The sequence below is a fragment of the Ischnura elegans genome, chromosome 12, assembly GCF_921293095.1.
Source record: "Ischnura elegans chromosome 12, ioIscEleg1.1, whole genome shotgun sequence".
In the NCBI taxonomy this organism is placed as follows: Eukaryota; Metazoa; Arthropoda; class Insecta; order Odonata; family Coenagrionidae; genus Ischnura; species Ischnura elegans.
The window spans coordinates 57121119-57241911 of record NC_060257.1 but is presented as its reverse complement, the minus strand read 5'-3'; the positions used below and the strand labels follow the sequence as shown (position 1 = coordinate 57241911).

The 120793-nt window shown below is 38.5% G+C and overlaps 2 protein-coding genes and 2 non-coding genes across 4 annotated transcripts; 1 reads left to right on the top strand and 3 right to left on the bottom strand.

Annotated features, from left to right (window-relative positions):
- Nucleotides 1–45986: 45986 nt before the first annotated feature.
- On the top strand, nucleotides 45987–106651 carry LOC124168693 (O-acyltransferase like protein-like). The gene is made up of 14 exons (XM_046546960.1): nucleotides 45987–46279; nucleotides 50323–50582; nucleotides 62659–62855; nucleotides 64364–64602; nucleotides 65842–66063; nucleotides 72421–72514; nucleotides 82516–82668; nucleotides 91151–91316; nucleotides 92810–92889; nucleotides 94638–94733; nucleotides 98337–98466; nucleotides 99522–99696; nucleotides 102628–102770; nucleotides 106118–106651. Exons 1-14 carry the CDS (start codon nucleotides 46012–46014, stop codon nucleotides 106244–106246), a joined length of 2352 nt encoding a protein of 783 aa, XP_046402916.1. The 5' UTR covers nucleotides 45987–46011; the 3' UTR covers nucleotides 106247–106651.
- On the bottom strand, nucleotides 68273–68345 carry Trnar-ucg. The gene has a single exon. It is a non-coding gene; the product is annotated as a tRNA-Arg (tRNA).
- Trnar-ucg lies at nucleotides 72216–72288 on the bottom strand. Its single transcript has one exon. It is a non-coding gene; the product is annotated as a tRNA-Arg (tRNA).
- A 4009-nt stretch (nucleotides 106652–110660) lies between the features above and the next one.
- Nucleotides 110661–112023, bottom strand: LOC124169094 (enoyl-[acyl-carrier-protein] reductase, mitochondrial). Its single transcript, XM_046547576.1, has one exon. It carries the CDS (start codon nucleotides 111950–111952, stop codon nucleotides 110840–110842), a length of 1113 nt encoding a protein of 370 aa, XP_046403532.1. The 5' UTR covers nucleotides 111953–112023; the 3' UTR covers nucleotides 110661–110839.
- Between the last annotated feature and the right edge of the window lie 8770 nt (nucleotides 112024–120793).

Below are 120793 nucleotides of genomic sequence, written 5' to 3'. Positions count from 1 at the left end.
CTGCTCGGAACGTCGGGAGACATGGAAAACATCAACAGGTGGAAAAACCGAAAAAATTTCTGCAGCTGATACGCCGGGAAAACCTAAGACCATACTCCATATGAATTGACTAATTGCCTGGGAATCAATTAGAACGTTCGTTACACCAATTCATGCGGTGTCCCTGTAAACTGCTTTGTTCTACAACAACATTGAATACTATTTTAACAGGATTTTTCTTAACTGGGTTTGTCTGTTTCATCGATGGAATCTTGTAATGGAATTTTCACCCACATCTCGTGGTCGGATCGGCTTGAAATTTTCTGTACAGGTCAGAACCAGATGACAATCCATTCTTACACTATTCCAAAGTCTTCGGAGGCATTATGAGCCTCAATTTTTGAAAATGGGTTAATTTCCTTCATCAAAGAAAACGAAAGGCATTGATTGCGATTGTCACCATTAGTGTATTCATAATATACAATTTATTTGGTTTTAGAAATCCCAGTTTAGACGAATGTTAATGGTCAATTTTAACTTCATTTGAAAAAGGCCACATTGGCGCCCATGCGATTCCGTTCAACTTGACGTCACCGGGACCTAGATGATATACGAGTTGATGGAATTTTTACATCGTCTGAGATTACCACTGCATACATGAGGCACAGAGCTCAGGCAAACATCTCTTAACAATCACCTATTAAAATTGCCAAAAGTCGGAAAGTTTCCTTAGTTTGATAGGGTATTAATAATCCTTATTTAAACCAAGCGTTACCTGCTAGCAGGGTACTCCACGCTACCGCCATGCTCGGCAGCAAGCAGCGTACATCGTTTCCCAGCATTCATGCTTAGCCGTTGCGTTTTCGCGCTCTTGAAAATTTTCACTTTTCATTAAATCGCGAAAAATAGATATCGTCATTTAAAAATCTAAAAGCGTGAAATATGTACTCCAGGAGTAATAATCTTTCGATTTAGGCAATTAAAAATTAGGAAAACACCCTATTAACATTTGAAGAGCTTGCTCGGATTTAGGGCAAGCATTATTTATTTCATTCTTCACAATTACTTTTTTCATCTGGCGAAACAGTTAAGACGTCTGCCAAGCGGCAAGAAGATTACAGGTTAGAATCCTGGAATAGGCGATTGTTTTCCTTAAATTTTTAAAATATTGTTTACTTTGGCGGTGGGGTAAAGTCCTTCCCCACCAAACTAGAGGTTTCGGGTTTGAGTTTCGCCTACGTGGGATGCCCCTACCCATAGCATGCACGTTCGCGAACGTGTAATTGTTACATATTTTGGACGTGTAAAATGGCCAATATGTGCTGAATCCTGTGGTAAGGGTAATAAATAAGTTGAATTAACAAGTCTGGCATCGTTTTAGGCTTTGCTATTTCGCACTTTATAATACGAATTTTTTGACAGCCTAATAGGCCTCAAGTTTATAAAATTTTGAAAATATTCTTAAAATGAATCAAAAAAATTAATTCAAAACTCACGATATATCTTTACAAAAAAGAGGAAAATAAAAATAAAAACACGCTTTTTTCGAAAATAGAATAAAATGAACTAAATAGTAAAAAATAAGCTTTACAATACTCGGAGATAAAAACGTGGGTTCAGTCATTCATGCACTTATTTCTAATAAACCTAATCAGTAGTTTTTAGAGAAAGCGTGATTTTTTTATATCTCTTTTTATCATTTATTTATTAAATTTCTCCACAGATTTATTAAAGTTCCCTTCTCTCGAAACTACTTCATTGGCCACTCTATTGTCCAAATCATTTTGCACATCCTATCAAAACACAATAGCTCAAAAGCCTCTACTTTTCCCCTCTGTGCTTGACCATGTTTCACTTCTATAAAACAACACACTATACACACATTAGTCTTCACTGAATTTCTCCTCAATGGTATTTTGAGAGGCAGGAACTGACTACGAAAATCTGCAGTCCACTAGATGTGTATCAAGACAGAGCGCCGACATCAGTGGAAACGAGACCCTAGGGCGGGCTCGCGGGGATACACTCCTGGGGCAGGGACTGTAAGCGCTAGCTTTTCTCCTCTGCACCCAGAAGGGGAAGGACGGGAAGGAACAAGGAAGGAGGCGCCGCCGCGACGGAAGCCCGACGACGCCTCCGGGGAGGGGATAGGGAAGGAAGGGAAGGGACGAGGAATCCCGCACCGTCACAAGGCGGGCGGGTCCTACTACTAACGAAACCAAGCCTACGCTATTAATATTCTACCGATCCTAGTGGATTTTCCTACGAGGAAGAAAAATCCATCGATCGAATCGGTAGATAGCGCCGACACCAGGAATTAAAACGCTTCTGATTTTGGCTCCTTGAAATCTCTGTTCTGCATCGCAAATCGGGACGACAGTTGGTTAAAAAAAAAAAATGAGCCACGTAGGAGAGCTCACTTAATTGACATACTTCGTGACAACGAGCGAAGACTATCTGGGGTCTTTGGGTACGACGTTTTGGCAAGCAAAACCCTACGGCTGTCATAATTTATTCGCACCTGTCACGAAAATGTCCTAATGGATGGTTTCTCCGCGGTGTCTGGGCGTTGGAAGTTGACATCTGGTAGACAGGCGGCTATGAGACTACGGCGGGCTTATTGGACCAAGATCAAGCCAGCCAGCTTGTCAACGCTGGAAATTTTTAGGTAACTACAGATAACGAACTTATTTTACCTAAAACAAATAGCTATCAACATCTACATCTACATAATACCCTGCGAGCCACCTCTAGGGTGTTTGGCAGGGGGTGATCAATCACCAGCATGCAGCATGCATTTGGACTCCCACATGCACACCACACCGTCCAAAAACGTCCCGTATACTAACAAACTATACTACTATATGCTGTTAGAAATAATAATTGAATTAAGAAACATGCATTAATTTTTACATAGGTTAGTAGGCTACACTACAAGTCATGCAATCTATTTACGAGTTCTATTGCTGCCGTTATAATCTCTTATTGATCGTGGAAAAAATGACATTCGGAATCTGTCTATTCTACAATCTATCTCTCTTATTTTATTTATATGATCTGATCTTCCGTAGTACTTCCGTAGTAATTGATGGGTCAACCCCAAAGTTTGTTAGGAGCATGGTATGGTAAGATATTTGGAGGAGGCGACCGACAGCTGAGTTTATTTGCACCACAGGGTTCCAAGTCGAACTAAATTCACGGTTCTTTCCAGGTTTTCACGGTCTAAATTGGGTCAAATTCACGGTTTGTTTGATAAGCCATTTCAGGAAGAAATATTGACCACAAAAATCACTGACCGCACGTTAACTAAAAATATAGCAAAAGCGATAAACGCCAGGAATGCAAAACGCAGCAATGAAAGTGCTCTTATGACGTCGCCTATCGTTAGTAAAATTTAGGGCCGGCTAAAGGTTGTGAGTGAGAAAACGGAGGGTGACAGGGAAGTGAAGAGGTGTCTGATTTCTCCCCAGGGTTAATGATCACTTTGGTTAAAGGTCGTCCAATCACAGCCTTAAGGTCTGTGTGCCGTAATGACACACGGGCCAATATTTGCGCTTCGAATATGCGTGTGTAGATAAATGCGAGGATATAATCTGCGAGTGACGGACCTATTTTTCTTTTGATCCGTCTATAGTTGATCTAAAATCAAGTTTGAGAGGTTTTTAAGGTTTCATGACGAATTTCACTGCTATTTCCCGGTTTTTTCACGGTAGACGAAATTCATGGCTTATTCACGGTAGACGAAATTCATGGCTTATTCACGGTTTTAAGGAAGTAAAGAAGGATGAAGAGAAACCCGGTGTCTGCATTAGCCAGCTCTTAGCGAAAGATGCCGAGTGGACTGCGGATTAACGTCCTATACGACGGACGGAGTTCTGCACTAGAAGTGGCCTCGTGATTCAAGAATCTCCACAAAATTGTACTCCTAGGAATTGAAGGTGGAGCCAAAAATTATCAACGCCAGAGAAATTCAAAAAGCCGATAAAGGCACGTTTCATTAATGGATGTATTGATGGAAACAGATTTTCACAGGTTACTAAATAAAATACATAGCCTCCACGTAGAACATATTTCGCAAAATTACACGCATTACATTTTTTTCGAAATTCGTCACGTTAAAACTAATGGTAGATATTTTTTAGTAATTCAATAGCGACAAAAAATTTACAATATTTTTGAACTGCTTGTTATCGTTCATTTTCATCAACTTTCACGACTTATTTGTAGTATTTGCGGCCGACAGGATACAAAATGGAGGACCCTTTCTTTCGTCGAATTTTTGTGAATATGTAGGATAATAAAGTTACCTCGAGATATTTACACCACATGTACAAAAAGCCAGTTGAAGAGGATGCAGAGAGATACTCTTCGATCGCCTCAGTACCATAATGTATTGACCTACGATCATAATGTTTTTACAACTACTCTGCAAAGTTTCAATTTCCGTGCTAATAGAAAAACATTTTTAACCTTCCGTAGAGCGCGCATCTGATAGGCAGAGCGCGAGTTTTTTTTCGCTTCTCTGCCCCACTAGATGACATAGAAACTTGACCCTTATAGTAGTTATCTGTTTCGACACGCTCTATGCAGCCTTTTACTTTCCGCATTTACGTCGACAGATCAGTGGCGGATTACTGAGCATAATTACGCAAAATAATGGCACAATAAAGCAAAGTAGAAGCCCTATAAGATAAATAAGATAGCAAAATTAAAAAAAACACTGATCTTATAGAATTCACATGCTAAAATAATAATAATAATAATAATATCGTTTATTTTCGTAGGCACTGGGGCCCGTGAGAAAATATAAGTACATCTTTCTACATTTCACATTGAGATAGATAAATAAAAGAAAAAGTAAATAAATATATATACATATACAGTCAAATGTGAACAGTGCATATCGCCTAGTACATGAAAGAAACAATACAATATTTTCGACAAAAAAAATAATAATAAATAATCGCACTTCGATATAACACACTAATTACAAAATTTAAGGTGACAAACAAAAGAAATATGAACAAGAGATATGAGCATAAGAAAGTGAATATAAACAAGAAATATGAACATAAGAAAGTGAATATAAACAAGAAATATGAGCACAAGAAAGTGAATATAAACAAGAAATATGAACATAAGAAAGTGAATATAAACAAGAAATATGAACATAAGAAAGTGAATAAAAACAAAAGAAATTTAACTTGGGGATAAGGAGGCATTCTTCAGAAACCCATATGTGCTGTGTTTGAACCTATTGATATTTGTACTGCTTCTTATTTGGGCTGGGAGAGAGTTCCATATTTGTGAGGCGGTTACTATGAATGATTTGTTCATATGAGGCGTGTGATGTTTTGGTATATGGAGGTCAATGTTATGATTTCGGGTAGGTATATCATGAACCTCAGATTTTCTAATGAATTTCTCATACAAGTATGGCGGGTAACCGGTCGTTAAGATACTAAAGTACATACATACATACAACTAAAATACATCACATATATAAATTAGAGATACGTGAAATCGCACTTTCACTTTTATTTTATCGCACTTCCTGCAACAGTTTATCGCATTTTGTAGCGTCTATTTTTTTATTTTCATAATGGTGTAGATGAAGATGAAATGTAGTGAAACACAGTTATATGACAAAATACAGAATATTTTAAAGAATTATGCTGTAAAACAATGATAAATTAAGGAATAAGACATATAGTGGCAGAGGTGTAGTTTGCCCGCGCCCACTTGTAGTTCGCGGCCACGTAGAGTCCCAGCCAACTAGCAGCTGGCCAGTCGCTCACGTGCTTTAAGCGGCGAGTGTCGGCGGAGCATTTAAACTGCGCTTGGCACAAAACGTACGAATTTTGCCGTCGAAAAGGCAAATTTGTGTAAAAATATCATAAAAGTCCAGTCATCGCATCTATATCGCATTTGCGATTTTCACGCATCTCTAATAATAATACTTAATAGCTGAAATAGCACGTTAAATCGCACTTTGTTGGATCGGCCCGTGGCCATATGACGGTGTGTTAAGGGGTTTATGCATAGGATATAAGACATCATGTAAGTTTGGAACGTAGGCTTTCGCAGAGAGATGCATTGTTGTCAACAACATAATGTAAGTGTTCGACTACACTAATATGTAATGATTATTTAAACTTTAAAGGTGTACCACTGAGCTATATTAAGAGTTGATAATGTTTTTTCACATCCGTGACTGTCAGGCACATCGCACCTGAACTCATCAATTCCAATATTGCGCCTGACGAAAGGTTAAGGGTTTTTCCAACTTTTTTCCGATTTCAGCTCAACGTGTGCCGTAAGCTTTTGCGGTGATTGTTAACGTAAGCTGTTTGAATACACCATTCCTTTCCAAAATACGCAGATCATGTCACGCCCAATCTAACAACGTCCATGAGTTCGAAGAATGAAAATGACCAATCCGGAACTGCCCCCAGCCATGGTCCAGAAGTGAGATAATTATGATTTCCACGGTTCCTCGGAGAGACTAATTGAAACGCTTCGTATAATGTATTCCCGCACCGCAGCGTGTGGGCATAATTGGCTGTTTTCATCAAAGATGAGGCGCTACAAGCACAATGCCTCCCGTGCCTCGATTCTCATGCTCCGAGAAAATTGTCCACGACCCGACTGGTTTTCATTATCTAAAATTGAGATTTAGTATTTAATTAGGTACTTGATTACGCCTCGCAAAAATACTTCATCGATCAAGGGAAACCTGATTTTACCCAAATCACCCGTGTGAATAGAACACGAATTCGTAACGTATCTAATGATCTGCTTTCTCCGTGCTCTTTTCCTCATTCGGTCTGCTCCTCGGCCACCGAACACTAATTTAAACTTGCAATTATCGGAAAAAAATATTGAAATAATAATATTTAAGCATGGAAAAAAGTAACATTTAGTTCAAACGATAAAGTATAGAAGAACTAAAAAGAACAAATAAAAAAGCTATCATTTAAAAAAATGTTAAAAGCGTATACAAAAAAAACAGCTAGTACATAAGAAAAATCCTTAAATATTAAAAATATCTGAGAGGAAATACGCGAGCAAGGAAAAAAGATAAAAAATAGAACAAACGAGAAAATATAGAAGAATTAAAAATAGAAAAAAATACAAAATCTATCATTTCAAAAATCCTTTAAAAATGTAAAAAAACTAAAGTGAATAAGTACAATCCGTCAGAATTTTAATCCAATGTTAAAATGTGAGCCACCGAACTAAAACTTAACGTTGCAAACATAGAGAGATAGATATTGACAAAAAAATATTTAGGCATTGAAGGAAAAATAGGAAATATTACAAAAGAGAAAATATAGAAGATTCAAAAAAAAGAAAAAATTAAAAACGGTAAAATCCATATTATTTAATAATAAAAAGAAGAAAAAATGCAAGAGAAAAAAACTATATGAAGAAGAATAAATAGAAGGGTCAAAAAAATATATAAATACTAATAATTTATATAAAAAATTGACATTCGAGTACAAAAAACTTCCGAGCAAATCCGACAAACTTTTATTAATCCGAGGCTAAAATGTGAGCATGTACATGACCACATTCCGACTTCATGAAGCCGCTTGGTGTGCATTTATTCTAGACAAGCAGGCCACCCGGCGTTACTCGGGAAAGACAGTACCCAGAGAAGTGGAAAACTTGGAACTTGGAATTCAAGGCCACATGACAGAATTTATAGGCTCGCTGAACAGTAAACAATGGAAAAACTATTTCTGCATAACGCGCATGGGATCAGCTTACACCCCGCTCCACACCGTACGAGGGGGTGAGAAGCCGAGGGGCACAAGTGATTTTTTGTTCTAAACATAGTAAGAAACGGAGATTAGGTAAAGAAAACGTACGGGATCAAATGAATATTTAGTACTGCATCTGATCTTCCACTCGATGTCGGCACATAACATGAAATAATTCCTATCCCTTGTACAACTGGTTTCTGTGTATTTCTTCCATGCATTTCTGTACCAAACTCTCTTTAGAAAGAAAAACCCTTTGGCTTCTCATATGTTTTTGATCGACAATGATCGCTATGTGTGATCGTATGTGCGTAGACGAAAAACGTCGTGTGAACGCATACCCAAGCAAAAAAAAAAGGTTTGCACCTTAGGATTGATAGCTAACAAGTGTAAGTGTAGAATCCTTTGAATCATATTCTCCCTTTGATAGTGTCAATACGTGTGCCTACCCGGCAGGATGCCCAAGCACAGACGTTGTATCTACGTCTACATACTACGTCTCCTCTCTGATACTACCCCGCCACCTAAAAGCCGGCGAACAGCTTAAAAAAGGCCTATATTGAGAAACCTTGAGGTACAATTTGTAAGTGAGTCATTAATTTTGGAATCACGTATTCATGACCATTCATTGCAAACGCTCGCAGCAATTAGCTATAAGTAGACTTGTGTGGTCAAGGCTTTTTTTTGCCCCTCGGAACACAGTTGCAACATGAATTGCACGTCGCCACGTGTCGCCTAAAGCAAGAATGTGGACTTTGAAATCTCAATCAGCCAGATTCAAGGAATCTACATCTACATAATGCCCCGCAATCCACCCTAAAGGCGTGTGGCAGGGGGTTAGGACAGCAGTCGTTCACAAATAAAAAGGAAACGCTCTAGCGAATTTACGACTGGTATTAATTAAAGTCCTTTATGGCTCGGGGGAAAAAGGAATACGTTTATCTATCCGTTCGGCAAAACATCTCTCTTAATTTATCGCTTCTGTCGGACCTGGACATATAGTGGGGCTCTGATATTATGTGTCGCTCTTAAAGATATCCATTCTCAATTTTTCAAGCAATCTAAGCCTAGCGCGCAGCCTCCGAGTCTCCAGCGGCTCCCAGCCTAATTCGCTTTACAATGTGACGTGACGTAACAAACAATAATGAGAAAACGACGCAAAAGATGCGTCGGCTGGAAACGGAAGTAGTTCTATGGGCTAAGGCATCACGAGATGCACCTACAACCTAAATTTGGTGACAACCCGTGTAGTCGTAAGGAAATGCACAGCATACAGACAAAAATAATTATCACCAACATACACTTTGTCCTGAGGATGACGCGGAGCGTCGAAACAATGGTGGTGTAGTAATAAAAATATTCTGTGGTAAAAATAAAGCTTAATTTTTCATTCAAAATGAGTAAATTTCATTAAGTATCCCCAGAAACCGTCGACCAAAATACACCACAAAAACGATCTTCTTCCATCAAATAAGGAACTTCATATTTTGATGGATACATTAACGTAAAGCTTTTAGGAACCAAACGGGTTCTTTAGCTCTGAGCGTGGAAAAAAATGCATTTTTATGGCACACATCTCTTTTTGTGAATAAAGGTAGGAAGAGGGTTTAACCACTCATCTGGATGTTTAACTTTTCCATGTCCAACCTGCGGTGGGCATTTAATTTTACACGGAATACAGACTTGTATTTTTGCTGTCAGAAGATTAAACACAAAAATTTCATTATTTTTTTCGCAATAAAACCAATATTTTCAGTATTCGTTTGAAATATTTTGAACATTTGTGGTTTAAAAATTAAGTTTAAAAGTTACAAAGGAGAACAACTAACTAATTCGTACAAGTGATGAATACATTGGCGTAAAATGAATGCTAACTATTTTTTGTCTACTTAGTGTTAGCAGAATGTTTAGAAAGATGTCAGCAAGTAAATTACATTGTTAGAATTTTTTTCATATCAAGGGCAAAGTAGGCAACCACACAGTATACACACATTTGAACATGGAAGGCTTATAACCCTTTATAACCCAGAGCTCCTTGTGGGAGAAATCAAATTTCAAGATATTTCATTCTGAAAACTTGAATATTTTGCATTCAATCATAATTGTCGCGGTAGATAAATACTTCGTCATTAAAACTTACACCACAAAATAATGCGTAGTTTAAATATTCCCTAAATAGAGCTGAAAACTTATCTATTTTTGGTGTTGCTTTGAAGCAACATTTGGTTATAATGGGTTAAAAAGAGTCAATTTTGAGTAGCGAATGGAAAATTTGATTGCGTTACACGACCAAAATAAAGGGAACGGAGTATTGAGTTGCGAGATACACTAAGAACTATATCAAAAAGGACGGAAATCAGAATCAAGTCGTGTTTCGGACGTAATATCCTGTCGCCTAAATTATTGGTTCCCCAATCGGATGGAGAACTGGTTTCTTACGTAACACACGCGGATGTTCAAAGGGTGCTATTAGTGGAGGAAGCCATCATGACGTATTCACTGTCAATTTTCCAATTATATCCCGAGAAAAAAACAGAGAACGAAATAAGCCTGGGCTAAAAATATGCGCAGTTAACCTTATTTCGATGCCTTAACTTCGGTCCCGATTATATTAAACCTATGCTAATTCCACTCAAAGTGTTTTTCAATCGACCTATTACAAATATAATTTTTTTGAAGAGTTATTAAGAGCTACATCTTCAAAATTACGTCCCGACATTTAAAATTACTAAAATTGTGCCGTCGTATGATGGCTACACAGCAGGTCTTCCATTTTATTAAAAGACTCACCGACTGTTGAAAACCACTCTATCAAACTGAATTACACCACAAAAACGATCTTCATCCATTGAATTAGGAAATTCATAATTTGATGGATATATTGACGTTAAATGCTTAGGAGCCTCACGGCGTCTTGAATTCTGAGCGTGGAAAATAATGCATTTATATTGAAATACTTGTTGGAGTATACGTTATTAACAAAATAAGTTCTTTTTTGTATATTTTTATTTTTTATTTTATTTTAATAAAGAGATACACATACAGCAATACTGCCAATTTAAAGTGCACTTATAACAACAAATATTAAATAATTAAATAATAATGATTTGATTACAAATTTAAATAGAATAAAAAAGAAAAACAAACATTTATCCGGCTATCTAGTCATTTATGCGATAAATATGTTAATGCCCGATGAGTAAAATTTTTAAGTGTCAGACCAAACGGATCAATATCACTGGGCAGAGTATTTATTAAAAGGGAAAGCCTATGGAAAAGAGAGCGCTTAATTACAGATAGCCTGGGTGTAGGACTGTGGAGTAAAGAAGTAGATCGGGTGTGGCGGGAAGGTACTCTAATGTTGAGGAAGGAAACAATGTCAGGACTGTCGAAGTGGGAGTTAAGGGTATTATAAATGAATTTGATGTCTGATTGAAGTCGGAGAAGGGTTAGACTAGGGACGGATAAAGAGGATAAAACTTAACTAGTAGGTGACTCGCGGAGATTTGGGTTTCTAAATTTTACAATTTTTGCAAAAAAAGTTGTAACACTGTTAAGGGTGGCAAGATTAGTGGGGGCAGACATTGACCAAATTGGGGAGCAATAGTTGATCACCGGAAGAACTATGGTTGAGAAGTAGGATTGGAGGGCCTTAGTACTGGAGATATCCGTGAACCGGTAGAGTAGTCCTAAGAGTGACATGGCTTTAGATTTGATCGCATGAATGTGTTCAGAGAACAGAAGTTTTTGGTCCACAATAATTCCAAGATCTTTCATGGATGACACACGATTAAGAGGCAAGGAGTTAATTGCATAATCAAAAAGGATAGGAGTTTTCTTCGCAGATATTGTCATTGTGGTGCACTTTTTAAAGTTCAATTGCAGCCTCCAGAGAATGCACCACTCTGTGGTCTTTTTTACGGCATCCTGTAGCATATTACAGTCTGCGAGATTATTTATCTTTTTAAATAGTTTGCAGTCATCAGCATAGAGTAATGTATTGACTTGGGAAGAACGGACAATGGGGGCAAGGTCATCAATAAATAGGTTGAAGAGGTAAGGTCCAAGAACGCTACCTTGAGGCACTCCGGAGGTAACGTTAGACCAGGAAGATGAGATACCAGCGAGTATTACTCTTTGGGATCTGTCACGGAGGAAACTGGACAAGAGACTGAGGAAGTTGCCATGGATATTAAAGCGGGAGGCGAGTTTATGCAGGAGAAGTTTATGGTTAAGGGTGTCGAAGGCTTTGGAAAAGTCAAGAAAGATGGCGTCAAGTTGGGACTTTTCGGCCATCGATTGTACGGCATGTTGCTGAAATATGGATAGGTTTGTAAGACAAGAGCGACCCGGAAGAAAGCCGTGATGATCAGGGGAGAGAAAGCGAGAAGTAAAGTAGTAAAGTCGGTTAAGGATGATCCTTTCACAGACAGAGGAAAGAACGGGAAGTATTGAGATGGGCCGATAATTAGAGACGTCATTTTTAGGGCCAGTTTTATGGATAGGAATAACATTTGCTATTTTCCATTGTGAGGGAAATATGCCATAGTGGAAGCAGCGATTTAAAAGGAGGGCAATGTATATGTATAATGTGGTTGCAGCGCCTGGGAGGAGTTCGGAAAGGCGTTGCCAAGGTTGCGTTTATGTTTGATGTAACTGTTTTTTGTTCTTGGTGTAAGGGTACGTTATGACGTCTTGTGAATGAAAGGTTTTTTTCCTGCGTGTGCTAACAATACTACTCACTTAGATTATTACACCCCACGCACAGCCGATTGACATCCGACGTCAAATTTTTTCACTGCATCTTTGAATATGCCCTTCAGATGCATTGATCTCCTTCCATTGTTTTCACTCCACATTCCAGCCCTCAAAACCCGCAATACTGACACTCTACACCAGCCCAAAGTCCCACAGTAAATTTCCCAAATATAAACCTACCGTTTACCTTCTTTTTCCAATCCTCTATATTATTTCTACTGCATAGACACCTTTTTCTCAACTTATACGCAACCAAACTGTACAAATGAGGTGCCAAAATACACAGAATTTATCAGAGAACATGCGACGGCATATCTTACTTCCTAAATATTGCTATTGTTTCCTAAAATTGGTTTTAAATTATAAAAAACGGTAAATATTCCCGACGTTAACGGCGCACAAACTGATACATTTGTTCATTTGCAACAATATCTCGCATTCTTTAAATAACTTTTATCAAAATGCGGGTGTTTCCACATTCAAGTCTCCTGTTGATACGTAAGTATGAGTCATCATGTGCGTTAAACAGAGGATAGTGTAATTACTTCCAATGATGTGTTTAATGTTTTTCCAATATTCTATATTATTTCTACTGTATAGATACCTTTTTCTCAACTTATACGCAACCAAACTCTACAAATGAGGTACCAAAATACACAGAATTTATCAGAGAACATGCGACGGCATATCTTACTTCCTAAATATTGCCATTGTTCCCTAAAATTGGTTTTTAAATAATAATTTAAAAAACCGGTAAATATTCCTGACGTTAACTGCGCAAAAACTGATAATTTCTTCCTTTGCAACAATATCACGCATTCTTTAAATAACTTTTATCAAAATGCGGCTGATTCCACATTCAAGTCTCCTGTTGATACGTAAGTATGAGTCATCATGTGCGTTTAACGGAGGATAGTGTAATTACTTCCAATGATGTGTTTAAAGAGGTCCTCTGACCTCAATTTGTGAATGAACAGTCCAATTAAAGTTGTACATGAGACCCTGCCTTTTTTCTACATTTTAAGATTAGAAACGCGCCTATCCCTCTGTGGACCTGCATTGAAAAGAGCGGGGGAAGCCCGCTGGGAGCGGCGGGCGCAGCACGCTCGTTCCCTCTTAAATACTTCTTCTTCTCTTGACCTCTTTGCCTCCCGCGCCAGTTACAATTGCCAATTGCAAAGACTTTCATTTTGATTTCCACCTATTGTATGGGCATGATTGTTATTTATGACATTATTTTTATACTTGTTTTTTGCTATATTTACATAATTTATATTGTTTATATAACCCAATGTAAAGGCCTTAGTGCCGTTTTTGGTGTTACGAGCTAAATAAGAGAGTTTTTGATTTCGATACCTTAACTTCGGACCCGATTATATTAAACCTATGCTAATTCCACCAATTTAACGTTAATGTATCCATCAAAATATGAAATTCCTAATTTAATGGAAGAAGATCGTTCTTGTGGTGTAATTTAGTTTGATAGAGTGGTTTTCAACATTCAGTGAGTCTTTTAATAAAATGCAATACTTACTGTATAGCTATCATATAACGGCACTATTTTAAATTTCGGGATATAATTTAAAAATGTAGCTCTGAATAACTCTCAAAGAAATAATTAAATTCAATACGTACGGTGCGTACGTATTGAATTTAATTATTTCTTTAGCCGATAGCCTTAGGTTTCAACCAATGGCTATCGATTAATCTCAACACAACAGCTGTCGAAGTACTTACAGAGATTGGAACAGAAGCAATTCTTGGAAATCAAATGATGCCTCGATATTATTATAAATGCTTCGATTTTTATTATTTATGATTCTCCTATTTTATTTATCATTAGGTCAAGACAACAATTTGGAATCAACAGCTATGCATGGAAACCGATCCGTGCCAACCACTGCCCCAATGTCATATTTCTAGAATTTGAAACCCGGATTTTTGTGGAATATATGTAATACTTGCAAGTTTTTATCTAACTCAGTGATAGAAAGCCATCAATGAAATCAAAGAGAAGGCTTTGGGAGCCAAAATTCACGGAGAAAGAATCATGGCTGCGATTTTCTGACGACAAAGCAACCATAGCAGAGACAGAGAATGATTTGAAGAAGACTCTAACAAATATGGAAAGATCAATAGTCAGATAAATCGATTGAGGTTAATCAACAAAAAGAAGACCAAGATATTATTATAGAATCTTCTCACGGCTGAAAATGCAAGAATAGATACAAGGAAATGATTCCGAATGCACGGCAAGCATTCAACCAAATCCATTAAAAACCCAATCGTTTCCAACACTTGTAATTGCACGTAATCGGAGTCATAAGAATTAATTCAGACTACATGCTAAGTCATGAAAGCGTGCATCTACTTAGAACACATGCGTGTATTACTAGCAGTAAAAAATTACAAACGCAGGCATATTAAAGTTTTAACGCTGGGGAAAATTTGGCTTCAAAAAATTTTCTTGAAAGATCAGCTGATTGAGATGCTTTCTTGACAGTTGAAAGCTTGCTTTTCAATTCTACCGGCCTTTGATAGAAGTCTTTCACTCGGGACGGATGACGTTATCATAGACCGACAGTGAAGCTGCTGAGGTCAAACGAAATAGTCACGATCTTAGTCGAAAAATCTAGTTTTGATCGAAACACGAAGATTAAATATCCGTCTCGATTTCCTCGAAATTTGGCATTTAAAACTCGATTTTCGATTTTGATCGAAATCGATTTTTTCATCGCTAATGCCTCGTTCCGATTACGATTGTTCCAGCGATCGTTGGAACTATCGTGCATTCACTCAACGATGGTTAAAACCTGTGCTGCCCTCCAGTGCTGAAATCTAAAGTAAACGAGAAATAGACGGTTAGCAAAGCTGTTGAGGGTTAAGATATTGCTCTGTTCAACGTGTATTTAACTTATAAATTTTCTTCAGCCCATATTCGTCCTTACTTGGACAAATCCACGAAATTAGCTCTTATAAAAAAATTTCTTTTAAAAACCAGCCTTTATATTTAGATTACAGGGGATGAGCAACGTTTATATATGACACAAAGCAAAAAAACTCAGTGACCCCGAAAAACCAAAAGTGACGTATTAAAAAAGTCACTATATTTATTAAATTTTCAGTGAATGGTAAGCCCCCTATATTTCAAAATGCCACCCCTATGCTTTTAAATGCCTACTATGTGGATATGCCTAAAGTGGATAACTTTTACTGTGGTCGCAAAACACGAAAATCGACCATTTGGAACTTCTTAGATCAAAAACATGTTTTGGGGGGCTATAGGTTGACTGGGGGGTGGTTAAAGGGGGGTTGGAGAGAAAAAGTTATATTTTCATGTATTGTCATCGGAAATGAAGAAGTGTGCAAAATTTCAGCGTTTTTGCTTCACAGGAAGTGAGTCAAATTTGAGGTACAAGATTTGTACCAGACAAACAGACAAACAAACAGACAGGTTGGTGAGTTGATATAAAGGCTGGAAAAAATACGATGGTAGCTTTACAAAATTTTCGTCCTTCTCTTGTTACGTCCTCTTCCGGTTTTACAGCGCCTAACTATCGTAAAGTGGCAACGTTCGGAACTACGTGAACTATTGTTCGCGAATGCATTTAGACAGCTAGTTCTGCCAACTATTGTTAGAACGATCGCTGGGACAATAGTAATCTGAACGGGACATAATAGTCACGATAGTAGTCGAAAAATCTAGTTTTGATCGAAACTCGAAGATTAAGTATCCATCTCGATTTCCTCGAAATTTGGCATTTAAACCTCTATTTTCGATTTTAATCGACATCGATTTCTCCATCGCTAATCGAGACATGCTGAGGTCAAGTGAAACAAGACATGAATGAAAAGAACACCTAATTTAAGGACATAATATGAGAAGGTGGAATAAATAGATGCAGTTAGCCAATATCGGGACTTGACAAAAAATCCTGTGAAGGCACACGCATGGAATGAATCAATTAGCTCAGCGGCCTCGAAGTGTGGAGGGTCCACGGGGAAAAAATGTAATCTAAATCGTAGTTTTCCTTCCATGGTAATAGCGTATAAAATACTGGCGATCTGTCATCTGTTATGACCTCAATGATTTTGTTTTATGACAACCTCGATCTCTTTTCACTCCAATCCCATTTCCCAATAAAAAAAGCCCAATAAAGATCGGTAGAGCATAAAGGGCTAACGGATAATGATGCAACGTCTTAATAGAGAGAGGATTGGTAAATTTAAAAAAAAAAAAAAATTTCATAGACTAATCATTTTATTAAAAAGAAAAATTAAGAGCTTACTACCCCTTAAATTATTGAAAATTTCAAATATTTTAGATGAGAAAGTTTCCATAATGTTTAGAAAGCATTAAAGGTATCTAATACAAAAAACGTGCTGCGCATGTAAGATTATTTTTTCTTTCGCTAAGAGACAAGAAAAATATCTATTGACCAGCGAGCAATCCACATTATATGCATCTTAAATACATCTATCACGGACCTATACGCCTCATCTCCTCGTATTTTATCAACTCACTCATTCCTTGAGTGAGTCTTCTTTTAACCTGTTTAAGTATTTAGCATTTTGCAGTTGGTTTCGGTAAAACTCAGGAAAATGTTCTCAATCTGCTTTTGACCTCTTTGAGTATTTAGAATTCCACAGTTTGTATCAGTAAAACTTTCTCAGTCTACTGACAACCTGTTTCAGTACTCAGAGTTTCAGTTTTTTTTTCAGTATAACTCAGGGAAACTTTCTCAATCTACTTTTAAGCTGTTTCAAAATTTAGAATTTCACAGTTTGCTTCAGTATAACTTATGCTGATTTTTAGTTAACTGTTGGGGAGTCCAAAGATACCAGAAATCTCAATGAGTTCAACGAAGGGGAGATACGGACTACGGCGAAAGAAATCCTCATTCCGTCAATCTCTTAAACATTCATTCTCTAAATTCATGCAATGCTGGTAACAGCTCTCAATTTTATTTTATTTTAAACTTTAACGGTTTTTTTTACGGTAAATCGGCTTTCCTGGCTCAATCTATATTCTGAAAAACTGCGGCCACTTAGCTCACCTTTAACCCATTAAGTAGTGCATAGCGTCTGATATATCGGACACTCGTATTTAATTTTTGTTCTGGGCTCCAGTTGAATTGCGCTACATTTCGATACTATATTAAGTTCAAATGCAAGTCTGTCTTTATCGCCCAGCTAATATTTTATTAGACTCCTTGAATTTATTGACTTGAGAAGCATTTATGTGAGACATGGAATTGAAAGAATTTTCAGTCACCCGCACGGGGTAAGTAAATTATTTTTATTGCCCTATTTTGCTCAATATGTTGATAACTTTCATCTCATTCTAAAGGTTGATCTTCTTATTTTCTATATTATCAAGTTTGTCTATACTATTTGAATATGTAATCAACACTGGAAAATGACCTTCCGATACATCGGACGGGCTGCATTATTTAAACTATTGATTGTAAAATTTAAAAAATTGCAGAAATAAGTGAAAGTGAACCTTATTGGGCAGAATAATTACTTTCTAAATTAATATTCGACAAAAATAACTTTATGCACTAATGGGTTAACATACAACTAGCGGTCTCAATAATCACCTGCTAGCGCTACAGAACATCGTAGCACAATAATTATATCATACCGGCACTACCATTTCCGTTTCATTCCTGCGCGGGGGAAAACATATCATTAAAATTCTCGATGAAGGTATTATGGGGAAAAGAAGACCAATTATAGCTCAGATATGACGTCGTGACCGCACGTGCCTGATTCCAGGTTAAGGTTCGATACACAGCGCTCCACATTCAGGTAAAGATACTATCCATTTCAATCGCTTGCGGTCAGAGCGTCCGTCTCAAAATGGATCTCGCTCCGCCGAAGGTGGCCTGGCACGTGACAAGGACAAACAAACGATGAGAAGGCAACGTACCGAGACGAGTCTGCCCAAGGTAAGGAAGATCACTCAGATAGACCGTTTCCTGCTGCAGGGGCGCAGTTAGGAATTAAGGCTGGGGGTAGGAGGGGTTTACGATCAACTAATACCGGGGTGTGTGGGGTATGGAATACCCACCAGGGTGAGCGGTAGGTGCGATATCAATAAATTGCAGAATTTTAAGATTGTTCAAAATGGTGAGTTTTACGGCTTTCTGAGGGATATTTAATTAATCCTTAAGGCCGTTTTACACGGGGCACGGAATTGCGCAGGTTAGAGCTGCATTTATTTCTAAAATGGCGTGGAATTGCGCGAATGCATGAACGAAATTAGAACAGGGGCTATTTTGCCGTCTCGCATCCACGCATTCTCGCATGTGTTCTAGCAATTCACCGCTTTGCACGACGCAATTTCGATTGCGCCTTCGCACGTACGTCAGATTGCGCAATTCCGTGTAAAAATGTATGCATGTAACTTTTATTCACCTAACTATATAGGGTTATCATAAAATAATGATGGGATTTTGAGCATGATTTAAATGAAAACAGTTTCCCACCTACCGTTTTTGTTTTTCATTTTTCGTATTTGTAGACTCAAAGATCTTCTTTACATAATAAATAAAATTTAATACACGCGTCCTTAGCAACCAAGCAGAGGCATAAGCGTACTCCTTAAGTGCCGACTTCCCACTAATAGGGAACCTTTTTTTTTATTTTACCGGCAGAAAATAATTTTCTGGATTCAACAAAGAAAACCGTATGTTAATCTCGAGTTTTCCTTCGCGAGGTATTGAATGATAAACATAGCGAAATTTAATGCGCGCCAAAAACTCCCGCCACAGTCGAAGAAAGCACGACAAAGCCCCTATGGCGTCATAGGTGCCGAAACATCGCCCGCAGAAGTCCGCCGCTGGTATTCTATAATTGCGCACCAATATGGGGTGATTCCAGCGTTTCTACAAAACCCAAAAGTGATTTTTAATCGAGTAAATAATCATTTAATGGTATACAGTTAAAATTCCACGACAGTACTGAGTGATATGCCGGAAACATTGTTTAAAATCCCGATTTTTCATCTTTCTTTTTCAGTACCTTCTCCAGGTATCGGCCAAACTCCCTAGCAAATGGTCGGCTCAGAAATATTTTGCTCGATTTTTTAAGCCAATTTTTTAAAATGATAAATGGAGAAACATTAGGTATTTTTACTAGCTAATATATCCTTTTTAACTGTTCAAAATAGTTTTCATCGGATTTCAAAATAACATACAGGTCACCCCTATTACATGTGTTATAATAAAATAAAGTGAAATATACAATATATAATGCAATACAATAAAGCATAAAATAAATTAATATGTATACATAAGTCAATCAGTGAAAAAATGTTAACAACCTCATAAATTCCATTAAAATATAAATAAGTTTTCTTTTTTAGGGAAACACATAAGAATCATAAATTAAATCTACATATTTATCATTCTAAAAATCGATCAGCCGTCCGCATCATTCTTGTGAGCTGTTCATTTTTACAAACTTCTACCCGACCGAAATGGCATCTGAAAAGTGGTGTATGCTTAGTCCTCCTTGGAGGTGCATTGAAGTTGATTAGGGCAAGTAGATGGCTGGAATCCACATCACCTGTCATTATTTTACGCAAGAACATTGTATCAGAAACCCTCCCTCAAACTCCCAAGGGGCGAGAGCATAAAATGTTAGCATAAAATGATGCATTGGAACGATGCATAGACTATAATAATAATAGTATTTATTGTTCTTGGACAAATTGTCTATTATGAACATAAAATGGATATTACATACAAATGAGATTACAAAATAAATTTGTACAAAATATATCAAATATTTCCGAATGGAATTCAGCACAACTAGCACATCAGTGCATAGAAATGAAATCTTGAAGTTAACTTAATCAATCATAGCAAAAAAAAAAACTAAGAATGCACATATACCCATCACAACATTTAGGGTAGAATATGAAAAAATAAATAAATAACTAAATAAATATAACATGAATAATAATAAATCATTTACTCCAATAAATATAGCATTCGATTTCAAACAGACCTAAGGTAAATATTATAAAACATTAATTATGAATAGTTGAAATCTCAATGACGAATAAATAAATGCATACTTAACAAGTTTGAAAACCAGTAAATACTTTCCAATAGTATGAATATAAATTTTTAAACATGCTAATAGTATTGCAACTGCGATATATTATGTATTTCTATACTAGACTAGACTAGACCATCATCCAGAGAACACAGCCATTCCACAGATCGCTTCTGAATCCCTTCCAGTGCTCTATCTAACGTGAGATGGTGCGGATTCCAGATAACACTGCCGTACTCCAAGACAGTTCCAACAATCGCAATATATGCACGCATAACAGTTTTATTAGAAAAATTGGAAATACAATGACGTTTCATAAATCCCATAAGTCGATAGGCTTTCTAACATACAGATTGAACATGAAATAGCACCATTTTTTAATGACAACCCAGTACTTTAAATCTCTCTCACACTACCTATGATATAGGGTTGTTGCATTCCTGTTAGTAAATACCTACTAACAAACCGATGAGAAAGTAAATCACAGTATACTCGGAAAATGACTTCAATCACGAGGAATTTTCAGCAAACAACAACATCGTCAATCTTTCCTGTCGACGACCGAGGTTTTTTTTATTTTCTTTCCGATCATTTCACCTCTGCATAAAAAAACATCAGGAAACGCAATAGATGAAATTTCAAGGTGTTGCAACTATGCTTTCTCCCGGATAATTTTCCCGCGGCGGAGAAGGTGAGCGAGGGAAAACAAATCGAAATATGAAACACGTCGAATTTAAAAATGTCGCAATGATCTAAGAAAGGGAAAAGGACCCACGCTTATTCTACGTTTCCGTTTTCTGTGATTCTTTACATGCTTTTCTTTAACTTGTTTCGTCTGTTTCATCGATGGAATCTACTAACTGATTTTTAACCCAACTCCCATTGTTGCATCGGGCTGAAATTCCCCGTGCAGACCATAACCAGATGAAAATCCATTCTTACAAGTCTCCCTAAGTCTCAGCGGCGTCACTAGGAATATTCTTTGGTGGGGGGGGGGGGGGGGGGGAAGATGAGGCCTGGGGTCGGGAACCCCCTGGCAACGGGAGTTCGAGGAAATATTTTGAAAAATGAAATTCCTGGAAATACATTTTACATTATTTAGACTCTAACGGCCGTATTCATAGATTTCCGCTAAAACACACTAGTAGGGCGACTCACTTAGTCGGCTACTAAGATCTTTCAGTCGCCTACTAAGATATGTTATTCATGCGAATAAAGTGGTTTCCTTTTATTTTTTTATTGCCTAAATCGAAAGATTATTACTCCTAGAGTACGTATTTCACGCTTTTAGATTTTTAAATGACGATATCTATTTTTCGCCAAAAATGACAAGTGAAAATTCTCAAGCGCGTGAAAACGCGACGGGTAAGTATGAATGCCGGGAAAACTCCCGTGTGACGTCGTTCTGGTTCCCGCTGCCGCAAGTGAGGTGACCTTGGGGTGAGGTTCTGAGCGCTGATACGACGCAGGATGCTAGCAGGTAACAGAGTACCATGCTAGCTGTTAACGCTTGGCTTAAATAAGGATTATTAATATCTTATCAAACGAAGAAAACTTTCCGACCTTAGCCAGTTTTAATAAGTGATTATTAAGACATGTTTCCCTGAGCTCTGTGCCTCATGCATGCATTGGTAACCTCAGACGATGTAAAACTCCTATCTACTCGTATAGAAACTTGGTCCCTGTGACGTCACGTGGAGTGGAATCGCATGGGCGCCAATCTGGCCTTTTTCAAATGAGGATAAAATTGACCCTTGCCATTCGTCTAAACCGGTATTTCTAAAACCAATTAATTTGTATATTATGAATACACTAATGATGGGTAACGAATCGCAATCAATGCCTTTCGTTTTCTTTGATGAAGGAAACTACCCTATTCTTTTAAGTGAGCTACTAAGAGCTACTGACTTAGTATGCTACTAGCCAGCTTGGCCGTTTGGCACAATTTTTCATTGGCGCTATAACTTCTCATTGGCGTCCTTACCTTTACTGATTCAGAGGAGGGTGGACCCAAAAATATATAACTCGGGCAGTGGCATAGCCATAACCCCTCCCCCCACTGGGTCTAAATACATAAGTTGGTGGTAGAGAAATTGCGCAGGCATGGTTTCGCTAGATTGGGTCTCCTTTGCTTCCATAGCACTGGAGTGTTTTATCCCTCTTTCCCTCCCTTCCAACCCTTTCCTTTCCCTGGAGGCGCCGGCGGGCTCCGATCGCGACGGCGTCTCCATCCTTTTTCCTTCCTCTCTCCTCCCCCTCCCCGGGATTCCTGGCGTATAAGCCCCTGGCTTGGTTCCGGGCCCCGGTGCGTTGTACCCTCATCAGGGTTCGCCTTGAACCCTGAAAGTTCTTGGGTCTAAATACATACTGGATACAATCGTTTTTTTTTAAGTTGTTACTTTGTACTAGTGTATTTAGTTATATTTTCCGACATATTTACCAAATTTAACGAATTGAAACACAAATTATCTCTAAACCTACGGTCTATATAACGCGCTTTTGGTATTTTCTGACAGATCCAGAGAGAGGAATCTAATTTACAAAAAACTAGTTCAAAAAAACTAACCTAATCCTTTTTGGAATCTAATTTACCCTAGATAGAATGGTAATTTAGTCATTTCTCATTCACGGAGCTGACTTCATTCAACATACTTAGAAGCTGATCACCTTTGGCACCTACTGACTGCTTCGAGAACCACATAGCATAACGACGTGGTGTACCGTATATGATGCACCATGAGTTTGAGATGAAGAATTGAGCCCTTCATAAAAAACGTGCAATGAGCATAGTGTATCATATATATGATACAAAATGCAGGGAAGGGTCAAACGATGTTTATAAGTTGACTTTACGCAACTCGCATCGCTTCAGGCTTTGCTATTCCACACTTCATATGAGGAATTCTTTGGTAGCCTTGTAAGCTTAAAAATTTATGAAATTATGTGACCACTATTAAAATTGAATAAAAATTAATTTAAAATTCACATTAATATTCTTACAAAAAAAATAAAATGAAATGAAACAGATTAAAGAAATACTCTTTAACCAAAAACAGTATAGAATGCACTAAATAGTAAAAAAATATGCTTTTCATGACCCATAAGAATTGATCACTTCACTCTTCATAACTGTAAAAGGTGTCATCTATCGCAACAGTTAACGCGTCTGCCTAGGGACCAGAAATATTACTGGTATATAACCTGGAATAGTCAATTTTTTCCAACATTTTAAAATGTTTTTGCAAAAAAAAAATTACGCTTCTACCATCGCTCTAGGCCAGGGGTGTCAAACACGCGGCCCGCTCCCTTACAATCTGCGGCCCGCGGCACCATGACTTCTTCAATCGCAATCGACACTTCCTTTGCTCCCTTAAGATTTACAGCTCTTGTAGTTGGAAGATCAAAACTTACTGGCACTTCATCCATATTACCCACTTGCATTTCTTCTACTCCGAAAATGCTCTCTTCCGCAAATTGTCTACATTTCATCATCTTGGCCTCCTAATCTAGCGGTAGTTTCTGGCCAATACTTGTCGAGGCACGACTACTTAAATTATTCCTCTTCGTGAATAGGAATCCCCAAGAGGTAAAGGAGTTGAAGTCATTTATTTGTTTCACTCGTGCAAATAGTTCTGTGTTGAAGGATAAGTTTTCAAGTTTATATCTTAGTACATTTTATCAGTATGTTGGGCCTAAATATCCCCAAATTTAGCATTTGGCCTCAAAGATCATGTCAATGTTTGGCACCACCTATGTCTGTGAACAACTTTTTTCTGCCATGAACTAGAACAAGTCTAGACTCAGGTCTCGACTTACTGATGAACATCTCAGCACAACAATGAAGATAGCCACCGCTCAGTCCTTTGTGCCAAACATTGATGCACTTGTACAGGCAAAGAGGTGTCAAGTATCTGGGAGCATTAGTATCAGGAATTAAAGTAAATAAACACTTTCTTCTCTTTCAGTTGCCTTTTTAAATAATAGTAATTATAATGTAGTTGCGCTAATATTTTATACAATTCTCCTATTATTGGTCCTGAAATACAAATGCGGCCCTCGAGCTGTATGAATTGGCTAATGTGGCCCGCCAAGGTGAATGAGTTTGACAACCCTGCGAGAGTCTAGGCTTTGCTATTTCGCACTTCCTTTGAGGTTTTACGTAGCTTTATAGCGTACAGAATAAATTGTGGGTACCAATCCTTAACTCATCTATCACGCTCTTATACACTCGTTTCTGAAGACCTGTTTACACGGTACATTAATCCATAAGAGTTCATGTCTGTTTGCGTGAATGATTTTTGAGGACCGGAACGGAACGTATGAATGCATGCAAGGGCGCATCCAGGGTTTTTTCTGGGGGGGGTGGGCACTGGGCACTAGGGTCTGATTGACAAACTGTCTTCTCATGTTTAGGATTAAAAACTACATGCCAAAATTACTCTACGAAATATACTCTTAATTTTAATATAAACGTTATTAATACGCAAATATTATTATTTATAACTTTTCTATAAAAATATAAAATTTATTAATATTTGTATTAAAAATCTCGTCTATTTTTAAATCGTCTGGTAAGGTCACATACCTACTTAAAACTACATGGCGAAATGCACTCTTAATTTTAATATAAAAGTTATTAATGAGTAAATATTTTTAACTTTTATATAAAAATATAAAATTGATTGATATTTGTATTAAAAATCTCGTATATTTTTCAAGCGTCTGGGAGGAGCACTTACCTACGCCGCCCCCCCTAAATCCACCTAGTAATGCATCATGCACCAAATTAGAACAGGTTGTATTTTCTGCCCATGCATTCATACAAGTTGGGTGGTTACCCGGTGCATTTTCGTGTTCATTAACGCGTTCATGCATTTAGACATTATCTCGTACGGGTTAATTTACCGTTTAAACAGCCCTTAATAAACCTAACCAGCACCCACGCTTTATTCTCCGAGGAATGAAAAGATAATTTTTTTACTTTTTCTTTTTAATGATTTAATACATTTTATGTTGAAGAAAGAGTGTTTCTTTAAAAAAAAATATTTTTCCCCCATGATTGACACATACAATTCTTATTCTCGGTGACCGCTTGTTCTAAAGCTAACCCCATTTCGGGATAAAATGCTGTGGGCATCAACAAAGAAAGTTCACCACGATAAAATCATTTGACTTGGCGTGTGGACCGGAAAGGAACATGTACGAATGCATGAACCAAATTAGAACAGGTTCCATTATCTATTCATGCATTCGCTGAAGTTGGGTGGTTACACGGTGCATTTTCTTCTTCATTCACGCCTGCATACATTAACTCGTACGAGTTGATGCATAAATGTATGAACTCGTGCGAGTTAATGTTACCGTGTAAACAGGTCTTATTAAACCTAATGATGGGAGAAATTATTTTTCTACATATTATTCCTTTCTTTCGATGATGCACGGAAAAAAATATTTTTGTAATTCGTACTAATATCTATTTTTGGTTCATACTTTTTTACTCAAACAATTACTCAATATAGAAATAACTAACGGTTACACTATCAAGCTACATTCCACCCACGTGATTAACTACTTATTTGTTTTCACTTCATAATTTTTAGAAGTGTTTCGAAGCATTGGTATAAAAAAGAAATGTAATCAGGGAATTTTTATATGGATAGATGATTTATATACCTATAATCACCACTATAACTTATAAGTAATCAACATAATTTTATTTCCTGAATATTCTGTAAAAACATACACGATTCGCGATGACATAAAACATGTTATTTATCGCGAAAATTTACACAGAATACGAACGGTCTTGTGTGAGTGTTGGCTCCAATTTTAAGGGGAGGAAGCGACTACCTGGTCAGTCCCAAGCCGAGAAAAAACTCCGTACGGGGCAAAAAAGAAAATCTCAAACCCTTCGTAGAGCCAAAAGCAACTTCCCGCGAAGGAGATTGGCGCAAAAATGTTAAAGCGATGCCGCTGCGGGAAAACCCACCCGTTTTGCACCTTGGATTTTTCTTTGTGGGTATGACGGGAGCTTAAATTGGTGGTTACCTGCTCCAACTGACTTGTTGCCGTAGCGGCGCAGCTGTGCACCTTCGCTGAAGGTGGGGAAGGCATTAACCTTGTTCCCAGTCAGGTTTAAGAGCATAAACGAGTCGGTTGTGACCCACTATTCCATCTTCGATCTCGACCTCTCCACGTTGGGTCTGGTTCGCGAAAGAACATGCTCCTCGAGCAAGTTAGATTTTAAAAGCCGTGGTCGTTGCAACAATGATGGGAGATTGGTAGCTTGTTAGTGGGTGGATCGCTTGGATGCTGATTCCGGCTTCAAATCCCGGTTTTAGCCTTCTGACATCCCAATTTTTCAGAAACCGGTACAAGAAAATAAAACTGTAAACTGGAAAAGTAACCGCTGATTTCCATTCCAAACTTTGGGAAAGCGTTATTTCCTTGTTCTTACACTTGAAGTGCTCTCTTTTGGTTAAGGGAAAAATTATCTGCCAAAATATTATTATTATCTTTCAATTGAACCTTGAAATGAAGAAGATACTGGTGAAATCCAATAAGTAAGTGGTGTGTTACGTTGTATGGATGCGGAACATGGACCTTGCGAAGAAGACAAAGAGATAGGATCAACGCTTTGGAAATTTGGAGAGGAGGATGAAGATAGCGAAGAGGGTGGATAAGGTGAGGAATGGGGAGGTAGAATAGAATAGAACATTTTTATTTTGCTCTTGGTAAAACCTATGAGAGCAAAAATAGAAAATACAGGAAATTTTCTACTCTTAATGAAAGGCATTTTGACAAAAATAAGGCGTTATGGAGATTATTGCTAGGCTAACAAGTAGTAGATATTTATACAAAAAATGTAAAATATTCAATACTAATAACACAAAAATATAAGTTTTAACTAAGACAGTAATGAACATACACATATATATATATACACATTTACGTAGAGAGTTTTGATAACATCACAACTTTAAGATCATGACGATAATGAGTTGAGGAGACTGAATTAAGCCCCAGACTTCAAATATGAGTACAGCCTTCTTTTAAACGACTGAAGTGATTGTGACGTCTTTATATTTGGCGGAAGAGAGTTCCAGAATTTAGACGCAGTTGGATGAAAAGATTTGAAATATATATTGGTACGGACTTGGTACTGGAAAGATTTGGGGAGGAAAGAAGATTGTCGGGGACTGCACTGAAGAGAAAGGGGAATTAGATAGGGCATATTTTAATATGAAAGGGGATTAAGAATACCGCAGTCGAAAGAACAGTGGAATGAGAAAAGAGAAAGAAGAATGCTGAAGATGACAGACGCATTGAGGTTCGGAAGAGGTATAAGGAAGCCCAAGAGGAGGGCTTGGACAAGAGGGGATGGAGACGACTTTGGTGTTTGGGACCTTCCAGTGAAGGGCAGAAAAACAGCTGATGATTAAATTATGAAATAATGGAGAAGGTTAGTTAATTAAACAATTGTTATCATACTTCAAGAAATTTAAAAATACTATGTCTACAAAAATGAAACAATCACCAAAATTTGACTAGCTAATCTATCAATAATAATTTTGCTTGTCTAATGTCTTCATATGTTTATGCTGTGGATGATATTAACATAAAGGCAACAGAAGAAGTGAAGTGCCTGGGAGTTACGATAACCTCGAACCAAGGCTTAGATAGCTTGAACAATTGAGAATGGATATCTTTAAGAGCGACACGGAGAGGATAATATTTGAGCCGCACTTTATTTCCAGGTCCGACTGAAGCGATAAATTAAGAGAGATGTTTTGCCGACGGATAGATATGGGAATTCGTTTTTGCCACGAACCATAAAGGACTTTAATACATGCTAGTCGTAATTTACTTAGAGCACTTCCTTTTTATGTGTAAACGGCTGGCGTCCTAACGCAGCCACACGCCTTTTAGGTGGCTTGCGGGGCATTATGTAGATGTAGATTCCTTGAATCTGGCCGATTGAGATTTCAAAGTCGACATTCTTGTGACGTGTGGCGACGTGCAATTCATGGTGCAAGAGTGTTCCGTGGGGCAAAAAAAGCCTTTACCACTAAAGTCTACTGTCTACTATAGCTAATTGCTGCGAGCGTTTGCAATGAATGGTCATGAATACGTGATTACAAAATTAATGACTCACTTACAAAAAGCGTTTTAATTGAATCAAACCTCAAGGTTTCTCAATATAGGCCTTTTTTTAGCTGTTCTTTCTACTGTTGTTGGCTTATAAGAAATCGAACGGTTTCAGGGGTGTATGTGTGAAATATTTCCTTAATGGAATCAAATAAAACTTATGAATTTTAATTAAAGCACGACTGGGGCGACAATACTTAGTAAAATCTTCGGCAAAAAAATTCTTTTATTTTTTTTAGTTCTATGGATTCGTATTTTTTCCAATTTCATGTTGATAAATTATGAAACTTAGATATGGTTATTTAATCAATTAGTTAAAATCTCTGTAACAAGGTAATCAGCTTTAGGTCCTGCGGAAGTTCAATGATTTGTAAGCTAAATTTCGGGTTTGATATTACCTGATATGACAGTGCGATATGAAAACAAATACATAGAACTTCCCTCTATATCATTCCAGAAAACTGTAGCAATAGGAACTTCGCTGACGAGACAGAAAAAATGACTAAAAATTCTCTCAATGCTTTAATGTGGGTAGAAAAGATTTCTTTGGTAAAATAAGCAAATTACTGGCGATCTTTGACGTCACGACTGTAGAAGTCCATTGTAGAGTTATTGAACAAATACTGCACGTTTCATATTCGCCTAAGTAAAATATGGCAACGCAAAAATTTTTTTGGATGGACTTTGCTGTTACCATGAAAACAGCTTTTCTTGGGTATCCAGCTTTTTCGAATTTAAATTTAATACTCTGGATTTTTAGGAGCATTAAATTATTAAGGTTGGACAAAAAGGTGCTATTATAAATGTCTGAAACAATCTCAAAAAGGGTGATATTGCGCAATCGTATTGTTTATATCAGGGATGGCGATAGAAATTAAACGAAGTCAAAACCGGTATAATTTCAATACTTACGATCCCGGGAGCGAAATGTAGAAACGAAACAAAATAGATTTAAACCCGGGGAGCTAAACTCGGGGTCGAAACAAAATCGGAGTCAAAACTACCTCCGGTCCAAACTAAACTAAAACTCTAGGACGAAACAAAACGTAGATAATGTCTCGCACCGGAGGGACCACGTGCTTCATCTTCGAACAGTTTAGTTTCGTCCCACACACCGAGGACGAAGTATGGTTGAATGAAGTAGAGGTTCGGCTTACCGCCATTAGATGCATTTGGCACTCATACATTTTTGCCACTAACAGGAGAACGGTGGACACAAACTGTACAAAAATGTGATTTTTAAGCTCGATGTTATAACCTCTCTACACGTATGTCAAACGTATAGGGTCGAAACTATTCCCTCTGATTCCCCTCCACTCAAATTCTGGGATCGAAAGTTAACTATGAGCAGCGGAGGTTCGTTTATTTTGTTTCGTTTCCGGGAGTAAAGTTTCGTGCCAGATCGAAACTAAACTCCTTGATGATTTCAACTTCGTGCGGGAACGAAAATAAACATGTGTCCAAACGAAATATTTTCGTTTCGTTTCATTTGCCATCCCTGGTTTATACTCGTTGAAAGCTCTCGTTTAATTAATCGCACAATTTCGTCCACCTCATGTCCTTAAACCTCAGTAACTAATGACTTGCGGCCCAACGTTTATGGACAAAAATATGCTTACAATACTGTCTCCAACCACCTCCTGAAGTATAATGCGTCCTATATATTTATATTGCAGCCAAAAGTAGTAGGCATTCCTATAATTCGGCCTCGGTGGCGTTGGAGCGAAGTCCTCGCCCGCCAAACCCCAGGTCGCGGGTTTGAATCCCGGCTGGGTAGGTTGTCCCTATACAGGGCATGGATGTTTGTGGTGTGCTTTGTTAATCCACTGTAGTAAAGGCCTCTATGTGCTGTTTACGGGGAAGTTGTAAAATAAATAAATATATTTATATTGCAGCCAAAATTAGTAGGCATGAGGATCTTTCAAGCACGGTATTTTTATGTCCTTAAAAATCCAGTATATGAAATAAAATGTCGAAATGGCTTGATATAGTAGAGAAACGGTTTTCATGGTAACTGCGACGTGCATCAAAAAAAGTGTCTGCGTTGCCATAGCTGAGAAACAAAGGAGTTACAATCCCATGTTTACGGACAATAAATGCTAAAAATTGTCTCCCCTACCACCAGTGACGTAGACAGGAATTTCGTTGGGGGGGGGGGGTAATCCAACACCAGGGGGTAAAAAACAGGGTACTAAGTAGAGGGTTTTAAACTAATTTTAACACTTTTCATAATCGAAAAAACTTCATTTTTTAAATAAATAGTTTGCAAATTCATTATTTTTCAACATTTTGTTTTCTTTTATAAAGAAAAATAATTGCGTCTTTATATTTCGAGGGGAGGGGGGTCCGGACCCCCCATAGTCCCCCCTCTGGCTACGCCATCGCCTAACACCTCATGAGGTATTGCAGATTCCTCCTGAAGCACCCCGTTTATTATTTATTGTGTTACGGCCGCAAGTAATAGGCCTGAGTATTTTTCCAGAACGCTATTTAGAAGTCGAAGGGATCGATAAGGATTCAAACCGTTGTGGCCTTGACCTTTGTCTCACTCACGTAGCGCATACACTTCTCCAACCCGCCAACGACCAGTCCAATGGGTCAAGGTCTGCCCCGAGAGCACCTGAACACTCTGCGCTCTCAGAGCGGGTAATGCCGACCGAGTCGTCGAGAAAAAAAGTGTACACACCCCTTTCACGACTTGGGTCGAGTGCACTACTCGAAGGAGGAGATGTTGCAATGCCGAGGGGGCTGGAACGAGCGAGAAAATGAAACGCTTTAGACATGCGAAGGTCGTTCCGCATTTCGACCCGCACAGTACTAGCGGCGAACTTCGTACCGTCTAACAATCAATGAAAATTTTAGTTACACCATTCATAAATCAAGAGCGGCTATACTGATTTTAATTATTTTTGACTTATTAGAATGAAATGAGAAAAAAACTTCAAAAAACTATTAAAAAATAAGTATTTTAATTTCTTGTTATAAAGACATTGATTTTGCTCAATCAATATAGTGTAGACCGGGGTATGTATATGAATATTTTTTCAATGAAGATTCTAATTTTCATGTTTTAACATAATAAATTTGTTACACTTCGTGGTATTATAAATCAGTTGATAAATTCAAAATGTTGTGCATCTAGTTGTTGGCCTATATGTGTTTTTAAAAGTAAAAAAAATATTTTCAGATCCATGTCTCTTGCGTAAACTTACCCCGTTCTTGGTGCAAGTTTAGACCACGCTAGACTGACGCTTGACTGACGCTTAAAATCTCGTGAAAATAACCCCTAGGGAGCAGCATTAATATGTCATGAGGCGCCCTAGTTATAACTCGGTTCGGGAAAGTACACTGCGTTAACGTGCCCCGTTCTACCCAGAACATTCGGCATTATTCTCTTGAGTCAAGTACCTCCTGATGTACAACAGTTTTTGCTTTGTTTATTAAGAGTGTTTATCCATTTTAATAAATATTTGGATGATTAACAAAACATTATAAATGAGTGAATTTATTTTCCCTTTCATAACGTTTTTTAATGAAACTGTAAAATGCCTAAGCTAAGAACTACGCTGGCGAGACAGGAAAAGACTAAAATTTCACTCCATGCTTTAAGATAGGCCGAAAAGATTTGTTTGGAAATAAATTTTAAAAATGACTTGTAATATGTGATGTCACGACTTCACCCTACCATTGTAGAATAATTCTACAATAAATTGCAAGTTTCAGAAAAAAAATTGCATGACACATACAAAACTCTGCTACTTGGTAAAATAATTGCACACAAGGGATGCGTCTATGATAAAATTGGTAATATTTAAGCAAAATAATAATCGCAAAAGATTACGTAGGTAGGACAATAAAAAGCAATAAATGATAATACAAAGTCACACACAAAGTTAGCAACATCTATTAAGTAAAGCAATAATCAAGTTTATAATAGCATTTAGCAAAATAGCATACCTATAGGAAATATTAATAAAGTAAACCAGAAAAATAAGAAATAATAGAAAGTATGACCAAATACAAGCATTAGAAATACACTGAAAATATTTAAACGATAGGAATTGAATTCATACATGGAAATAGCAACGATTTTCCCAGCACTTTTCCTATCGGAGCTAATCGTGACGAAATTCAATGGATGGTTTCATTAAATTAAGTAAGTGCGGTGCCTGAGAAGGGATGCATTTTACGTGAAGTTTCTGTGGAAAATTTTCAAAAATTACTTGCAACGAATATTCGTGCGAATCAAATTATTTCAAGACGAAGTAATCCGCGTGGCTTGTATACCATTTTGCATCGTAAACCTGATATTATGCATGTCTCCCTTGGGGCCGGTATAATTTTGTCTCTATTCCAACCGCAAAGCTCGTTTAAAACTTAACCTAAGTAATGATAATAATGGTTTATTTACTCCGAAATTTTGATTTTACACCTGATAATAACAAGGAGAAGGGGCTTTAGGCGTCTCTAAGGTCATAAGACCAGAATTGAGCCACCATAAAATAACAAAAATGTAAGTAAATATATAATGCCGTAAATATTACATGATTGTTTTAAAGCAACAACATCAAAATAAATGTTCAATAATTTCTTGAGAGAAAATCCAGTTTTTGCCAAATCTTAAAATTTTGTTTCAGAATTTAAATTGTTTAATTTCAGCGGGCAGTAAATTATATACCTTTGGCCCCATGTAGAGAAAGCAACGTTTATATAAAGTTAAACTTGGTATGTTTGTTACAATGAATGACTCTCTCCTTAAAGTATATTTACATTTATCAAATACACTCAGCATATTGCCATTTCTGGCATAAAACAATTTTAAAACTTTTTGAATGAATACAAATGCCTTTGTGGCCACAGTTTTAGGGCCACGGACAACGGAAATGATTGAAATGAATTTCCACTTCAAGTGGGTCACCATCTTTAGACTTTCAGGGCGGCGTACATACGATGGACATTTGACACACATGTCCATGACTCTTTCATTTAAAAATTTTGCTACTAAAAAGGTACTGACTTAAAAATTTTAAATTTGAGATACCAGCAAATAATGACAACGGCCTACTCTATACACTCTTACTATATTTAACCCACAAGAGTGCCGGAGAGCGCTATCGTGCTCCTCCTATCTCTCGCAATAAGTGGAATGTCATTCTTAGATGCTGATATTCCACTAATCATTCAATAGTCGATATTCATTTTATTTTAAAATTAAATATGTTCTTTAAATTATAAAAATTAACTCATATTAACGAAAAATTCGTCAAATGATACAAAAGGTGAAACCACATATAATAAATCAGCCCTTAGGATGTTGGGAAAGTCTCCCAACGAAACGTCGGCCTACACCATGCAGACCCTGAACCGGTTGGAAACCCGAGAAATTTTCATCCACGCTATTCACTGGGAAAAGCTCAGATTCTTCACATATAATAAAGATTTCCTAAAGGTTTTTTTTCCTAACCTAAGACAAAATCAGCAATAATGTAAGATTTCACTTTTTCCCGGCGTATGATGGCGGTGAATTCTTCTCGGGTTTCCATCCGGGTGAGCTCCATCTCCATCGATGCCGACGTTTCGATAGAATGACGATAGAAAAGGATTCTATCGAAACGTCGGCAGCGATGGAGATGGAGCTCACCCGGATGGAAACCCGAGAAGAATTCACCGCCATCAGCAATAATGCCTCGGCACTTTTAGCAGAGTTACTATAAAATTACGATTGGCACTCAAAGCGTTAAGGATTATTGAGTAAGTTTGAAATGAACATTACGTTGCAAAAAAAAGTCTAAGCGGGAGTAGTACCAGCACCTGTAGATGTGTTGAAATTTACCACAAATTTCAAGGCATCTACAGGTACTGGTTTCGCTGACTGGTTTCTGGCTTTCATCGCACCCCGGCGCAGTTCAAGACGACAAGCATTCTGTTATTCCACGCTTAACCCTTAGAGGACCAAGGGAGGGCTAAAAAATGTCCACCTTTTTCTTTTTTCGATATTTTAATTACTCATTTACCCAATACAGATTCATAACTTCGTTATATTGTCAAATATAGGTTTAAAAAGATAAATACATCTTGATGTTTATGGAAAATTTTGTACATACAACGTTATGAGAGCGTAAATACGTGGTGGACACAAAGTAACCCTCCCTTGGTCCAACCTGTGACATATTTTTCGACCGAATGGAATCGTGTAATGTGACAAATATTTTTGTTTGGCATTACAATTTATAACTTAATTAGTTTAAATCAAGTATTAACGTTTATTTTAATTCAACAATAGGCTCCATATTGCATTTATGTATTTAAACTATGGGATGTAATTACTTTGATTTTATTTCACAAATTTCTACTTTACTTACTTTCGATTATTATTCTATTCTAAGAAATCAGAATTCGTAAAAAAAAGTTTCAATCTATTTATCTTACATATTGATTAATTTTCTCTAAAAATTTTGAACTGCATGTATAAATAATTAATCTCTGTTTCTATTCACTTTGCTTACTCTTATAGGCTCTGCTTGGCAGAATTATAAACTGATACATTATATCGAAATAAAGCTAGAGTACCCTTCTGAAATTTTGAATATTGAAGTCATTCCTTGTATAATACTTTCACAAAAACCTTTTCACTGTATTTATTTTATTCATTCATGAACAGGAAAGGGCGCAAAGAGCTCTATCCAGCCATTCATGAAGCATCTTTTACAAAATGAATTTTTGCATACCCCGGAAACACTTTGGTTACCTATCTAATCAGACTCGCAAGAATTCGAAGTATTTTACCTTCATATCAAACTGGAATGTCATTGATGCGAAAATATGAGTGCAACAAGGACTAGCTCACATTCTTACCGTGATATTAGTGTTTTTAAGATTTTTTCAAGATGCAATCTGTATACAATATAATGCAATTTATACAATCAGGATACAATCCCAAAATTACCTATCATACGGTGAGCATTTACGATGCATGGCATGCTACCTGCAAAGCTCCTGTGAAATTTTGGTCCTCATGTTGACATCTAGAGCTACTATGCGGTGGCTTTTGAATGAAAGGGTTTATATCTTTGAAAAGTTTTCCTATCTGCTTATCTACTTGACTGAGAGTGACGTGTAATGAGAATTGGAAATTACAAGTGACACAGAATAAATCAGTAATGAAGAATTGAGTGATACTGTAGTCCACGTTAGTGAAATCAGTTCAAATAATGACAGTAAGGCAGGTGATGGAAGTGACTTTTGTAGGGAATAAGGCAGCTAGGAAGATATCGAGTACGTTGCAAATATGGCAAGGAAAAATCTGAGTAATCCTCGTCGCGCGACTAGGCGAACCATTCAAAATATATTGCGGAAAAAGCAATGTTTACTACCTGCTGGTAAGGAAAAGGATATGTGCAAGCCATTTGAAAAAATTTCGACCCTGAAATTCTTGACATGATTTTACGGCATACGAATGAAGAAGCAGAACGAGCTTAAAGTCTAAAAATGATACGGTAGAACTTTTGATATTGTTCGGCGCAAACGGTGATAGCAAGTTAGAATTACATGATTGGTGGTTACAAAGATTTGGAATGTCCTCCTATATTGCTGCGAAGAGTTGAAACTGATATCAGGAACTATTGCCTTATTTGATGAAAAGTCTACTTGAGGAAAGACAAAGATGAAAAGACAAAGTTGCGCTTATTTTTCGGTATTCCAAATGGTCAATGCGATATCACCCAAATGTTACATTTGCGAACCCGATATGTTCGTTGATATGATAGCTGATGAAATGTTATCATTGTTTAGGGGAAGGTGTAGGTTTATAGTATTCATGAAACAATAACCAGAGTAGTATGGAATACTTATGAGAATGTTCACCAACTGTTATGAGAGGTATGTGATCAACATGGAAATTGTTGCCTGAGAAAATAATGAACCATCAACAAGCATAGGTTCAAACGAAATAGTGAACGCCTGGTGGTCCCAATCATGAATTCCGGGGAAAATGTGTCAATGGGTAGATACTATAATTCTATGGAGCCAACAGAAGAACTTTATGGATTGAGTATGGTTGGAACTATGCAGAGTAACAGAAAACGTATTCCTGAACAATCGAAGGGTACAGCTAGTCAGAAGATTTTTTCAAGTTTGTTTGAATTTACAGACCCGAGATCTGGGAGTCCACCGGTGACTCTTATCATTCATCACCAAAGAGAAGCCTAAGAAAAATATCGTTTCTCTATCCACACAGCATATAGAAATCTGTTCATATCCGATATAAATGTCAATAATTGTTTCAAAAATAAATGTGACGTAAACTTGCTCTACTACAACACCAAAGGAGTTGTTGATGTTATTGATCAGATGCTATGCAAGTATTCCACCAAAAGATCTACAAGAAGTTGGCCAACCTGTCTTCTTTGCACTAATCGACATTGCTGCCCTAAATGGATTCTCTCTTTTTATAATCATTTTCCTCAGTAAAATATCAAAAAAATTAAAAGGAGACATCATTTAGGCATATTTGTTATAGGCCTTTGTATAGGCCTTGAACTTATGCGGCCACAATACAGTATTAGTTGAAAAAGACAATAGATTTACAGAAGCACATTTTATTGATGATGGAAGGGGTCGCGGATAGAAAAATACAGCCGTCATATGTTGCTGTCAAAGTAATTGGCACAGGAAGTTTCCACGCGTGCAGCAACGCACTCACATCAAAAAGAGAAAAACCAAACAAATTATAAAAACTATGATTATATGTACTATATGTAACAGTTATAATTGCGGTTAACATGGCATAAAAACTAACGTATACAATACGAAGGCAATAATGCTGCCTTATCAGAAGATTCGAGTTGATTATTCATTAGTGATTGCTAATGTTAATCATTTTATAACTTTATCATAATGATATGGTTAATGATCAATAAATACTACGAACAATGTAGAACATAATTTTTTTAATTAGGAGACGTATTATGATTTATCATGTACTTTTAAATTAGGTAACTGAAAACAGAGTGGAAAATTTTAGGTTTATTTTAAATAATTATAAAATTGTTTTCCTGGAGTACGGTTGCTGAAAATTGACTTAAATTTGAAATACTATGCCTTATTGTTATTTTAGATGCACAGTTATCAATGATTTAGAAACCTAATTTTCAAATAAGAGCATGAAACCCGGAACCTCTGTGAAAAAGTTTTGTCATAATTTCGTTTATGATTAGTTTAAAAAGATTTGAAAATTTCAATATTTTTATTGCGATTATATGACTTTCAGCTGGATAAACAAATTTTAAAATGTTTTAACAATGTAAAAACACAATTGTTGAAGATATACTCTGTTTCATGAGTAGTTAAAACGAAAAAATATAAGTGGACATTTTTTGACCCTCCCTTGGGCCACGGTGTAACCGGAAAAAGGTTGGTCCTTTAAGGGTTAAAGCATAATGGGCTCAATTCCTCGATCGAGAATAATATGATTAGATAAATAGATATAAAAATATTCATTGTTCTGGAAGAAATCCTTAAGGACAAAAATAATAATAAATGAAATGAATAAGCGACAGGTTGCTAACATATCAAATACAAGATAGATGATTACAATGATGATAAACTGAAATTTTTTAAGTTTCTATGCATAATGTTATTCCATTTCATGACATAACCAAGCAAAGCAAATGCATGAAATCTAGGTAAAAAACGGCAAATGTAGGTATGCACCAAGCTGCATTTGATACAAACACAAACAAAAGTTACGTATTCTTAACTAAACAAGTAAAAACATGCTACAGCAAAAAAATGAACAATAATAACCAGAACACACATTTGACAAAAATAAGAGCTACTTATGCTAATGCCAAGACAATAAATAATATATATTTTTTTTTAGATCACGAGATGTGATCTAAAAAAAATATATATATATAATAAGGGGTCGTGAAGCATAAAGTTTGAACAATAAATAATGCGAACTTTATGCTTTGGTGTATTTGACCTAGCAACCGTGCGCGTGACTGCGTACAAAGCAACTTCTTTCTGCAGTTCTTTGAAATTCGTCGTCGCCGACCGGCGACAAAATAGTGGTTTTTCACCCCGACAGTGCCTTAGCAAGCACGACCCTCGCCACATGTGCCAATGTGGACTTGTGACATCAACATCTTGTTCGGTAAAATCCATCCCGAAGTTCACTCTCAGCAAATGGCTTCGTGGTTTCACTGGCTAACACACCTGACCGGCAATCGGGAGGTCCAGGTTCGAATCACGGCTAAGTTGTATATTTCTTCATGGCGAACTTCATCCTTTGGTGTATTTAACTTTGCACTCGTACGCGTGACTGTGCGTAAAGTCACTTGTTTCTCCAGTGCTTTCATTATATTTTAGTTTAAAAGTTTTTAACAGATCTGCAATTTTTAACATCAGGTAGCATCTTATTCCAAATACGATGAGCAGTAACAAGAACAGATTTACAATAAACAGTGGTGCGATGGCCAGGGAAATATAGCATATTAGGAACAGACCTAGTGTATGTACATTGTAGAGACAGAGGGACAACCTCGGAACAAAAGATACAGACACTTCGGTGATTTGTTCTTACATGGAACTTAGAAAAAAACTTAAAAACATGATAACATTAAGAAGAAAATTTTTGAAATTCTTACGTCATAGTTTCCAGGTAGATATTACTCTGGGAGGAGCATTAGGCGAACAAAAGAAAGTGTGCCGAAATAAAAATAAATCGTTTAGAGAGAATGATGCCACTCAATTAATACCGAATATCTATTTACCTTTTAACAACAGCTTTTAATCAGGGTCTCGTAAAAATCTCGTTCTGTCCAAAATAACTGCTAAATAAAAATTATTTTAATGGTCGTAACCACCAGATCCTACCCAAAATTAATGTCATCATAAATCACAAGTCATGAATCCGTAGGAAAACGGTTGGAGTACACACGTTCCGAAGATTCGAAGAGTCGTGAGGGAATTCCATGAATCCGAGGCCAAATCATTTCAAGTATTTAAATCCATCATTCCTCACTTGACTCATGGAAAAGTGAAAGTTACCCTCCAACACAGCTTAGCAATCATCTCTCCCATTCGAAAGCTTATCCGCGGATTTTAAATATAGACCGTAAGCGCTATCAGGATCATTAAGTCATGAATACGTTTTACTGTGGCTCTAAAAAGATCCGTAACTTCTCACTCATTTTTTAAGGAATGCCTAAGAAAATTATTTCTTTTGACGTCACACTTAACGTAAAGGTGATGAGTAAGGGTTAAAATAATCCCATTTCCAAGAAATAAAATTTACAAAACAAAATGGCACCGCGAGAGACTAGGAGGCTGCGCGCTAGCCTTAGTTTGCTTGAGCAATTGTGAGTAGATATACCTATAAAACGATTTTAATTTCACTTTTTGAGTTGATTTCACTGCACAGTCGACTCGAGCGCTCTTGCATTTATTTGCTCGGTTTGAACTTCGTTCCTCCATAAGATGACCCAACATACGACCCGACATCTACCAGTCTTCCTTGACGAATACCGAAACGCCATATGGCGCGCCAGATACAACTCCCAAGTAAGAGTTTGTACATGGAACGTTGAAAGCGGCCTCGTCGAGTTATGGCCGTGAGTGATTTAGTTGCGTCCATTCAAGAGATTCCTCTTCACCATTGCGTCCATGTCCCCTTCTGAGTAAAAAGCACTTAAACTACCTACAATCTCACCTACATTCCCACTTCTGTAGCCTTCCAAACATATTATGGTCGCAATATGAACGAATTCATGAATGAAGCTCATTTATGCACTGTGTTTCCCAATAAGAGCAATTTAAAATGCATATAAAAATTTCTGCTCTGAATATAAAAAAAAAGAAAAATCTAATCTGAATTGAGCGGGTGAGAAGCCAAGGGGTACGAGTGATTTCTTGAAGAATCTGAGCTTTTCCCGGTGAATAGCATGGATGAAAGCTTTTCCCAATATCCTCAGGTCAGTCTCACAACGAAACATCGCCCTACACCATGCAGACTCCGACCCGGTTGGACACCCGAGAAGATTTCACTCAAGTGATTTTTTTCTTCTAAAGATCAATTAGATATTTGATAATTCCTTTGATTCTCCACTCGATGTCATCACAGAACCGAGACTCACACGTATCCCTTGGCAACCAAGTTCTTGTTTATTTCTTCTAACAATAGGGTAGTTTCCTTCATCAAAGAAAACGAAAGGCATTGATTGCGATTCGTTACCCACCATTAATGTATTCATAATGTACAAATTATTTGGTTTTAGAAATACTGGTTTAGACCAATGGCAATGGTCAATTTTTATCCTCATTTGAAAAAGGCCAGATTGGCGCCCATGCGATGCCACTCCACGTGACGTCATAGGGACCTAGTTTCTATACGAGTAGACAGGAGTTTTACATCGTCTGAGATTACCAATGCATGCATGAGGCACAGAGCTCAGGGAAACATCTCTTAATAATCACTTATTAAAACTGGCTAAGATCGGAAAGTTTTCTTCGTTTGATAAGGTATTAATAATCCTTACTTAAGCCAAGCGCAACCACCTAGCAGGGTACTCAGCTACCTACAAGCATCCTGCGTCGTATCAGCGCTCAAAGCCTCGCCCCAAAGTCACCTCACTTGCGGCAGCGGGAACCAGAACGACGTCACGCGGAGTTTTCCCGGCATTCATACTTAGCCGTCGCGTTTTCGCGCGCTTGAAAAATTTTCACTTCTCATTTCATTGTGAAAAATAGATATCGTCATTTAAAAATCTAAAAGCGTGAAATACGTACTCCAGGAGTAATAATCTTTCGATTTAGTCAATAAAAAATAATGGGAAACCACCCTATTAAATGTACCTAACTCTGATGAGAAAAAAATCACCTCTATCCCTTGGCTTCTCACCTCCTCAATTCTGATCTGATCTGAAGACTGATCTACCAGCGGTAAACTGACCGAAATGCTGCCTACATTCCAAACTTTCAAGGGTAATGAAGAAGTAAAATGAAGTAACCAAATTTACGAGTCAAAAAACACGTCTTTATCTCCGTTATGAACAATAACAGCGCCAAAAAGCAAAATAATGGTAATAAGTAAGGCCTCGTTAGCAAATTGAAACAATTTTATAAACAAATCATACTTATGCTTTGTCACCGAAAGGCAATAAAAATATTAGATATGTTTGAACTAATATTTATAGAAAACATCCCCATGAACAACAGAAAAACTTTTTTCCTTAATTGAATCTTGGCAATAAGAAGCAAAAATATTGCACCAGAATGAAATTACACTAGCAGCAAGTTAATATTAAGAACATACACTGACGACCAGGATGAAGAGGACAGGGGGCATACTATGCGTTAATTTTTACAATTTTAAGAAAACTGTATAAGTTAAAATAAAGTGAATATTGACTATTGAATTATTAGTGAACTATTAGCATCTTGCTGGCACTTTTCGTGAGAGATAGGACGACGCGATAGCGCCCCCCGGTACTCTAAGGCTTAACAATTTACTGAAGCCAAATTGTTCCTAGCGGTGATCCCAAAAATTTAATGAGCGTGCGTAAATAATTACCACGAATAATTCAAGCATGCATTTTAGGTACCTGAGATTTGAGATTTTGTTATTCTACTCACATTTGTATTTTCTGTGCTATTCAATTGTATAATAAACATGTTTTTGTACAAACTGTATGTAAAAAAAAGAGCCGTCGCACAGTGGCCCGAAATCGGAAAAAACCGGACAAAAGTCCAAAATAGCGTTTTTTGAGGTAGAGACTTGAAACTTGACGTATATGTTCAAAAATAATTGATAATCATGAAAAAAAACTTGTGTTTCATAGATCTCATCCGTTGCTAAGATACAGAGGACCAAACACGACCAAATTTCCAAAAACACTTTTCATTTTTCTTCGAAAAACTTGGAAGTTAAGCTGCTCGTAGAGTTTTGGAAGGATTTTAATGTAGTAAAAACATTATATTCCAGTAATATGGTACTTTATCTTGTCGATCGTTTTTCGATTAATCGATCTTTCGGTTCAAATTTCAATTTTTATTGAAAAAAATTCGAACTTTTCATTTCGATAGAAAATCGATTGATCGAAAAATCGATACTGACCGTAATTAAAAACCGAAACCCTGACCGTGAAAAGATATTAAAATACACCGACTGAAGCAAAATAACCGATCTTCAACGCAACAGACTGATACATCCCGTTGACTAAAACAGTGACTTGAAAATAGCCGCGTCATGTAGGTACATTGGGTGACATCATTCGGCCTCTACCTGCATTACTCCTCAATGGCCACGCACCCCACTGTTTTCCCCCTATGCAATCGTTTACCAATGCGCTCTCCTCGTTAATCTTTCCTTGACCCGTCTCCAGTGCACTCGTCGCCATCGCGACGGCTACACTCGCTGAATCAGTTCTTTCCGCGATCCACAGGAGAATACATACGATTGCTGTGCACGCGGCTTTTCCAGTTCCCACCGGCTCCACAGTTCGCCGGCGGCGCAGGAATTTAAAAGCATCCAAATTCTCTCCGACCAACGTAGCCGGGAGCAACACAACGATCGTTATTTTTTTTATAAACCTTTTATATAAGTGATTTTTTGTACGCCGAAAAATTTCGCGTGCACGTGTGGTGTTCTGACGCCCAGTTCTCTCTGTAAAGATTTCAGAGGATTTTTTGTCCGAGTGAAAATAGATTTGTGAAAGTGCTACTTGGTGAAATAGTTTTCTATAGATATGTGAAGAGAAAAATTCGAAATTTTCGGACAGTGATTAGGATCTGAAATGTGTTACGCCTTCCGAGAACAAATCCATACGCATCCTGACCATAATAAATCAATCATAGCAGGCATCAACTTTTCAATCATTTTATTATAAGGTTGTTAAGCTGGGAACTCTTATAACTACACTATACTATAAGTGTCAGGAGTGACGTCATATTTTATAAACCTCATATGTAAGTGATTTTTTTGCTCCAAATATTTTCAACTGTTCTCTAATTTAATTAAAATCTTGATCTGCAAGGAACTCTTGTAGCTACACGCAACAATTGTGTTAAGAGTGACGTCATTTCGCATAAACCTTACATATCAGTGATTCTTTTTACGCCCAGAATTTTCAACAGCTCCCAAATTTAATAAAAATGTTGATTTACTACTAATACTTGTAATCACACTATACAATTGTGTTACGAGTGACTTTTTTCTGTTGGAGAGGGAACGCTACAATGATGGCACTTGGGTACCTAAAAGAACATGAATTTGCCATCAGCTGTAATTAACAACAATGTGACTACGTTGGTATGAATGAATTAGACAGATAAGGAATTCATGGAGACAGGATGTTCTCCACGACCTAAATCAGATTATGGAAACGAAAACAAAAATTGTAAAGTACTACGGGATGAAAATTGGTGGTCATTGATAACTTCACACAGCTGAGAATTAAATATATAAGTGTTCCACGGGTTAAAAAAACTTAACATACGCCGTGTGACCAGTGCCACGCAATACATGTGAGCAACGCATATCACGTTCGGAATCGGATATGGAAATAAGAGGTAACAACAATAGGTCATCATTTTGCCTGACAATCGAATAATATATGTTTCAACAATTGAGTGTTACTTCAAGAACTTCACAGCATCAATCAGAGTAGATTTCGGAGAAAAAAGAGTGAAAGTACTTAAGACGAACTTTCGCTATATGCTAACACTAAGAACTTTTCAGTACGTAAGTCATTTATGAAAAACATTAAAAAATGGAAAAACCGACATGGAAGGACATCCGTGAAATAGAATGGTGGAATTCTGCATTTCTTTTGAGTGGTCACTAGTTCTAAAGGATGACTTTTTTTTGACTGGTGGCAGTTTATCAACGAAACTTTATTCCATTGCATAAATATTCGAACCATTATTGTATTTATCCGATTAGTATACGTCCAAACTGTCAAAAAATACTTTAAAAATACTTCTCCATGAAAAATCAGGTAAAATTGGACAAACATGCTTCAAACATAAAGAAGAAAAACTTTTAAGTGAAACCATGTTTTGACCGAATGCGTCAAACCCGCAAAGGATTTACACGGTTGAGATAATGATCTGAGTTTTGTTGAAATGATTTAAATAAATAAATGATTTCAAGTGATATGCTTGATCGTGAGGAAAGTTTAAAATTATAATATTTACCCTCAGAGTAAAAGTGAGTCACCTTTAAACAAAAATAAGCGCAAAAGGACAAAATTATCCCTGTGTGAAGCAATCTACTTTTAAATTCAGTTATAAAAAAGTAGCTTCCTAAGCGAATAGGAGTCAGTTTTTAATCAAGAGGGTGGTTACTAATTATTTGTAATTGGGGGGTCAGGAAACTAGTCGTGAATTAATATTTTAATGATAATGACAAATGATTATTAAACATTTATTTATATTATATGAAACAGCCGCCAAAATTCAAACTAGGATACTTGAACGAATTTTATTACGGTCGGAATCGTAGGATATTTATTCTCAAAAGTGAATTGTATTTATATTTTTAAAAACATGCTTCCACGATACAATATTCAGAGCTTTATTGCATGCTCAATTATCAACACAAAGCGATCGTCACGACTGTGCGGGTGATTGTTTGCGAAATTGTTCGTGATTGATTACATACTAAAGTCTATTTAGATAAGAGGAAGAAAGTTCATCGGTACTCTACCCAGAGGATATTAAATCTTTACTGTGTCCAATCATCTCATCAGAACGATCACGACTCCATGAGTGCTCCCAAAATTGGTCGTGAATAAGTATCGGAAATAAAATACATGCTTTTAAGCGAAGAACCACGGACAAGAAAAAAAAGCAGAGCAAGACAAGCTTATTACGGTTATTATTTCGAAATATTTTTTTTACTGAGTAATTATCAATTACAGTAAAAAAAACTCCATTCAGCACTATAGAGAGGGGTTATTTTTAGGGAATTCAATGAACATTACGATCATTACGACTGCGATGTTGGATTTTCACGCCATTAGGTTGTAAAACTGTCCATTATTTTTATACATTTATTTATATTCAGCTTAAGAGCAACCAAAAGAACAAAACACTCAGAGAAATACTAGTGCATTAGGGTAGAATTTTCAAGGTATTTATTTTACTAAGTAATTTTTTAATTAGGTTCATAAAAAAGAAGAAACTAAGGACAGCCTACATGAGTGAATTGTTTCCATAGCGATCATCTCCTCTGTAACGGAACTAAACACTACTGCGCGTGTGAGTAAGGTTCTCAACTTCGGCCACAATGTTGGTAAAAACTGTTCTTGTGGTTCTGCCGCTCCTACTGGGGCCGTCGTATGGCACCGTGCCCACGCCGAAGACGAACCACAGCCAGCCCACGTCTCCGCCTGGACAGCGTCGCCTGGACCAGCTGCTGGACTTCTTCGAGTCGCGGAAATTGGAGGAGGCGTTGGCATGGAGCGGAGTCAGCCCTATACTCAACAGCAGGTGCAAGAAGGAGATGGGGCTCTACCTAAAAGGACTCAGGGACGGACACTCGTGGGCCGACAAGAGTGAGTAGAGGAATAATTCAATTTATCATACATTCGGGACGGACGTATCCAGGATATTTTTCGGATCCGGGTTCGGATCGGATCTTTGATTTTCGGAGCCGGATCTTTCGGATCGGATATTTTCGGATCCAAATGCATTTTCAAATTCCTGCAATTGAACGAAGTAATTATTCAAGTTTACTCAGGGTACGTACAATCGAAGGAATGCTTTTTAGATTTTCATACACATTTTAATATTTTTATAGGCTTTCAAGTTGTTTTTTTTAAAACATCTTTACATGCTCAGGACCTAAACTGTTACGCATGGAAATGAAAATAGGAAAAATCTTCGGATAAACCACTGACCAGTGGCGTAGGACAAGAATCGCATGTGACGGCACATTCGAAGAGAGAATCGAAACTCTTTCCATCCTTACGGGGAGTAGCATTCACTGAAGCTATCATTTAAAATTTCGGATCCAGATCCGATGTCTTCCGCGACTTTGGATCCGATGCATCGGATGACGGGCAATATCCGCGGATATTTGGATATCCGATCCGACCATCCCTATCATATATATTACTAGCTGACCCGGCAAACGTTGTTTTGCCATAAAATGGTTTTCTAGGGAATAATTTGGTAGTAAAATAGAAAATAACTGTCTTCTTAAGCGTGTGGGAATGTGGTATATGGCTCGAAGAGGAATGGAGCGCTGTGAACGATGACGACCTGTAAATATAACTAAACACTAAACATTCATTTTTTTAATGCAGTGTACTTTTATTACTTTAATACATTAAAAATTTCAAATTAGATATCTTTAACAAATTATGAAAATTAAAAAAATTAACGTTATCAGTCTCTTAGTGCAATGGACTGTACGATAATTTCAGTGATAGATTAGATAATTTAAAGCTTCGCTGGTATCGCGAACTGTATTGATAGAGGAGATGACAAACTACATAAACAATACTGACGGTCGTCAAGGGGACATAAAGCCAAAATGCTAAAATTTCAGCATTTTTATGTATTGTTTTTCAAATTTCAACGTTAATCACTTGGAAAACGAAAATCGATAGCAAAAATAAGCATTAGCATTTGTTTTGCTTTCCATTCGTATATATCTTAACTAAATTGGACCATTATCACTAATTTAAATATGCAAAAGAAAAAAGGTTTGCAGGCATCAATAACGAACTTTACATGTATTCCTTATGGAAATGACTCAGGGCCCATTCCAGGGCCTCATGGACCCTGAAGAAGATAGAAAAATAGTTTACAACATATTTTCAGACCTACTGACAATACGCACCAAATTTCATAGGAATCGATCCAGCCGTTTCGGAGGAGATTGGAAACAAAAAACCGTGACATGAGAATTTTATATACTAGAAGATAGATTACAGAAAGGTCTTTTTCTGTCATTGCGCACGTCTTCCTTTAATTCTGCACCTACAGTGATAAATGAGGTACCATTTTTAACGCTGAATCACCGGCTTCTGATGAATAGTACAATCTCAAATTTCACCGACTATTACTGAAGTATTCTACCAATTTTGGTAGGTTTGTATGGAGTGTCACGAAGCATTCCCAATTTGACTTAAAAGTTACAAATTTTCCATGTCGATTACTCCCTCGAGATATATCGACTTCAAACATTTATTTTATTCTTAACTTCAACAAAAGGTTTAGAAACCCGTTAAATTCATAACTAAACCAAAGAAACGTAAAGTAAGCAGGCAAAAATATTAAAAATAAAATCTAGGAAGTATGACGCATGAGAAAATTGTGGCACTGCCTCTGAAGACCTAGGAATAGTGTAAGAATGTATTGTCATTTGGTTTTGAACTTAACTGAAAATTATTGCCAAGTTTATAAGTATTATTAGGCTAATTAGATTTATCGGACATGAGTGTTGATGATCCTGATAGATTAGTAACGATTGGAACCCAAACTTCCTACTTCTACAGATGAAAAGCTTACGACTTAGTGCATTTTTTGAAAAATCTACCAAATAATCTATGACCAACGCCATCTATTGAGAAAATTAATTACTATTTTTCCCTATGGAAATTTCATAGCACAACGGAAAGAAATTTCAAAATCCAGGCAGTTGAATATTGCATTATCATCAAAATCAAGCATTTGTGCAAATTTTCAAGCCGATTCGACGATTGGAAATGGGTTAAAAGTACATAAAAAGATTCCATCTATGAAACAGACAAAGAGAGTTAAGAAAAACAGTATTAAAAAAAAGTTTCCCATATTATTTGTTTTCCTTTACATTCTACATTCCCAAAGCCCCAATAAAATAAGCACAGCCGCGAAAACGAGGGGGTGAAGCAGTGTCACCAACAGCTGCAGCGTTGTACTACCTTTCACTTTTTCCACACATGTTCCAATGCGTAGCTTTTTCCTCGGAAACGTTTATTGTCGGGCGCCCGTTCCACCGCCAAAACCTGTTCCATCTCGGCTTCCGCCTTCCAAATCACCCGGTCCCATCAAAAGTCCACCGCAGCACGCGAATTTCCAAGGTAAACAAGGCACGCAATATTTTCGGCGCATCGAACATTTAATGGGACAAGGAGGAATTACGGCTAACCTTTTTGTCTATGCAAAACATCTTATGTTTGGGTAAAGGGAATTGAGCTATACGGCCTCTACAGATTTATAGTTAAATAAAGAAATATCTGCCACAAAATTTAAACCATTGCCATCTATTGAGAAGCTTTATAATCATTTTTCATAATGGAAATTTAGGTGATTAATTAGAGTACAATTGAACAAAAGTTCAAATGTCTGATTATTGAATTTTGTGTTGTCACCAGAAGCAAGCAAAAAAGCAAAATTTCGATATTTTTCCATCATTTACGGACTACATCAATATACAGAAGAAGAAGGATGGACTTCTGTTTCATACTTTCTGAAGATAGATTCCTTGGGGCACTCAGCCGGATCGATCGGTCAATTAGTCAGCTCATAACCGCGTTGAGTTAGGCAGGGTGATGATGAGAATTAGCAAAAATATATCGATTTGTTGACGTCGGTTTTACAGATACGGCGTAATACGTTTCTTTTTAATTTTTTCAAGAAAAGACCTACATTCCAAAATAAGCATAAGTAGGGATAGTCGGATCGGATACCTCGGATAAAACATCCGCGGATATTGCCCATCATCGGATACATCGGATCCAAAGTCGCGGAAGACGTCGGTGGAAAGAGTTCCGATCCTATCTTCGAATGCGCCGTCGCATGCGATTCTTGTCCTACTCATGAACCGTTTTGTTTGAAATCTCTCGCAGAGGTTACGTAGGAGAATTTCAGCCGTGGAAAATAAAAATAGCAAAATACGACCGGCACATAGTGTGACTCTTTCCAAGAGATTGAACAATCATCGGGAATCGGGAATCTCAGCGACAGGAATTTTAAAATGCATTTGGATCCGAATATATCCGATCCGAAAGATCCGGCTCCGATGATCAAGGATCCGATCCGAATCCGGATACGAAAAAAATCCTGGATCCGCCCATCCCTAAAGATTTTGTAAAAATCACCCGCTCCAGTTTCGATTTGTGGCGGGCTGTGAAAATATTCCTTTGAACATATACCTAATTAACACCTATTATGCACGCTCTGGTCTGTCCAAAATGTGGACATTTCATTCATCATCATCACTGGTCAACAAGCCAAAAGCCCATTTTACACAGGGCACGTACTTGCACAATCTGACGTGTGTACGAAAGCGCAGTCAAAATTTCGTCGTATAAAGCGGTGAATTGCTAGAACGCATGCGAGAATGCGTGGACGTGAGATGGAAAAATTGCCCCTATTCTAATTTCGTCCATGTAAAAATATCCGATCCGAAAGATCCGGCTCCGAAAATCAAGGATCCGATCCGAATCCGGATCAGAAAATCAAGGATCCGATCCGAATCCGGATCCGATAAAAATCCTAGATCCGTCCATCCATAAAAATAACTTATTTGCTATTTAGATTTCTGCTTATCGACTCCACATTTACTACATGAGTGTTAACGATCTCCTTTCCTCCAAATTCTCAACAGTGTTCGACTCCACTGGTCGCTACTCCTCCCTCTTCCTCTTCGGCAACGACTACTTCCTTGGCTCGCAGTCGCTGTGCATGGAACTTGGGAGGAACGTCTCGACGCCGGATCCTTTGGAGGACGACAGCCGGAGGGTTGGGGGCCCTTGGAGGGGGCCCCCGTCCTTCCTCCGATGGAGGGCCAATCCCCCGCCCTTCAACCTCAGCTTCCACGTCATCACCCTCAGGGTCGCACTGCCACCACACAGATTCCAAGGAAACGTAAGCGATCATATTGCCCAATAGGGTGCCTATTATTTTTTTATTACCTAAATCGAAAGATTATTACTCCTGGAGTTCGCATTTCACGCTTTTAGATTTTTAAAAGACGACATCTATTTCTCGCGATTAAATGAAAAGTGAAAATTTTCAAGCAAGCGAAAACGCGACGGCTAGGTATGAATGCTGGGAAAAGCCCGTGTGACGTCATTCTGGTTCCCGCTGCCGTCGTGTGAGGTGACATTGGGCCGAGAATATGTGCGCCGATGCGAATCAGGCTGCTAGCAGGTAGCAGAGTACCCTGCTAGCAGGTAGCGCTTGGCTTTAATAAGGATTATTATTCCCCTATCAAACGAAGGAAACTTTCCGTCCATGGGCAGTTTTAATAGGTGATTATTAAGACATGTTTCCCTGAGCTCTATGCTTCATGCATGCATTGGTAATCTCAGACGATGTAAAACTCCTATCTACTCGTGTAGCAACTAGGTCCCTGTGACGTCACGTGGAGTGGCATCGCATGGGCGCCAATCTGGCCTTTTTTAAATCCGGTTAAAATTAACCATTGCCATTCGTCTAAACTGGGATTTCTAAAACCAAATAATTTGTATATTATGAATACGCGGTGGGTAACGAATTGCAATCAATGCCTTTCGTTTTCTTTGATGAAGGAAACTACCCTATTCAAAACAACTTTTACTAAACTTGGCGTTACCATGGATTTGAAAGCTCAGAAACCATCCATAGATATCATTCTTTTCCCTTCGTACCATAGCGATACATCCACTGCAAAGACGCTCAACAATCGCCCAACGAATAAAATCCGCTCATATCCTCTTTACAATCATCGACAAACGTCGACACAAGTCGACTTGCGTCACGGTTTTCGTGTTCCATTCTGAGTGTCGCCGACTGTTGTGACACAAGTCAACAAACGGTAACACGCAGAAATTGGAGAGTTAAAAACAGTTACCGTGAGTCGCATGAATGGAAAGCACCCACAGTAGCCCTAGTAGCACTAGATGAGCGGATTTGATTCGGTTGGCGATTGTTGAGAGTTTGTGCAGTGGAGGTTTCGATAGTAGACGTGAATGGACGAAAAGACAAACTATTCAGAATGAGATTCAAGCTGAGGCAGCCGACAGGGTGGGTCGTAATTTTTTTAATTTTGGGCTAAAATTTTCCCTTTGCAGAAAAGTTAAACTGTGATCGTTATCAGGGTCTCAGATTCCTATTTTTTTCAAAATTAAAAATTAACCACTGCTGCCAGATCCCGTATTTTACAGAGGCGTATATTGCATTGATACAGCCTAAATTTACTTCGTAAATTCGGAAAAGATTTTTTTTACATAAAACGCATCCCTCGCTTTCCGCCGTACTACAGTAGACGTGATCCCTAGAATAAAATAAGGGACACTGACTGCAAAACAGAGAGATTTAAAATGTCATTCTTTCCTCGTGCTATTAGGGATAGCAACGGTGTCTCGATTAACAAAATTAATGGCGACACTCACTAGGTCGACTCATTGCAGTTTTTTTTCGTTCCATTGATGTAATCTTACAAGGATTTTCTTTAGGAATTACTAACAGCAAGAAAGTATTGCCTTTTTATCTATATGTACGCATTATTTGTTATTATGCGTTATATTTTATGATCGTGTGGTGTGAATGTGGCGGTCCATTAACATGCTGCATGTTCACGATCGATCACCCCCTGCTTAGCACCCAATAGGTGGCTATCAGGGTATTACGTAGACGTAGAAAACAGCGTCAGTCGCTTTACAAGGACATAAAATGGCGCAGCTCGAATAAAAATATTAATTGCTTGAGAAAATCTCAAAATTCCCTTGAACTTAACCGGTAACAAGAAAAAAAAATTTTTTGTCCATCAAGAGACATAAAAACTATCGCAATAGGGTGGTTTCCTATTATTTTTTTATTGCCTAAATCGAAAGATTATTACTCCTGGAGTACGTATTTCACGCTTTTAGATTTTTACATGACGATATCTATTTTTCGCGATTAAATGAAAAGTGAAAAGTTTCAAGCGCGCGAAAACGCGACGCGTAAGTATGAATGCCGGGAAATCCCTCCGTGTGACGTATTTCTGGTTCCCGCTGCCGCCCTGTGAGGTGACCTTGAGGCGAGTTGAGCGCTGATACGACGCAGGCTGCTAGCGGGTAGCTGAGTACCCTGCTGGCTGGTAGCGCTTGGCTTAAATAAGGATTATTAATACCTTATCAAATGAAGAAAACTTTCCGACCTTAGCCAGTTTTAATAACTGATTATTAAGACATGTTTCCCTGAGCTCTGCGCCTCATGCATGCATTGGTAACCTCAGACGATGTATAACTCCTATCTTCTCGTATAGAAACTAGGTCCCTGTGACGTCACGTAGAGTGGCATCGCATGGGCGCCAATCTAGCCCTTTTCAAATGAGGAAAAAAATGGACCATAGCCATTCGTCTAAACCGGTATTTCTAAAACCAAATAATTTGTATATTATGAATACACTAATGGTGGGTAACGAATCGCAATCAATGCCTTTCGTTTTCTTTGATGAAGGAAACTACCCTATTTCTCTTAAATCGGTTCCAAGGCAAATGCGCTGTTTGTGCTGTGATCGAAAGAAAATGTCATAAATTAGTCTGATTTATAATAAGGCACTATACGCCAAGTAACTTCGTTATGATCGGGACTTAAAGATGACTAAATTGACTATGACAATACTAAGAGATATGTCTCAGATGTAGCCGAGGTGTGAAATACCAAACTATAAATTCCTCGAGTTAAATATCAAAATATTAAAGTCAAAACGGAAGCAAATACTATTAAACCTACATATAAGATTACTATGCACTTTCTAGATTATTTTAACCGTTTTTAGGAAAACATAAACGCTAGGTCCATACCTAATCATCTTCCTTCGTTTCCATGAAAAATTTCAAAATCTTGAGAGCTCCGTTCGGGTAGCAAGAGAGTATTTCTTCTTACCAAGACGGGAGGACTAAGTCAAAATGCAGGAGAAGACCCAAGACGTTTTTGATGTACCAGGAAGCAGTCTGGGAAATCTGAAGGCTCACGCTCGTGGCCAAATGTTAGTGAAAGCCTTAAATACTCAGGAGGAATCTGCAATTCTTCAGGAGGTGATAGAGGGGACATTTTAAGCATTTTTTTGCGCATAAACATTAGGTCGCTACTCCTTAGTTTCTGAGCTATGGCAACGCAAACATTTTTTGGATGCACATTGCAGCTACCATGGGAACGGTTTTTCTTGGATAACCAGCCTTCTTGACATTTTATTTAAAAGTCTGTATTTTAGAAGACATTATATAATTAAGGTTGGACGAAAATGTGTGACTATAATTGTCTGAAAAAATTAATCTCAAAATGGGTTAGGTTAGGCAATCGTATTTTTTCAAATGTTTCTCAAAGCTCTCGTTAAATTAATCTGAGAGGTGTCTTGGTTTTTTAAAATTTTACTTAAACCACTTATTTTATAAACTGAAAAGCAAAAAGTTTACTAACCAATATACGTTCTAATGGAATAACACACAATTCAAAATGAGTTAATGAATTTTTAAGCTCTAACATTTATTGTTTATGGACAAATAATGCTTAAAATTGTCTCCCCTATCACCCCCTGACGTATTGCAGATTCCTCCTGAAACACCCTGCATAATGCTAAAACTATTTCTTACGAGCTAAGTTAAGTTTTGGGAGAAGGCATTTATAGGGATGGTTTATCGCGAGCATCAATGTCCTATGACCAGTGGTCTTGAACTTTTTTCGAGCTTTAAGAGATCCTGTGAAGAGAAAGACATACGCAAGGTGTGCGACACTAGAGAACCATCGAATAACTGAAGTCACGATGGTGCGGACACTGGATCCAATCCGCGTTGATCATCCTGCCTCTTTTAAGATCGGCCCTACCACCTGGACAGGCTGCACTATTTAACGTGCATCTAAACGGCCTCCGGGATAAAATAGATAAGGGGATTAAATCAGTATTGGAAGCTATGGCTCCACAATAACAATGAGGATACTTAGTGACTTCACGGTGTACTTAACACAGAAAGACCGATTTCGGCTACCAAGTCTTCTTCAGGTGCATTGAAAAACATTGTGAGGAGCTTTATAATTAATAAGGAGGGGGTTAGGTTGGTTGAGCAGGGAGGGGGAATCCCTAGATCCCCCTTATGCATATTGCATCATCCCCTACCCCCACAACCCGAGTGAATAATCCCCCTTCCCCAACCCTCCACCCCCCATTTACAACACATACTTTGTTTCCCCCACTCCTTTCCCCTTCCTGCTCAACCAACCAAACCCCTCCCATAGCAACTTACCAGAGTATAAATAAACCTGTCATCTCTAAGTTTTTCAATGTACCTGAAGATGGCTTGACAGCCGAAACCGGTCGTTCTATGTTTAATAAACTGTGGAAGTCACTAAGTCTCTTCATTGACATATTTAGAAAAGGAGACCTGAAACAAAAAGGCTAAGCAGCATTGTTAACTATAAATAAACCAGGGCTATCGAAATAACGTCCATTCAGCTCCGATCGACTTTGATGCGTTTTTTTACGGTACCGTCATAGAAAAAGTTGCGACCTCATTGCGATTTTAACGCTACGCGTAAAATCTAGGAATTTCGCTATTCAATCCAAAAAAAATCAGAAAGACATAAACCTGGCGACTTCGGATACCGAGGTGAGTGGGGTTAAAGTCGCTGGGTTTGGTGCTTTCCCACCTTTCTTTCGGTTGCGTCTCCCGTGACGTTTCCTGGCGTCGGACGCAGTCCAAATGTGGCCGATTCCCTTCCTGAAAGTAGCGAGAAAAATTTCCATGTAAAAATACACATTACGCTTGACAAGTGTTTTTATGAAAGATTTGGTGCTTCCCCAGCTAATCTTGCTGATGAAGTCTTCTCGGGAAATCAGCCGGGTCAGGAGAGACATGCTGCCAACGTTTCGACGGCCTTCTCTGCCATCGTTTTACATAGAATCACCAGGATTCGCCCTGATGCCGATGGCAGAGAAGAGCGTCGAAACGTTGACAGCATGTCCATCCTGACCCGGCTGATTTCCCGAGAAGACTTGATCGACAATTGTTTTGTTTTCTATACTACTGCAAGACAAGACTTGTTTCTATATTACTGTAAAATTTAATTGTTTTCACAGATTTCAATGAGTTTCCCACCAAGATTCACTTTCACTGACAATGAGTAGAAATACATTCACGGCGGCCAATGAATGCAATAATTAATTACGTGATCAAAATCAAGAGTAGGTGGAGAAAAATGGAGCTGAAAATTTCCATCAGACATTCGACTAAACAGCGCTTGTACTTAATACTTTGAGCAAATTTCAGAGGACTTTCCTGATAATTCAGCTTGTATTACCTACAATCAAAATTCCAAAAGAAAAGGAATTCAAATTCGGTAATCACATGAAAACTTACAACCAAGCGTAATAAATCCAGGCAGGGATATAAGATTTTTTGGCAGAAAAGAATGATAACATTTATATTTATAAAATTTTACCCCTTTTTCGTGTTTCCACGGTAACTGGAAATGCATTTGAGATAATACTATACACACTAGGCATAGCAAATTAGTATCCCATGGATGTAGTAAAGAACAAATGGTCAATGCAAATTCAAATGCTCTTCTCACTTTCCATTATTAAATCTAAAGTCTAAGACCTCCGTTCGGTATCAAGAGAATTTTTTTTCAAACCAAGACGGGAGTAGTGAAGGAAAAATCGATTTCGATTAAAATCGAAAATATATTTTTAATAGTCAAAGATAAAGAAAATCGAGATCGAGCCATGATATTCGAGTTTCGATCAGAACACGATTTTTCAATTTCGATCACGACCATTTCGTTTGAACTCAGTAGTGTCACTGTTGGCCTGTGATATTATTGTCCGTCCTGAGTGAAATACTTTTCTCTAAAGCCTGTACAATTGGAAAGGCACGCCCTTGATCATCAAGAAAGCATCTCAATCAATTGACATTTCTTAGCAGAATGCAGAAGCAGAATGATTCCAAGCGGTAATCCCAAAACTTGCCCGAGTACAAAATTTACGTGCTTTTATATATGTTACACTGCTTATAACGCGACCATGTATTTTCAGTAGATTTTTTGGGATTTTTCAATACCACTTGAACGTGTATTCTGAGCGTTTTTTGAATGAATAATAAAAATGCTTTTTTACGACTTTTTTTTAACAACCGTCAATTTTTTTATAAATGATATTTTGGTTGAAATTTCGATTTTTGTTAAGAAGTCAAGCTAAAAAAAACGCTATGGTTCAATAATTAAGAAAGGTCGACCCCATGTTCTGATTAGGCACAAAAATGCTTAAAAACTCTTTCTTTAAGTATTTTCCACTAGACGTGTTTTGTTACTGGAGGATTACACCAATCTTTATGATGATTAACGTCTTGGGTATAGGTCTAACTCATAAACACAGCGAAGCTAATCATTATTAAATACTTGAGTTCGAAAAAAGAAATCGATTTCACTTATCTTTATAAAATACCCCTTTTCGGTGTTTCCAAGGCAATTGGAAATGCATTTGAGAAGATATTAACCACACCATGGCACTGCAGTCACGAAGGGTCTACCCCATACCCCAATGCTGCACAAAAAATGCTTAAAAAAGCCTTCTTTAAGTGCTTACCACTACCCGTGAGCCCCCTGCATTGCAGGAAAGCAAACAAGAGTTGCATCACGATTTAACGAGCCAGCATCTCACCTTAATGATATGCAGCTCCGAAGCACGAGTCAGCATCCCATATCCATAATTTAAGGCGAGGACCTCTTCTCTTCCGGGGTGTCACCTTAACTTTCAAGCACACGACACTGGATCACAGCACATCATTACACAACCACAGGAGAACCACTGATCACAAAATGGGAACACACACAAGTTTACAGGAAGGAAAGACGTGACGAGTTGGTCACTGCATGAACACCGCAACAACGCATGAACTTCTTACACTTACAAACAATAATAAGATCAGTTCAGACAGAATTTTCGGGTTTTCCACCGAGAAATTGGCTCCATATCCGTCGACGTTTCGAAGAACGACTAGCTCTTCATCCTCAGCGGATCTTCTGATCTTCTTGATGATATGCACCACTTTCTTCACTTGATACGCCGAGAAAATCTAAGATCTTAAATAATATGATCGGTTTAATACTGAAAAATAGTATCCTTCATAGATTTCGCCATCGAATCCCAACACTCGGATATTAAGCCCGTGACGCTATCCTTTCCTCCCTCAGGATCTCTAACATAACTGACCGCCGCGCCGTGTCTAGTCTGATTTCATGTTTCTGCATAGAATCTTTAGCGGTTCTCTCCGGGCAAACGAAATTCTCCCTCTTTTCCGTTTTGATGTTCCTCCTCGTCCCTCCCGTAATAACTCTCTTCACATTCCGCGATTCTGTCTTTCCATCTCTCAAAGCTCTCTGTTTTACCGAATCCCGTCCTTATTTAATGCCGTGGCTTCAAAAATCCCTTCCCTGGACCTATTTTCCTCCGCAACTGGTTACAAATCCTCCTTAAAATGCCACCTGAATAATTCACCGCTGTCTAGTCCATAATGCCTCTTCTTATGTTCAAAAATTTTGTTTTCTGTTGTTTTTTATTCATTGTGTTATCTTATAGCTATTATTTATTTACGTAAACAACCAATGTAAAAGCCTTTGTGCCGTTTTTGGTGGTGAAATAAATAAAGTCTCATTCATTTTTACTTGAGCAAAATTATCGATAAATATACTCACAGAATCTAGTTGAATCTAAAAATAATAGACAAAGGGTCTTTTAATGATAATAACGCATAACTGATAAGGGTCTATGAATAATAATGACGCACCAACAAACAATAACAAGACTACGTTATCACTGAAAAGTAGAGTCCATCATAGAATTTTCATTCTATTTCACATGAGCTAAATAAACTAGCTTGCAACAAGATTATTTTCACGGGAAGTCAAGCAACGAATTACTCAATTTCTCAAGCAATGGAAGCCTACCGCATACCCTACGAGTTTTAAACGGCTCCCAACCTAATTCGCTGGACATCTATGTAACGATTTCTATTCGCCCATAGAAGTTTTTAACGGATAGCGCTGCTTTCCTTTGTATCGCATAAAGTTCACAGATTAAGTATTTCTGTACCGGATCCCATACCCTCGCTGCATATTTAAGGTGTGTCCGGATGATTGCGAAATAGCACCTCTCTTTTACTTTCTCGTCCGAAAATCTTCCCACAATACTCTTAACGAATCCTAGCTCCTCCAGGGCTCTGCCACAAATATTTCTTACTATTTTTCACCGAAATTCACACCACAGAGAAACTAAATGATTAACTGAGTTGAATAGATCGATTAATATCTAACGATATGGAATGATATGCCTCGACAGCATACACAGAATGCACATCTCGCGTTTTGACTGAATCGCGCATAGATAACGCGCAAATAAAAAAATGAACAAGAAACAATTCACTTCGTCTTCACTATGACCTCGCACCAACTATTTCCTCAACAATGGTGAACTATCCTGGGAACACCTTGGTAGACTTGGCAAATTGGTTGAGTGAGGAAAAGTATCAGAACACGATTAACCAATAAGTCAACCTGAGAAAGAAAATAAAATGTCGGATTAGTGGCATGGAAAACGACCAAAGTCACTGCTTTATTACTCTGGGAAAATATTCTATTAAGAGGAAAAATAGAATAAAAATTAAACGACCAAAGAAGAAAACAAGAGTAAAATAATCCTTTACACAAACTTTAAATTTACTATGTTGAAACATCCCTTGAAATATACACTGGCAAGTGAATGATATCTGCAAGGTATTTCCATAAATTAGTTGAAAAGCATAAAACATTCATGAGTTATCCAATAAGTATAATACGAAAAGAAAAATCAATTACTTGTTAAGTACTCTACCGTCAATAGAGAACATTTATAATGTCAAATTTTGAAATGTCCACGACACTGGTGATGCAGGTAACACAAAAGAAAGTAAGCATGCTAATTCAGAATGAGAGAGCAATCATTCACGCTTGTCAGATGAATGAAAAGTCATTTTCTTAAACAGGCTTGGACCCTACCCATTTTTTGAAACCATGAACGATTAACATGACAAGACAAGCGGCTTCGATTAATTCGCGCATCGAGTCTTGACGGCAGCACATGTCACTCCCACGCTCCACGATAAGTCTCTCTTGGCGGAATTTTATCACGCCAATCACTCCGCCTTCGGCTTACTTAGAGCGAAGAAAAAGCGAGACAGCAAAGAATATGAATGTGCCCACACCAGTTAATTCCGATTTTTCACACCGATTAATTCTACCGATTCGATCGATAGATTTTTCTTCCTCATAGGAAAATCTACTAGGATCGGTAGAACATTAATGGCTGTTGCCGGGTTTCGCTAGGCTCCTTCCCGCGCCCTCCATGGCTCTTTCATAGCCATGGGGTAAGCGTGTTTCCTTCCCGCTCCCGTTCCTTTTCCTCCCCCCCTTGAGAGTTCGACGGATAGGAGCCCTAGAGGCTAGGTGCCGTCGCTCTTGGGGTTCCTTGGCGCAAGCTGATCCTAACCAGTTAATTCCAGTACACCTCTCAACCGTGTGGGGTCAAAACCAAGGTCACAGGACCGTTGACTTTGCTCCTTCGAGAAAGATACGTGTGGATTATATCACTTTCATGTCAAGGAGTCGGGGTTAGAGATAGAAAATATCTAAAGCCAATCGATTAGACGACAAATATTATTGGTCAAGAATTAATAATGAAAAACACTTTGTTACTTCCACAAAATTCACAGAGTTTCTATTTTATTATCGGTTTCGGCTATTACACCATTCGTATTTGAAAATGGTGTAATAGCCGGAACCGGTAATAAAATAGAAACTCGGTGAATTTTGTGGAAGTAACAAAGTGTTTTTCATTATTAATATGGAGCCCTTCGACCACGTAAAAGCTTCAAGTTTCGATTTAATTGGTCAAGAAGACAAATATCACCCTTTACCCTCAATAACTAAATAGCGCTAACTTTTCTTTTTCTATTACGAACTAATAGTTTTGTTTGCATGGTAGCATATTCTTATTCTCAGCACTCTTCTATTTTTTAGTCTGACCGCATCTCTCTATCCTTTTGTGTGCTTGGCGTGCACTCGGCAAGCTAGGGCGTGTCTAATTAAGGCTAGGATGAGTGCTAGGCGTTTAGTGGGGAAGAGGTCAAGCCGATTCTTACCAAATCTCACGTGAGGGTCCTGAAAAGTATCACTTAATTTTTTTCCGCAAGAAACAGTGCCATATGTGATTCTAGACTACGATTTAGTACTCTTAGATACTAGTCCTAACTAATCTAAAATAAAGATAACTAAACTAATTGTATTTTTCAATAAATCCAACGCAATGAAGCATAGATTAACGTATTTACACTAAAAATACGCATTTTGAACAATCTCACGTCAGATTAGTTGGAGGGGTTCGAGCCAAATCTTATCATACCTCACAAATTGAGAAGAAGGGGTCCCAAAAATCGCCATAATCACCTCATGTAATGGACCTTATAGTGTTGATTTTATTTTTATTTTTTTTCTCGGATTTTTTTATCCCAGCCTCTTAAAATATGCTATGGGGTGCATAATGGATATCTTAAAAATTTCAGCCCGATTCACAGTGGTCCGAAATCGGAAAAAGCCGGACATAAGTCCGAAATAGCGTTTTTTGAGGTAGAAACTTGAAACTTAACGTATATGCTCATAAATAATTGATAATTATGAAACAATAACCTATTTTTCATAGATCTCTTCTGTTGCTAAGATACAGAGGACCAAACACGACCAAATTTCCAAAAACACGCCCGATCTGATTTTTCTTCGAAAAACTTGAAGTTAAGCTGCTCGTAGAGTTTTGGAAGGATTTTAATGAAGTAAAAAACATTATATTCCAGTTATATGATACTTTATCTACATTTTTCATTATTTTTAAATATTTTGGTTTATATCGATGATGTATAATGTCGCAAAATGGCGGCTCCATTTTTATGGCAAAACCTGATATAAAGTAAACATTATCTTTATTTTAAGAAATAATAGTTCTCCAATTTTTACTGAGAGTATTAATTGAAGATAGCTTAAGAGCATAAAGCAAAATCTTGGATAAAAGTTTGCAGCTGCAAAAATGAACGCAATTTTTCAATCGCGCTTCACGTCCCGACTCCGCGACGCGGAGGCTTAGAGATTCGGTGAAAGCGATGGATATTTCATGTTGTTTGGAACTTAATTATTTAAAATCTTTGTTTTATGCACACTATACAGTATCTATTGACCCGAAATACCAAATTGAATATATTACTAGGATATTGGAGGGTCAAAACATAAAATTATAAAACCTGGGGGGGGGGGGATAGTAGCGGGTAGAAGATCAGGTGATGACGAGGTTAATGGGGGTGGGGGGGAGGATTGCCCCAAGGAAGAAGTCAGATTTTCAAACAGTAGATAAAAAATTAGAACATTTGAATACAGTCATATCAATTAAAATTTTGATGTTAGGTGCAAGAGCGCATTTGGTGATTTCTAGAATTTCTAAAATATCCAGTTTAACACTTTTGTCATATACATGTAAAAGTTTAACATTAAAAGCCACTCTTATGACCGGATTCAAATTTAAAACTCGTGCCGATGAAAACAAAAGAAGTGCCCGTTTGAAAGACTTCAAATCCCATTTTTCTAAGCACCTGATCGAATCCGGCCATACTAAAAATCCGAAAAATTACTTATTTTGATCAGTATTAATTATAGAATGGTGTAAGGATTTATCAAGTATCCATCAGAAAGCCGTAAAACTCGCCATTCTCTTAAAAATTTTCTGGAGGAGGGCCCCCGCAACTCCTGCGTACCCTGGTAGGTATGCAATACCCCCACACCCGTAAGTATTAGTTGCGCCTAAAAACCCCACTAGCCTAAATTCCTAGCTGCGCTCCTGTGTGGAACAGCCAGTGGCACTATGAGGATTAAAAAATACACTGTCTTTACACTCATCCTTTTACAGCCTCGGGAGGTTCGCTGGGGTCTTTGTCTACCCGAGGGCTGTTCCCAAGACGACAGCGCCATCATGGCTCGCCTGATGGCGGAGCGCGGTCGGGAGCGTGGTGCCGCACCCACGTCCGCAGCCGTGCGAGTCATCTCGTCCAAGAGGGTGCCCGGAAACTACTCCCTCTGGAGCGACACAATATTCCACGTCATGGTGTGAGTTGGTTTTGCACAGAAACAGACGAACACGTACACTCAGGGATGGTGATAGAATCTAAACGAAAGTCTAAACAAGTAAAATTTCAAAAGTTTCGGTCCTGGGAGCGAAATCTAGAAACGAAACGAAATGGATTTAAACCCTGGGAGCTAAACTCAGGGTCGAAACGATCGAAACTAAACTAATCCTTCGGGACGAAAATGAAACACTGATATTGTTTCGAACAGTTTAGTTTCGACCCACACACCGAGTACGAAGTATGGTTGAATGAAGTAGAGGTTCGGCCCACCGCCATTAGATGCTTGGGGAACTCATATTTTTACCACTAACAGTAGAAAGATGAACAAAAACTGGCCATTCAATTTTTAAGCACCATGTTTTAACCTCTGTACACGTATGTCAAACGTTATGGGTCGAAACTATTCACTCTTATCCCTCTCCTCTTAACTTTGGGTATCGAAACTTAATTATGAGCAGCGGAGTTTCGATTAATTTAGTTTCGCTCCTGGGAGTAAAGTTTCGTCTCGGGTCGAAACTAAACTCCAGTGTGATTTTAATTTGCGGGAACGAAACTAAAACTAGTCCTCGTATTTTCGTTTTCCTCCGGGTCGAAACGAAATATTTTCGTTTGGTTCCACTTGCCATCCCTGCGCACACTGACCACTTTCTCCAATATTTGCATTTTCTAGCGTGACAATATCTCCTACATAGAAGCGGATATAGAGGTGGGGTAACAGGGGGCATGCAGTGGCGTAGCCAAGGGGGTGAGGGGACTTTCCCGATTACAACTTAAGCCTTCAAAAGAGGACCCCTCTTTGACCTGCGGTGTTTTCCTTACACCCCGAAATTTCCGGTAAACTGCCCCCCATTTCAAAATCCTGCCTTCGCTTCTGGGGTTCATGGCCTCCACCCAAATTTTATCAAAACGTTTTAACAAGGTGTGCAGCCAATCAAAGGGGAAAAATCATCCATAATTCCACTTTTTTCCAGGGAAATTTCACAAAATTCCAGGTTAATTAGGTATTACGTGATTACTACGGTAGGTAGGTATTTTAAAACACTTCAATACTTTTAAATAATATTATATTTATTTATTATTTCAAGTTCCTATTTTAAATACTTACACTTAGTGGAAGAAATTTTGCACTCGATTAATGGATGTCTCACTAAGCACCTGAAGACATTGGTCATGATTTAAAAATTTATATACATAAATGTGTATTTTTATACGGTGCAATTTGGAAAATATTCAGAGCATTGTAAAGCATACATGTACATAAAATTACCTTTTATACATTACGACAAAGTGAAAAAAATTTACATGAAAAAAAATTGAAATAAAAGATTTTGAAATCCGTGGTTGGAGCAAATATTCATGAATATTTCATGCATAATTTCAAGGAATAAAAATTCACGCATAATTCTTCATTCTCTCCGTTTTCCCGGTCACTGTACACCATGCATGAGGACCAAAATAAACATTAATTTTTCTCTAAATTGACTCCAGGACTGCGACCTGCTTGGTTCTCTTCCTGACGTTGATTGGGACTACCCTGGACGCCCTGTGGCCCGTAGAGGGGATGCGGACCGCGACGGTAGTTGGAGGGACTAAGAGAGTGGGATTTCTGGACCCTCAAGGGGAGACGGATGGCCATGCGGACAACAATGCAGGGAGGAGGGTCGCAGCAGTGGTCGGAGGATTTGGATATGGCTGCTGCTCAGGGAGGTCTCCCTTCGAATCCTGCTGTAAGTATCACGAACACAGTAAATTCCTTCTCGGCCTCTTGATTTATATATTAACCCATCATAACCCAATGTTGCTTCTAAGCAACATCAAAAATGTATATATTATAAGCTCTGTTTAGGAAATATCTAAACTACGCATTCTTTTGTGTTGTTAATTGTAATGACGAAAAATTCAGCTGCCACGATAATGATGATTGATTGCAAAATTTTCAAGTTTTCATGATGAAAAATCTTGAAATTTGAATTTTCCCAAAAGTAGCTCTAGGTTATAAGGGGTTAACTAGCCGGCCTCCCGAGGTTGCTCGCGAAGGATAGTACCCAGAGAAGGGCAAACTTAGAGCTTGGAATTCATGGTCATATTGACCTCTCAAAATGTGGAATAAAAATGACCTTCGAAAATATGAAAGAACGTAAGAATAAACACGATTCCTCATGTATTAGAATTAAAGTGTATTAGAATTGCAAATAGAAGGGCATTGAAAAGATAATTTTAACTTTCCTTCAACAAAAAATATGCTTGCCATGAAGATTTAATGATTTTTTAAACGCTGGTAAAAATTTAATTACACTAGAGTTTGACACCGTTAACGACCAATGTAGTCATTCTGAGAAAACTATCCAATGAATGCATCACTAAGGTATTTAAAAAGGATAACTTAAGACGACTGCAGAAGCGAAACACCTTCATGTCTTCAAAACCGCAAGAGGATATTTTTATGTGCATAAATTTAATGAATTAATCACTTATTAAGCTAATTTTAGTTTTCTATTTAACTAACTATAAGTTTTATAAGCATGGTAGCACGTTAGTGTCCTCATTATTCTCCTATTTTCTGGTCTGTCCCCGTGTCGCTGTCCTCTGTGCTTGGCCTGTGTCGGCAAGCGATCGCGTTTCTTAAAGCTAGCATGAGTGCTGCATGCCTGGTTTGATATCACCCAGTGCCACTTACCCTTGAGGTGGCTTGCAAGGTATCTCGTAGACAGTGGCGGATCTAGGGGGAGGCTAAAGGGGCCATAGCCCCCGCTTTGGTATGCAATTTACACTATATAGAAGGGTAATTTTTTCCGATTCCCACTTAGCCCCCGCTTTGTCCCTATCCTGAATCCGCCATTGCTCGCAGATGTTGAAATAGGTTGAGTTAAAAAGAAGTTATGGTGAGAAAAGACCGGTGGTCAGCGAGTGATGCGTCCTCTTTAGTAATTAAAATTATCCACACATAATCTTCTATATTTTTTCAGTGTCGTCCTATCTGCGTTGCTTCTCGTTGCCGAGGAACGCGAGAATGGTTCTCCGAGGATCTCGGGTGGTGATGCCGCTGGGTCAAGGGGGCGAAGCGGGCCAGAAGGACACCGAGAGCGGACCTAGACACAAGCCCCTCGAATGCCTCCACGGCCTGCGATTCTTCTCCCTTCTCTGGGTCATCCTCAGCCACACTTACTACCTCGCCTTCCTCTACTGCGGTAAGTTCTCACATTACGGGCGTACAGAAAGCGTTACATATGTGTTGATAAACGAAGATATCGTATTGTCCACACTTTATTAACCGACTGCTACACGTGTTTCAATTGTTATACAATCATCCTAATGCAGGGGCAGTCTGGGTGATTTGGGGCCCTTGGCTGGGGTTCATGACGGGCCCCCCTTATCTAAAGGTATTCGGGGGTCCTACGCCGGGAAATTAAAAAAAAATTGCATGCCTAGAAATGGATTTTGACGCTATTCTGGCACTTTAAAGCCAGATAAAATTTAACACAATAGAGCAATTTCTTAAGAAAAAATATAATGAAAAAGTGAACAATTCACATTTTATAAAATTTAATACTGCAATAAGGTTCCATTACCTATAATTTAGTGTATTTTTTCATTGAAACTGCGCTGTAATCTCTCGTAAAGCCTTTGCAAATAACCGTTTCACAAAAGAATAAAGTTCTCTTTCATCTTCGGGCACCTTTTTTTTATTTTTTAAATAATCTTATTACATAGAGTATGTCACAAATAAAGCAACCAGTGAAAACGAAGAATTTAATAATGACAAAACATTTGTTTCGAGTACTCTTGAGTCTCTTTTAATACAATTTTCATATATGCTTCATGATAGACGAGAGCGTTGTGGGGGCCCCCTAAGCTCGGGGCCCTCCGCGATCGCCGACCAGCCGACATGGCCAGACCGCCCCTGTCCTAAGGTACTAATAGAAACTCTAAAGTAGAGTTTCTGAATGTAGTTTCTATTAATACCTGAGGATGATTACATAAAAATCGAAACACGGGTAGTACTCGGTTAACAAATGGTGGACAATACGATGCCTTCGTTTATCATTCTCATTAGTTATGTTCCACGACATCTCTCCTAAAGGCCTGTTTACACGGTACATTAACACGTACGAGTTAATGTACGTTTGCGTGAATGATTTTTGTGGACCGGAACGGAACATGTACGAATGCATGAACCAAATTAGAACAGGTTCTATTTTCTGTGCATGCATTCGCACAAGTTGGGTGGTTACACGGTGAATTTTGGCGTTCATTCTCGCGTTCATACATTTAGACATTAACCCGTACGGGTTAATGCACCGTGTAAACAGGCCTTAAAGGCCGCTATACACGGAGAATGATCATGCGAATGATCGTGCTGAATGGTCACGTGATCATTCACATGATCATGCAAGCAAAATAGAACATGTTCTAATTTTCACTGAATGATCATGCGCATGAAGGTTCATGCGCGATTGTTCCGACATACACGGTGAATGATCATGCGCATGATCATGCAGAATGATCATGCGAATGAAATCATTCGCCGTGTATAGCGGCCTTACGAAAGTTGACGTTACACAGATGTTATACGAATCAGGTTGAGAGCCCCTATAACAGGCAGGGACAAATGCAAGGGCCAAAAATCGATTTCACACCGTCCATATGGCCACGATGTTCTACGTCACGTTACCACCACATCAATATAATTAAAACAGGAAACAATTTCAAAGTACAATAATCTTTATTGGAGGAAGAGTTCTCGGGTTTCCAGCCGGGTCCAAGGGTTTTTCTGCACCGACGTTTCGAAGGCTAAGTCTGCCATCGTCTTCAGGGTGAATGGCAGACTTAGCCTTCGAAACGTCGGAGCAGAAAAACCCTTGGACCCGGCTGGAAACCCGAGAACTCTTCCTCCAGTCTATTCGCCGGGAAAACCTTAGATCCTTCAATAATCTTTATTGTTTAAAAAGTTCAATCAATGCGATTTTTGACATTGCTTATTTTTAACGAGAGTGTCGATATTTGGCTCGCAATACAATATTTTCTTTAACCTTTAGGAACCGTAAGAAATTAGCGGGTGGGCCGTATGTGGCCCGGGGGCCGCGGATTGGCGATCCTAGCACTAGAGACTAGGAGGCTATGCGCTAGGCTAGCTTCCGTAATTGAGAATGGCTTAGTCTACTTTCCGACGAAGTAAGCTATATCTAACGAACGACAATATACTACGGTCAAATAATAAAAATAAAACAAGAGAAATTGACTGTAGAACAGATATATTTAGAAAGTCGTTTTTTCCATGATTGATAAGAGACTATAACGGCAGTGTTAAGACTAAAAAGTAGGTTGGTTGACTGGAAGTGTAGCATGATAACTTGTGTATGTACTTAACATTTTAACTAGTGATTGCAAAAAATAGGCCGACCGCGACAGGACTCGAACCTGCAATCTTCGGATCCGAAGTCCGACGCCTTATCCATTAGGCCACGCGGTCATGCTCATAAGAGGACCTCCGATTTCATCTAATACTTTTTTCCGGTATTTTTTCCGTCTTGCCTTTCGCCAACGACGGCATTCCATACGACAGATTGAACGAATGTGAGAAGGTAGCTAATTCCGATTTTTCGTGTAATTGACTTCTAAGGGGAGATGTTATTTAGTGATTCAGAATTGGAAGAAATGACGAAGTCTAGATATGGTGGATGAGTAGAGATAAATTTCAGATGAGACATGGGAAAGGCAGAGAGTTGAGATTGAGCGAGTACTTGGCAGAGAGGGTATAATAAAAAACCACGTTACAGGGTAGAACAATAGGAAGGCGGGGGGAATAGAATGGGAAAAGAATAATTAAAAGGAGTTGGCCGTATTGTGATTCCAATATATACATCAGCATGGCAGGCTGGTACCGTGCAAGCCACCACTCAGGTGTGTGGCACGGGGTGATTCCACCGCAGACAAACAGTTCTCAGAGAGAGAGAGATAGAATGAGGGCTCAAGGGGAGCCCTTCGAGGATACAACACACCGGGGCCGGGACCCAGCAATCTTGCTGATACGCCCGATCACCCGGGGAGGGGTTTGGAAAGGAAAGAAAAAGGAAAGAGGCGCCGCCGCGATGGGAGCCCTGCGACGTCTCTGGGTAAGGATAGGTTCGGAAGGGATGGGACGGGGAAAACACCTCATCGCTATGGAAGCGAAAAGGGCCTAACTAAATAGCGAAACCAGGCAAAGTCATTATTGTTCTAACGATTTTGAAGGATCATTCTACGAGGAAGAATAACCCAACGATCAAATCGTTAGATCATACCTCATCCTAGCCTTAACCCAGGAGAGGGCGCGCGGAGTAATGTAACATTAGAAGTCTCATGAGGCGTCATAGACACCCGAAAGAAAATTTTATTTTCTCTTTCCCTGGAATGATATAGTTATGTTGGATTCTTTTTTAAATAGGTCCACCCAATTAAATTGATTCTAATAATTATTCTTATTAAATTCAGAAGAACCATGGGGTGATATACACCCTGTCGCACGGGGCATAGGATTCAATGAACAGGAAGCGCGCCCTTTACCGGGGTAATCAGAAACGCGCTCGCTTGCCGGACAAAGGCCATGCTCTCAGGACAACGATACGCAGTCAGATCATAAATTAGGAGAGTACCTTCACAGAGTAAGAATATACTTACTCTATGATACTACGGACACGAACATGCTAACATTCAAATAAAACTAGCGGTTAGTAGGAAAAATACGAAAAGTTCGTGTAGTAACTGATAAATGCATGAGTTATAACATGCCAATTAATGCATGCAGATAACTATTCTTGACAATTATAGTAAGTTATTAACTATACACGCAGATCCAATTTTACCTTATACGAATCAAGCTATCCTATAGATAAAACTATCGCAGGCATTACGATTCTTTATTGTACATTGCCAAACACCCTAGAGGTGGCTCGCAGGGTATTATGTAGATGTAGATGTAGATGTACATGGATAACGACATCTATCGGCTGTTACGACATTATCAAGTACATAAAATATCAAAAAAATATACTGAGGCCAGGTTTATATATCTATGCTATGGTTGTTATGGCGGTTCAGAGTTGGGATTGGTAATTCCTGTAGGGGAAGGGGGGAAATAAAGTTTGTCCTTCGGGTTGTGGGGATGGGGGTTTGGGGAGGGTGATGAGTAATAAGGGGGGTGGGTTGGGATAGGTTACTTAGTTCCCAAGGTTTCCGTTTGTTGCAATCTCCCGAATTTCCAAGGCATCCATCCTCCTTCCTTTACTGGTAAAATGCAGTATGTCTGGATCGAAACTGCTTAGGTGCCGGTTTGAGTCGATACTGCCATTTGGAAGTAAAGACAATTTTGTCCCTAATTCTAACAACACTTATGTCGAAAAATTAAAGGATGCATGCTTCTTTTTCATTTTTATGCATCTTTGGTTTTTAATTTCAGGGTAAAATTAGAAAAATATGTCGTTTTTTTTTTTGCTCTCCTGAAAAGTTGCTACTTTTTAAGATACCTAGGTGTTGTTAGCACTTAGCCATCGATAAGTTGGTAAGAAGTCACGTAGATTTAGAAACATCTGGACGCTCTATTCAGGAATCACGTCTTTTTAAAGGAAAGTCACGCAAATTTGACATTTTTTCTTAGGATATATAATTCGGATTGAACTTTTTATTTGGATTTAAAAATTCTGTTGCCCTCTACAATGGTATAACCAGTTCAAAAATCTACATCCCAACAGAATGTTAAGCTTTTCACGTGTAAAATACATAGTAGACGGCCAAGGTCAGAGGTTCCGGACTGGGTTTATATTAATCTTCAACTGATACTGCGAGCAGCGCATAGTGAGCAAATAGCCATAACAACACCATAGTGGGGAATACAATCGGAAAATTTGGCAAAAGAGACAATAAAATTAAGGTATAATTTAAATAAGTGAAATAAGTTAAATAATTTAAATATCGGAATTGTGTGAGTAGAAGTTGTTAATATAATAACCACTATTAGCTGTTAGGTAATAGTGGTCATTATATTTAAGGTTAACCGGTAGGTATGTGTCTGAGGTATGTATTTATGCGTACGTATGTAGGTATATTATTTCTATGTTAACCCTCATTACGGGATATCTCTTTCAATGATTTACGGTTTGAGTGAAAAAAACACTGATAAAAAGAGCAAGAAAAAAATAACGACAAAACCGCGCATCTTGTCAATTCAAATGTATTACATAAAATATAAATATTCAAATAATTATTGTTAAATTAATAAATTAGAAAAATTAAATAACTATTTTAAAAATTACTTTTCAAATTTAGTCAACCGGGGCACGTGCCCCCATTGACCCGCCCTCGTTCCGGGCCAGCGTAGATGGAAACACTTCCTGACGCTCCATGCAGGAATGATCTGGGGGGGGAGGTTGGGAAATGACTGTATTCACCGACCAGACACCTGTGAGTGCAATACAAAATCAATTTTTTCCCGTTCAAGGTTGAGCGAGCGTGCGAGTAGTGAAGCATGGGGTTGGGGCGGGGGGGGGGGGGGTGAAACTTTCCTTTGCCTCCGCAGGGGTGGCGACAGGGGGAAGGAGGAGGAGTAGGAGGAGGAGGCTGCGAGGCGATGACGTCACCTTCCCCTCCCCTTCCTTCCGTTTTCGCATCGACCGACGCCAAGGGACCACCTCCCCTCCCTTCATTCATCAATACGGGGGTCGCATCCTGAAAGCTGTACCCATGGCAACCGCGGCCGAGCAACACCAAACAATTGCTAAAAATTAAGACAAAAGACGCAACACAATGCACTGAAATGCATTTTTCTTTTAGGTTTTTAAGCTAGCGAATATTTACGCACTGGGCAAAAATTTCTAGCAGACCAACATTTTGCGTTCTGGACGAGAGAAGAGAAAAATAGTGCGCGCAATGTTTATTTATTTTTACACGTGCAAAAGTAACTAAAATAATTATTGTGCACATTATATGAATGCACTGACGTAATTTCGGGGTTTTGTACGATGCAATGCGATTGATTGGGTCTATTATGTGCCTCCAAAAATTAAAACGCGAGAAAACGCCAAGTAATTTGCGTCACCACGGTGAATATTTACTTAAAATAAGTAATATACATGACTTTCGACACATGAAATGTTTAAATAAATAATAAAAAGAGGCGATGCACCATGTAAGACCACAGAAAGAGGCAATGAAACTTCTTTTCCTAAGTGACGGACAAAGCGCGCATATAGAAAGAGCACAAATTTAAATAATAACAGCGATTTAGAGCGTTCTACAAATAAGGACAATATACGATTCGATCAACAGTTGAAAAAAGGCATCCACCTGAGGATGCAAAAATTAAGGTCGACCGCGACAGGACTCGAACCTGCAATCTTCGGATCCGAAGTCCGACGCCTTATCCATTAGGCCACGCGGTCTTGCCTGCAACAGGCGATGATTCAGGGTCTTGTATTCATTTAAGGGTAATTCCCGCTCAAATTTTGAATAGAGGGTGGTAAATGTGTTTCTCCTCGCTCGTGCACTCAAGTGATCTATCTTTCCCTTGACAGATAACAAGCATTACCGCGGTGTCGTGGAAAGGGACTTCTTATTCCAGACAATCGGTAACGGGCCTTTCGCTGTGGACACCTTCTTTTTCATCAGGTAAGTAAATAGATACCATTTAATTCCACTGGTTAGCTAGATCATGCATAGTAGAACGGATAAAAGAAACTTATTTACAATAATAAGAACCGGAAATTGATAATTTAAAAAATTCTTATTGTTTTCGCAATAAAACGCTAATTATTCTTCTGCTTTTATTTTATAAGAAAAATACCAAATAAACAAATTGTTATAAGTGCAAATAGGCGATCAAATAGATGGGAATAATGGCAAACGAAGGCCCAAAACGAGTTTTTTTATATAGTTAATATATCATACGAAATAGTAGACCTATTCAAATATGACAAGAACAACTAATGAAAATTGATTGCAGAGCTGGGAAAAAACTGTCTTAAGATTCACAACTAATTATGATGATGAAGAACGTAAAATGTCACAAAAATGGTTATTCTACCCTAACGGCCACAGGCAAAACAGATTGCCATGTTTCCTATCCTCTTCGAGGTTTTAATGAAAAATAATGACATTTTTAAGAAATTATGCTATGACTTCTCTCATCAACCCCGTAGAGAGATAGGGAGAACTTAAGGGGTTCAAATCCCCCTAAATAGACGCTCCTATTTATCGAGCCCTGCCCCAACAACGCCCTCTATCGCTGTGTCCTTCATGGAACTAGACGACGCGAAGGTGGGTCGCATTCCAAATGCGAAGAATCTGGCGATGGAAGAAGCCAGACGGGAAATATCGGCCGAATAGCCCAGTCAAAGAGAGTTATCCACCAAAACAAATATTTTTTTACAACGGAAAATTAAAGTACTGAAGCAAGGATATAATAAACCAGAAGTAACAAATAAATGGCATTGAGAGTGAATATCCATGGAGAAAAATTCGCATGGACCATTTTCCGATCACTTAGCTGCCATAGTAGAGACAGAGAAGGATTTGAAAAATATTTTGGTCAATAAGGGTAGGGTCCTGGGTAGATATAAGCTGAAAATATGCACAAAGAAAACTAAGATATTAGTACGCAGAAGAAGAGAAAACATATCCAGCCAAATATAAATGTTGTCATTCCTACCCAACCATTTTGTCGGCACACATGCCAAACAGCAAAGGTCACAGCGGATAATCTACATTTAAAACTCCGACACTGATGGCTACCCGCTATTGAGCAGTTCCAGGCATATCTTAATTGGAAAGAAGTCGATTATGCCTTCATTGTACGCCTAACATTCTAAGGATGACCTTTAATTCTACATAAAGCAATGAATTCATTTCAAAAATTGGAAGAGGTCAATGAATTCTATTATTTTGGAAGCTGAGTAACTACCGATGGAAGACGCAAGGAAGAAATTATAAGTAGAATAGCCCATGAGAAGAGAGCATTCCACCAAAATCAAGAATTCCTTAGAGCAGGAAATTAAAGCATACTAGTTAGGAAACAATTTATCACAACTTACATTTGGAGTATGCCACTCTACGGAAGTGAGGCGTAGACAACAACAGCAGCGAATAAATCAAAGATGGAGATTTTCGAAATGTGGTGCCACACAATGCCGGATCCAGAATTTTTTCTGGGGGGGGCAAAGGGCCTGACAGGCAAACGGTCATCTTATATTTGAGATTTAAAACTACATACAACAATTACTATGCGAAATATTCTTATTATTTTAATATGAAGGTTATTAATTTGAAATTACAAGATTAAGGCTCCGTAATATACAAAACAAAACGAACGTAATGATAACCGTATTCAAAATATCGTCTATTTTTTTAAGCGCCACGGAGGGGGGACATGCACCCGTCAAACCCCCCTCCCCGCTAAAATCCACCTATGGGACCACATAGGAATAATGACGATCAAATAGATCGTCCGAGTAAGTAATGAGAAGTCCTATGAAGAGTAGGAGAGAAGATATGCGTCATGAAAACCTTGATAAGATGATGGAACAACCTTGTAGGCCACGTCTTGAGCTATGATGGCCTGATGAAGACAATCGTCGCGGTACAATTAGATGGAAAAAACGGAAACGTAGACCTAATGCAACAGGTACAGAAGGATATGGAATTCATAGGAATTAAAGCATCAGCTGAAAGGATATAATTGAGAGGAGAGCTGCGTCAAACCAATCTTGACTGGTGACCAGGGGTCATGACTGAAGTTTCAAGTTGGATTTTTCTCTTCCTCTGTAACCTTTACAGTATTTGATGAAGATCTTATACTGCAATTTAATGATGCTTGTTTTTGTCGAACGCATGGTATTTCCGACACTTTTCTACTGCTAAGAAATCCCTATTTAACAAAAGACCAGTATGTTACACGATCTAGGATGAGTATCTTTACAGGAACGTAGATTGAAGTATAAGATTAACTTACTTAGGAAATTCGATGAAGATGTTTTCTCAGACGATGTGAATCTTATCCTTCGTTTACCGTCGTACTATGGTAGACGTGATCATGAGAAGAAAATAAAAGAAATAGATTGCAAAACAGAAATATTTAAAATGTCATTCTTCCCTCGTACTATTAAGGATAGCAACGTTTATAGTCTGAGGTTTCAGGCGAGATGGAGTGGAAACGTGACATAATGAAAATGAAAAAGCAGGAGCAATTTCCACAATTTTACATTTATTAATACTACCGGTTTCGCTTTTCAGCATCATCAGGTAATTCCTAGAGCAAATACATGCAAGGTTATAACTATGGAAAAAACATGCAATGCACCTGATGATGCTGAAAAGCGTAACCGGTAGTATTAATAAATGTAAAATTGTGGAAATTGCTCCTGCTTTTTCATTTTCATTATAGCAACGTTTGTCTCAATTGATAGGATTAATGGCGTCACTCGCTAGGCTGACTCATTGCATGTTTTTTCCATAGTTATAACCTTGCATGTATTTGCTCTAGGAATTACTAACCATTAGAAAGTTTTTTTTATGAATATGTATGCATATTTTGCTAGTATGCATAATATTTCTATCACCGTGCGGTGTGCATGTGGCGGTCCTCTTGCATGCTACATGTTGGTGATTGGTCACCCCCTGCCAAACACCCTAGAGGTGGCTCGCAGGTCATAATGCAGATGTAGATAAGAAACAATTATGTAATTTCGGATTTAAAACGCAATTTCCATTAAATATAGCAAAGAAAGGCTATTTTTTGTTGGCCTCATTCGATTATCACAATTAACCTTTCGTCAGGCGCAATGTGCCTGACATGCACAGATGTGAAAAAACATTATTAACTCTTAGCATGGCTCAGTGGCACACCTTTCAAGTTTAAAGTAAAATTATTAATGCAGTCAAATACTTACAAGATGTCTTTCATTCTATGCATATACCACTTTACATGCCACGGCCCCAGACTGATCCGGCAAGGTGCGATTTAACGTGTTCTTTAGGCTATTAAGTATTATCATATGCAATATATTTTAGCATGTAAATTCAATAAGATCAGTGTTTTTTACTTGGCTATAGCCAAAATATATGTATAAAAAACACTGAAAATAAAAGCATTACTAGATGAATAAGATAGCTATCTTATTCATCTAATAATGCTTTTATTTTCTTTTATCGTTCCATTATTTTGTTTAACTACGCTAAATCATATGCTAATGATCTGTCGGCATAAATGCGAAAAGCAAACGGCAGCATAGAGCATCTAAAAATAAAAAGCCACCATAAGCATCAAGGGTCTATACCGCCTAGCGGTCCGGAGAAATGAGGAAAAAAATCGTGATGTGCCTATCAGATCCATTCCGCCCGACGCGACGTAAGGTTAAAGGAGCAAATTTTAAAAACTATACATCGCTTTCCGGATCAAACAATAGAACGAGTACACCGCGATATTATTCAAACAATACTATCGATTGGATTCAGCCGAACAACGCTCTTCTCCGTCACGGATATGTGGAGGAGTGGAGTTGAATCACGAAGATTTATGCATTTTAAAGCTGGTACGCTTGCACGGAGGACAAAAATGGCACTTTTTATCCTCAATCACAAGTAGACGAATGCTATGCCGCTTTGCAAAGAATCGCGATCAAGGAATGTGGTTAAATACACCAACGGATGAAGTTCGCCGTGAAAAAATATTTTACTCAGCCGAGATTCGAACCCGGATCTCCCGATTGCCGGTCAGGTGTGTGACGTCAACATCATATCCGGTAAAACCCATCCCGAAGTTCACCCTGAGAAAATGGCTTGGTTGTGTAATTGGCTAACACACCTGGAACCGGCAATAGGGATATCCGGGTTCGAATTCCGGCTAAGTTAAATATTTTTTCACGGCGAACTTCATCCGATGGTGTATTTTTTAACTTTGCACCCACGCGCGTGACTGCGTACAAAGTCACTTGTTCCTGTAGTGTAAGGAATGTGGGGCTAAGAATGGAAGTAGATGGGCAAAAACAACAGCAGGTGGAGCATTTAGCAGTGATATCAGGAAGAAAATCGCTTCAGATAAGGAGGCAAAGAAGAGCCTATTTCGAGGCTCGTTACATAAGATTCTAAAGAAAAGACTAATGAAGAGTCTAATCTGGAGTGTAGGGCTTGCCGGTGCAGAAACGGGGACGCTAAAGAGAAGAGGACGAAAAAGAATGGAGGCGTTCGAGATGGGAGTGTGGAGAAGGAGGTGGAAAGTGAAGTGGTCGTCGAGGACGAGAAATGACAAATTGTTAAGACCTATTGGCACGATACATTCACACGTACGAGTTAATATCTGATTGCATGAACGATTTTTGTGGACCGGAACGGAACAAGTACGAATACATGAATCAAATTAGAAAATATTTTATTTTATGTTCACGCATTCGCACAAGCTGCGTGGATACACGGTGTATTTTGGCGTTCATTCTCGCGTTCACACATATAGATATTAACTTAGAAGATTTAATGTACCGTGTAAACAGGCCTTCACACATGGCAGGGTGCGAAAAGAAACTCCTGGATAAGATACGGAGGAGTCAGACAGTCTGGATGAAGCGAGAATAGAGTAGGGAGGGAATTTTTAAAACTGTTTCGCAGAGAATAATATTAGGTAAGAGGGGTGGAGGGAGGAAGAGAGTAGGATTTATAGATCAAAGAAAAAGGAGTAGATCTCACTGGGGATTGTACAGGAATTAAAATTTTGGAGCGGAGAAATTTGCAAACTTCTCCAAGTAAACCTACGTTAACCATAATTTTTATTCATTTATTTATTTCCAACTTCCCCCTAAACAGCACATAAAGGCCCAACGGGGGTCCGAACACTAAAGATGCACAACACAAATAACCATGCCGCATGAATAGGGTCAAGATACGCAGGCGGGACATGAACCCACGACCTTCGGCAGGCAGGCGAGGAGTTTACCCCACCTCCACCGAATTTAATAAATAAAGAAAAAAATGGGGTGGAGGAGATTCTGTTTGATTCGCTGAATGCTCCATATAAACCTATCTTAAACGGTAGCATGGCTTTTATAATAATAATAATCCTCACACTGCGAAAATGACATAACAAAATCGCCCAAGAGGAAGTCGCCAAGGGAATGAAAACTCACGAGTACGACACGAGCGGCGGCGGAAAGACAACTTGTTGAGGATGCTTTCCACACCTGTGGAGTAAAGCGGACCAAAATTCCTCGGCCGTTGATCCTTGCAAGTACAACAGGTGACTGAGATTCTACAAGTACAGAGAGTCCGCATACGACGGGTGTTCTTCATAAGCCCAGTCCGTTTCAATGTAAACACATGAAGATAAACTTCTACTTGAACTATGGCATCACCCAGTGGCGTAACTACGGGGGGGATGATAGATCTCTCCCCAAAGCCTCAGAAAAATAAAATAATTATTAAAAACTATTACCAGTTTTGACGTACAACAACTGCATCTGCTTTAAGTTAATTTTTTAGCGCCAAAATGATGTAAAATTTATTTCCAGGTATGTCATTTTTCAAACATTTTCCCGTACCCCCTTTGCATTAAGGGGAGGGGGTCGCCACCCTAGGCCATTCCATCCCCTCTAAAGCATATTCCTAGTTTCGCCAGTGGACTATTTCCAATATGATAGCATCACGAACAAAATATAGTTTCACAAAAACCCTAAATCTTTTGTTAACTGAAAAAATGGAATTGTTTTGTCGGAAGAAATGAATGTAGTAGTAACTTCACACGCTTTTGTTATAATTTTTTATAGTTATACCAATCATAATTGGTGGATTTGGAAACTGATTAGTGCCACTTATATTAGGAGCACCAGATATATAGCTTTCCCCCGATTAAATAATAAAAGATTTTGACTTTTACCTCCATACGCTCGTACGATACACTGGACGCTATTCGCTAATGGGTAAAAGGGCACCCTTGATTCAACGAATATGATTTTCCTTCCTATATTCCTCGCGCCTTTAGCCTTTCCACCAATAATACGGATGAAAAAGCTGTTTTTCCTTATAATTTCAGGTACTAATGTAAGGAGTAATTTTGAAAATTCAACGAAAAATGTAGAAAATACACATTTATCGTGAACGCAGGGCTTTTTTTCCGTGGGAAAACATTTTTCCGATGGAAAAGCACGTTTTTTATCGCGATTCTCGGTACGAAAAGTACAGGTCTGTGGAATATATTAACGGAAATCATATTCCTTGAATCAGGGGTGCCCATTAAGCAATTACTGCATAGCGTATAATACGTCGGCCGCGCATATTTTTTCCGAATTCCAGTCTACAAAATATGTAACTCTTTTTTGATAATTTATTTTATTTGTGATTTATATTTTTTGTGATTCTAGCACATTTGTGACACACTAGTTGACGTGAATGTCTGTATTCACCGCTGCATAAACATCTTAGTTTCCTTGGTGAATTCTCTGTTACAAATAACATTTATGCAAGATTTCATTGTGAGTTTTAAGTGACCCACACAGGGCAAGTCAAACATTTGCTAAGCTAATAGATTGTATGTAATAATTTGATAATTTATTTGGCATTTTTGTAATTAACATGGCTCTGTGATAATAATAAGAGGGATAAAATGGTAATTTCCCACGCCATATTTATTAAAACTTAACCGGTTTCGACGCTTGTCACGGCCTTTTAAAGATTTGAGAAAATTCTTCAAATTTACCTACCCTTCTCATCTATATATTCATTCACCAGGCTAACTCCTCCTTGATTACGCAATTCAAGAAAATGACGTGAGACACTTCGCTAACGGTCGAGTTTTAATAAAAATAGTGCGGAAAATTACTCCGCTATCTCTCTCATTATTGTAAGATAAATTTCTTCCACGTTAACTCCTCGCCCATTGTCCTTTGACCTGAATAATATATTATTTTTGTGCTGCCTTAAGTTTTTACGGACTATTTTATGATGACCACTTAAAACTCACCGTCCTTAAGCCATAACCCCTCCCCCGAAAATTTTCACTTAAAAGCTCCTTTGTAAAGAAAATTTCCAGCATATTAACTCCCACGATCTCTAACACCATCTTATCATGGAATCTAATAAGCTGTTACAGTGCCACATCTCGCTTTATTATGCCGATTTTCTGAAGACATATTAATGGTGGTTGACACCATTTGATAAATCTAAATTATATGCTTTTTTAATGATTAATTATAATCATTTTATTTTCTGGTCCCCCACAAAACGAGCCCTTCCGCATATTTCAAGGGTTCACTGCATCCTCCGGATCCCCCAAATCCGCGGGTACTCGGGTTGGAATAACAGCTTTTTTGACAATTCGTCCTGTTCAGAAAAGTTGTGGAATGACATTAGGGTATCGGATCCGAAGACTTAAAAATCGGATAATATTAGCCACTGCCGCTAGAGCCACAAATTAACAACAAATATGGTGAACATTTTATGATCTTTATTTTATGGTTTCATTTTTGGGGTTTTCTTCTCCCATTAAATCACTAAAAGACATTAAAAAATGACAATATTTCTTTAAAAAATTATCTCAGCTTGAATTTGGCTTTAAAGGGCAAAATAAGTATTTTGGACACATATCGTCACATTTTTTGGATGGTATAAGGGTAGTCAAAACTCGAAATTTGTTTTAAATTAGCATCGACGTCGACAAATAATAGATTTCATCAAATGTAACCGTAAATTTAGCTAGCATTATGCGGAAAATTAAGTTCATGGTTTGGAAATAATTAAAAATACCGAGGCAAAACTTCCAAACGGGTCGTAATTCCTACGCCAAATCCATGGGATAAATAAAAAAAAACATGCTATGAGTCGTTCTAGCTGTGACGCCATTAGTTTTATTAATCGAGACACCGTTGCTATCACTGATAGTGCGAGGAAAGAATTTCATTTTAAATCTCTCCGTTTTGCGGTCTATTTCCTTTGTTTTACTTTCGTGGTTACCAGGGGCTGTCTGGAGAGATTGGGGGATCATGATTTGTCCCTCCTTACCAAGGAATGCGGGTGTCCTACCCCGGAAAATTTTAGGAAATTGCACGCCCGGAAATGGATCTTGACGCTGTTCTGGCTCTTGAAAACTAGATCAAAGTAAATAAACAATAGCAATTTCGTAAAAAAAATATAGTATTGAAAGTGAGAATTTCACAGCTTGTAAAATGTAAAAATGTTTTATAGTTCTATTATTTAGTCAGTAATTTTTTCCATGAAACTGCACTGAAATATAAAAAAAAACTATAAAATAACCTTTTCGAATAACCCTTATAAAAAGCATCTTAAATTTATCCCTCTTTTATCTTAAGACAACTTTAGTTACTCATTTTCATACGATCTTTTTACGCTGGGTATGCTGTAAATAAAGCAACCGATGAGTACGCAGAATTTCACAATCGCAAAAAAACTTGGGTTCAAGTAATCTGAAAATGAGTGTTTTTTTCACATACGCTTTTCACGATAGACGCGAGCGTTGTGGGGGTCCCCTAAGCTCGGGGCCTTCGGCGATTGCCGACCAACCGACCCGTCCAGACCGTCCCTGAGGGTTACGTCTACCATAGTATGACTGTAAGGGGTCATCCATTTACTACGGGAGATGTTAAGGGGGGGAAGGGAAGGGGTCAAGCAGATTCTCACCCAATCTTTACGGTTAATTTGATAAAATCTACTATTTGTCGATTTCGATGCTAACTTAAAACAAATTTTCGAGATTTGACAACCCTCATACCATCCAAAATATGTGGCGATATGTGCCCACACTTCACATTTTGCCCTTAAAATCCAAATTCAAGCTGAGCATAATGTCTTTTTTAGAAATTTATTCATTTTCAGAATAAAGATATTAAAATTTTCTTTATATTAGTTGTTAATTTATGGCTCGAGCGGAAGTGTCTAATATTATCAGATTTTAAGGTTTTCGGATCTAAGGCCAAAACGTCATTCTGCATCTTTTCTGAACAGGGCGAATCGTGAAAAAAATTATTATTTAGCCTACCCAATTACCATCGTATTTGAGGGATCCGTGAGGTGTCCTACCAAGTATCACGTAATTTTTTCCCCGCAAGAAATAGTGTACAATCAGATTCCAGACTTCGATCTTATCAATCTGAAATACTAGTCTAAACTAATCTCCATTAAAAATAATTAAACAAATTGTTTTTTTTTATAAATTCAACGCAATGAAGCATCCAGTAATGTATTTACACTGGAAATACGCATTTTGAACAATCTCACGTGAGATTATAGAGGAAGGGGGTCGAGTCAAATCTCACGAAATCTCACTTAGGGAGGAAGAGGGGGTCCAAAAATCGCCTGAAACCTAATTAATTAATGGATGCGAAGGATATGCTTCACGTCGTCCGAGAAAAAATCTTACGACGTAAAATTAGGAAATAGTTCGATCTATGCTCCTTTAAAGATTCGCGATAGGGAAACAGTGGTTATTTTGTTTCCGATATGAAAAAAATTGGACCTGAGACCCTGATAACGATCACAGTTCTGCAAAGGGGAAAATTCAATGTCGAAAAAAAGACATTTTCAGGCCAACATAAGCGGGTGCCTCAGCTTGAATCTCATCCCGAATATTTTTTCCACAATTTTTTCTTTCCAAACGTTGCGCTCCAAAAATCTTCAAGCGGATTGCTGGTGTCGTTCCTGTACTTCCGGTCGGCGGCAGCAGCGCTCGAGGCGTACACAATAACGCCGACGACGACGCAGACCACACTAGCGCCACCTCTCAGGAAACGGGCGAAGCAGTACCTTCGACTGGTGGCTTACCGGGTTATAAGGTGAGTCGCGGGGAAGCATGGCAACATACTATTCAATTTCGACACATAAAATAAAAAATTCAAAATGTCTGTGCATTTTATGAACACACAATAAAATTCTTCCCCCACTACTTTTCATTTTCCACCCCACTTCCCTGAAATTTCGTAATTTTGTGTATAATTACTAAGCTATGCTATAATTAATAGTAGCGGGCGTAACTCGGTGGAAATCCATAATCGCAGGAATAGAAGGATCAACAACTTTGCTATTTCCACATGGTAATTTATTGAGACCGACCATGGTTTCGTTACAGTGTAACATTATCAAGGTGCCTTGATAATTGATACGCTGTTACACCTTGACACACGGTGATACACCTTGATAATGTTACGCTGCACAGTGGGCTAGAATCGAAAAAAGCTGGCCAAAACCTCAAAATCGATTTTTTTGAGCTAGGAAATTGAAACTTCGCATACACATTCTCAAATAAATTTTGCATAACTTCCCAGATTATTTTGGTCCTGTGTTTTCACTTTAACAATATATGTGAGGTCAAAGTTGAGCAAATTTAGCGAAAAACGACCACCCTCGATTTTTTCTGAAAATTGCCGACTTTATCCTCGTGCAGTGGTTTTATAAATAGTTTTATCGACAAAACTGTTATACCATCTTAATTGACACTACTTATTCTTTCATTTGAAGGGTTTTTAAAGATTTTGTTTCATCAATAACCATAGATACATAACAAAATCTCTTACCTATATATCAACGTCATTATTCTTATTAAACTGCGCTGCTGACAAAATGGTTATTTTTCAGAAATATTTTACCATACAAACATAACATAAACAAAAGCAGCACAATTTACACTTTTCCCAACTAACATACTGCAATTATCACTGTCAGCAATAAAAGGTTACTGTTTTTCATTCACTATCTGACGAGTTTTTATCACTTTCACTGTCTGAGCTAAAGCATTGTTTTCCTTTTTCAAAAACAGATCCATTACATTTTTCGGCAAGCTGTGTGTTTCCTCCAGTTTAATTGGGGTAATTCTTGTCATTATCAGTTATGACATTAGGAGTTGTCTTCGGAATAAATCCCTATTTGTGGCCACTCGTGCCATTTTTCTAGTCAACCGTTCACGGAACTTTCTCACGTCCTTATACCGTGCCTATATCGCTTCCCCTGTCAGTTGTCGCAATTAAGAATGGACTCTTTTGCAATGTCAGCTCCTTGAATGAAGACCTTATGTACGGTTGGTGGCATACCACAATTGTATTTAAAGCGTCAGTGTGAGAGAGAGAAAATTAAATTATTTGGAGAGGAAATCTAGAATAATTGTGATGACTTTTGAATACTCGTGCCAGTTTCATGCTTGGCCTAAGGAACAGCATTTTTTACCTAAACAAGAAGGCACAAAGGTGCTCACGAGCAATAATTCATGAGACATAGGCCCTCGTTCCCACGTGTGATTATATTGCGCATGTCCTAACTGCTGTCAAAACCGTGTTTGCAAATTTAAGTGCACTTTATATGCGACGCGAAACTTGGATCTGTGGAAATGTACGTTAAGATTCGAGTCGCAGTAAGATGCAGAACCATTTTTGGTAACTTCTTATATAACCTCTGCTACAATAATTTCACTCGGGTAAATGAAATCATATACTCGCGTCACTCTCTCATCGCTGGGGTTAATATTATATCCCTGGCATTTCAGATTTTCGAAGACCCTTGCACCGAAATTTTGTGAGCTGCATGGACACAATTACTTAGTGAGAGGGCCTCTTAATCTGACATAACATAATACTCGGGGTTGCATTTTATCCACTTGGCAAGAGTTCTTGCCTCCGAGGATGGTCACTGTATCTTCCTTTTGCATTCGTTTTCCTCCTACTCGTTCTCTTGATACAACCCTGAAAACATGAATTGACGTCCATCTGCACTGGCTAAACTAGAGCAACATGTAAATTGTGCTGCATAAGGAATAGTTATTAATTGCTTTAAATCAAGAATATAAATTAAATAACCTTACTGGATAAGAATAATGAACTCTTCAAGCACCAAGACAGTACTTGATTTGGCAAATTTCGGCAAAATCAAGTACTGCATTGAGCCATTTTCCATCACGTTTAAGGAATATATTATCTGTTATTGTTAAAAAGTTTATTAGTTAGTAAAGCACGCGATTTAAGTCCATTCCCCATGGAATGCACTCAAAGAAGGAAACCTTTCAGTGCACCTCTTGCAGTGCCCAGCGATTGCATAATGAGAGTCATTCGTAGCAATATTTATAAATTTTACTTTCTGGTGATTATTTTCTGTCACTAATATATCTGTTATCCACACATAAAAGTGAATGAGACCATATTGCATCCACCCGCTTGCCGCGTCGCCGTACTCTCCGCCGCCACCGGCCAGAACCGGAGTCGTCCGTGCGTTCGAAAAAACTATTTAAAATTCGGGGTTGCAAATTGGTGCAAGGTTTGACCTTAGATTCACAATATATAAGCTTCAAAGAACGACATGATATAAGTTACTTAGTGTAAGCCGGTGACAATGTCTACTTTTTTTCTACGTTTATGTGAAAAAATGGGTTGAAAACAGGCTCCGCCATTTTGTTATGTATCTATGGTTATTGATGAAACAAAATCTTTAAAAACCCTTCAAATGAAAGAATAAGTAGTGTCAATTAAGATGGTATAACAGTTTTGTCGATAAAACTATTTATAAAACCACTGCACGAGGATAAAGTCGGCAATTTTCAGAAAAAATCGAGGGTGGTCGTTTTTCGCTAAATTTGCTCAACTTTAACCTCACATATATTGTTAAAGTGAAAACACAGGACCAAAATAATCTGGGAAGTTATGCAAAATTTATTTGAGAATGTGTATGCGAAGTTTCAATTTCCTAGCTCAAAAAAATCGATTTTGAGGTTTTGGCCAGCTTTTTTCGATTCTAGCCCACTGTGCGCTGTAACGAAACCATGGTCGGTCTCAATAAATTACCATGTGGAAATAGCAAAATTGTTGATCCTTCTATTCCTGCGAAGTTATGCTATGCTATTATAAAAAAGCAATATGCGTAATAACTAGCAGAAAATTTTACAGTCGATGTTATACCTAGAAAGACGGCTATGGGTCATTTTGACCCATGACTTTTCTTTGAGGCCCGGTTGTCCCTCCTTTTCTTTCTGTACGCCTGGTGAATTTATTAACGAAATGTATTGGCATAAAACTTAGGAAATTTCTGCTCCTACTACTTCCAAACATAAAACGTACGTTTTCCACAGTAAACCCGACTATTCCATGGAAATACAGACAAGAATCGGTAGCTGTGAGTGGAATTTCAAGCATTCAAAGTTTCACGGAAGTTTTTGTTCAGAAATACAACACAAAAGGCAACAAATAAATTCAATTTTGGCACGCGAAATGCTAGCGTATTGGCATTAGACTAAGGAAAGTTCTGCTCCTAACTACTCGTAACACCAAAATGCACATTATCCGCAGTAAATCTAATATTGCCATCGAAATGCGGAAAAGACTCGGTAACTGGAGAGAAATTTTAAGCATTCAAAATTTCGCTGAAATTTTCGTTCAGAAGTACAACGCAAACTTAAAACAGTTAACATCATAACACCGTAAATATCTAATAATTAAAATAATAAGAAAGCAATAAAAACGAATTACAATCACGTTCAACATGAATTTCAATTTTCATTTTCCGTCCTATTAATACGAAATTTCGGTATAATTATACTAGTAATATGCTAATATTAAAACCAATTTTCGTAATGACACGATGACATTTTTACAACGAGTGCTATGTCCTAGTAGCAGGGGCGGATCTAGGATATCTTTCTGGGGGGGAGGGCACAAGCAAGGCCGTATCCAGGATTTTGTTCTGGGGGAGGTACAAGGATACCCCGTACTACAAAACGAAGGCAATAACGACGGGACCGTATTAAAAAATCTTGCATATTTTTTAAGGGTCTGGGGGGGGGAGGACGTGCCCCCGTGTCCTCCCCCCAAGATCCGACTCTGCCTAGTAGGACGGCTACGAGTCATTTCGACCTATAACGCCCCCATGACTTCTCATTGAGGCCCAGTTGTCCCTCGATTTCTTTCTGAACACGCGGAATACTTATTTACGGATCAAATAAGATGTCATAATACATAGCAGTGGCGTAACTGGGAATATGCTTTGGGAGGGATGAGGGGTTCTGGAGGGGGTGACCCTCTCCCCCAGTCAGGGAAATTTTTTGAAAAATCACAAGCTTGGAAATACATTTTACATAATTTTAGCACTTAAAATTTGGGTTTCATTAAAAAGTTAAGTTACGATTTATTACATGTCAAAACTAGACAATAGTTCTAAATATTTTTTTTAATTCTCTGAGGTTTTTGGGGGGGATCTACCGCCTTATCCCCCGGGGGGCCCCTCCCTCATAGTACGCCAGCATGGAATTGGGCCTCCTTTAAGGCCGTTTGACACGGTACACGGAATTCCGCAATCTGACGTACGTGCGAAGGCGCAATCACAATTGCGTCGTGTAAAGCGGTGAATTGCTAGAACACATGCGAGAATGCGTGGATGCGAGACGGCAAAATAGCCCCTGTTCTAATTTCGTTCATGCATTCGCGCAATTCCACGCCATTTTAGAAATTAATGCATCTCTAACCTGCGCAATTCCGTGCCCCGTGTAAAACGGCCTTTATGCAGTCCCCTTGCTTGCATTCTCGCAATTTGAACATGTTTTCATCGACAAAATGCGCAATGACGCGCCCCGCGTAAGCAGCCTGAATTAACCAGATTAACACAAAGGGGGGTCTGCGGGCAGCACATAAAAGGAGTCTCACACCCCAATAGGAGAAAAAGGGAGGAAGATAGACTCATAAGAATAGAAGGGTGCAAAAATTCGCAGGACCCATCATTGGCCAATATACATTGCGGAGTATACACCACTTGTAGGCCTAAAGACTGCGTATGGAAAGCCTGAATCACACGATCCTTTTTTCCTTGAGAGATAGCTCACAATCCGGCCATAATTGCCTTCAAATTACCCAAAGGCATGAAACAACAACACATCAAAGTAAAACCGGGGCTAATATTTAATGAGAACGACTCACCTCCGAAATTAGTTTTTAAAAATCAAAGGTATTCATGCAATACTTGCTCGAAGCCACTTATTAATTTTCCAATCAAAATTAGGAGTCTCCTATCGCCATTAATATTGTAACACTAATTCTGATCTTTCTGAATTCTGAACTAGAAATCTTAGCAACATCGTCCAACAGCCAATGAAACAACTACCTACACATAAATATTTAACGGTTTTAACTACGAAAGCCAGGGAACTTCCCAGGTTTATATTTTGTCAATTTCTCCACCGGTACCACTAGCTTTTTAGCTCTCCCAGCTTATGCATAGCTCAAAAATTGTTTCACTTATATCTCACATCATTGAAATGGCAATCTTTAAATTCCCTTCGATATAAACAGAGTCAAACGTCACACAACAAAGAGGAATATTTAAATCACCAAACGAGTTAAAGCTTCTCAGTGTGTGGTGTTTAATTAAGCGATAGCACTGTCAACTTCGATTTGGTCTCATTAAAACTAAAAATTTCAACTACATGCCCTTGAACGGGTCATTTTTTTCTTTCACAGCAACAAATCCAAAACGCCATTAAACTGTTCCCACAAGCAATTTATGAATACTCAGGTCGGTCAGTTTCCACGAAAAAGATTACACGGAAATGAAACTGAATCAACCGATTACGTTAAACTACAAATTACTCAATCGCGACAATGATGAATCAATAAAATGTGGACAGTAAAGGACTTAAAATAATTTTCACGAATGCACGAACACAATGACACAAATGTTACCCAAGGACTTACCTTCAGCATCGCTGGGAACGAAGAAGGGTTGTCAACACTTGCGTTACACTCCAATATATCCTTCCAAATCGGCTAATTTCACCAGAAACTAATCCAGTCGCCATATGATATTCAGAAAATCAATCCGTAGGCAAGAAGAACATTCCTCCACACCACACCGGCAGCCGAAATAAGGCGTAAAAAGTGAGGATTCAAAAGAATCCACAACGTCGACACAATCAATAACTTAGTGTGTTAGATTTTGATATTCTCATTTGAATAATGTCAATCACTGTAACAGCACACCAAACTTTTACACTCCACAAAACGAAAAATCTTCAGAGTGTACGCTCTTGGAGAGGTACGTATCTTCTGTCGCCACATTACAACGTGGAACTGTTTGTCATACTCTCTAGTTGGGCTAGGGCGTACTGCAAACAAAGCTTGATTGCAATCCAAAAACTAGTATATCCAGCACTATCACAATAAAAACAAGACTTCACAAAACGTCTCCTTTCACATGCCGCTGATTTCATCACCTCCGCTTCACTTGTTCAACTTGTGGAGATAGTGATGAGCGATATATCGCTAACTGTGATTGAATCACCGTTACTGAAAAGTAGCAGTCACTGTCGGTGATTCAATATTCGAAATCACCGTGATCGGTGATTCAATCACTGGATTCGGTGATGATAGCGCTGGCTACTAACAAGTGATATGCGATATATCGCCACCTGTGATTGAATAGAAGTAGCCGATCACTGCCGGTGACAAAATCACCGAATGCTCGAAATCACTGCCGGTGATTGAATCACCGAATGCTCGAAATCACTGCCGGTGACTAAATCACCAAATACTCGAAATCACTGCGACTGTGAATACGGTGAAGTTAGCTTCGGCAGCTACCATGATGCTACCAACAGTAAAATAACGACGTCTTATTCATATTTAATGATAAATAAGACATTCTGTGCGAAATATACAGCTGAAGCTTTGAATTATGATGGTTTGATTATAAATACGTACAAAAAATGATTTCCCCTTATCAATTCTTCTACCACATCAAATTTACTTTATTGTTGTAATATAAACTCGGAATCAGAACTATTCCCTCAAAAAAATATTATGTCTAATTTTACAACTTTCTATAAGTTTATTTGTTCCTATTGAGAAGAGCTCATTCCTTGGAATTGGACAAAGTAGCAGGAATAGCAGCGCCACAAATCACCGATGACTTTAAAGAGTGATTCACCTCGGTGATCGCAATCACAGTTAAGAATCACCGTTACTGATGAGTAGCAGTCACAGGTAACGAAGTGATCCGAAAATCACAGTTCCGCTCATCACTATGTGGAGATCTCCTTTCGATATGATCACACGATCGATTCGATCGATATATCGATCACGTCGGCGTTCGCCTCGCTGACTGTGTGGTTCACCGTATACGGTAATCAGGAATAGACTACACATCAGGGGCATAGGAGAGGGCTTGCATAGGCACCCGAAATGATAGTTTGTACAGCGACGATAATTTTTTGAAACGTTTACCCTTAAAAAAACGCAAGTTAAGCAATGGGGTTAAACTTAGGTAATCAAGTTCACCGGCACATTGTTAAATCAAATGGGTCCATCTTTCGCAAAATTCAGAATTGAAGAGAGGTATGCTTCAAATAATTTTCAACACGAAAAAAATTCGATTTGACCGCGAATCGAACCACTGACCATTAGATTTTCAAGCCACTACATTTCGACAGCACTGTACATAGGCAAATTTAGAGGGGGGCACGTAAAGCCGCTAAAAAAATAGACAAAATTTTTATACGGCTATTAATAAGATCGTTTAATTTTGTGTATTACGGAGCCTCAGTCATTTCATTTAATATTTATAACTTTCATATCAAAATAAAGCTAATATTTTCTACAGTAATTGTTGTATTTTTTTTAATCTCAAGTATGAAGGGACCTGTCAGACCCTTATCCCTTATCCCAGACCCTTGTCAGTCACCCCCCAGAATAAATCCTGGAGTTACCCCTGGTACTTTAGTATGACTACCGCCAATGTATTTATTATATGGAAGTTTTATCCTCTCTCCTTCCTACATTCAGCATTCATACTTAGCCATCACGTGTTCGCGCGCTTGAAAATTTCCACTTTTCATTTAATCGCGAAAAATAGAAATCGTGATTAAAAAATCTAAATGCGTGAAATACGTACACCAGGAGTAATAATCTTTTATATTTAGGCAATAAAAGAAAAATAGGAAACCACCCTATTATCTAGTTTTGATGTACAGTAACTGCATCTGCTTAAAGTTAAATTGTAAGCGACAAAATTATGTAAAAAATATTTCCAGGCATGTTATATTTCAAAAACTTTCCGGGAATTCCCGTTGTCTGGGGAGGGTGTCGCCCCACAGGTATATATCGATATATCGATCACGTCGGCGTCCCCCCCCCCCTCCCAAAGCATATTCCTAGTTACGCCACTGAATCTAAAAATTTTAAATATTGTAAAATATGGCACCGGAAGCACACATCGCCTGAGACTCCCTCTCATGCAAGCATTGGAATGGCCTGCTGCCTCAGTGGGGCCAACTGATGTTTCTCTTTCATGACGCAGGTTGACCCCGGCGTATCTCTTCGTCATCGGAGTGGTGGAGTTGACGATGAAGAGCTTTCGCTCTGAGTCGGTCTTCGAGCCACCCACGGACGATGACTTCAACTGCCCAGATTTTTGGTGGAGGAACCTGTTCTTCGTCAACACGCTTTACCCCGTCAAAGAAATGGTAAATCAAGGAGATAGTCTGCTCCGGACAAGATCTTCCCTAATCCTCAGGTTTAGGGGATGGGGTTGATTGAAGTAGGACGAGAGATTCCGACAAAATTATTATTTTTTTACTACCGATAAAAATATATTATTTAACATGAAAACAGCTTATTTAAAAATACAAAAAAGTAACTTATTAAAATATCAGAAATAATCATTTGAAGCATGTACAATCAAAGGGGAGGGTTTGGAAAAGGTATTGATATCCCTATCAAATTAATTTTTACTTGGGTCCGATGAAAATATCTTCAAAAGCAAGCATATAGTTTTAAAGATTAAAAAAATACCTGTGTAGATACTTTGCCAAGTAGTAGGGGGAAGCTACCGTCAGCATAGGCAGTGATGTGATGTAAGCAATTCGATAATTTTTCTTGCAATCGATTCATTATAAAACAAGCAATTATTGATACCGGAAAAAAAATATTTGCGGCAGCATTTATCGGTGGAATATTTTTTTCGATTAGTAAAGCTTAAATGTACAAAATTTCGCAATTATTGAACAAAGACGTTTTCATTTCTATTCCTTCATAAAAATTATGATACACTTAATCTTTTTCGTCATATGTTGTGTAAGTTGTGCTCCCCTTTAGTTTGTTTACATATTGCGAGCTTTGCCTGATGTTTAATTTTCATAAGATTGTTAAAGAGGCCATACATAAGCGAGCCAAGAAGGTAATTTCTCCACGAATTGACCTTCAGCCATGTAAGTTAAGTGAAGGGAGGGGAAATATTATATTAATTTTTGCTAAAAACATGCTATTATGTAGATGTAGATTTATGTGTGCACGGAGAACTGTGGGAGATGGTGGGGAAAGTATACCAGATAATTTCACACCGATTCATATCAATTGTCGGAGAGTTTAATTTGTGGTAATGCATTGCAATGAGGTATATACAAACTGCCGTAATAATTTTCCACACGTATTTTTTTTTAACTCAACCGGTTTTAACGTTCACACCATGGGCGCATCCAACGAGGGGCAGGAGGGGGCAGCTGCCCCCCTAGAAGCAAAAATCGCAAATGTTTTTAGGGAAAATATTATTTTTTTCCAGCAAATAATTTTAAAAACTAATAAAGAGCTGTTACAGATTCGTTAAAATGTTGAATTCATTCACTTCTTCCATGCTTAAATCTTACCTACAACTTGAACAACCATAGCTAACCCCCCCCCCCCTTAGTTTTGATCCTGGGTACACCCTTGGTTCACACGTCATTTTTACACGAGATTGTTTTTCAAAATTGCGTGTAAACGTAGAAACCGATTGAGTTGATGAATAAGTGTGGAAAATTACTACGGCTGATTGTATTTTAATAAGACAATTTCTCATATTTAGTCACTCTCGGTGGATCCGTCCCTACTTGTAGTGCGTGAAAAACGATCGTTCAGTTCTCGTTCAAATACAAATGAATGAATCAATCAAATACAATTATCGCGTGCTTTTTATTTTCAGTGCATGATATGGAGTTGGTATCTTGCGGATGATACCCAGTTCTTCATCATCGGCCTTTTCATCGTGATGCTGGGATCAAGGTAATATTCTTATTACAAATTTACTCTAGAATTTTGTATACGAAAAAAAAAAGAAATGCTCGGGGTTACACTTTCATGTGTGCTATCTACATCGCCCGATAAAAAATTTTTAAATATGAAAGTGATGAATAATGTTTTGAACATACCATCGCTGCAAGTATATATTAAAATTTAGTATTTTTATTTATTTCCTGTTCTCGGCGAGAAAAAGGTTTGTGGCTATTACGATTCTGTTTGCAAAATGGGAAAATACTATACTGCGATCAAAGAAGTCCAATGAAGCAATAAATAAAAAAATTGGCGTTTTTTTTAAAGAATTAAATAGAATTTAAAGCATTTTCTATACATCAATCACGTCTCAGCTGCAAGCATATTGTGTGTCCTACATTCGTAGGATGTCTTCCTTCGAAATTCTTTCGCATATTGATGTAAATTGTCTGATCAAAGAGGCTTAGCAGTGATGCCGGCAGAAATAGAAATAAAATACTTGCTTCTTTCGATTACTGAAGGAAGGTAGCAAGTTTTTTAAGAAAGCAAACTTGCTAGCCTTAGCGGATGCTGATCTGCGCTTCTATCCCTGGATATGGGATACTTCCTTATTAAACCACATAATTCCACATGTTAAGTCCTAAGTGTCGAAGCACTTCCATCGCTATACAGGTCAAATAATTTAGTAATTTTTAGCGAAGGCCAAGGTATCATTTCATCCTAAACGCAATCACTGCTGTTCCCACTCCTCTAAAGTTCGAAATAATATCAAATAAAAGTATGCTGCCGATTTAGGTAGGTTTCCATGGAGAACTATGGAAGCGTTCTGGCGGCCTCTCTTCCCACAAGAGGGCCTACTAGTGGCGTAGCCAGGAATTTCGTTCGGGGATGTGGGTCCAAAACCAGGGGCGAAAGCTTTTTTAAAAACAGGGTACTAAGTAATGGGTTTTAAACTAATTTTAACACTTTTCATAATCGAAAAAACTTCATTTATTAGAAAATATTTTGGAAATTCGTGTTTTTTTTATATTTTGTTTTCTTTTATGAAGGAAAATAATTGTGTTTTTATATTTCGGGGGGGGGGGGGGGGTTCAGACCACGGACCCCTCCCTGGCTACGCCACTGAGGCCTATTCTCTTTCATTCTAGCTAAAAATTCCCATTCTCTTCCTTCCTCTCCCTTGTTTACACAACATTCTACCCTCTAAAAATATTTTCAACATCCCCTCCCGGCTCAGTACATACCTTCTGTCTCCTCCGTATCTCATCTAAAGCTACCTTTCCTCACCCACCATGTCCAGCACTTCGTCGTTCATCCCCCTCTCCGCCCACTTCACATTCTACATTCTTCGCCACAACCACATCTCAAACGCATCCAGTCTCTTCTCTTCCTCCTTCCTTAGTGTCCACGTTTCCGCACCGTAAAGCGCTACACTCCAGATCAAACTCTTCACTAACCTTTTCTTTAAACTATTGCATAAGGATCCTCTCATAATCTCCGTCCTATTCATGAACGCCTCCTTTACTTACGCGTTTCTCTTTCTGATATCCTTACTATTGTGTCCGTTTTCCTATAATGTGCTGCCCAAATAGTTGAATTGCTCTACCTGCTCAAGTTTCTCCCCACCTACTTTTACCTCGAGTCTCACGTCCTTAGCTCGCGATACTTTACAAATACACATAACCTTTGTCTTTTTGCGATTGATAATGAAATAATGAGCCTTTTAAATTTTTTCCGCGTTTTATTTTTGTTCTTCCAAGTCATTTTAAATGGGCTGCATTCGTCGGCGGGACTGTTCTTCTCACATCCTGGTTAACGACGGCCTTCATCGTCCTCGACTACGATTACATGCCAAGGTAAGTTAATGCATGCATCACATCCTTCACTTGTCGCATTGAACGATTTTAGTCATAGCGTATCCTTTACGCCGAGCCAAACTCATTGTCGGCCAACAATATCTCGATATGCTTTACGCTCAAATCATTCCTCTAATAAACTATTTAAAAATCCGAATCTTCAAGCGTGATGGAGAGAATTTTTTTCCATATTGAAATAAATACATGTTGCCTTACGATAGCTCCTTGGCACAAACGCTCAACAATTACCCACCGAATCAAATCCGCTCATCTAGGAGCCCAACAATACGAATGTGCTCAGCTGGCAGTGTCCGGAGCATAAACGCTCACCTCCGAATCTCCAAACTTCGGATTTAAGTTTATGCTGCGACTCCTATCAGGTTGCAGAAAGATGTAATCCGCGAATTGAAGAAAATGCAAAGGAAGGCTACGCGGTACGTCAAAAACTGTTACGAGCGTACAGGCAGCGTTACCCAGATATTGAGCGAATTAGGCTGGGAGCCGCTGGAGACTCTGAGGCTGCGCGCTAGACTTAGATTGCTTGAACAATTGAGAATGGATATATTTAAGAGCGACACGGAGAACATAATATTAGAGCCCCACTATATTTCCAGGTCCGAGAGAAGCGATGAATTTAGAGAGATATTTTTCCGAACGGATAGATATGGCAATTCGTTTTTTCCCCCGAACCATAAAGGACTTCAAAAATGCTAGTCGTAATTTCCTTAGAGCACTTCCTCTTTATGTAAGAACGGCTGGTGTCCTAACATCCCCTGCCTTAAGCTTTTTAAGCGGCTTGCGGAGTGTTATGTAGATGTAGATAGATGAACCCGCGACCTTCGGTGTAGTATGCGAGGTCTTTACCCCGCCGCCACCAGAACTACAGCTCGCGATGGGCATACTGACCAATTCAACCCCCAGAGCAATGAACAAAAGCAAAGTCGGTCAATAGGGTAGTTTCCTTCATCAAAGAAAACAAAAGGCATTGATGGCGATTCGTTACCCACCATTAGTGTATTCATAATACACAAATTATTTGGTTTTTGAAATACCGGTTTAGACGAATGGCAAGGGTCAAATTTTAACCTCATTTGAAAAAGGCCAGATTGGCGCCCATGCGATTCCACTCCACGTGACGTCACAGGGACCTAGTTTCTACACGAGAGGATAGGAGTTATGCATCGTCAGAGGCTACCAATGCATGCATGAGGCACAGAGCTCAGGGAAACATGTCTTAATAATCACCTATTAAAACTGGCTAAGGTCGGAAAGTTTTCTTCGCTTGATAAGGTATTAATAAACCTTTTTTAAGCCATGCGCTACCAGACAGGAAGGTACTCAGCTACCTGTTAGCATCCTGCGTCCTATCAGCGCTCAGAGCCTCGATCAAGGTCACCTACCAGGCGGGAGGGGGAACCAGAAATACGTCACACGGAGAGATTTCCTTACCCGTCGCGTTTTCGCGCGCTTGAAATTTTTCACTTTTCTTTGATCGCGAAAAATAGATATCGTCATTTAAAAATCTAAAAGCGTGAAATACGTACTCCAGGAGTGATAATCTTTCGATTTAGGCAATAAAAAAATAATAGGAAACCACCCTATTGTCTTCCTCTCACTTGAAGCTTTCTTGAACGGACTTCATTTCAAAAGAAGGAATACCAAGCATTGGGCACGCGAGATTTATCACGCCAAAAGACTCAACTCTTCCTGGTTCTCATATTCCTTCGGAATCTGCCGAGTAGAAGGGACGATTGTGATTGGGTTACGTAACAAATGCGGCACACGTGCTTTTCTTTTTTGGCGGACTGAAGAAATTGCACGGCGGGCAGCGAGTATAATGATAGCCCGGCATATATTTTCTCGCCCGTGATGCTGATGGTCATCAAAGTGAGAGGTAATCCCGTAGACCCACAATCCACGGCGAATCGCTTTTTGCCTAAGGGGCATGCGTTATTAGTCCGATAGTATCCACTGGGCCTCTTCCGGAACAATTGAACGGCCAGCCATCCGTATAACTAGAGTCAGACGTGACGGTCACTTTCACAAAGGCGAACGTCATGAAAAAAATGATTTCTTTATATTTCTCACATGGGCGTTCCCAGGATCAAAACTAGGGGGGGGACAAGCCATGGTTGTTCAAGTTTAGGTAAGATTTAAGCATGGAAAAGGTGAATGAAATCAACATTTTCAGGAAGCTGTAACAGCTCTTTATTAGTTTTTAAAATTATTTGCTTGAAAAAATATTACAGTAGATTCCGTTTAATGGGTCCACCGGGTACTTGGGGCAGCCGCTTATTTGGGGCAGATCTAGAAGAACAGAACTCAATAGAGGAGTATCCTAGAGTATTCTCCGCTTAATTGGGACAGCATGCCGCTTTATTGGGCCATGAGTCAGCGACATAGACTCCATACTCGCGACGAAATTAAAATTTTTTGTTTTCAGAATACTATTTTTTTATTTTCCTCCTTTGTTTTACTCTTATTTTTCACAAATGTTCTTATTCTTGCCCAATTTTGAAAGCTCTTGTTGTTATACTATCCGCAAGAGTATAGAACTTTTCTTTAATTGGACTTAGTAAAAGACAGTCATTTAGGGTGGCCCGAGGCTGTGAAAAATAATTTTAACTAAATTGTTATTATTCTTAAAAATGACAATAAATTAACTAAACTCGCTGATTTATTAATCAAATTAATAGTTTAATAAAATTATGTTGCATTATAAACATTCTTTAATCTTCTTTCTATCACTTCAACGTTTGTTTATGCCCATATACAGGATAGTTCGCCAAATTGGGGCAAAGCGCACAAGTCCCGATATGTCCCAATTAACCGGAATCTACTGTGTTTTCCTTGAAGACATTTGCGATTTTTGCTTCTAGGGGGGGGGGGCAGCTGCCCCTCCTCCTCTGAAATTTAGATGATAACTAATTATAATATGAATCCTACCTGTGGGATATTCCCAGGGGTGGGCTCAGCATCAAACTCAGGGGGGTTATGACCTGGGTCCGGGGAGTATGGAATACTTCCCAGTATAGAGGGGCGTTCTCGGGGGGGAGGAGGGGGAGAACAATTTTTGTAATACCTTACTTCATGTAATTTTGGGCCTAAAATTTCATTTTTATTCTTAAAAAAAAATGAAATTGAACAATTTTAGACATCTATGGATGCAAAAACTATGACACTGACAAAAATTAAATATTTTTGATAAAATTGGGGGGTTCCCAGGATGCAACCACCCTATCCCAATACCATCAGTGGGGTAGCCAGGAATTTTGTTCGGGGGAGTCCAAAACGAGGGGGAAAATTTTTGAAAAACAGGGTACTAAGCAGAGGGTTTTAAGCAAATTTTAACACTTTTCATAACCCAAAAAAACTTCATTTGTTGAAGAATTCTTTTGTAATTCATGATTTTTCAGTATTTTGTTTTCTTTTCTGAAGGAAAGTCATTGGGTTTTTTATTTCGGGGGTGGTACCCAATGGTACCCAGTGCACTGGGTACCATTTTTTTATTTTTCGTAGTGTGCCCATGTTTATTGTGTCTCCCTTTACATTTGAATCATATCCTAATAACTTAAGATTTTTCTCTGTGAATTTTCTAAATAGGATATCAGAACCACTGGCACTCTTTGATGAACTCTACGATAAACCCTGGACAAGAATAGGGCCACACATAATCGGTTTATTTGCTGGTTGGTTCCTCTACACTACAGACTGCAAGTTAAACCTTAGAAGGGTATGTACCTTTCCAGCTAGGTTACTCTAGAATTCGCTTACTAACCTAACCCCTACCAAATTGTAACTCCACAAACCTGCTCTTGGTTGATCTGAGTGGGATTTGGATATGTATGGAACAGTTATATTATTTTCCGTATCAGTAAAATTATTAAAAATTATTAGTAATATTGTTATTATTATAATCAGAGATATTTTTATGTAACCTGCAATAAATCACTATTTACCATGCTTGTATTACCTATTTTGGAATATAGCATCATTTTGTTGTCACCATTTCATGAGTGTCATATAAATTGGCTTGAAAAAGTTCAAAGATGTTTTATTATGCTATGCATGAGCAAAGGTGGTGCTGACACCAATAATATCTCTTACCCTGATGAATACATGGACTTAGGAATTTCAACTCTATCTTTACGGTGCATCATGGCAGATTTGATGTTCTTACACAAGTTATTAAATTATAAGTATATATTTCTCGTTCCGAACTTTTGGAATCAATATGAATCCCTACAAATACCATCTCATGCTACCAGAAGCAAGTCTTTATTCCATAGAGAATTTTATACATGCAATTATATGTACCACAGCCCTATTGCAAGGATTCTGAGGGAAGGAAATGAACCTCCTTCTGAAATAAATATTTTTCCCATGAAGGCTACGGCGTTTAAGCAATGCTAGAGGAACATTCTTAATCAAATATGAAATGTTTTCATTTTAATTTTTGTCATGTTCATTATTGTCGTTTTGATGCATAGATATTTTATTTTAATCTTTATTTTTAACTTGGTACTCTTGATGTTGTATACGTATAATTTCTTAATAATTAAGGGTTAGTTGCCCGTGTATGTGCAATACATGTATAAATAAATGAACTCACTGTACACTTCCATGAATAATTTCCTTCAAGAATTTCTTTCCAAATCATTTGGAAACTCATCTGGATATACATACCTAGTTTCCATTGGCAAATGTTAGACAGGGAAGTTACATGCATGTGCTGCAACCATAACATAGTATTGTCATCATTTCAACCAACATTTTCTCTTCCTGCAGCACTATTTACTGCTTGGCTGGCTGTTTTCAGCATCCCTATGCAGTGTGGTAGTCTACGGTCTGTACTGCCAAATTTCTGACGCCATGGTATCGGCATCTTACGCAGCACTTTCACACACAGCATGGGCTGTTGCACTCTTGTGGTTGGTGACGGCTTGTGCAGCTGGAAAAGGAGGTAAGAAAACACTCTATTCCTTTATTTTTGGAAGCAAAAGAACCGACAAATTTGTGATTGTGTTTACAGCACTTGTTAAAATAAAGACTTTTGGGCAATGTCGCTGGGTCAATTTTTGGGTGGCCCCAACATTTCCCGACCAATATGTACTAGTCGCTTCCTCAATGAATTCTGTCCCTGGCATCAGTCGGGAAACGTTGGGGCCACCCTAAAATTGATGTGGCGACATATACCAAAAGTTATTATTTAACATAAAGGGTACCCGTGAAAGTTTTAACGAAGATTTACACCTCTTGTTTCATAAAACTAAAGAAAAAATCTATTTTCATGTGATAAGTACTTCAGGATTGCTGGTGAGTTAGTTGATGATCACCAATCTGAGCTGAATAAGTATGACTAAAATTTGATTAGGCTATCAGTCCTTGAGGACAACAGTATAATCAGCTGTTGAAATGTCACCATGGAGAAAAGTCTAACTCAGTTAAAATGTGCCAATGAAAATATGCAGTGTGTTGTCCGTACAAAAATCTGGATGCTGGATTTTTAACCCCTCACATTGGTTGCCCACGGTGTTTCATTCGTGTGTAATTTTTCTTATGATGGCATAATACAGGGGTGCAGCTAGGAATTAAGTCTTGGGGGGGGGGGGGGAGATATAGGCACAACTAATACAGGGGGATGTGGGAGTTATGGAATACCTGCCAGGGTAAGCGGGAGGTGTGGGGACCCTCCCACAGAAAAATTTTTAAGATAAATGGTTCAAAATGGTGAGTTTTATGGCTTTCCGAGGGATACTTTTTTAATCCTTACACTATTCTAGAAGTAATATTAATCCAATTAAGTAAAACAGATTACATTTAAAAATTTCTCTGAGCTCTGGAGGGGTTTTTTATCCCCCAAAACCCCTCCCTCACTGTGCCACTGGCGTAATACACATGTGATTTTCAGTAGCTACACATTATTTAGCTCTTGCCCAGTGAGAAATGGGTGGTGGAATCCACGTGGAACCCACGTGGAGAATTAACGTGGATACCACGTGTTTTTGGCCGTGGAATCAACGTGGAACCCACGTGGAAATTTGGTGGAAAAATTAAAACAGCAGTTGGTGCTGTCCTAAAACCATTAAAACCTCAACCACTCTATATCTAAACATTCTATATATGTGTCTACGATTTTTCATGTGCTCTCATGGCTGCCTTTCCACGAATTATATAAAAATAGAATGTGCGATACATTTTCACATAACTAGCGTGGTTTCAGGATGATAAATGACGCAATGTCACCAGAGAGTTAAGTTCCACAAATTAGAAATTCTGTTTAACATTTTATGATAATCACCACAAATCCACTTGAAATCAACGTGGATTCCACGTGGGTCCAACCACTCAATATCCACCACCACCAAATATCCACCACTCAACGTGGATTCCACGTGGGTTCCACGTGGATTCCACCACCCATTTCTCACTGGGTGAAAGCCTCACATAGTCCTTTGTTAGTAATCGGCACAAGATTAGCAATAAACAGCACTGTAATGGAAGCGGGCATAACTGGGCCACATATGTGGCACACGTATGTGGCCTGTATACCGTAGGGTGGCGCACCGGCCCGCCAGCTGCCTGAGTCGGTCTGCAAGCACCAGAGGTAGGAAAGGACCGACCAAAAACACTATGGGACCAATTCAGGTACCCAGTGCAAGAGCCCGTCAGCTACCTGAGTCGGTGTGCGAGCCGTGAGCGCTGGAGGGAGGAAAGAACCAACCATCAAACTCTATGGGACTGACTCAGGAAGCCGGCGGGCCAATCGCGCCATCCATCGGCATATAGACTATAACTGTGTAACATTTTTCTGTCAGCATCACACATAGCTGTGCAGAAAATTTTGCATGGCATTTGTCTTTTTTGACGTTTTAAGAATATTTGACATGTTTGCGTTACTTTAATGGGTACCTCGACTAGTGTCCTGCTTTCTTACCTCCTTCGCAGGAGACGGGGGGGAAAGGGGTACATTTTGTTCCACAATAAATTAATTATAAATGTGTTCCCTAGTGACAAAAAGTTTGCTAAAAAATAAAAAAAGTCCAAATTTATTGTTCATAAAAAATTTTTTGCAAAATGTTCAAAACTTAAGGAAATTTAGAACTTTTGAGAACTTAAGGAAAAAAAAACTTATGGGCCACCAGAGTGGCCCAAAAATCTGAGGGACAAAAATACCAGGGTAACTCCACCCAAAAAAAGAGCTCGATATGGAGAGGTTTAAAATATTCTCAATCTACTCATTGAAGGAAAACTTTTTCCAATCGTAGGCACCAGCAAGAAAGAGTTAAATTTTAGTTTCCTTAACCTTTTCTGTTTGAACGACCACGGCTTGCCCCCCTCTAGCTTTGATCCTAGGTACACCCTCGCCCCTATCCCCTCCCCTTCTCCCTATATCCTGGATCTCCTACTGATGAATACGTGCCATCATTTTTCTGAGCACTTAATCATCAAATTTTCCAATGAAATTTGTTATCAGCAAATGTGCTGGAGCCTAATTCCATCTGGCATCATTGACCCACCATGTTCTATGATCTTATATATTTATCTAATCCAGTGGTGCCGACTCCGTGGGGTCTGGGGGGCCTGAGCCGCCTCAAAACTTCGTTATGGGTGTGAGCAAAAAATATGTCATGCTTGCCGATTTTCCCCGGAGTGTCCAGATATCGAGATTCGAGTTATCAGGGTTCTAATGTTGATCATATGACTCTTCTAAAATGCTTAAAAAAACTTAAAACTCGCTACTTATAAAAAACTTAAAACTCGCTACTTATAAAAAACTTAAAACTCGCTACTTATAAAATTTCCCAGGGCAAGATCCCCAGTTTGGGCCCCCCCAATATTTTTTGAATGCCGGCAATTCTAATCTAATCCATTCTTTTCCTTCACTTTTAAGGTTGGATCAACTCATTTCTTTCCTGCAAGATATGGGCACCTTTCAGCCGCCTTACATACTGCGCATATTTGTTGCATCCAGTAGTTATACGAGCCACAGTGGCTCACACGGACTCTCCTCTACATATTTCAAGGGATACTTTTGTAAGTATAAACGGTAAAAAAAAAATCGAAATTAAATTATAAATTATTTTCTACCATGAATTGGCACTGAGAAGTCTGTGGTTGGATGAGATTCAAACCTGCCATCACAGTCAGTAACGTAGCCAGGATTTTTAAATGGGGGTGTTTACTGGAGATTTTGGGGCCCTTCTGGGGTCTATGGAAAACACGCCAGAGCAAAATGGGGTCAGGGGAAAATGTTTGGATTTTTAATGTTGAAAATGAGATTTTTAGGACTCAAAAACAGTAAATTTGTACGAGTGCTTATTACTGAGGTCATCTTGCTTGTTTTTTGTGCCTATTTTAACCCTTTGCAGCCCAACGTAGACAGGCCTGGTGCAAGCATCAAGCATCAAGCATAATCCAACATCAAGTTGAGCTCAACATCACAAGGTCATATAAGGGGATTATAGTCCAAAGGCATAGCTAGGAATTTTGTTCAGGAGGGGTCTAAAACCAGGGGGGAACTTTTTTTAAAAACAGGGTACCAAGTAGAGGGTTTTAAAATAATTTAACACTCTTAATAATCGAAAAAACTTCATTTGTCAAAGAAATCTTTTGAAAATTCATGATTTTTCAATATGTATTTTGTTTTCTTTATGAAGCAAAGTAGGTACATAACTGTTTTTATATTTTGGGGGGGGGGGCCCGCATAGGCAGATTTAGGGGGGGGTGTGGGGGCACGTGTTCCCCCCAGAAAATTAAAAAATAGACAAATTTTTTATTCTGTTATCATTACCTTCGTATTGTTTTGGTTATCATGGTGCCTCAATCATTCAATTTAATAATAATAACTTTCATAATAAAATAAAGAGAATATGTATTTCACACAGAAATTATTGTATCTTGTCTTTAATCTCAAGTATGAGAAGATCGATAGCCTGTCAGACCCCTGTGCCCCACCCAGTAAAAAAATCTGGATCCCCCTGGGGGTTGGACCCCCTTAACCCTCCTACACTCTTGGCTAAGCCACTGGTTTATACGAGGGCAATGTTTCAAGAGATGTCACCCATAGATAACTTTGAAATGATAAACTCTTAAATTTAACCTATAGCATAATATTACAGTCAGTTGAAGTTTACTTTGGACTGCAAAGGTTTAAAGGCTCAATCGGGGTTTGCATACGTTTTCGAGAAACCTCTGATGGCTATGCTACTCCAGGCAGTAGGCCCGCAACTAGGGGAGGGCCGAGGGGGCACATGCCCTGGGTGGCAGATTTCAGGAGGTGACGAAATTTGAAAAGTTAAAAGTAACAGAAGCAGGCGAGATATAGTTGAATGGCATACTGTTAATATTCAAAGAACAAAGAGATGGCACTTTTCCACATGTTTATTGACTAAAGTATGACTTGTTTCAACCATCAGGTCATTATCAATTACCTTTTACCTTGCACTTGATAATGACCTGATGGTTGAAACCCGTCGTCGTATCAATAAACCTGTGGAAAAGTACCATCTCTCTGTTCTTTGAATATTAATTTGAAAAGTTAATTTATAAAAGTTATTTAATTTTACTAATTGCATTATATAATAACAATTACTAATTTATTAAATTATTAAACAATAATATTAACATTCATGAATTGCCATGAGAAAAAATACCGCCTGGACTGGGAATCGAACCACGGACCATTGGCTTTCCTGCAGTGGCAGCTGGTGGTTTTATATCCAGGGTGTGCATTAGAGAAGATATACGATGATGAAAAAGAGCATGAAGTTCACATGAATGCTGCTAAATGACACTGAATGCATTGAAAGACTAGGATTCTGAGCGCAGGTAATCTAGGAGGCAGCTACACTGCTATACTACCTGCGAGTTACTCACTAAATATGCACATGCGCACTCGCGTCGTGTTAAGTCTCCAGCTCCCAGCACCCATTTGAATATCCCCCCCCCACCCCCCCCCCCGCTTACCTCGTCTCCCACACGAGCACCCACAAGCTATCGTGTAGACCGAATATGCGGCCAGCGCGATGCCACAGGATCGCGCACTTGTAGAGCGGTGAATTCGCCAAGGAGATAGCTGTAGTGTTGGGAGCTTCATATCCCATCTATATGTGGACAGGATTTTTAGCTCTCTCATTGTAAAGGAATACATAGTTTTCTTTTATAATTCATTCATCTTTGGGTGTGAACTTGCTAACATGCGTATATGCACACGCCGCCTTTGCTTTCCAGGCCACTACGCTACCCAGATCCCTTAATTCCCATAGCAATAGTACTGAATGAATTAAGGAATCTGGATAGCATAGTGGTCTGCACAGTGGCTCAGAAAGCCAAAGGTCTGTGGTTCGATTCTCGGTCCAGGAGAATTTTTTCTCATGGCAATTCATGAATGTTTCACCTCCGTTCATGAAATTTGAAATGTTACAAATAATATTAATGAAACTTCTTAATAGCAAACATACAGCGTGTAATTTAAACTATCACATCTCAAAAAATTAGCTTATGGATGTAATATAATTTAGTGGTGGGGTGAGGGAAGGGAGGGTACCAATGAGCGAGGGGTATCAGGGGAAAGGGTGGTGGCAAACTGATCTTTACCTCCTCTCACAAAACCACAAGTTCCAACCCTGTCCGGCGTTGTTAACCAAAGAATAAAAACTTAGTAGATTCCTGCACGACGCAGCAAAGTTCATTTCCACAACTTCCACCAACTTCAGTGACTTATTGCAATTACCTGGAATTTCCATCAAACTTTTTTACAACTTCTTGATAGTTTATTTGATTAAACTTAATCAAATACTACTGAAGTTATCATGTACTGGCACCAAGAAATCACAGCAATAAACTTTACTGTTGTGACTTCTATTGATGGTAGCAATGAGTCACTGAAGGCAGTCATTTTTTCCCTTTCATAGAAAAGTTCTAAAAACTAAAACCAATGACATTAATTTTAATGATCAGGCAAACTCCATACTTTTTCCCCCTGGTCCCAGAGCAGAGCCCTGCTCAGGCTCCACAGAGATAATACCACTATTGTACCACTATTTCAACCCAAAATCTCCAGGAGAGTAGTTATGGGGGAGACTAAATTTGGACACTTGTATTATATTTTTTCATTATGAAATCCTTTAAAATTAGGGATATAGTAAATTCAGGGCTATTATATTTGAAAAAGTGAAAGATTTCAACCACATTTATCTAGGACTTATGCCTATTTGAGACTGAGTCCTAGGTCAGGTAGCATTTATTTAGCTGGATGATGCCGTCTAGCTTATAAGTGATCACTCGAACTTTTTGGTCATTGAAGCCATTCTACTTGGAATGGATAATAAAAATGTTTTTGACATAAAATTATATCAATTCTTTCCTCTTTCTTCTTCTAGGCTTTCCTCTTCATTGGTCATGCCTGTGCTTCATATTTCCTGGCATTCATATTATCTGTGACATTGGAGGCTCCAATCATCTCATTGCTCAAACTCTCTCTGTTTCCAAAGAGACTGAACTTGGTCTAAAAATGACAGGAATCAATCAACAAGTGAAGGTAACATGATGAATGATTTTGTGCATTACCATAACGACTGAAAATATTTGAGTGAGGATAAATATTTAATCTGATACAAAAAACTTGTTGACCTAGGGTTGATTATTTATTGCATACAATTTATTCCTTTGTAGAATTGAATTTGCTATATTCAAATGCATGCCACAAAAATATAAAAATGTGCCCAAAAGTGCAAAGGTGACTCAGTGATTCACGATGAACATCTGTACTGAGAAATACAAACATATGCATATCAAAAATTATTTCTATTTATTGCTTAGTGATCTAAATATTTCCTTTCTAAGGAATTCTATGTTATACATACTTGTACCTGCATCTACTTGTCAATAAACAGAGAAAGTTAATAAGCAAAAAATTGATTTATTGGAATGGTTTCAAATTGCTAAGGAATCATTTCTTTGAAAAACTTGATTGTTCCCAAGTCGAGTGATATATGGTTCTTAGCAGGGACGCAGCTAGGAATTAAGGCCAGGGGGGGTTTTAGGCACAAAACACTGGGGTGTCTGAGGGTTGGAATACCCACCAGGGTAAGCTGGAGGTGCGGGGGCCCTCCCCTAGAAAATTTTCAGATAATTGGTTCAAAATGGTGAGTTTTACGACCTTCTGAAGGATATTTTATTAATATTTACACTATCCTATAGTAAAATTAATCCAATTAAGTGAAATCTATTAAACTTAAAAATTTCTCTGAGCTCTGGGGGAGGGGTTTTATCCCCCAAAAACCCCCCCTCGCTGCACCACTGGTTCTTAGGGCCATGAACAGCATTTGGAAGTATTTGATATCTTAAACGATCCATCTAATAAAAAAGATCTCATACTGTTACTAATAATCAATATCTATTTTGGCCTGGGGTCTCTACAGGGAGGGGGAAAAGAGGGTTGACTGCACACAGTAAGCGCAAGAGTGTAATTTGACAAGGGTTGTGAAATTATTTTAACATGAGCTAAATAAAATAAGTAGCATGAATCGACGAAAATATCAGAAAAATTCTGTACTACTCAATAGGGTAGTTTCCTTCATCAAAGAAAATGAAAGGCATTGATTGCGATTTCTTACCCACCATTAGTGTATTCATAATATAAAAATTATATTGTTTTAGAAATCCCAGTTCAGACGAATGTTACTGTTCAATTTTAACCTCATTTGAAAAAGGCCAGATTGGCGCCCATGCGATTCCACTCCACGTGACGTCACAGGGAACTAGTTTCTAAACGAGTGGATAGGAGTTTTACATTGTCTGAGATTACCAATGCATGCATGAGGCACAGAGCTCAGGGAAACATCTCTTAATAATCACCCATTAAAATTGCCTAAGTTCGGAAAGTTTCCTTCGTTTGATAGGGTAATAATAATCCTTATTTAAGCCAAGCGCTACCTGCTAGCAGCCTGCGTCGTATCAGCGCTCAAAGCCTTGCCCCAAGGTCACCTCACTTGCGGCAGCGGGAACCAGAACGAAGTCACATGGAGTTTTCCCGGCATTCATACTTAGCCGTCGCGTTTTCGCGCGCTTGAAAATTTTCACTTTCGTTTAATCGCGAAAAATAGATATCGTCATTTAAAAATCTAAGAGCGTGAAATGCGTACTCCAAGAGTAATAATCTTTCGATTTAGGCAATAAAAAAATTATAGAAAACCACCCTATTGAGAATCTTTCATTGAGGGAAAGAATCAGTCACAAGAGTTCAGTGGCGCCGACTCCATGGGGCCTGAGGTGGCCCGAGCCCCCTCAAAAATTTGTTGTGGCTGTGAGGAAAAAATGTGTCAGGCTAGTCGATTTTCCCCCGAGTGTCCAGATATCAAGATTCCACTTATCAGTGTACCAATGCTGATCATATGACTCTTCTAAAATGCTTAAAAAACTTAAAACCTACTACATACTTATAAAATTTCCCAGGGCAAGTTCCCCGGTTTGGGCCTCCCCAATATTATTTTGTAAGTAGGCATCCCTGCAAGAGTTTAAACAATAACTTACCATGTGAAACTCATGCACAAGACCAAGGAGTTGCTGAGGAACTGTGAACCTCTCAAAGTGAGCTCGTGATGCCATCATCTAATTCTGGTAATAGGTTAATGGAGATTAATTATTAGCTCATATCTGATATTCTGAAGATGGTACATGGGTCGCCTTGAAAAAACATTTGACTTAGCCGGGATATTTTTTCAAGGCAAACTTCATCCTTTGGTGTATTTAAGTTTGCACCCGTGCGCGTGACTGCATACAAAGTCACTTGTTTCTGCAGTGCTTTGGGAAATTTAACAATGATTTGCGAAAGATGAGCCTTATAGGGCAGCAAGTACCTAATTCTGGCATGATATCAGGAAAATGAAGGGGTGAACTAAATCACTAAGGGTATTGAAACATTATTTGCTTGTATATCCTGCTTAATTTGATATGTACCTGGAATGAGACCAGGAAATTCTGACCAAAACAGATGCAACAGCAGATGGCTTTTTTAAAGATTTTTTCAACTAAATTTAGAACATTTCAAGTAAGAACTAGCAACTACACTTGTGTTGAATGACATACCCAGATGCACGAAACAACAAACATGAATGTATCAAAAATCCTCATAACAATAATAAAAAGTCTGAAAGCTGAATGCAGGTCAGTGAAACACAGCTTTGGCTTATGGAAGAGCAGGTTCAATGATTTTAGCTGCATGGCGTGTGTTAAGGCCGTTCTACACGGGGCACGGAATAGCACAGGTTAGAACTGCATTAATTTCTAAAATGGCATGGGATTGCGTGAATGCATGAACAAAATTAGAACAGGGGCTATTTTGCCATCTCACGTCCACGCATTCTCGCAAGTGTTCTAGCAATTCACCACTTTAAACGATGCAATTTTGACGGCGCCTTTGTACATACATCAGATTGTGCAAGTATGTGCCCCGTGTAAAACGGCCTTTAGACTGGGAACTATACCATTGCCTGAAGAAAAAATTCAAGAATATTCAATGGATAACATAACTTTTTGACTGGTAAAGCTGTGACTGCACAATGAATTCACTTGCACCAGTACCTACATCGTTGGACAAATGTTCAGGTGGATACACAAAATTAGAATGAGCTATTGTTCCTTGCCACGCTTTCCTGCGTTCTAGGTGTTTACACAATGCAAATTTTGATGGTGTATGTGTACCCAAGTGGGCAAGCTCATCATGTAAACACATCTTAAGGTAAACAAGCAAAATGTAGGAATCGAAACTTGGTGGCATATAGGTATCACTATGAACAACCTCTGCATGTTCTATGCACATTAAATCTGAATTAATGCAACTCTGCAGATACTTTGAAGTACTCCAAACTAAATTCTGCACTAACTTTCCCCACTGGGAGGGATGATGAATGGTAGTTAGGAATCTGACTAAATAAAAAGGAGTTCTGACATCAAGAGAAAAGAGCGGCTGCTATAACCTCTCTGGTCTTAACTATGCCCCAGAGAACAGAGATGGCTTACAATAGCATGAAAAATTATCAAAAAATTGACTATTATTAAGTTATGACAATAAAATTAAGAGGTAAAGGAAACAGGTCTCAGAAAGAATTTCAGGCAATGGTGGTGTAAAGGTTCGATGTAGACACTCACAGGTTCTGGAAGTGAAAAAGTCTTTGGCTCCAAATAGGGCCCTCAGGACTGCATCCCAAGAAAGTCAATCAAATGTAGAGACTTAAACCAAACCAAAAATAATGGATTGTCTCCAGGAGAGAGGAAGGTTTCTTGAAGATGTAGGCTGTGGAGGGGATAAGGAAAAAAAATACGGATTACATTATAAGGAAAAGTGGGAGAAAAGTAATGATGATAGAACTCCGCTACCACCTATCCCTTTCTCCCATTGCTAACAATTCCTCATGGCCAACAACTGATGTTCCTAATTAAGTAAGAACAATTTAGTCACCATTACTTGGAAAAATGATGAAATTACATATACCTATATGGAGCCATCATCAATGCCCAAACCACCTTAGGAAGGTGCCTCCACTTCAAGCAGAGAAGATTGCACTTACGAGGTTAAAAATTCATCACTTCTTACCTCTGCACAAGGCTGCTGCATTTTCCACAGAAACTCCATGCCGCCAATAATAATTCGAGGATATGAGTATATGTACTTAAGAAGGAGGCTGACACCACAAGATGATAGTTGGAGAACTGCATTACTTAACTTAATTTTTAAAGACTTGCGGAAAATGCCATTCCTGGCGACAGGGAATGAAATGTATGCAAAATATGAAGATATCTCAAATATTATATTCGTGCATTGAGCATAATTAGGACGCATTTAGGTGCTTGAGCAACACCTTACAAATGGGCATTCGGGGGGTGTGGATGGATCTAAAATAGAAAATTAAAAACAAAACGTTCAGTGGCATATTTCCAACTTTAATGATTACTTTTACATTAAAAATATACAAACTTTACCCTGACATAAAAACTAATGGTTATAATAAAGCTATAACAAACACAGATTGGAGATGAGGCAGATTACACTTCGACTAGCATAGGTGGGAAATAGAGAGTTTGCGGACGCATTGATGGGGAATTCACCCTTGAAAGTCAATGATATATTTCTTTCCCGCAAATCCTTTGACGGAAAAGCTTTGTTCAAGAGTCTCTTTATATTTACTCAAAGGCATGAGGGAATGAGCCGGTGCCCGAAGATCGCCACGGGACACCATATCAGCCAACTCCAAAATCATGTCTTCCCGCTTTTTAGAGGTAGAATTTAGAGAACACCACCTCGTCATCCAAAATCCTCGAAGGCAAATATCTTTGAAGATCAAAGACGACGTCGGAACAGTGATGGGCTCCCTAGACATACCGCCATACGTAATCATCCAACCCTGAAAATCTAGATGCCGCATTAGTTCCAAGGAACTCTTTCCTCCGACACAATTAAAGGCCAATTTTGGTTTAGGCACTTGCCCTGACTTGAATATTTCCGTCGTTCTGACTTCACTTTCGGTGAGGACATGGGTGGCGCCAATGGAATGCAGGTATTTCTTCAAGTCATCGATGTCTGGTCTGTCTCTCACAATATTTATGGAGTGTATTCCCCACGCTTTACACAACTGTATCACGCATTGGCCAGCTGCACTGTTTGCTCCGTTTTGCATCACTGTTTCACTCGGCTTGAGGGATACAAAATCTTTCAACATTCGATACGCCGTACACGGATTAACCGCAAGAGTAGCTGCGTTGACAACTCCAATCGTGCTCGGAATCTTGATGAAGTCTCTCTCTCTTGAAACGGCATGCGTCCTCCATGTTCCCCAACCCGTGTCTCTTGGCAAAACCCAGTCACCTTTCTTTACTCTTTTGACACCTTCGCCGACCTCTTCCACAACTCCCACACCTTCATTCCCACCAATTGCTGGCAGTTTCGGCTTGACAGGATATACTCCTTGAATGGTATTAATGTCAGCCGGATTCACAGGGGCGGCTAGCATCTTCACCAACACCTCGCCTCTTTTCGGAGGTGGTAAGCTCTCTTCCTCCAGTTTGACAACTTTCGCGGGATCCCCATAGTCTGAATAAATGAGTTTGTAAGCCTTAGTGCTCTGCTGCCTCACGTTTTGGAGATGTAGTTTCTCCCCAACGGACAATAATTTTACAAAGAAATTCATCGCTGATACGCCATTAGTGCACGACACCATTTACCAAAATCACCAAAACAATGAATATCGTTATTCAGATGATTCAGAAGTCAAGGAAAATCAAAATCAAGATGTGAATTCTCTTTTCCAAGATCGTTGCGGCCATAGATACTGCAGCGTTGCGGCCTCTCGACACTAGCGAACTCGGACGCTAAAGTTGGAACTACTTCGATATTCATTTGACGAGGGAAACTCAACGAAAGTGGAGATGTGTGTAGGAATTATGAAATTATTATCGCGTAAAATATTTCTTGGCCATTAATACCGGTAAGTGTGTACTACTTCATTTAACTCATACCCATTGATTAATAATGGTTTCTCTAATTATTTCATACGCCTATTCTAGGAAATCCTCACATGGCGCTAATCAACGCAGATGCCGTTCCAAGTTCAATACGCCTCTGGACAAGTTATTTCATATCACTTATGCGACGATGAGAAAGGCTCAAGGGTATCAGTTCTAAAAGTATGGATGCAAGGTACACAAATTTCCGTTTATATTATGTATCCCATGTATCATAGGTGTCGTCTAATTGCAAGCTTTGCAGGTTTCTCGACATTGACGTATCTAATGTGATTTGGCCGCAGCACTTCGCGAAATGAAATCTGATTGACTACAAAGATTGAGATTGTACTCGTAACGAATGCTTCATACATTTTAGAAGTAATTTTTAAGCATTAAATATGGTCATTAAGAGTCGGCAATTACGGTAATGTCTGTTATGGTCATGCCGATTTGGTTTGGTGGTCATGAATAGAATAGTACTCATTAAAATTTTCATCGATTCTAATGGTCAAATATTTTAATCTTGGAGTATTTATGTAAGTATATGTACTTGTTTGAATGGAAATAGCCATTGTTCATCATTACGTTTGAGGGTACCCTCAAACAGTCAGCTATGATTGGGAAATAACTTCTTGTATTGGTTGGTCAACCTGTAATTATGGCTGTTATCCAGACTAACTGGCGGCTTAGCTTTAAGCCACTGAGGGCGTCCACCAGGTTGCGGATGGTGGGTCAACCTCTAAATATAGAGGTTAGCCGCAATATAAGTGAGTTTACTTGTCGAATAAGCAGTCGTGGACAAAAAGTGGTGGCATTCTGAGGTGGTATCCCCTATGAAAAAATTGTATAAACCTGTTTCAAATTTTTATACAATCTTATACATTACCAAGGCAATGTATAACAATGTATAAAAATTTGAAACAGGTTTATACAATTTTTTCATAGGGGATGGGTCTATCCCTGGGTAAGGTAGGCCATTTAAATGATTCATTAAACCTGTGAAGATGCTGTGACATGGCGATAGGAGGCCACCAACAATTATACCTCATATCACCCGGGGGAGAGGGCAGCAGCGCTTCTTCATATGAGTGAAGGTGGAGACCATGGTGGTCAGTACAGCGACCATGCTGCTTAATGACAGCGACACTCATTTCATTTCAGGCGTGGTAACATTTACTTTAACGGCTGCAGTACTGCGATGTGGAAGGCAAGGGGAGATGACCACATTATTATCCCAAGGAGTCGCAGCTACTCCAAATGTAAACTATCTGACATGATGGAATTCTCTCAGGTAAAAAATTTCGGAGGTAAACTAGTCCCCCATTCAGATCTCTGGGCAGGGACTTCCCGAGAGGGTACATCGGTCAATTGTGATAACATTATGAGGATAGGTACATGGAACGTGAGGTCACTTAGCTAGAAAAAGCTATGCGGTAAGCTAGAAAACCTTAAGGTGGAAATGGAAAGATTGAATATTGACGTGCTAGGAATCACCAAAATGAAGTGGCCTGAGGAAGGAGACTTTTGGAGTGGAAGCTATAGGATTATACACACAGGATCTCTAAACGGTCATGCTGGGGTTGGGATGATGCTCAGAAAGAGGGCCGGAAGGAAAGCTTCCTACAGTGCAATGAAAGGATAGTTATGGTAAAGTTACAGACTAAGCCAGTAGATATTGTAGTGGTACAGGTTTACATGCCTGCGACAGACTACGAGGATGAAGAAGTTGAAGACGTCTACGATGATATCAGGGAAGTAATCTAACAGGTAAAGGGTGAAGAAAACCTTATTGTTTTAGGTGATTGGAACACTGTCGTTGGTGAAGGTCAAGATGGAGGAATAAGTGGAAAATGTGGATTTGGAAACCGAAGTGAAAGAGGGGAAAGGCTCCTGGAATTCTGCACAGAACACAAATTAGTGGTTGCCGACACAGTATTTAAGAATCACATGCGAAGAGGATATACATGGAAAATGCCAGGAGACAAAAGAAGATTTCAACTAGACTATATTTTAGTGAAGCAGAGGTTTAGGAACCACATAAAGGACTGTAAAAGCTACCCGGGGGCAGATATCGACAGTGATCATAATCTAGTGATGATGAAATGCCATCCCAAATTCAAGACATTGAAGAAATCAGCAAAGAACGCATGGCAATTAAAGAAACTAAAGGAGCCAAAAAATCAGCAGGCCTTTGAAGAAGTAGTGGAGAAAAGGATAGGAATAGATCAGACTGAAAAATCAGAGGAGAATAGCTGCACAAATATCAAAAGTGGGCTTCAGGAGGCCACTAGAGAAGTTCTAGGGAGAAGAAAATGTGCTAAGAAAAAGCCATGGATCACGGATGAAGTCCTCGACCTCATAGAAGAACGGAGAAAGTATAAGAATACGAATACTGAGGAAGGACAGGCTTGCTACTAGAGAATGAAGAACGAGATTTGCTGCAAAGCGAGGAAAGCCGAAGAAGCGTGGATGAGGAACATATGCGAGGACGTTAAAAACAACCTTGTACGAGGGAAAGTGGAAGCGGCCTATTGAATAGTGAGGAACCATTTCAAGGAACGAAGCACAAGATGTAACACCATAAGGGACAAGAATGGAGATATTCTAATTGAAAACGAAGACAAAGTCGAGAGATGGAAGGAATACCTGGAGGAATTATACAATGGAAGCAAACTTAGCTCAAAAAGTATCGAAGAGGAAAGTGAAGTTGAGAAGGATGACATTGGAGCGAGCATCTTAAGAGCGGAATTTGACGCTGCAATAAGAGACCTGCGAAAGAATAAGGCCCCAGGAGTGGATGACATTCCAGCGGAGCTAATCAAAAGTGTAGGAGAAAAGGCCTTAACTCAACTGTATGAAGCTATCTTTGATATATACTCAACTGGAGATTTACCTTGTGACTTCGAGAAGAATATCATTATTCGCATACCCAAAAAGAAGATAGCAGAGAAGTGCGAAGACTTTAGGAACATAAGCCTGACGACACATGCATCGAAGATTTTGACAAGAATCATATACAGGAGAATAGAACGAAGAGCAGAAGAATTCTTGAATGAGGACCAATTCGGATTTAAGAAAAGCCAGGGCACAAGAGAAGCAATTTTGGCTCTTAGGCTGCTCGTAGAGAAGAGAATGGAGATAAACAAACTGACTTTCATAGCATTTGTCTCAGAAACTCATGGAATCATCCAAGATTCTCAAGGTTGTTATCAAGCAAAATCGTTAAGGAGACCTTATCAGTATCATTTAAGAAAGAAAAAATGAAGTACAAGCAGAAATACACCAACTAAAGAAACGTCATCCGAGGTACTTTCAGTGTGAAACAATAAAGTACTGATGAAGGTAAAGAAAGGACATGTTAGAGAAGGTAGGGTAGGGACATGGATGTTGTTTAGGGCAATGATTAGGGTGGTTAAGCTAGAAAATATCAGAAGGGAAATGGAGAAAGGGAGAATATAGGTATGTGATATACCTGTGCAAGGGGAAATGGAAGGATACCTGAGACTACAGGTGTCATGCGTACTAGGTTATGTGGGATGGTGGGGAGGAAAGTCTAGGACGAAAGGTTTGCTATTAACCCTTAGACTGTGGGAACGGAGAAAATTACCTCCATCATAATAAGAGGAATGTAATATATATGGTAAAAGTGCTGCAGCACACCCACTCAAGGGAGGGAATTTGATACGTCCATCGGAGGGTTAAGAATTGGCACCAATTATGTCCAACAAATGCTCTGTGCAATTGAAATTTTTTGTACTTTTTACCTAATTTTTCATGACATGTCATACTCTTTATTTAAGTAAGATTCTTGGACAATGATGCACTGAATGGTTTAGGCTTGAACTTTGTAGAAATCCATTATAACGTTTGGAAAAATAACAACTTTGCTTATCCACAAACACTCTTATATTGCCGTCAACCAGTTTCGATACACTATATTATTCTCAAGACTAGTGAGTGGTAGAGGAGACTTTCATACTTGGTTTTATACCCAGTCCAGTGGTGGTAACGGCTGAGGGGGGGGAGGGGTTAGGTCGTTGTTGAAGCGGGGGAAGGATACAAAAGGGAGGAGCGGGGCATTGGAAAGGGGTTAGTACCGAGGCATGGGTTTTGAATAGTTGTGGAATGTGTAGAAGGGGGAGTGGAAAGGGAAAAGGTGGTCGTTGGCCAATCTGCCCTTTCTTCTTTATAATTTTGAAAATTTCTAACTGTTCTCAAACATCCAGCTGTGTCCCTTTCTTCACTCTGTGCTGCAGCTCCGGGATGAAATCTGATCGGTGGACTTCCTCAACCCACATAGCACAAAATATCTTCTAGATGTCTACAAAATATCTAGAATGTCTTCGTCTACATCTACATAATATCCCGCGAGCCACCTCTAGGGTGTTTGGCAGGGGGTGACCACTCACCTACATGCAGCATGCTAAAACAGATTTTCTTGATGGTAAAAAATCAAAGGCAAAAATTTTTCTGTTTTTGGCTGCGCCAGCCAGCTGGTTCTTTTTACTCCATCTCATCAAGAGAACTTTTCCTTCTACTTCTTTCTCCGTGAGCTGCTTAATGTTAACACGTTGCATACGGATGGGGAGAATTCTCGTCATTTTTTTCCCGAACGTTCCGGACGGATGACGAAGATTCTCGTCATTTAGGTGCGTCAACCTAAACAATTTTAAAGCGTACAATACACATTCGTTAGTACGTTTTCAGTCGTTGTTCTTATTCATAATGAATTGATGCATCATAACGTTTGATTGGGTAAAGTTGTATTCTAAACATTAGCTTTTTAACTGTGTTTAAACCAAAGGCGTTATGCCCTAATAGGCACATATTTCCAAATCTGCATTCTTAGGAATTTAAATACCCTGGTATGCAACGTGTTAAATATAGGCCTTTGTACACAAGGGGCTGGATCGAAAAATTTGTCCATATGTACATGGTTAGTGGCTACAGTTGGACCAGCAGTGAAAGCATGGAGCAGTCCCCTGGTGTAACACTAAGCTCTGTAACACTCTGCCCTCTTCTGCATCCTCTCTGCTTCTTCACTATCTGCCAAAGGGAACTTCCTTCTTCTTTCTGGATTCCGTATTGTAGATAGGATTTTTAAATGAGGGATTTACCAGAGATTTCAGGAGTCTTGGCAGGTGTATGGAAAGCATCCCAGGGCAAAGGAGGCTCCAGAAATTATGGGATTTTTGATGTTGAAAACATGATTTTTAGGACTCAAAAACAGTAAATTTCTATGAGTATTTATTAAATTAAAGTAGGTACAGTAAAACCTCTATGTAGTGAACCTCTTAACATTATAAACCTCCATACTTCATACCACCCCTACAGTCCCATCAGATTTACATGTAAATTTATAGGCAAACCTCTTTGTAGTGAACCTCTTTATCTCGTAAAACCTCCATTTATCATACCAAGGAGATACCCCCAAGACAGCCTAACTACCTCCGCAAATCATACTGAGACAACTGGAGACCATTAATGCAGCCGAGATTACATACATGGTATGACATTTTCAGCGATAAATGTTTCACCCTAATTTTTTTTCTTATACACCTTTAATATGCTAAAATTTTCATGTTAATCATTGGTTGAGGCCATTTTGTTCCATTTGAGAGCATACCTAACATTAATAAGAAAAAGTTATCCAACTATCATAATCATTTTAAATGACTGTCGAATTAAAAGAGATGACATAATTTTCTCTCGAATCATGGTCAAAATCATGCGATAGCACTCGCTTTCTGTAATTATTAAATAATAAATATATGTTCACAAATGCATGCATGTTTGTTTAAACACATAAATACAATGGTTTAAAAGACAGCAGTGTGCCTTTCATTTCCGAAGGATATGAAGAAATGGTGCCTATCACTGAAACCTCTCTATAGTGAACCTCCATACATCAAATTGCCCAAATTTTGGTCCCCTCCATTACGATGTAAAGAGGTTTTACTGTATGTAAATTGCAATTGCAATTCATGGATGAAAAAATCTCTTTAACATGTTGCGTACTGGGGTGTTTAAATGCCTTTTAACCCTCTGTTCCGGCAGATTCTTAAACCTCAATGGTGGAACGTGCGTGATCATAGTAAAAATTCTATAATTTTTTTTAAAATTAATATTTTTAAATGCGACTTAGATATTTTAATAGGAGTGCCACCCTGTAAAGGCATATGCTGTCCTCTTTTATTGATAAACATGACAGTAGTGTGAATTTACAGAAGCTTTTTATTCTTTAGTCTCCTTTTGAGTGCTAACTTCATCAAAGCTTCAAAGCTTGGGGGTAGTAAGCCATAGTGGTTCAGGTTGTGACATTTCAGCATAGAAAACACTAATGAAACCAAATATATCAGTGAGATATTAGGTATTACAATTTTATTTCCATGAAAAATGTAGTTTTTATCGTCAAAATATCATTCTTCTTAGTTTGAAGAAAACTTGTTCAAAAAATTTAACTCCTGTTAAGGGATAGCTACTTGAATGAAGGATTACTCGAATATTCGAGTATATACCACCAATAATGAAGTAGTTACTCATGATCTTCGATGACTGAGGAAAACATTAATATGTTGCCTCACATAATTTGAGTTGAAATTTTGCTGGTATTTGGCATTAATTACTATGCCAAAATCCACATATGTATGGTTCTTGATGACATGTTTATAGTTTCATTCATTTATACTGAAATGACTTAGCATCTTTGTGTTATTCAAACTCATAACACTATATGAGGTTGCTGTAAAGACATTCAATGTTCTGATGTGAATTGTTTCTGTTCATATCAGTTGAACAGGCTTTTGAGGTATCATTCTCCATCTTCTCCATCAATGTCTCTAAATGAATGTCAATGTATTAAGGCAGTTCACTCCGTACATCCAACTCTAGCTTCAATAATTAGAAACATCAGAGAAATACATATTTTGTTCAAGCGTTTTGAGGTGGTGTAGGACATCATATCATTGAATTCTAATATTGGAGGTTAAATTTGTCCAAAGATCACATTTTCACTTGATATAAGACACGTCATATATGATATATGTACAATCACTATACAATAAGCAGTATATGTAATGCAATTTACGATAAAATACAATTTGCAGTACAATGCATTAGCAATGAAAAGCAATGCAAGAAAGTTGTACTACCACAAAAGGTATAAGGAGCACAAAGGTGATACATATAATCATTCAGTTTGAATTAGTCTTATAAATATTCTTTCATTATCAGTTCATTCGAGTAGAACATTTTCTCCCATAGAAAACTTTGAACATTATGTTTAAATGAACACAAATATTTACTGTTTTTTACTCGATTGGGTAGTTTGTTAAAAAGTTGGATGCTCATTGCTGTAGGGATGGATGGATTTTAAAGTATTAGGAAAACAATGGAATTTTCCAAGATTTGATCCTCTATTCTTCTGGTGCCTAGGCAACATTGGTGTCATAATGCCGGACCGCCGTTGGCATTGGTTATAAGGACACCAAAAACTTCGTCATGTAAGGTGTGAAATAGCAAAGCCTTAAATGATGAACGAAGTGTTAAATCAACTTGTAAACAATGTTAAAAAATTTGGGGAAAACAACGGCCTTCTTGGCTTCCAACCTGATAACTTCTGTTCAAAAACAGTATAAAATGCAGTAGAAAGAGAGAGTGAGTGATTTAGAGCTGGATGCACTAGTCCTAACACTACCTTGATGTAGGTACGTTGAGCTTTGAGTCCCATAGTGATGGAAGTCAGCATTGATGGGGAATTAGGGCAGGTTTTGCCGAACATGCATCACTGGGAACATGATGTATGCACTCGGGAAAGGAAGAATTTTTAGATTTGCAAATATTGGTCTGGATATCTGTTTCTGTGTATCTGGGGGAGGGGACAGCCATCTCCCCCTGGTGGCTCTAGCTCGGTACACCCATGGTGGTGCCATCTTGTCGAAGATTAGCAGCTCACCTTAGGTGTTGGACTAACTTCATATCAGGCTGCTTGCAAGTGAGGTTGTGGATTCTTGTTCTTTCCAGCACATTGGGAACAAAATATATAGGAGCCGTTATTTATTGGGAAAGTCATCCCTAGTTCTCCCTTGGCAATACTCACCCAGATTAAATCACCCTAGACAATGCACGAATTTATCTTTCATAGAACAATGAACTAGCTGATAAGTAACTGATATGTTCCAGTAGAATCTTTGCCAGAAAATAACAAAGTGTCTTGTGGCTTTACAAGACTGTTGTCATGGTGGAGATCATGGGCGTACCCAGCGAGGGGCAGCTCCCCCTCCCAGAAGCACAAATTCCAAAAGTCTAAGCAAAATCAGTACTGAATTGAAACAAAAGCATTCAGCAATTTTTTTAAAACCCACGAAAAATGATATGTATTAATGTAAGATATGTAACTAAAATAAAACTATTTTTTCAAGGAAATAATCTCATAAACTTTTTAAACTAAATAATTTTCTTAAAATGTTGGTTCCATTACCTTTTCCACGCTAATGCGTCACAACTTGGCTTGACCCCCCCATACCATGGCTTGCCCCCCCTATTTATGATCCTGG

What these genes read in the sequence shown, in the direction of transcription:
- LOC124168693 (XM_046546960.1), top strand. Translation starts at nt 46,012, where the DNA reads ATGTTGGTAAAAACTGTTCTTGTGGTTCTGCCGCTCCTACTGGGGCCG. An exon ending in GACACCTTCTTTTTCATCAG is followed by an intron (nt 72,515 to 82,515) that starts GTAAGTAAATAG and finishes AAAATCTTCAAG; the next exon opens with CGGATTGCTGGTGTCGTTCC. An exon ending in GTGGCTTACCGGGTTATAAG is followed by an intron (nt 82,669 to 91,150) that starts GTGAGTCGCGGG and finishes TTCATGACGCAG; the next exon opens with GTTGACCCCGGCGTATCTCT.
- LOC124169094 (XM_046547576.1), bottom strand. Translation starts at nt 111,952, where the DNA reads ATGGTGTCGTGCACTAATGGCGTATCAGCGATGAATTTCTTTGTAAAA.